The following is a 121,896-nucleotide window of genomic DNA, read 5'->3' as shown; positions in this document are numbered from 1 at the left end:
ACATGCTATTTCCATTAATTTTCCTTCTTTGGAAGCATTCTTCCTGGTCAAATATGCTTCTTGGTTTACACATTTCAAGGTGTGTGTCTTCATTATTATTACACATCATACAACACCTCCAGTCTACACAACTGAAGTGAGTTATATGATAAAGAGAATTACGAAAAGCTATTGAAATGTTTGTTAAGTTGTTAAATTTGGTCAAGTCTGGACAAGTGCAAATTATGTGTGTCCTGAGGGTTAAATAATGAAGATATTTTTTTCCAGTAGAACATATGCATTTCTCCTACATTGATTTCATAGCATAGAAGACTACTGTTGAAATGGGAAATAAAATCACATCAAGGCTCTGAATAAATAAACTTATATTTCAATTATAGAAATAATACACAAAGGCATTTTTAGAGATTTCATACAGAAGGATGAGTTTCTTTTCATTTAAAGACTGTGATTTTGTATATAGCAACTGTTATGGGAAATGGGCTTGAAAAATACATTTTTATTAGTTTGAAAGTTTTGTGAATAGACAGAACTTCATTTAATATTTGTTTTCTTCTTACTTAGATGCAAACTAGAGAGTGGATATTGCTGTGTAAAACAAAAGACATTCATTGTTCTGATGATTTTTCCTGAACAAATAACCTGGGAGAATGAGTGGAGATCAGAGCTTGAAATACTGCTGGACTACCTCCTGACATGTTTGTATTGGCAGTGGCATCACTGTCTCATAAGTAAAAACAAACAAGAAAACAACAAGTAATTTTTTAATCGACAGTTTTCTACTCTATATCCAGTTTAATGACCAACATTATTAAATTACTGTAATGTTTAAATCTTTAATGTAAAGTTTTTTTATCTGAGATTTCACTCCCTCTTTCTAACTCCTATGGATTGCTATAATGATACTTTCCCCTGCCCCCTGCACCCTCCCACTCCCTTTTTTTGTTTGTGTGTTTGTTTGTTTGTGGTTTTTTGTTTTTGTCTTGTTTTAATGAACACACTGCATCCTGGATGCAGGTTAAAAGACATCTTAAAATGCCTTCAGAAATAGAATTCTTAACACTATTCTTGATGTGTAATCAGTAGATATGAAAATAATTCTCCTTTCAAAATCTAAAGGCTTTTAGAGAAATATGCTGACATCAGCTGCCAACAAGAAGTATCTATAGATAATGTCTTGATTACTTCTCTTTAAATAGTTTTCCAGTTTATGTTGCCACCTGCTATGAGATTTAAACATTCTGGCTTGTAACATATAAAGTGTGCAAAGCTCTGACATTTTGGAAGTGCTGGTTTGTACACAGATGAGCTGAATCGTCATTTTACTCGGGCACAGTAACGAAAAAACAACAAAATACCCATGTGTATTGTTAAGGTGTAAGGGAGGTGCTAAAAGCTCGATTAGAGAGAATTTCTAGTCTCCTTTCTTACAGAAGATGATCCCAACCATATGCCAGTTTCTTCCTCTTTTTGTTGCGTTTTATTCTAGGTACTTGTAAACTGCATCGACAGGAAAAAGTGAGGTAGGCCTCCTTTCCTGCAATAACCTCCGATGTCAGAAATGTTTTTGTATATATCCATGTCACAATCAGTGCAAACATCAGTGATTTGTCTGACAATGTACAGCATGGCAACTGAACCTCTTTCTTAATGTTCTACATCTACAAATACCCACAGATCAGTTGCAATTAGCCTGAGATTAATATTCCTACTGATGACTGAGATACGGATGGCACCGACAGCTTTGTTGGCCACCAGCCTGGAGGCTTGAGGAAGATTTTATCTCATATTTCAAAATTAAGACCTGTCATTATTTACTTTTAAAATGCTACGCTTTTTGACCAGGCATAAGCATTAAAATGTTAGTTTGGACTTGTGTTTGTTATAACCATGAACAAAGAACCTCTCAGTTCTGTCCACTGTGCTTGCCAATGCACTGCTACTGACTTCTAGCTTTTATTCTTTTTTGTTCTTAGCACACCTGAGGCAGAACTGACCGTGAAACAGTGTTGCTTTAACTGCTTTGCCTCTTGTGATGTCCTTCAGGTCTGTTCATTCTATTTTTTGCATAATGTATTCTTATAACTCTTTTCCATAACCAGGTTAATGGTCATCAAGTCTATGATAAGATGTACCTGCCATTTATGAATCATTTTACAGTGTGCTGCTGCACAAACTTAGCAATAGGAATCTTTATTTTTAGCCACTTTTTACAAACTCCTCCCAGTTTGAGGAGTCTGATGTTGGATAGCTCTGTGACTCAACACCTCTTTTGCTGTAGGGTGAATGGTAGGTTTTCACATATAACTGAAACTGTATATTACAGGTTAACCTTTGGAAGTAGAGATGTGTGGATAACACTTCAGCTCTGGCAACTGGGTAGGTGACAAAGTGCAAAATTAAACAGGTAAGACAAAAATAAGGCCCTAGCTAAAGAAGCTCAATGTATGTTCATTTGACATGCAAAATTAGCATTGACTGTAGGTCTGGAAACAAAACCTCTTATTGAAGTTAGAGGATATATGATGAGATTATGATTGTATATGTAACTTTTTTCATGTAAATACTGTACTAACAATTCAATCACTCAGGCTAAACAGTAAACAGTGTTAATGAACTCAACACTTGCACAGTACATCCTACCATTTAACTTTTATAAAGCTTTGATCAAAATTCTTTTTGAACTAATGGAAGGATGATTAGCATTTTAAAATTAAATAAGGAAAGCTCTTAATTTTGAAATGTGAGATAGAATCCACCTCAAACTGATGATACATATTATGCCTATAGTTATGAGTTTAAGGCTAGATATTAGGACTATAGGAACCATACAGAATGCAACTCAAGCTTTTTGTAACAATAATTTTTCCAAAAAGCAGAATTAGTGAGCAATCCAAGGATAATTTGCAAACATACAGAGGGACTGCTTATGCACTGCCATCAATGAAGAAGGATTTTGTAGAGATGAAAGCTGTGTGCATTTGGCTGTTATTAGAGAACTATAATTATTCAATCTTAAGTATTTCATGCCTGTTACACAGTGTGGCTGAAGTGGGATATGCTGAAAATAATATGTGACTGACACTTTGAAGTAATTGGGGAAAGAAACACTGCAGGTTTTAGCTGATGCCTTTTCAAATGTTAAATTCCTGTTTTAAAATAAGAACAAGCAAAATTATTATGAAAAATTACATATATATATATAGTCTGGTTTAGACTCTGCTTAACACATAAGTTTAATAAATATGTTCAGGTTAGAGTTTGCAGTTGCTGCATCGCCTTGTATCATCTTACCTTTAAAATCACCTGGCTATATATCCCTTTTGGGTCCTCACAAGTGATTGAAACATCTGGAAAGTAAGCAATTCTTTCATTACGCTTCTGATCCATTGGTGAACACTGTTACCTACTGTGAGATTTTTTTTCTAGTACTCCTGATGCTACTGCCTCATCTGACAGACACTCAGGTTTTGAATGCTCTGTTTGCTTCTCTGGAACTACTGTGTTGTCTTATCTGTGTGTATGAAACGATTCAGAATATTTGTAACTTTACAAAGCCCACACTTGAACTTTCTTCACCTCTGCTTTGATATCATGCTGTCCTGGTAGATTACAAATGCATTTCCTGAATCTCTCAATGCATTGTACCCATGAAGGCCTTCTTCCATCGTGGGTAAGATGGGCACGATCCCTTTCAGATGACCTGTTTTCCTAAATCATTCTACAAGGGGGAAGAAAGCCATCCTCCTTCAGCTGCTGAGTGGTCACTCCCACGTACAGGTTCTGATCCATAACGGAGAAGGAACCTCTGTAGTATCCTGTGTATAATCTCAGGCTGCTGCCACTCATGGCACATTTCTCTTCCAAAACTTCCTCTCCTAGATTTGTGCTGTCTTTCTTCCACAGTATCCATTTTCATTAGTGGAAAATTCCATTTGCTGTCACTTGAAAATGCTCACTTATGCATATGACTGTGTTAAAGCTGATCAAAGTTTCAAAACCTAAAGAGTGATATTTTTATTTTGAAAGTGTTATAAAATTAAATGCGATTAAACTCTCTAGGAAGTAACTCTTATTCTAGGTGCAGTCCTTGAAGGAGGAAGATTGGCTTTGGTAAACAAAGAACTTTAAGATTCATCTACCTCCTCTTAAATTCGTCAAGGATTATACTGAATATGTGCTTACTATGATTTCTCACTGACACAGTTTTGTTCTAATGACAAAAAGGAATATATTGCCTTAAGAAGTAATGTGAGGTAAACATTTGAAGAGCTTATATTTCAGTTTTGAAAGTTTGTATTTTTCCCTTCAGCAACGCAAGAAAATGGCCTCTGATGACAGATCCTTAGAATAAATGAATAAAGGACATGGAAAAAGCCAATAGTTTGCATATAATCAAACTCAGTGACCCTCAGTTTATTACAACACTGGAAAACTGATGCAGTCTGGCAAGCCTGGAGGGTTAATGACTAATGAAAGTGTAAATTACAGAAGGTCCTGGAGGGGGCACAATTAGCTAAAAAATGAAACTGGTGAGTATGAACGTTACAGTTGAGAAAAACAGATTTTTTTTTTCCCCTTGTTTTGAATGAAATGAGTACTACAGTAAATGAAGCCCTCTCCCCAGGTTATAAGATACTTCTTAGCACAATATAATACTCAGTTTAATTTATATCTTTTAATTGCTTTATGAGAATTGCCATTTCTTTGTTTTCAGGTTAGAATAATATTATTTCTAGAAAGTAATTTTTTTTTCTTTTCAAGAGTATAAATACCAGATTGCTAGGCTGTGACCATTAATGATTCTTATGTTCTCTGCAGCATCTTTATTGCAAGTACTCTTATTATCTTCGAAGAGAAATAAAGTAATGAAACATATAGTTACAATTCAACCTATTTTTCAAAGGTTAACTGGACTATAAGTAGAGATGACTTGTTTATTTTCCATTATTTCCTTCTTGATTTTGACGTTCTCATATGCTTATGATGAAAACTGAAGTAGACTTAGTCACTCAAAATTATTTCTTTGGCATTTAGTTAGCTGTTATTTTGCTTTTTAAAGATGGTAGCCCTAAACTAAGTTCTAAGCCATTGGCAGCAGTAACAGTGATAGCATCTTTGTTGCTTTCTTGCAAATTTATATCATATTACAGAAAGAAATTAGAAGTACATTTCTTTGATTAATTTTTCAATCACCTGAATACTCTCCTTACCTCTAGATATTGCTCAATTAGTATTTTTATTGTTTGCACACTGTAAATACACATTATTCATGTTTTGTAAAGAGCAATACATCAGCAATATAAAAGCTAAGACAGTCCTACTAATTCTTATGTTATTTTGAAGTGCTACTGGAAAATACTGGAGAAGAACTTGACCCTATCCTAAGGCCACTTTTACTCAGACATTTAAGCAGTCAGGAACATTTGCCTTGGAGAACCCACTATCGAGTGTGCTCCTGAATTCCACTTCATATTACAACTAAGCTGGGAAATCCACATTCTCTTCCTGAAACATCTGTTAAGGTGCGAATTTTGAAAAGAAATGTGCAACTCCTCTGTTTTAATTTTAAAATTGTTCCTTGGCTAAAACCAGGGAAGAGTTTCTGGCATTTGTTCATTCCTCATTCCTTGCCAACGCTTTTTTTTACCCTGCTGGATGACTGGTATCATCTTAAAAGTGTTGACATTTCTTACATCAAATACTTCACCTTGCAATACTGTCATTCTTTCACATAGTCAGGAATTAATTTAATTAATTATTTTTATAATCTTTCCCTATCTGGATCTTCTGATGCTATTTAGTCACCTTTTATTATGACAATATTTACAAGACTTAATATAATAATCACCTCAAATGCAAAAATCTACATAAGCTTTTTTATCTGTAGTCTATTAGGGTCTGGGGCAAGGTCTGGATCCAAGTTTAGCATAATTGTTAAATGAAAGATACTGCTAGTAATCATTTAAGTCAGATCTTAATATTGTGGTATCATATTTGAGGTAGCTTTTACCAACCGGGCAATCTGTGTGTTATAAACTTAGCTCTTTGACTTTTAATCTTACTATTTTATATCTCAAAAAAAAACCCTGTATGCCTGTGTGCCTAAATTAAAGTAAGCAATAAATAGAATCATCTCATTTTGATTCAGACTCTTTCTGTCAGCAGAAATATGAAGATACAGGACGTGAATGCCAGCTGACAATACGCATTCCCAGGGAATGATTGGTGTAAGCCTCTCTTTACGATTTTGCCCACACAGCCTCACAGAAAATTCTCTGTGAGTTAATGATTCCCATTTTGTCTTGGGCTATCTTCACTAGTCAGACTTTTCATAGTCAGACTTTTTTTACAACAGGCTTTGTGCTGATAGTTTTTTTTTAAGGCTTTCTTGTCTCCTGGAAACCATGTTACTTCTGTAACTTGAAAAAAGTTTACATTTTGTCCCACAGTCATCTTTGTGTCAGTATTTTGTGCATAAATAGTATGTATATCCATTTAACTGACTAGTAACTTTGAAAGGACTTAATGCTAATAAAAAACCAGGAGTATTTATATATTGAAAATTATCTATTTCTTGTTAGTTGAATGGAAGAAAAAAATAAGATTGAACACAAGTCTAAGAAGGAGACACAGATCAAACAACATAGCGTGCTCTTGTTCTCCATCTCCTGTGAAAAGCTTTCCCCTTTTTAGCTATTATAAATCACATTTAGGTTTCAGAATGATCACCATGCCTGAAATACAGGAACAGTCCTCTGAGTAGCTCTCTGCCAAGGGATTGGTGACTTTGGTTACTCGGAAAAAGCCATAACACTTCTCCACATCTTTGGTCCTACCTTGAAAAAAGTATTTGAAGTAGTTGTGCAAATTCTTACACTGCATTTCTAATCACCCAAATGGACTTTTCCTTATTTTTACTGAGGTATTCAACGTATTCAAACTTAAACCTTTATAAAAAAATAGATGGCCTCTTGCTTTGAACATATTTGTATTGTAGTGTATTAAGAAAAATACTCTGTAGAGTGGGAAACATATTTCAGGTAACCTTTGGAGATGGACTCTTGATTTTGGCCCTGGTATTCAGAATGAATTTTAAAAATTGCTGCTCTTTTCTGTCCCTCTCAAGAGGGAATCCTCACTTCCTCTGAAAATCATGTACTGCTAAGATGTAACTGCACTTAGATGGCTTTTTTCACGTTACTTTGCTCACAAAATGGAACATGCACTTAATGATTGCTTTGGGGTAACTGACCAGAGAGTTTATCAGGACAGAGGAGATCGAAATGATTCATAATAGGTCTCCAGAGTGCACACTCTTTAAAGTGATATTAATGGAACGTTGTTCTTTTTCTGACACCTGTAGGCTGAAGATTCTCAAGGACCATTTTACCTACTCGCTTTATGTCAATGTCTGTTGTTCCCTCTTTGAGGACAAGCAGCTCTTCTCTTTCTGTCTCACAGTGGATCTCCTGAAATATGTAAGATTGGTCAGTAATTTAAAATAATTTGCAGTTTGATATAACATATATCAAATGAAACATACACACTCTCAAAATAGAAACATGCAGGATAAGAATAGAAAAATAAGTTTATATATTTACTTATATATATATCTTCTGCTTAATTTTTTTCTGTTTTATTTTAATAAGCAATTATAAATGTTGAAAAAGATTCTGTAGAATAAAATGAATATACAACAAACAGGTATGGCAAAACTGAGCTAAGATGATAATTTTTCTAAACATTTTTTTTTTCTTAACATCATTTAAACCAAAACAGTACTTACAGTTGCTTGGAGTTGTTTCTTTTGGTGTAAGATGGAAAGATTTATAATTTTAGAAACTTCTGAAATTTTTATATTGGAGAATACACAGATGTGAATTCTTTCAAGACTTGACAGTAATAATCATGGGACACTGTTCTCCCATTCCCAGGGACTTGATTAAAAAATTCAAGCCACTAAAGAAATTTAAAGAGAAGAATGAGACATTTAATAGGCTGGTATTTCTTTTTCTTTTAGTAGTCGTTTAGAAGCTTTCTGAACTAATGCAAGAATTCAGATAAATGCACTGATTTACTATATAATGTACTAAACTCATTAGATTTTATTTATTTAGTCCTGAGAGCAGTATTTTCAACTTTAATGAGAATGAATGGAAATTTCTGTTGATTCGAGGCACAGATTTGGACAATCTGTTTCTTAATCCATGCACCTTGGCTTCCCCCAAAGTCATGGGATGAAATTTGTCAAATAGAAGATTTTCCAGGCTCCACAAATATTCGCAAGGATTTTACATGACTGAAGGATGGGTGGAAGTTGGTGTCTGACAGCTCGGTTTGTTAACAGTCCTGTTTGCTTGCATTCATGAGTTGATTAACTCACTGAAAATACTGACTCTGTGAAAAGAAAGTGCTGCCTTTTTACATGGTATGTTCTTACATACATGAATGGTGTGTAGTAGTAGATTATTGCTAGTTTGTCAGGTGGATTCTGAATAGCAAGTCATGACCTGGATTGGATTGATGGAAAAAAGGCAACAAAATCTGGAGTGGAAAGGTGATAGTGAAATTTGCTGAATTTCAAGCAACCACTGTCCTTTGTCAGTCCATACATTTGTTTACCATGCTTTGAGGATGCCTTTGTATTCTATTATGCAGCATGCTACTTGCTTGGATAAGTGTAGAAAACCCAGTTTTTGCCATGTAGAGAAACTAGAATAGGATTCAGGAGACCTGTGACTCCCTGTTCTCACAGTGACCTGATACAGTCACTGATGACTTACTTCATCTTTATTGAACTTCATCACTATTTCCTTAAAATCTAAGATGTTTGGATTAATTTTACTCTTCATTCGGGCACTTTCTGAATATTTAATCTTACTATTAATTGCTTTCTAAATTTTATAACATTCCCTCCCTTCAGCTTTCCTGATATGCAAAGTGTTCATCATGCAGATACCTCTTGAACAAATCAATCGAAACAGTTACCCTTCTTTCCTACTTGCACCATCTGACCATAACACCACTTTGCATGCTCAGATAATACTGTCTGCTTTTTCTAATTTATCGAACCACTTTTGTTACTATTAACTTAAATGATGAAAATTTATCACCAATACTGAGCCAAATGACCCCAGACTTCCTATACCCTTTAAAAAAATATTGTGTGTTTTATTCACTGTAAATATCAAGGCTTTAGAAATCCTTTCTGTTTAAAGAAATGGGCTTAAAGTATGCAGAGAGAATAGAATGGATTTTTGGTTGGAAATATTACTCATGAGTCTACAATGAGACACATTAAAGGAACTAAGCAGTTCTAGCTCCTTACTTGACCAGATTGCAGGAAATGGGCAAATAGCCAAGATAAAGCTTTCCTGGGGCATTTACAAAAAAAGCAAGCTGAGGGCTTTAGTTCTTCTTTGGGAAATAGTCACTTGGAAAATAAACAGACAAATTATGGCATTTGAAAGAGCTTGAGGGAGGCAACTACTTCATTATGCATACTGGGATTATAGCTTGTTTTAAGAAATACCTAAAATAAGCGAAAGGTGCTGACTTTCAGAAGCAAAGAATAGAGATGTGTGCAATAGCTATGTGTAAATTCACACAGACAAGCTGAAGTTAATAGAAAGTCCATCATTTAAGTGGCATTCAATAAGATCTATAGAATCATGTAATCAGTTACCTGATAAAGACCCTAATAAACAGTAACACTGAAGCTAAGAACAGTGACTAGACCTTCACGATGTAGAAGATTTGCTGTGCCTTTTGTTATGTGAAAGCATTTTCATTACACATCTAGCTTTAATACTACCACTCACACATGGCTATACTAGAATTTTCAGAAATGCTACTTAACAAGTCTTGGGAAGATGCCTTTTTCACAATTGAATTTTTTTTTTTTTTTGGTATAGTTTCTCTCCAGTAATATGCAAGCAGCTCTTTTTCCTGTCTTGTGAGTGATGCACAAATTTAAATAAAGGGCAGTTTCATGGATGTTTGCATGTCTGAGAGAGGGCACCAAATCAGTGTTACTTGAGCCACTTCATCAACAGCAGCCATATAATGAATATGAATGTTTTCAAATGAATTTGAGATGCGTATTCTTCTCTCTTGTAAGACAGTTGCTTCCAAAAGGAGGGGAGTCCTGACTTCCACTCCCTACTTCAAGGATTCTATGTATTTTATTTAAAGTTCTATTGCATGTCTTGGAGTAGTTCTCCTCAGCACTGGCTGACTTAATCCCAAAGCTACTGATCCATCTCTTCTCATGGAGAAGCACAGAGTTTTCGGCACAGTGGCACAACTCAAGGGAGTTTTCAGTGCAACCTTCACTCCTCAGGGCTTCCTGATTCACTCCTCAGTGCTTCCTGACTCACTCCTCAGTGCTTCCTGACTCACTCTGTTTTACTATAAAGCTTGAAAATTTTTAGCTAAACTCTTCAACAGCTGTTACAGATGTAATTCAAAGGTATCTATTTTCCCTCCTGTCTCTGCCGAGACCCGGCTTCGATTCCCGGTCAGGGACACTCCCCGGGCAGATGGAGCTCGTTAACCCTTAAAGGCAATCCATCTATGTCCTGAGGACCTCGCTGCCACCGTCCAAGTTCACTTGGCCCCGGCAGATGAACCTTAGGATTAAAGGGTGGGCTCAGTTCCGTGCACACTGTGTCTCACCTAAAAAAAAAAATCCAATGCGCAGGCTGGAAGGTGTAAAGACCTTCCCCGGATCTTCGCTCGCGAAGACTGGCCATTATTATTATTTTCCCTCCATATATTAATATGAAAAGAATGCAGCATTTTGGATTTGAATCCAAGAAGCTCAGCAGCAGAGCTGCAGCACCAGATTCCAGAAAGGCATATCTAGCTGGGACTGTACTGCAGGCTAATAATGCCACAACAACTGCTGCTCCCAATCTGATAATTGCAATAACAATGTAACAGCTGGATTGTTCACAGGCCATCTACAAACCAAGTTCTCCGGTGCATTGCTGGACTTTAATTTTCTGATTCTTGATTTCCTGCCATCATTTTCTGCATTCAGCTGCAACTCAACATGTAGTTACCATGTAATACTGAGATATGATTGTCATTAATATTACAATGATAACCATATAATCAAAGACTGACACTGGAATACAGTTCTAACAGAAAGAGAGAGGTAAATGCCTATTCAGGTTTCCCCCATGACATTTCTTCACTTTATAGAGCAGAACTTTGACTTACTATTGTTTGAAGACTTAAAAATTACTCTAACTTCTTCTGCTATAAGAGAAGTTTCTTAGATAAACCTATAATTAAAGTGTTTAAAAAAAAAATTTAAGCATGCCAGCCTCATTGCTGAAACTGAAAACACTTCATGGAATGAGGTGTCAAGTTAGAAGATAATTTACTCTCACTACAGGTAATTCATAAATGCTTTAAAGAACATTGAAATGTTTTTAAAATCCTCAACATTTAAGATTTTCCTACAGAGTGGCAAGACAAGTTGGGGGAGTTCCAAAGGATGCTTATTGTTAACCACCCAGGACCTGACAAACCATTTACAAAACTTTCACCTTATTAAAAAAGGTCTGTTAATCTTAAAATCCAAAAGTATTTGCAAGTATGTATTTCAACTGTGTTGTCTGCAACCATTCTACAATAGCCTCTCATAAAGGAAAATAAGAATTAATATGATTTCAAAAAAAACCCCACTGAGTTTGAAATTAGAACAAAAAAAAAATCTTTTAAAAACAGAATAGTAAGCCTTCAGCTTTTGTTAAGTTTCAGTGTAGACACCAAAATCCCCAGAGTTCTTCCTCGTTTGTGACTGCCTTACAAACCTCGTGTCTTCCCTTATTCAGTACACCTGCTGTTTTTGCTGGATGTCACTATCTGTGTCAATTTTGTCTGATCTAGAAAGATAATGTAGTGGGGTAAGCAGGAATGTAGATAAAGCAGGTGCTTAAACCAGAGGGACCCATTTTGTTCTATGGGAAGTGTTTTGAAGCAGAACTGTTCTGATTTGAGTGTGTCTTGGTATAAGCCTTTAACAGATATCACAAGAGGTACTCAGAGTTCTGAATCTTTATTAAAAAAAAAAAATCAGTCTGCTAAAAACCACAATATAGGTATTTGCTTACACATTTTCCATATATTCACAGATTAGTGGCACTCCTGTTAATCCACACCTAAGCATAACAACAAAGCACATTATGAAAGATGGGAGTCAGTATAAACAGCTTTGACCTCTGATCCAGAGAGCCTATGAAGGGAATTCTCTACATACACACTTCCTCACACAACTGTTTAGCTTTATATTCATACCCAGCTAAAGATAGGACTGTTTGTACCAAATCAAAAAGAGAAACTTTCAGAGTCGGACTTGACACTTCACTTTTCCCGGCCTTATTTTGACTGGCAGTATGAGCCTTCTGAGTGCTGAGTGGACGGATCATCACTGGGAGGCAGGGGCAGTGGTGGTGTGTACTGATGCTTGGAGACAAAGTAATCCACAAGATGCTTCCTAGTTGTGGCGACTTCTTCTTCGAAAGAGTTTATTACGCGCCTGCCGATTTTGCGCTTAAAGCAAAGCAAAAGATTGAGACTTTCAACTGAGCAATTTAACTGTCCGGTTCAACTAGATTCAAATCTTAGATCCTCAAAATGCTACAAATTCTAACTTAGAAGTCTGCTTTTGCCTGTGGCTGTTGGAATGGTGCAGAGCAGTTTGGCAGATGTGTTATGATTCAGAAACTCCTCCACCAGCCTTGCCAGTAAGGCTCAGTTCAGTGACCACTTCTGGCTATGTAGAGTGTACCTTTTTTTTTAAAGTAAAATGTGACCCTACTGTTTAGCTGTATTTTACACCATACCAGGGAGGGAGGCTTAACTTTGATCTTCTGTGTGAAGAGGCACGATCTCACTCCTCAGGACACATTAGGATATCAGTGCTTCAAGAGGGCAAACCTTGTGGATTGCCCTCCAAGCTATTGGTGCCAGGATTCTAGGGCACAAAGTTTCCCACTTGAAGCTGCTACTTCAAGTTTTCTATATACTCTACTTAGAAATAAAGTAATATTATGACCAAGAGCGTTTTTGTACCTTGAAACACTGCTCCAAATAATCATTCACAGTTCAGGCTGGATAACAGTGTCTCACTCTTAGTCCACCTTTTAAGTTATCAATCCACTTCCACTGCACCATGTGATCCTATTCTTATCTATTTTAATCTGTTGCATAAGCACCTTCCATACTTAACCTCGACAGTCACCAGGTATATATTTAATACACAATATTATCAGCAAAGCAAAAACCTTATTTGTGCAAACCCACCAAGAAGTAAGATGCAGAACCCACACTGCACCTCATCAGGGAGCTTGGGTCACTTCATTCTTAAATCCATAGGACTAGGGCTCACATATCAAAGATCAGCTGATCTTGATTAACAGAGCAGCTGAGTTTGGTGTGCTTTTTCACACACTGTGGCATGAAACCCCAGAAGCAAGAAGGAGTAAAACTGGTTAACTGTAAAACACTTGAGATGGGCTTTAAAGTTTGAGAGATTAATTAGTCTGATTTATATGTAAAACTAGACATGTGAAGCAATGCTCTGGTCAAATTTTGACTTTTCACATGTGTTGCTCATCCCTTCTGAAGATGACAGAGCCACTCATGGTTGAGCTTCCTGGATTGATTATTGCACCCAATATAATTTTTTCTGCTGTAACAAGTTGCTGGAAAAACATTTCTAAAGGAAGCAGGTTTGCATCCAAAAGCCAGACACTAGAATACACTGAGAAGTGTTTGGGTGCAGAGTTCTTAGCCAGTAGAGCATTCAAATCATTACTTCAGTAAAAGTCATGTTCTAACCTTACACCATCACTCCAGGCTGATGCTTGGAAATCTTAGAGACAGAAGTTCTTGTTTACATTCTTGCTCTGAATCTTATATGAAGATTATTTGGTTAACACTTACAATGAATGTTCTCAGCCGTGTCATCTCCAGCATGTAGTACTCCTCCATTGTCAGGTCTTCAAAGTTCTTAGGAAGAGATAAAAACTCACAGACGTGACGTTTGCTGTGTTCCTCCCTGCAAAATAAACCCAGAATAAGAACATATATTAAACCCATAAAATGTTACATTTCAGGAGATGAATAAATCTGAAGTGAGAGGTCTCTTCAGTATTTCTACTGTCTATCAGGAGAAAAGGTATCATACAGAAAACACAAGAAATAGATGGAGTGGATCTCAGATAAAAGCTAGTTGAACTATTTCAAGGTTACTCAGTAGGATAGTTCACAAAACTGAAGCCTACTGGAAGTTGTCATAGAAGAAACTAGTAACTTTATAATGACTAAGGGAACTTCATCAAAGAACTTTGAGAAATATTTGCATCTGTGCTTACCACGGGTTATCATTTTGTTCCCAGCCTTCCAGTTCTAACAAGCAAAAGAAACATTTGGCCACATCTGGTTCATTTACATTTGGACAGTGGATGAATCCCGCCTTTGCCATCTGCAAGGGACAGTTTAGAAGTTCAGAGCCTTATCCCCCACACTTGCTCGTGTTTACATGAGCAGACTTAGTTCTGAAGAGCTTGCAAACAACATCTTTCCTCACAATGTCTATCAGCACAGATCAGGCTGAAAAAGAAATTTTAAGTGTGAGGACTGCAAGCAGGTAAATAAGGAATTAGTAAAGGAACAAGGAATAGGCTACAAGTAGTGAAAAGATTTCTGCATAACTGTGGTATCTGCAGGCTACTGGAATAGCTTTGTTGTAGCAGGTAACATCCAGTAAATGCCACAATACGCAGGTATTTCTGTAGCAGTGCATGAGATCTGCCATACTTAGCACTTGAAAGAATATTTTCAGAGAAAAAAATGTCATGGACATAGAGAACCTTTATATATAAATTATCTGAGTAAAATGCTGCATCTTGAAGTTCTATGTTTTCCTGTCACTTTAGAATCGTGTCTGGTCAGAACACTAAAAATTAAGTTTCAGTTATCAAAACCCTCTCACATAACTCTTGAAGTATGACTCATCTGAGATCCAGCTTGAAAGTTTCACATGTGTGCCCACCTAGAAATCAGGTAGATTTTTTTTTTTTTTTTTTTAATGCTCAAGTCAAAGCCTGCAGGGACATAAACATTAAGCTTTCTAAAGTTTATATATTTTCCACTTTTGAATTTGAAGTAGCCATCATTCTGGTACCTCATCCTTCCTGCTGGATGTGTAATTTTCCAGTCTAATGTAGGCTGCTTTGCCATGAATAGAAATTCGCAATCAGAAAGACTACATAATACTAGAAATTAACTTTTCAGTGAGAAGAACAAAAAAAAGTAACTATAGTAAGTTCTGCAGCTAGACTAGTGGACTGAACACAGAAAAGCCAGTCATCCTACTACAGTATTTCTGAGGAGCAAAGAGAGCAAAGTTGGAGTATTTAACTTTTCATCTTCATCAAGTTTAGTGGGCTCTTCTTGAACATAAATATACTTAACAGCGACTTCACATTTAGGTACAGTATATAAACAATAAGGCACAGGAAAAATAACCATTTTTCAGACTTACATTCTCCGGAGTGCACTTGCAGTTCTCTTGGAAAGGCCACTTTGTGAAGGTTTTTAAACGGTTCTCATACTCATACATCTCCTTAAAATCAGTTAAGAGCTTAGAAGCTGAACTAAGCTCTTTCAAGAGCGTCTCCATCTATAAAGCCCACAGTTAACAGAGCCCAGTGCCTCTCTCCTGCTCTCAGATTTAAGGCATTATACTAATTGGTGACACATTGCACCTGTAAAGCAGGGCAAGTTTTTAAAGAAAGCAAAAACACAGGTGAGTTCATGAGCAGGGCAATCAAGAGAAATGAAGCTGCTGGAACTTTTCCCCTTGTGTCACATTCTGTGTACTCGGTCACACTACGTATTTTTTTTCTCTGAAAGTACCTGTGCTAATTGCAGATTTTATAACTGAAATGTTAAAACCTTCATGTTAAAAATTCTAGTTACAAATACAGCAACTCTGCATATAAAATTTTAAAAAATATTATCCTTGTTGTGACCAAAGGGGTTGAATCAACATTGCTATTTGAATCCTTTAGTGTTTCTTAGACTTCATTTTTAGACATGAAATCTTAGGATTCTCTTTGTAAACACTATTGCATTTCTTTAAAGAGGAGGTGGTTTTTTATAATATTCAAATATTTTATTCTATTTTAAAATATTTTAGAGTATGTCCAGAGACAGAAACAATGAAAATATTTTGAAGAATTACTTCTGTAAGGGTTTACAGGAAGAAAGTATTAATCTGTCTTTTTATAAGTTGTCTCTTATTTTGGTACAGAGCCCAGTTAACTTCAGCAGGAATTTTAAACAGCAGTGTGTTCAAGTCTGCTGTATGCAGCAGCTTTCTAAGCCAAGATCTTAACACCTTTGAAAGGTGTTGCATTATGAGACTTGAAAAATTTCAATCCTCTCCATAATACAGATGGACTAAGTGCCGAAAATAACCCAGCATGTCAGTCTGTCCAAATGTGGTGACAGAAATGAGATTAAGGAACATTTGCACAGGACTTTTAATTTCAGCTCTATTAGAGCATCTTTTTTGCCTGGATTTACACATGCTAAATCATTGATTCCTCTGGGAGTGTACTTGTTACCTAATTTTATATGCAGGGATACTGTCCTTGAAATTTATATTCAGATGTTTAGAGTAGTATGTGTTACCCAAAATAGGGCAATTTAATTCTGTTTTTCCTTTTTCTTTTAGATGATACAAATGGTACAAGAATTAATCATTCAAAGCCTGGGGTGTGCAACTCCTGATATTTACACTTTCTTCTGGTGCTGACTCCACGACAGCCCTTCTGTAGTTTGCTGCTGATCAAGGATTTTAATATCTCCAGACTTTTTTAACATAGTTGATATTTGTGTGTGTGTGTGTGTGTACACGTGTATGTTTGTGTGAAGTAAAGAACTTTAAGTAAAAGTTGAAATGCCAAAGTAAGCTAAAAAACCTGCTTTTAATGCCCAAAAACATGCTAAAATTGATCCTCTGATTCTCTTTAACACAAGGCACTAAATAATGCAAGGGGATTTTTTTCAGGAATGAATAATTTGTCTATTGTTTAAAGGAAATTTTAGGTTTAAAAATTTTGGCATATTTTATAATCTTGTGAAGTCATGAACTATTTGATTTGTTTGTGTCATCTCAAACATAAAATGCAAAAAAGAAAAAAACTATAATGGTTTCAATGTTTATTGTAAGCCACCTTATCTGAAAATGCTAATTTTTTTCTAATATGCATTAAATGTAATATTAATTAAAAATGTATAGTAGCGTAGGACCTCAGAATCCTGGGTGACATTTACACATCAGAATTGCAGAACTGAAGTATGGATTTTTTTCACTTTGACTGTTGTTATTACAGCATTTAAAACAAATAAAAACAAAAAATCCCCAACAGCCCAAATCAGTTCTTATGTAACAGAGTACTGTCAGAATACTAGAAAGTTGCTGGTGTTGGTTAAGATGTATTTCTTGCGTTTCCTGACTATTATTCTGTCAGAGTTCCATGCTGTTGAGAATGACAGACATACTTGAAGTCTCCAGCCACCAAACTGCAAAGGCATCTTGCATTTTATAGTAGATTGTCTACATCCTTCAAGAGCAAGAGCATATTGCTTTCAGGAGTGTTTTGCAACTGTCAGAATCTTACAGTTCCAGATTAAAATGGATGTGTGGTTGGAATGTTTCACTGGAAGATAGGTAAGAGGTTTCAGTGAAGTGGAATGGCACAAAAAGAAAGATTTAAACTGTATTTTAAACTATATCATACATTAAATATCTGATATTCAGTGTTCGATCCTGACTCTTCCAACAGCTGCAGAAAGCCTGTTAGTAATGTCACAACTCTGTGATTCAGTTAAAGCAGACCCTGATGACTGTGTATGTATGATCTGGGGGAAAAAAACCCTCACAAATTAAACAGTTGCCTTCCACTCAAAGGAAACCAGTTTTGATAATTGGCAACAGTGCAGTAAATTTAATTTTTCTTTTATTGCTAGTCTCCTACTTCTTCAACTGAAATTTGTGGTAATGGCATCAATAACACAGCTCTCTAGTTAAAAAAAAATAAATTAAGATGGGGAAAATCTTCCCCACTATTTTTATAATTAGATGCCCATTTGCAAGCATATTTTACATGATTTTACATTATTTTCCTATAACTAATGTAGATCACCTAATTAAGTTGTATATTTTGCTAAACTGTCTCAACTGAAAACCAAACCAAACCCAACCAAAAGTTCCTACACAATGCTTTTGTGTAAAGGCCATAAATCTACCTTGATAAGGAGAAAAGAAAAAGCAAAAATATTGTTTGAGCAATGTTTTATAACAGAGTACTGTAAAAAAACATCACATAGGTGCATGGTCTCGTATGCGTAGTTGCATGTCATGTATATTAATTAGATATAATGAATATAGAGCTTTAAAAGTAAAATCCCTTTGAGGGTTTAAGAGAATATTTAGAACTGGTGCTCACGACAATTTAATGACCCTGCTGAAAGCCTTTGTGCTTCAAGAAGTTACCCCTGACTCACAAACTGTCAGTCAGTGACCAGAGCAGGAGATGCTGGGCTTTGAGTGACTCAAAGACAGCACCACTGTGCAGGCAGGACACAATAACAACAAAAAAATGGTTTAACCAGCCATGAACTATTAACAAGTATTGCATTTGGTTTTAAGGCTGCATTCAAGACATTGCTGTGAGACCTCTGCTTTTTCCACGCTCCAGTGCAAAAAAGGTGGAATTTTGGGCCATTGGGTTGGAACATTCCATACAACTCCAATGTGACTGACCTGCAGAGCAGCTGCACACCTTCCTTGACCAGCACAAGGTACAGCAACTGCTCACAGGGGTCACCAGCTCCTGCTTGCATCTTGTAGGACCGTGTGTGAACGCACCCGTGCAGGCTGGGTGCTGCCACAGCCACAGCTTAGTGGGGACAGTGAACTGGAAGCAAAGGTCTGCTTGCACTAGTGGTCACCACATTCATTCTGTGGCTAGAGTACCACGGTTGGTAGATGTGAGAAGCTTTCAAACTACAATTCAGAAGTTCTGCCATGCAGAACAGAGCAGCATTTGTTTTCTATAGCTGCCTTATTCATTGGAATTGTAACCCGTCTCCAGGCAGGAACTGTCGATTCCGTTCTTGGCGATGTTACTGTGAGGTGTAAAGTATCACACTAAGACAATTAATGGCTCTCTGTGATTTATTTAATGACAGGGAGAATACCAGACTGTTTCAGGTTAAAGAGAACCTTGATCTATTTGTGTAAGTTTGGCAGACAGCATTTCCTTCCCTGTTTGCAGAGTCAGGTGTATTTTGCAGAAGCCCACTCTGGAATTTATTAGCAATACACGGCACTTCTTCACACTCCAGCTTCCTAAGCAGCCACTATAGGAAGGGGTGGGTGTGGGGGTGTGTGTTATTTTCAAACCACTGTCAGCCTGCAGTTATTTTGGTTATCAGTGTGGTTAAGAGGCAAATTCAAGCAATAACGTGGTTAATAGGCAAGTGATTCAAGCAGCTTCATGGAATTGTGTGTTTCCTTCCTGATGGAGAGCGTGGGGAGGGGGAGGGAGGTGGGTTCTTAGGGGGATGTCCTATGACCAGAGCTTAGGAGCAGATACACTTTCTACCAGGGAGGGAGGCTTTTTGTTTTCCTTCCCTTAAAGATAGTAACTTCTATGTAGTAAACATTTCTTGGTACTTTTTTTGACTGATTTTCCTCATTCCAGTTCTCAGTGTATGGCCTTGACTTTCTGTAAATAATTTACCTGTTATCACTCATAATTTGTTCTTTTCTATGTACCTAAGAGGAGTCCAGTTTCTCCCAACCTCAAGACTTTAAGCATGTTTGATTTTCTAAAAAAAAAAATAAAAAAAATTAATTATGATCATACCTATGGCCCTGTTACAGCTTACATTTTTTATAAATATGCCAAGCAAGTAGAGATAACTATGGAAGATTTTTCCATAAACTTGTACTCAGGGGAGTTCTAGCTGCATTACTATGGAAATTTTTGGTGCTATTATTCTTCAAAAGCAGCAATGCTGGATGACTTGAGGGATGGTTATTTGAAGACCTGCAGATCAAATGGTTCAAGCATGAACTAGCAGAAGTAATTAACAGCTTTTAAACTTTCCAGTGAGAATTCTGGATGACTTCCAAGTAAATTACAGTGATAGGGATATGCTGCCCAGAGAATTGCTAGGCTGCTGCTCAAATCACTGTCTGGCTTTCTTTCAGGAGGTGCCAGCTGATGTTCTTCACTATATAACTGGAGAATGCAATTATAGTGGCAGCATCATTGATGACTGGGATCAGCTCTGTAAGTGTTTTAAACATGTTGTTGAAATAGAAATTAGTGTCTGAGAAGAGCTGGGAATCCTCTGCTAATAATAATAATAATAATGATGGAAAGTTTGGTGTTGTGTATCCTGGGAGTGGAAGCAATCTGCTAAGAAAGAGGAAACAAGAAAGAAGTTTTCAGAGCTATCTGTTAAAAAGTAAACAAAAAACCCTGCCAACAAAAATACTTTGGCCAATACTTTGCTTTATTCTTTGCTGCAGACATGGCTGAAGCCGTGCAAGAGAGCAGACATTCCACAGTGACCAAGTTCCCTGGCCTCAGTGTACAAGACCAGCGAGGGAAGAGGGATCCTGTCAGCTACAGGCCATTCCACCAACTCTGTCATTGTCACGACTCTCCCTTCAGAAAATTCACAAGAACACTGGGTCAGACAGGGTGTGGCATTATAGTGTCAGTTTAACTCATAAACCTATTGCAATTTTGGGAGGTAGAGGCATTTTCCAGGTCACTTATATGGAATGTGTGTCAGTCCTGAAATGCCGTGTAAAAAGAGAAATCAAAATGAGGGTTTTTTACAATGTTGCATTTGTGCCATTCGTGAGATTTGAAACAGAATACTGAAATACAGAAGTACACAACAAAACCTTATAAAAGCCAACAAAAATATCTGCTCCTTGAATAGCTTTTATTTTCTGAGGGCTCCTTACGTATAAGGAACATACATAAAATGAACACAACACTGTTGACAATGAACAAAACAGCATTTGATCATTTCCAGCTTTATAAAATCTTAAAAAATGATCTAGTTATAACAAAAAGACCAATAGCTCAGCAAGTTATCTTATTGGACCATAATCACATTTTAAACCATAGACTCAATTGTTAACGGGGAGAGGAAAGAAAAATAAAAAAAAATAATAAAAAAAAAATCACACTGCATCTAGCAACTACAACATTTTCTAAGCATAATCACAGCGGATTGAGTGCAATGTGATTTACATCAAAATTCAAATGGGATGTCACACAGTGACAGCATTGTAATATACAAGTAACATTTATGCCCTCCAACAAATACAAGTTAAATGAGACTCTGGATTCAAGCAAAATGGAATGTTGAAACCAAGTAGAAATGTAGTGGAATTCAGATTGTCTGTAACACAAGAGTACATTAGGATCTTTTGGAATTCAATACTGGCGGAAACATATAGGAGTCACAGCTGTTACACTGCTCTGTTACATTTGCAATAAATATTAGAAAATAAAAGTAAACAACCTATATTCCATGAAAAATACAGTACCTACCTTCAGTGACCATGTTTTTTCCCTTGTCTGAAGATGGTCTTGGAAGGAAGTTAACTATTTTCCTACAGAGGCAGTGTATTAAGCTATACCCATATTCCAACTAATACAAAAGTAAATATACTACCTGAAATACAGAAATCTTCATTTGAAAAGAATGAAGAGAAATAAGCTTTAAAAAAATGATTTGACAAAACATCAGTTCAGCTGCATAATGACCCCCTTATACTTGACAGAATTAACAGAAAAGAAAAACTAAGTCAGTTTAATACATAAGAAACACAGATTGTATAAACTTAGATCCTCAGAAGGTATCCAGTGAGTTAAAGCCTCTTTGAAAATGGTACTCATTGCCCAAGCATGAGCACTATGCTAAAATGTCACCCAGGAGCTTTACACTGCAGAAATCCAGGAATCTGAAGCTAGCAACAGTGAGTTTGCTAATTAGGGTCCAACAGTAAACATTTTCTGGCTAGAGCATGAAATGGGGGAAAACCCGGACTGGATTTCTGCAGGAGTATGGAATGGGGGAAAACCCGGACTGAATTTCTGCTGGAGTATGGAATGGATTAAAAAAAAAAAAAAAAAAAAAAAAAGGGGGTTGGACTTGATGATCTCAGCAGTCCTTTCCAACCTGGTTGACTCTATGATTCTATGTTTAAAGAGCAAAAACATAAACCTGAGTTCAGAACATTAAATGGCTGGCTGCCTGAACTCTGGGCTTTTGGCTTCTTCACTGAAGAAACTGCACCCTTCTTTGAAATGGACCCTTAATACTGTTTCCTGATACTGAATTAGGAAGAAATACTGGCAACTGACCGTTTGCTTTAAAATACATGAGCTGCTCTCAGGAAAAGCTGAACTGACCAATGAAGCTTCAAAAGTAAAGGGCCACAGGAAACACATTAACTTGAAATGGAATGAAGATACCAACTGGCTCTCATTAAAGGCGTTAGGATCAGTGTTCTTAGCAGCTTACACTGGCACCGAGCAGACCGAAACAAAACTTACGGCACGTAGTCAAAATACAGCTTTTACCTGGCATACACATAAAATAGACAAATGGTATGTTTTAAAAAAACCTACTACCATGCTTAGGAGTGGTACTACAGAATCAACTTGCACTCCTCACAAACTCACAATTTTTTTTAAGGAGAAGAGTACAAGAAGAACTAACTCATGTCTGGCAATATACGCATACCAGCACAATCTGATCTAGGACAGCTGGTCCCAGCAAGTTAAGGCCCAAAGTTTCAGTCTATTCTTCCAAATGACACATACCACTGTTCTACCACATCTGCTTTTTAATAATCTAATTTAAATACCAAAATTGTAAAAAAATATCTTAGAAATGAACTCCTTTATACTGGAAGTAGAAATCTTCTTACATACTCTCTACTGCCAGAAACGGCTGGTGTTGCAATGTCTGATAACAAGGCATTGTAGAAACACATTTGATCTGCTATTACAGTATTGTAAATAACCTACCAGTACAACATACACAGAGCATAATTTAGCCTTTGTGCCCAGGTTCAGTAACTAGCATCTTGAACTTTGGATTGTTTTAACATGAAGAGGAGAAAATAGTTAAAAATAACAGTTTTTAAAAAATGGAGAAATTCCCATATGGATTCTTTGTTAAAAGAGTTTGCACAAATTCACAGCCACAATTCTTCAGTAGTTTATGCTGCAAGTGGCACACAATACATGTTTAGCATCTGTAAGAAAGAACCAGAAATAGCTCAATAACTCCAACATCAGGGATTTCCCAAGCTAACACTAATTCTACTGCATTTTGCATTTTCCTACTAATATCAAGGAACAAACATCAAATAAATCTTAGTTGGGAAAAACATCATCAAACTGACCCTCGACAGAAGTCGGAGTACATGGCAACAGCCTGCCTTCTTACATAGGATTGGAACGATGGAGTGAGCTTAACACGTCTTGTAAGAATTTAAACAGTGTTTAGGCTTTGGGTTTCTTTTTAAAAATTTAAACTGGCATAGTGGTTTCCAGTCATGTCCTGCTGTAAGATTTAATAATTCAAGTCACCACTATGCAGAAAAATCAGCACAGAATTAATATATATATATACACACACGCACACACACATACATATGTATGCATATCTGTATATATCTACATAGATCTATACATATATAGATACATATACGCACTACTCAGGACTTAGGTGGCACTAAAAGCTTGCTCGGGTTCCTTGCAGAGGTTTGAGTTTTAGCTGCAACATCTTCTGGGTTCTGTCCAGGTGTACCAATGAAATGGTATTTTCCCAAACAAGAAGATCATTCATTGTACTTTTTCTTTCTTAAACAAGCAGTGCTTGCTATTATATTACACTGAACTTGGCCTTTATTTCTCATATTTTGTGTTTCCTAGGTGTTGATCGCTCGAGTTTAGAAGTTGCATTGGGTGACCTCATCTGATTTGAATTAGAAAAAAGCATTAGTTAATCTGGGCAGAAATGAACGTCCTGTACTTGTGTAAGTAGTGCGAGCCACCGCGCTTCCTCCGAGCAATGTGCATACAGCGAAACAGTGCAGACTCAAAGCCATACAGCAACGTTATTGTAACCACAGTGATTACCAGAATTAGGTCAAAACTGGATGTCAAGCACAATTTTGTCTTCATAGAGGGCAATCACCAGCATGATGGCAAATCCAAGAAGCAGGCCTAGATTCTGAAGAACAAACTGCCCCACGGGACAGTAGCCATGCTCTTCATTATCTCCATCTCCATGAAGCATTTCTGGAAGCTTAAAGGGAAAAAAAACCAAAAAACAATTTAGGAACTTTTTTCACCTCTATTCCATTTATACATGATCAAATTTACAAGATGATATTGTCAAGAATAAACACTCCAGGGTTCAGTTACAAAACAACACACTAAGACATAGCTTAAACTCTACCTAACCACTACAGTCGATAAAAACCTGATCATATCGTGTCTTTACAAAACGAACTAAAACCCACTTTCCTTTGGACTTTTTTTTCCTTAAGGTTTTACTGGATCACACATCTAATTGAACATTAAGTTCCTCAAGATAAGACCAGCCCAGCAGTTCTGCTCTCTTGAGTACTTCTACTCAATTAAAATTGTCACGCTCAAGTAAACGTAATAAAAAGCTTTGCCTATTTCTACAGTAATTACATTGCTATAAATATACCCTTTATAATGACTTTGCTGATTAACTTAGCCATTTATTTGTCATATTAGATGCTTACACATATTCACATACACATCCCTTTAAAATATGGGAATAATAGCTACAGGCAATTAAAGAGAAATTCTATGTGAAACTATAAGAAATTATGAAACTTTTGGCTAATCCTTTTGTTCCTCACCTATGAAGAAAAGTCAAAGAGTACTGACAAAAGCAACAAATAATAACGGACCTGGAAGATGTAAAAATAAATCTTACAAAGTGTTTTACAACACACACAGACGAGAAATAGCATGTTTAATTCAAGAAAGCAGTAGGGAAAAACAAAGGAATTCCTTCAAGACACACATAAGTATGGAAAAAGGTACTATAGAAGAAAATGGAAACTTCAGGTAGTACACAGCACAAGTCTATTTATTGCTCTTCATTAGATAGGCTAGAGTAGTTTTTGTTATTCTGAATACCTGAATTCTGCAGAGACAATGATATCAAAGCTGCTAAAAACCCAAATATGTTACATCCTTCTGGCCTTGTATTAGTGTATTTCTAAAAGATACATAACCTGACAATTAATTTGACTCACTGAGTATTTAAATATATACAAAAAACCCTGAGCTGGTGTGAAAAATGACACACTACATATACATATCAATTGACAATTACAAGACAATACATATATAATAGACCAGGCAGCTTAACAGTAAGCACTATACCAAATTACAAAGCACTGTTAAGTCATCAAAATAAATGCAGTAATCATTGACTTTACACTACTAAAGATTACTATACAGTTGTCATGCTAGCAGGCAAGACTTATTGCAGAATTATTTTATTTTTAATAAACCAGAGTTGTTTTCACCAAGTAACACAAAAACTAATCAGAGAATTCTGGTGGAATTGCTGCTGCCAATTCTCACCTTCATGTTTTTTGAATGGAAGATCTGTTTCTGTAGAAGTTGTAACTGCTACACAGACATAATACTGCTGTTCTGAATCTAAGGATGCTCTTAAGAATAATGAAAGAATACTCTGGTAACTATTTCAAAACCTAGGAAGGGCACAGGACTCTGTCTCCATTTCCAGTCATGAACATGAAAAGGGAGTATAGAATGAGTAGAAGTGGAAGTTTTAGCTACAGGTAGTGGCAGTGCTCATGTATTCCCCAAACTGTGGCACTGAACAGCAAGTAGAAGACCCCTCCCCTTTATGATAAAAAGAAAAATATTATTTAACAGTAACCAGTACTATGGGCACACTCCCCACTGTTGCTGTCTTTAAAATACTTATTTGACAGTAGAAAGGATCCTGGAAAGACTCTGAGAAGGAGGAAGGAATGAGGCTGTGCACTGCAAGAACTTCTTACTGGCAATAAAACCCTCCTTCCATCTTTGAGACGTAGCCCACACATACATTAGCACTGTAGGAACCTCTTGCACATTGACATTCACCTGGTGAAGAGGCACTGCCCAACTTCTGGACACAGGGCTGCTCCAGCTCTGCTGTCCCTGCAGTGCTACAGTAGCTATGGGAGGTACGAACAGAACTTCTGAAGCTGGGCAGGCATGAAAAAGAAATTGTTCAGAGAAGTCACAGATGTTTTTTTTGAAATCTAATGGAACGTGTTCTGCATGAAAAAAAAGGCTTCACCTTAGCAGTACTACAAGGGGCTTTAAAACTGCTGGATATTTTCTTTGATAGCATTGGAGGAATCAAAATCTATTCTTCTTGTGTGTCAGGTAACAAGGCCTCTGAGAAGCAGCAGATTATGGAAATACCAAGACAAGAATCTGGAGCAGTTTCACGTGTGCCTTGCAGAAGCTTTGCTGCTCTTGTTTAGTCAGACCATCGGACTTTGACTATTTGGTTGCTACTATGATGACTGAGGAAAAGAAAAAGGAATGAAAACACTGCCTTCCTTTATACATGATATCTTCAGTCAAAGGAAGCACAGGAAATAAATATCAGCCACAGGACTTATATGCAAGTGACAGTCCAGTAATAATAGGCTACTGTAGTTGCAAGTTGCAAGAAGGATCCCTCTATGCAGATGTTTTATTTAACAATTTAGCAAGCCCTGAAAAGAACTTATTTACCTATTAATAGAGTAACTGAGTTACTGTAGTAACTAGAGTATATTTATAAATTAAAGTCTCAATAAAGAATTGAAGAGCATTATACCCCAAAATACCCCAAAAGTGGAATATTATTTCATCATCGTTAGGCTTAGGAAAGACAAGAAGTGAGGAAATTGGTTTATTTAAATTAAGCTCTGAAGCTGCTTAGGAGAGAAATCAGGTCTAAATATGTTTTGATAACATGCACAACACTATTACTTGCCTGAAGGATTTGGATCTGTGGTGTACACACTCTAAAGGTAACGTACATATAAGTTCCTGAAGCAGTAGCATTTTCCCACAAGGTAACTTCTTTAAAAGCTAATCACCACAAGAACTATATATTACCAGCTGCTCATGCCAAAGGTTCGTACTGAACTTCCCAGAATACACGAAGATTATATTTTGGTGAAGAACAACCCTGAACACTAGGCCGAACTCCAGCACATAGTGGCCCAGCCACAGCAGTCCTAGGTTTAATGCATGGAATGCAAAAATGCCACAGCACCACCCCAACCTTACCATGTCCACCAAGGCCACGTAGAGGAACATGCCAGCAGTGACGGCAAAGATCCAGAGGGTGATGTTGTTGGCGTACTGCCCCACGGCCGTGCCGATCAGCATCCCGATGTACGCCATCATAGCTGACAGCAGGTTGTACACAATGGCCTGCTTTACTGTCATACCTGCTTTGAGGAGCACAGCAAAGTCACCTGCAACAGGGACAGAACACAGGGAGTTGGCATCAGTGCTTCTCAGGAGAGGAAGTAAATAAATTAGCTTACACTCACCAATCCAAGGAACTGCCAAAGTAAAAATGCTGCTACAGAGGCTCAAAGTCAGACTGAGAAACAGAAAATGACAATTCTTGTAAGAACTGTATTTATGTGCAGCAATCCCTTGATTAAAAATATGATTTAAAAGTGCCTATTCATCATGCTGATTGTCAGAAAGGTAACACTGATTAATCATGAAGGGTGAATGGAGGAGTCGAGATCTGGTCCTCCCACAGAGAATACACAGAATCAGAGAATAAGCCAAGTTGGAAGGATCCACAAGGGTCATCGAATGCAAGTTCTGGCCCTGCACAGGACCATCCCTAAGAATCACACCATGTGCCTGAGAGTATCATCCAAATACTTCTTGAACTCTGTCAGGCTTGGTGCTGTGACCCTCTCCCTGGGGAGCCTGTTCCAGTGCCCAACCACCCTCTAGGGGAAGAACCTTTTCCTAATATCCAACCTAAACTTCCTCTGACACAACTTCAGGCCCTTCCCTTGTGTCCAATCACTGGTCACCAGAGATGAGTGCCTGCCCCTCCTCTTCCCTTCATGAGGAAGTTGTAACTGCAAGGATGTTTCCCCTCAGTCTCCTCTTCTCCAGGCTGAACAGACCAAGTGACCTCAGCCACTCCTCACATGGCTTCTCCTCAAGGCCCTTTACCATCTTCACTGCCCTCCTTTGGACACTCTCTAACAGCTTAATATCTTCCTTGTACTTTGGTGCCCCAAACTGCCACAATGTTCAAGGTGAGGCCGCCCCAGTGCAGAGCAGAGTGGGTCAATCCCCTCCCTCGACCGGCTGGCCATGCTTTGCCTGATGCCCCCCAGGACACAGTTGGCCCTCCTGGCTGCCAGGGCACTGCTGACTCATGTTCAACTTGCCATTGACCAGGACCCCCGGGTCCCTTTCCTGGCACTGCTTTCCAGCACCTCATTCCCCAGTCCGTCCATACATCCAGGGTTGCCCCATCCCAGGTGCAGAATCCAGCACTTTCCCTTGTTGAACTTCCTATGGTTGTTGATTGCCCAGTCCTCTAACTTGTCGAGGTCTCTCTGCAGGGCGTCCCTGCCCTCGAGGGAGTCAACAGCTCCTCCCACTATTGTGTCATCTGTACACCTGCTTAGTATCCCTTCCAGTCCTGCATCCAAGTCATTTACTTCACAGAAGTTCTTCATGGCACATAAAACCAGAGGCTTCGTTTTTATCAATACCTGTGAAAATTCCTCTTAGCTATATACACCTCATCCTGCAAATTCAGGAAGAGGATAACAAGGCATTAGTCCCCACAGAAGGTGACAATGAATTTGAATTTGAGCACTAGAGAAAGGAAGAGTTACGTTCAGAAAGAATGACTTTATATCATGCTGAATCAGTCTTCTAGTTTAAGACATGCCATGTTAACTTGTTTTATTTTGAATTCAGGACTGCTCTGCTAAAATTGGTGATAGAGGCAGATATTCTATAAAAATCTAGATTTCTGTCTTGTAATCAGCTCTGATCATTTTACTCCATTCATACTGAATTCTTGTGAATATCAGAAGTCTAAGATGATATACAGTCATGAAGGTAATTAACAAAATATTCTCATGTTACAGATGCTAGAAATAGATCACTTGGTCTAGAATCAAAGCATATCAAAATAAAAAAATAAAAAATATGTACAGTGAACTACTCACCTCTTACACTGGGTTAGTTTAATCACGTTATGCTATCAAGTTATAAGCACACCAATATACATTGCAATCCTTTATATACTGCAGCAGCTTCACTTAACTAATGATTGTACAGCATCGATGTCAAACCATGAACATCTGCTGCATTACTTCCCATCTGTGCCCACTACTCACCTACAGCTCAGTAGCTGCCTATATAAAATGCTTTCACTCATCACCTCTAAGGGTTTTTGAAATACTTGTTTTACCTCACTTTTGACCATTCAGAGCTAGCAGTTCATCAAGCAAGCAAGTTGTAAGAGCATGCACAGTTCAACCTAGCACAATTTTGTAATATGTAAACTTGTGTTTACTTATGTAATTTAACTTTGTGTAAGACAAGGTCACACAGAGTAGGGTGAAATTCTCTACAAAATGCAGAGGTATAACATCAAAATGTCAAATGTACTAAGAACACTTTTTAAAATGTGTTCAAAAAGCTTCACAGAACTGCTGTAAGTAGATACCTGCCAATATAATCCTGCATCATTATGTACTCTGGAGCAACACTGCTCCCTTCCACTGAAGTTCTGGTCACCCCTGTGGCATCTGCACTGCATTGTGCTTATCACAGAGAGTATCACAACAGCTTCTAGACAAGTATTTTGTACAGATAAAGAGACTGAGTTTCTAGACTTAGTTACCTAATTCATGGGGAAGCTCGTGACAAAATACTGCTATAGATGTACTAATTCCTCCTGTCAGTCCAGCACTAAAAGCTGCTCCTAGAAAAAAAAAAAAATTAAAATGATATTTCACTATTTTCAAGTCAGAAAATCAACAGACTTTCCAGAGATGACAACCTTCTGTTAGAATGCATATTCTAATATTTTTCAGTATGTCTAGGCCCTGTCCATATAAAAATGGGAAGTACTGGAAGTATCTTGGATGTGCATTACCACTGCATGCTTTATTACTCAGTGTATCTGAAAGACAAATCCTGGGAGAGGAGATCACAACCGACCAAAACAGACACATAAAGGCAACAAGCTAATAAATAGCACCACTTTTACATTTTTAGGAACTCTCAAGTGTATGAGGACAGTTAGGAATGCACATAAGCAAGAGTCTAAACCTCTCCTTTCCAGCTTGGAAATCCAAACTAATATTTAACCCATAACCTCTTTAGTTCCTTTCTGCTTATATGTAGAGCACATATCAGCATATTAATAACCCAGACCTGGAAAATAACATGGATAAAAACATTGCCATAAATGTCTTTCAGTAACTTTTGCATAAGCTAATTTAATTCAATTAACTTTAAGTTCATACCTTAAATAATTCTGAGATGAGAAAACTGGTACTAAATTTCTGTACTGTAGCAGAGAAAAGCACAAAAAGAGCCTGCAGTGAGCAGTCAAAACAGGCAACATAAAGTAGAAAGAGAAGACACAATCTGAAGACAGAGGGGAAATTTAACTTTCCTCTGGATTACTCATAACCTGATACACTAAAATCTAATCTGCTCTTCTAAAATCTACATTTTACCAAAGAATCAGCTGTTTGGACTTGACACAGGAATATTTAGAAATGGAGTTTCAATACAGTGAAGTTCTCAACAGTAGTCACAGTAATCCTTTTGGCCTTAGAAACCACTGTCTAAATGTCTTACCTGTTTAATATGAAAATGAAGCAAAAAGTTATTTTTTAAGGAATTTAGTTTCTTTAGAAATTGTTTTGAGAAAGTGGAGAAATGGTAGTAGATTCCACTGTGAATTACAGACCCTAATAAGTAGCTTATCCCTCATCCCTCAAAATGTGTGTTCCTCCTGCTAGTAGTTCAGAACCCCGTGTATTCTTAGCAGCTACTTAAGTAAAAAATTAAAAGTAGGCACTTCAGTACTCTGTCATTTTGACTTGTATGACGTATATTCAAGCTAATGCACTTTACAGTTAAAATCACATTTAGAGCATTATGTGAATCAAAGTTGATTTCATAAATCTAATAAAATCTGTTTGGTACTTCAATTTGTTCTGCACTTGGCTAGAAATAAATCTATACTGACCATAAGCAAAAACCAAACTTTGTTTAAACAAAAATTAAATTATCCTAAGTAGTACTTGAAAAAAATGATTTCTGTAACCTGTCTCACAGTGTATTTTTATTTACAAGTACTGTATAATTATATGTATTGACAATAATAGAAATAGTATTATTATGATAAATAAATATCATTGAAAATAAGACTGAATTTACTTATAATTCAAAGGCAAATACTAAGATCCAAACAACAAATGTGCATTACTGTGCTCCATAAATCACAAAGAGGTTTGTCTGCACCTATCTTTACCTGGTAGAGAGATTGCTACTGTCACTATACCAGTACAGTACTTTTGGTGGAAATAGGACAAAATATTAACAAAGTAGTAACTATTACAATTGACAGCCTTTTAATTTCTGCCCTGAAGGAGATTAAACAATGCCAGTAACCACGGGTGCTAACTGGAAGCCTTACCTACGATCACTGATCAGGAAAATATTACCAGAGGTACTAAAGGTAAGGAGAAACTGTTGAGAAAGACTCAGTGCTTTTGCTTACCGATTGCTAAGCCATCACTAAAGTTGTGAATGCCATCTCCCATAATTACCATCCAAGCAATATTAGCTATCCCAGTATCTTTCAGGTCTTTTCCAGAATGACAGTGGCCATGGGAATGATGGGAATGTTTGTGATGCCAGTGGTGACTGTGTTTTCTAGCTATCATTTTATCTTCTCCGTGGCTGTCATACTCTGAGTCATGAAGGTCATGCTCTTGAGCAGCATGTGAGACGTCGTTGTGGGAATGGCGCATGTTGTTGTCCTCTTCTACAGACAAGAAGTTTTTGGGAGGGGATTCCAGCTGCCCATCCAGATCAGTTAGTTCAGTTTCATTCAGTCGATCTTCAGATAAAACCGAGTCGTCTGCTCCTACATGGAAGCCAGTTGGGAGAAACACTGTGTTAATTCATATTTAACATGTCACCAGCAACTGCTGCATCACTGAACTAAGAATTAACTGCTCTGAGAAAGCCAAAAAGTACTTTAACACATCCCAGTCTAGTAACTTTGTTGTCAATATTCAGCCAGAAAAATAAATCTCTCACTGATACATTTTTTGACTAATTTGCATGTACACCATATAAAAGTCTCCACGACAAGGCAACATCACTGAGTCCATAGCACTCAAAGCCAGTTTTAGCCCAGCCTAGGCTTGTTATCTGCAATTTTGCTACTGACAAGGTTTATGGTTCAACATTGGCAAAGGAGAGTTGCCAGGATGATAATAACGTCTTATATGCTGTAGGTGGAATCTGAATGGCTCAGGAAACCTTAACTGGCTACTGCCAACACATGCCCCTACAGGTCTCAGCTCAGCCTTCACTGCAGCATATCATGACCTGCCAGCAACACAGAAACTAGTCACAGATCTGTTGTACTGCATGAATCCTTGTGTCACACTTGTGTGCTCACACAGTGAGCTTCTTCAGAGTGGCTCATTACCCTGCTAGCAATCAAAGCCATTTTTACAAGTAATACAAAGTGAAAACAATGCAGAAGGCTTACACAATGAATTTTTAAGTCTACTAATATTTCCAAAATATTAATAAACAAACAAAGTGGGCAACCTATGCTCCAGGAAAGAAAAGCAGTTGTGGGGTAAAAATAAAAAAAAAAAAAAAAGGCAGTTCTGGACAATTAGCTCACAAAAAAAAAAAAAAAATTCAGAGTCAAAAATACGCAAATCGTAAGTGGAATTAAAAAAACTGGCACAGAGTTCAGCAGAAAACAGCAAAGAGTTTTAGATAAACAGGGTCTTAATCATCATGTGGAGGTGGTATTAAAAAGAAACAGAATGGCCATTCAAGTCAGTGGTAGTGGCACTGCAGTTCAAAATTCAAATTCAGCATGGGCTTCCAGTGCCTGCAGTACCAGTGGTTTACTAAGCAGCAGAGCACACTTTCACAGTAAGTGTGTTACAAAACCAGTACATGCTCCATGTTATCAGAAGCAAACCTCCTCTGATTTGCCATTAAAAGGAAATGAGGACATTTCAAATACATTTACCACCATCCATACAGCTGAAAGTCTTTCTATGTTCTATGTCAATGTCCCATATCCCACTGAGTGGAGAAGGCTGCAGCTCTAATTCTCCCTTCTACAAACCAATCAAATTAACAAAGCTGATTCTGTAGAAATACAGCCTATGGACTCTTCATCAACAAATTAATGCAGCAGTCATGCAGGCAACAGAACAGGAAGGTTATGAAGCAAAGCCCTTCCCCTTCTCTCATCCCTAGAGGGACACAGAATTCCTTTCTGGGTGCACACTGTCTGAGCATTCACAGACTGCCATGAAGGAAGAGTATGCAAAAGTTGTTTTGGATACTTGAGGAATATTCAGGATACTCAGTTGTATTTATGAAAAGAAACAGATTCTGTTAAGTCTCCTCAGCCAAACGATAATTGGTTCAGCTGCTGGAATCTTCAAAGTGAAGCAGATATCTGTATTCAGGTTGTGTGGGTGTTCATTTTTGATCTAATTTTTGTCAGGGCTGAGCTATTCAGGCACAGCTGAACCAAAAAACACCCTGAAAACAAATAAATAAAAAAACTCCCAAAGAACCACAGCCACCCAAAACCTGACTGCTTCAGAAGTCTGAGAACCATCTTTATGGCATATTTAGGAAGTGTTCAGAGTGCTCTCAGATCTAAGGAAGAGAAAATAAAAAAAGATTTAATAAGGAAAGCCTATTAAGTCTTATTAACAATGATTTGCATAATAGCAGCAAAACTGTACAAGAGGTTACATGCTAAATACCATACCAAAGTAACATGCTGCTCCTTTGAATCTCACAATCAGAGAAATTCTGAAAATAAATGCCAACCTGCAAGGGGTTTCAGCTGAAGCCAGTCAGCATCTGGTCTATTATTTAATTTGTGATCAGAAAGCTTCCTTCCAATTGGTGATTCTTCAGTCTGGTTTTTTTTGCACCATTTCTGCTTACTCTGCAACAGAAAACAGGTAACATCTGGTTTGTAAAATGACATTGATGGAGATAAAAAAACCCGAAATGTTGTCCAAAAATCTCTTTTAAAGAGATCAGCTTATTCTCTTAACGTGTTTAACAGAAGTGTGTTCCTTCAGAATACTGAATTAAGCATAGGCTTAACAGGCGAGGCTCAGCAACAGTAGCTATCCCAGTGGAAATTCTTAGCTACCTACCACAGAATCTCACACACACAGATAATATTTCACTTTAGTAGGGCAGTACATTCTGACTAGGATTGCTCTCACAGCCTAGAAACACATGTATGCAGATTTTGTTCAAGCATGCAGCAAGAACAGCTCCTCTAATTTGTTCAACTTCAATTTTTTTATACTTCTAGAACTTGCTTGTGTTTTCCCTTAAAAAAGTAGCAAGCTCTTCTCTATCTGCAGCCCATACAACAGAGCTTATGGATTTGCCAAAGCAGCCTAGGGGCTTTAATTATTTAATTAATCTCAAAGAAGATACGTCCAATGGGATAGTTTTTATCCCTTCATCAGAAGATCTAAGAAATGCCTCCTCCAACACAGGAAATCTCTTGCTGCCTGTCCAGCTAAGACAGCAAGTCTGATGTGAAAACAGAGAACTTGAAAATTTTTCACACTCATTTTGAGAGAAGCAGTTATAGTTTCAGTTTCACCAAAATAATTTTCTCCTCGAAGTTGACTGATGAAGGCAAAAGTTAAAATTGAATTTCCATGCACACTCACACTCCCCAAGGTACCTGTTCTCCTTTTATACCACCATCATGAATAAAGAATGCTTCTAGCACTAAAAATCTAATAGTTTTTAGAAAAACAAGTTAAAACTTGACTGGCAATTTATAGAAAGCAGGAGGTCTGAAAATGTTAGCATTTTCTGATGTAGAAAAATTGAATACCTCTGTTAGACCACCATTGTTAGCTAATAATATACTGCTAAATTTCTTGTAAATTGTCCAGCAATTGCTGTGTTCTTTCTTACACACTGCTTTTCATATTTTTTGAGGGAAAAAAAAAATCACAGCACTTTGGAGAGAGAGCTGTAATCTCTTTTACTCAGATCTACCTCCAAATGTATCTGGTCAGAAAGCTGCAACTTTGCCCACCAGATTTCTTCACTGCCTTCCCAAATTACTGTGTTAAGAGAAGCAACTTCTTCAGATTAGGGTTTTCTCACATGACATGGGACAGAATAAAGATCAGCAGCACTTGTTCACAGAATAACAAATCATCACACAGACATTTCCTCCATTCTCAGAAGGTAACTTCAGGTAATATGTTTTTAAACAGCACGCAATTTTAGTACGTACCTTTTGTTTATTGTAATGTTTGTACATTCTTATACAGTGTTCAATGATGAACAAAACATAAATGCCTCCAAGTGCCACAAGACCTTTCAGCACTGGATCATTTTCTTCCAGGAAGCCTTCGGTCCGCACTCCATGTCCGTGGCCATGTCGATGGGAACGCTTGTGTTCATGGACATGACCTTGGCCATGGTGGTGACTGTGGTTGTGACCTCCATGTGACTGTTAGGAGAGAAAATAATAACACAGCACGACCTGGTGCAGTCAGGAGACCGAAATGGCTCTCAGTTCAGACTAAAAAATATGTCACCTTGCCAGTAAAGTAGCATAAAACCCCACCCTTTCTTTTTTTCCCCACCCTAACACACTTTGCCATATAAATTTTTCGTTAGACTATTCATTACGCTAATCAATTAAAAAAAAAAAATCCATCTGGAAATTTTTTTGGGCATTGGATAAGAATTTAGCTTCAGCTTTTCTCACAATGCTGATGATAACAAGACTAACTCTCAAACATCACACAGAATTACCATTCCTATGCTCCCACTAGTAACCAAACCTTATGATTTTTTTCACCATTACAGGCCGTAAGAGACTTAATTCTGATCTGAAATATAAACTTAAGAAAAAAAAGCCTAAAAATGTGTATTTGAATTTTTACAGAGAAAACATGTAAACAGTAATCTTACTGTACCATCATGAATTAAAAACTGCTTACTTTCCCTGAAACCTGGGCAATTTCTTGATTCACTTAGAGGTTACTTTCTCCCCAAAAGCTAGTAACCATGAAAGTGGATCCCCAGCAAATAATTTTAGGTGGTATTGATACACAATCAACTGTCAGTAGACAAGAGACAGCAATACTGCTTACTTTAAAATACTCTTGTTGGGCTCATGAGGTGTTTTAAAATACTAACAGCAGTTTAAAACAGTGACAGCAGTTCAACTATGAATACATAAAGGTAAGGAAACAATACTTACATGTGGCAATAGATGGAGCAGTGCATCTCCACTCATTGTTCCTACTGCCAGAGCTACCAGGAAAGTTAGAAGAAATTTGAAGCACCATTGGTTAATGATGGGAACCAAGATCACCCCTAGCAAGGAAAGCAGGCTAATGACGGTGATAGAGATGATACCACAAAACCAGGCTGTGGGAAGAAATGAATACAGAAAGGTTATCAGAACACCTGTAAAACTTTCAAGACAGATTTATGACTTTCAAGTATCTCTTAAGGAGTTGACTCTCCCTTAACCTAAGCTGTGTGACTGCTCATTCAAAAGGTGCTGAAAACTATGAGAGCAGTACTGAAGTCCACAGCAAAAAAAATACACTGACATATTCATAGTACAGTATAATATATTGAAAGACATCAGAAGAGTTAGCTAAAAAAAGCCCAGCAATTCTTCCTGATTGTTAGTTCCAGCCTCAGTTTTGTAGCCCTTAATAAAACACAAACAGCAAAAGATTTCATATTTGAACAAGAACACCTCCACTACTTAAGCTCAGATTGAGTTCAGTTTGTCATGTTAACTTAACAAACACTAATGCATATTTAGCATTTGTTTTGAACGTGGTTCTGATGCAAAATTTATCTGAAATCTCCTCCTCTGCTTGGAGTCACATGTTTAGTTTGGCCCTATTTATTTCACCTGGTGCTTTGAAACATACATTTTTATTAATAAGAAGTAAGACAACTTTTGACTCTAGAATCAAATTCTTCAATAAGAGCTTGAAGAGCTGAAAGCAACTTGCTATCAATGAAAAGCAGCATTTATTTTATCTGAGAACCTCTACTGTTGTCGTTAGAAAATGGGATGTGGTACACCCAACATAATCCTCTTAATTAGGGAAGATGAGCACATTTCTAGATGACATGCAAAAGAAGGAATTACTCAAGAAACAGATCCTGTAATCAAAGACACATGGCTCTAGCAGTCAGCATCTCACCCTAATAAAACATTTTCTGAAGTTTAAGTTTTAGTCTAAAAGCTTCAGGTTTTTCCAGGCTTTTCCTACTTCATTTTTAATCAAAAATGTCTACACATTTTGCCAACTTTACTGTAAGTCAATAACTCCTGATTCAAAACCACTAGCATTTCCACATTTCCTAGCATGACCTGACTTCTCTTGCATCTGTGAAGGTCCATTCATTTAGGGAAAACATCTGGGAAAATGGGAGAGTAGGGGATTGGTATGGATGAGAGAAGAGAGGAGGAGTGAATATTTTGTAGCTGCTAATATTAAAATGTCAAACATCTCAAGAATTCTACCTGTACCAAAACCACTACGGAATTGATTTGACAAGACTTTGCCAACAGATTGTGGCTGTTGGTCTAGTTCAACGTCAAAGCTTACAAAATCTGCTGGTTTAAAATTTCTTTTGGGATTCTCTTTCTTACAAAGTCTGTAGTTGTCATCCCACAACGCTGCACAAAAGGAAACAATTCAATTCAAGTGCAAAGGGTACAAGACCACATCCACCAGGAGAAACAGACTGGAAAAAGTTTTAGACAGTTTGCAGTGTGCACTGACATACATGCATATTGAGACAGAGGCAAAAAGAGAGTTCCTGAAAAGGCAAAGTCTGCCATCAGGTGAGGAACTAAAAAACAGAGGTTGAAAAATGGGAATACAAAAGTAGGTCTAAGGTGGACCTTGAGGACCAAAATACTGTTACTACGCAGCCTCCAGAGAACTTCAGCTACGAACTGTGGATTAAGAGGCTCTGCTGAAAAAAACAGCATAGGTGGACTTGTCATTCAATGCTGAATCATGCATGCATGCACAAGCAGCCCAAATATAAGTCACACAGCCATTTGGCAGGACACTGGACCTCCAATCTGGACACCTTATGATGTTAAGTGCCAGGTTAGATGATCGACAGCCTTACATGGAGAAAAATGGAAAGGAGATTATGCAAACTGGCTTAAGTTTCATATATCATAGCTTAGTTTTTGGCAAAGACACCTCTGAAGGGCTTACATACTCTTAGGAATGATACAGCACCTAAACATGGCATCATGATTAAGATGGGGCACATGAGAATTAGAATACAGAACCTGTGCACCTCTTGGATCCCCTCCAGGGAACACTGGCATCTGCACAGGCAGAATTACAAGCTGTATCTGATCTGAAATACTCATCGGCTCTAAGTGACCTCCATCTTTAAAAAAACTGCTCACTGTTTACTTTTATCACTTCCACTAGTTTGATTCATAGTAGGATGTGTCTTTACTTTTAGGTTAAGTTGCTTAGGGGCTCTCAGTGATGACAATGTCACCTTTTCCAGCAGGTATACTGTGAAGGCTCAGTTGTTATGCATAAGGCCCTGAAATTCCTCTATTAGAAGATGTTACAGAATCTATGACTAAATTACAGGAAGAAAACCCAACATAGCTTCATAAGTTTTTGGTTGTCAGTGAGTCGAAGCAACATTGGTCTGTTAAGTTTTTCTGAAAGCTCTAATTAGAATTAAAGAAAATCCCCCAAAAGCTTATGTTTAAAAATGACTGCATCCTCCTAACTTCAGCAAATCCTTCCATCTAAAAATATTTATATTAGCTCGTGTAAGCACACATTCTCATTTTAGTAAAATCCTATAACCTGCAGGTTCAGTTACTCTATGACTGAAATTAGTCCTACACCTACCACAGTCCCCACATTCCAGTTAGGATTTGTTATTTTGTGATTCACTTCCTTACTTAAAAAGGAAAAATTAGTATTGCATCACTGAAATTTTGCTGCAGTTAATCCAAGAGTATACAGGAAATTGCTGTGAAGAATGATTTATTGTTATCTAATCAAGCTGACCTGTTTTAGGGGTTACTGTTTATGTTCACAGCCAAATCAATGTTAAAACCCAAATTTTAACAACTAATTGGCAAAGATGTTATTTATACTCAAGGTATCAGATGACATAAAACATGTTAAATATTCACAATCAGCTTCATTAATTTTGCAGATTAAGTCTCTTAAAATATTAAAGGTCTTCAAGCTGAGTTATTCATCAACTCCCCTTCTCATTACAGAGAAATAAAATGCGTTTGTTTAAAAAGAAGCACTCAACTGTAGAAACTTTCTAATTAAACCGGTCCAAAGCATGTGCAACGTGACAGTTTTGTATAGGGTTTCAACATTTTAATTGGCAGAAAATGCTTAGGGCAACTCTAGAAATGCTCTTGGTGATAAGGCAGGGGTCAACTCTAACTACAATGAGATGACCCCACAACACAATGTGCTGCCATATGAAACACACAGTATATCTGGTTTATAGCAATCTTTGAACAGTTAACAAGACAGCAGATGTGCCTCTATAGCAGATGTATGCATAAGAAGTTAACTATTTTAATGACTCCAGAATCGTTAAGAAAGAACAATGCATACTTTCCAACAGTTTTCAACATCTATGAGAATGTAGTTATTTCAAGCTTTATTTCTAGTGATGCTAATAAGCACCTATGTACTAATCAATACTCACGACAATACTTTTATTTTCAAAATACAGACACTGCACGCAATTTTTTTGGTTTTTAATATTTCACTGCTACTAAACATCAACAGTTCCATTATCATTTATAAAAGACAGTAGTCCTGAATATGTATTTTAAAAGTACATTCAGTTATGAAATCATAACGAATTCTGCCCCTAAAGTAGCTGCTTTAACAGTAGTAAAAACATTTTTAGCTTTGAACTTTGGCAAAATGCCTAGGCCCAATGGTAAGATGTTAGGCCTCAATGTTAGGCCCAAAAAAAAAAAAAGAAATAAAAAGAAGCAAACATATAATAGTGAAAATAATAGTGAATGAAACATACCTCCTTGATCCATGGTTACCCTGAAGAACCTGTTATACCACCTAAAAGAATGCTATGTCTCCTGACTTAAAGGATGACGTTGACTCAAATTTCTTCTAGTATGTTAAATTTCAACCATTCCAAGCAATGATGCTTGGAATAAACTGTATGACATGTCAAACTTTGAAGTTTGACATTTAAATTGCAAAATGATTTAGAAAGTTTTAGATGTTAACACACCTACCTGATGCACCTGTTTTATCTTTATTCTCAATTGACGCATTTTTACTTTTCATAATGTCTTCAAACTCATCATAATGTGCAATACAAAGCCTTCTCTCAATCTGGTATAGCAAAGCAGGACATATGTACACGAACAATTCAGGAGATATTAGAGAGCTGGTTTCCAGACCATAATATCGTAGCAGCTGGGTAGCATTTAAGCACTGCAAGCAAATTGTACAAACAAATTAAATATAAAAGCAACTATCTTATTAAAAGATACAGTCATGGAGAATTTAGCATATTATTTGAGAACACAAAACAGACAGCAGAAACTTCGGCCCAAATATACCACCAGTGCTATGATGTGTTTTAAGCTGACCTAAGTGGTTTATGAGTGGAAAGAAACAGTAAAAATATCTGGACTACAAATTCAAGTCTCCCAACATCTAAGTAATTTTTGATAAATATTAATGAAAATGAGTTACCATATTCTTTATCATTATACAGTAAAAGTAATGAAGAAAGAGCAACAGGTAAGGAGTGGGAGAATGTAAATCCAAAATAGGTTTACTAACACTTCTGTTTATCTACCAATCTTCTGTGTTTAGAGTTTTACTTTTTAATTCAGTTTAAAACCTCAAACTTAGCATTCACTCCATTCTTCCTTATCCTGACTTCTAGTTTAAATTTATGCTGTCAGAATATCCTGCCTCTGTAGTAAGGGGCTATTTATGGTGCTGGCAGAAATAATGGATGCTGAAGGAAGAAACAGAAGATCTTACACTGAGCACAGTGCTACAGAAGCTACATCTACAGTTGCTTCATAATCTCTCAGGACAAACACATTAGAAGCATTATGAGAAGATGCAAACATTTCTTTTAGGAAAGAGTGTCTGTGCAGCTTTCAACAATGTTAATGATCTCAGATTCAGAAATAAGTCCAAAACCAGTGTGTGTCATGGCAGTATTCATCAATACTAGGAAGGGAGAAAACCTCACCTGTAAGCAGCATATCTCAAAAAGCTTTAAAGGACCAACTTCAATACAGATAAAAATAGGCAAGAAGATAGATCTCTGAGAAAACACAGGTGATGGGCAGATAGAAATGAAAACTCATGAAGTAAACTCAAAACTGTGGCAGTGACCTCTAGCATTTTCATTCTGCGATCTGTATTATACCATGGTCACAAACACGCTTCTCTGTTATTTGTGGGTATGCACCTTCAGTTACTACGTAACATTACATTACATACAACAAAATGTAAAACCAGCACAACTCAACTTACCAGCTCCCCACTTCACACTCACCTCTTCCCGATCCTTGTGACCACGCGTTGATAAAAGGGCACGTTTTCTTACACTGATCTGCTTGTGAGGTGCCTCTCGCTTGCTGGTATTTCGGTGCCCATCGTCATTACCTAAGCTGGCATCTTGATGTCCATGACTACTAGAACGATCACTGCTGTGGTCGTGATGGTGCACATGCAAGTGAGATGCATCATGTACGTGATCATGTTTATGGACACGATTGTGCTCATACTGATCACCGGGATCACGATCTGGGGCATAATCCCACGTAGCATCTCCCGAAGTCTCGCTGATCTTCTTCTGCTTCTTTTTCTGTTTCCGTTGTTTTCTTTCTGGCTGATCCTGAGTTGCGTTTGTCTCTGTTGAAGGTTCATGGTTCTGTTCCCCATGCTCACGATGACTAACTGAATCATTACGGGAGTGATGGGTGCCATTATGGTCATGGCGATGTGGACGAGAGTGGTGGTGGTGGTGACGGCGACTTTGGTCATGAACATGTTTGCCATCATCTTTTACTGATGGCACCACTGTGTCTCTCTCAGCATCACATTTATGACTTCTCTTTGCAGACATACCAATCATGGTTTGGTTTTCTGAATCTGAGTGGCTGTGAGGATGGTTATGAGAGTGAAAATGTTTTCCTTCCTGTACTTCTAAAGCATATAAGTGAGAAACATGATCATGGCCAATATCATCATGATTTATCATCACTACTTTTACCTCTCCTAAACCAAGGCTTATTAACAGTTTTTCCAGGCCAAAAAAAGATAATCTTCCATTTTCACCATAACGATCAAAAATCTTTTCAATGTAGTATTTTTGCTCATTTTCAGCTTCCAACGTTGAAAATTTACTCGGCATAGATTCTGTTCCTCCACTCTGGAAGTACGATTCATTTGAGATCTGATAGTCGTTATGGTAGTGTCCACGATCCTTTTTAGGACCATTGTTATGTCCATCTCCATGGCAATGATTGCACTGATGAAAGATAAATGTCAGCAAACAAATGATGCAAAATTTTGTGTGCATGTGTACCTTCATCTCTGTTTCCTACAAGAAACACAAGGGGAAGCACTTAGGTGTAAAAGCAATCTCAACACTTGTACTACGTATCAATCTGGTACTCATTTATGCCAACTGAATGGTTCACAAAGTTTTTTATATATTGGCATTAAAAGAATAACAATTGCAGTACTTTTACTGCCAAAATTGTGTTAGTGTACTTTTCTTACCCAACAGTCAGATAGATTCTGTGTATTTTAGAGATGCTGTTTTACATATAATATTTGCAGGAGGTGATTACAAGATTTACAGCATTTACAGTTAGTCATAACACTTTTGTGCATATTTTCAGAGGCATCTATGCTTATGATAACCTATAATATTGAAAATATTTTCAAACCCCAACTTATAAAAGAATAAAAATTATTTTAAAATAACAGTACTGTATTTTCTTGCATCATGGGGGTGACAGGCAGATAAGACAGTTGAAATCCCATGCATCATTTGTTCTCTTTTGTGCTGCTAAAGTACCCCCACTAAACACACACACTGCACAGTTCCCTTTTTTGAAATCAGCCATTACCAATTCCAAAATAAGTTGTCATTAACCAACTTTCGTGTATTGCTTAAATTTTCATATTTTTAGCACTTTTCACTTACATAGGTTTATTTACTTGAAAGATCTATGTGGACATTCATTTAAAAGTAAGGTTATATGGAAAACAACTTCTTATGCAACTCAAAAATAACTGTTAATTCTGACACTGTCCAGCTTAAAGTAACTAATACTGGTTTTTAGAAACTATATCACCTAGAAAATGTAGTTTTCAATTTAGTATTACATGTAAGAAACTTAATATTCAACATTACATTATGAAGAAGACACTGCAATAGTGTATGTTGTGTTTAGAGTTGAAAACAATTCATTATTTTACAAAATACGACAGCTGTCTTGTTTACATCTAGTAGCATATATATATATATATAGCATTGGAATAATTACTATGAATGAAACTTAAGAAAAAAATCCAAGTGCATGTAAAAAATGTTATCAAATTAGAAAACTAAATATAAGTCAAGAACTGTACTTTATGACTTCTATTTTCTAGAGACTTATTTTGGATAGAGAATAACCTTTAAAATCAAAGAGCATTTACCTTGCAGCAAATGCAAGGGTGTAAGAAAACAGGAAACAGGGCAAGCATGCTTTAGTCTTTTAACATTGACAGCAGTTTTAGTTCCTTAAGTGCATCTTGACTAGAGCTGGCACTGACCCTCCATTCACAAAGACACAACTAATCTGGTGAACACATCCTAAAATGACACTGACTTTCAGACAAGACACAGTAAATTCAGTTGTCCTTCCCAAGCCCCCCGCTAACTAAAATGTGCTTCATGAAATTGGTCAGGAAAGTGATTTGCAGCAAACCACAAACATTTAAAGTCCATCCTAATTTCCTAAAATACCAGTTTGTTGATTTGTGCATAATTACTGGCAACCACATTATTACACATAGACACAGACACACAAAACCTGTTGGAAGCTCCTATACTTGCAACAGGTAGGAAGAGAAAAAGAATCAAAATAACCAGGAAGGGGATACGTTCTAATATAGCAAATAAATGAATCAACACAGAAGACTGGGGGAAAAATCTTTCTCCTGTAAACTTCTACAAATACAAAATATGAAAATTCACTTTTCACTGGAGTTTCAAATCCCTATGAAATTAAGAAAAGGCAGAACTGTGTTTTGCAATACTATCCCACTTAAAAATGTAAGACTAGAAGAATATCTGTCAAATGGAGGCATCTGCATCAAAATTGGTTCTAGGGACATCAGATAGGTCAATGGCTAACCATTGTACATTACTGGCTCATTTTTATAAACAACTGTTCAATCATCAGTCTGTAATGACTATAAGTTTTCCTCCAACTCAATTCCAGTTACTGATTTAAGGGCTGTAACAAACTTTCTCAAGTAGTTTATCATGATAAGTTCATCCCTGAAATTTACTGGGATATTATTTTCATAAAGTCTTTTTCACTCACAGGCTCTGTTGAAGGCATCCCTAATGTTCTTATAAATACATCACAGGATTAGTAAAAAAAAAACATCAAAAGTATCTCAAAAATCTTTCAGAAGCTTTTTCCGTTTTCCTCTAAGGAAACAGGTAAATGCTGGTACTGGTGGAGTAGAATGAAACAGGTTGCAAATCTTTATCCAAGAGTCACTGGAGTGGGTCAGCCCTCAGACTGTATGACTGCCTGGAAACACTTTTAAATAAAGGACATCTGCTTTTTCTTATGCTGAGAACCTGGACCCTGACTCACAGCATGCCAGGAAGCAGAAACTTTCTGGCAGTAATCAGGAGTGTGACTCAAGAGAGCTCCACATTTCTTTAGGAATACGCTGATTTTCATCAACTGAGGATTTACCATGTTGAATGCTACATAATGTGAAGAGTAGGTTCAGGATCTGGAATAAGCAGTTAAGGCACACGCAAGATGAACGAAAGCCCTGGGAGAAAGGAAAACTTCTATGTGCTTGCACAGGAGATGGCAGCAACAGGTAAGTACTTGCTGTTCACTGTAATGCTCCAGCCAACCATTCAAGAAGCTTTTTTACTTCAGTTTCTCAGTACAGAAAAGAGCATGGCAAGGTTAGGTAAAACTCAAGTTACTCAAAGGGTACTGTTTTTTGTAGGTAAGACAGCTTTTCTCCTCCTTTGCTACATACTGGTAATATAACCAGAACAAGCACGATCCAGGCTAAAATATCTCTATCAGGAAATTCATGACTAAAGCATGATCATAATCCTTTTCACACAACCTCATGATCTTTTTCATGTGACTGTCTCATACAATACTACTAATACATTACTTGGAAACTTTAGTCATGCATCCCTAATTGTGGTGTTTAGCTTTGAATGGTACCTTTTCTCCATGCCCTAATGGTTAAAATAGTTTGTAACCTATGATCATCATTCATTGCTAGGATACAAGAGCTGAGCATTATCAGACCAATTTCAAATTCAAGTACTTGTCTCACTATTTTCAATTAAAATAGTAATAACCCTAGCACAATATTTTTGAGTTTCTATTATATAATATGTTGTATCTTCTATGGCAATTCTTGTTACAGAACAAAGATGCTTAAAAAAATAAATGTACCCGTAATAAAAAGTCTCAAAAAGAACAACAATAAAGAGCTGATTATTTATTTGTTTCTTTTTTAATAAGCTTCATTATTCTCTAAGCAATTACAAACTGCTGTCATATTTAACCTCTCAGGCAGTGCTTGTACGTGTAAAATACTGGAAAGCTGAAGTCCAAATTCTATACATTTCAGTGGCACAAAATTCTGTTTAGCTGATCTGAACATGGGAACATTAAGACCCTCAATTCCTTTCAAGAGAATATGGAAGGGCAGCCTGAGGACAAGGCCACACCAAAGCTGAAAAAGATTCTGCCTATTACTGCTGTCACCTTTGCCTAATTCTGTTCACTCGTTTGATTCCCTGCTGCCTCCCCTTCTTCCCTCCACAGCTCCTTGATGGGCGGGCACCCAACACAGGAGAGATATGAGGGAAAATACCTCCTGGATGTTGGTAAGAAACTACAGCACTGTAAAGGGCAGGGCTGGAAGTAACAGCACCTGCTACAGTCTCCTGAGCTGGGCTCGAGAACAGCAAGAGTCCTTCAGGCAGAGAGACAACCCCACGCTAACCCAAGCTCCAAAGTCAGAACAACGTGCACATGTGGAAAAGATGAGCAGTGTGCCCCACCAGCAGGCATTTCAGAAATGGCTCACAGTGCTGCCCAGTGCACCCCCTCCCCGTTCAGGAGGGCAAGCAGATCACTCACACTCAGTGCAGCATGACTGCACAGCCACACACAAGACTTTTGTATCAGAGGCTTGAGGTCACAGAACCTGAACAGCACATAAGCAAAGAGTTACCTTCTCTGCATGGAAAACTCACCATATCTCTATGCTAAACCACTGTCTGCCTACGGTGTTTAATCTAGTAATTAAAGATACCTATGATGATAGTTGGGTTTCGGTTTAGTATTTTTTAAAGCCTTTTTGATTCATTTTCCCTTGGATTCCTGAAACTTACCCACAGTGCTTACTATTTCAACTGTTCTTCTTTATATAGTACTTGATTTATGACTTGGAGCTTGGAACATAAACGTGATCTTGGGTGAAATTTTTGTTTATTTATCAGCAACTGCTTCACTGAAACTAGAAAACTAGTTCAAGAGTTAGGCTTTACTTAAAACAACAAACTTGGATTCAAATTACGTGGTCATATAAAATGCAAACTGAACTGAAAGCCACATCTATCATTTTAGTGCTTGCAACCCACGTACTACAGCATTTTTGTTAGTGTACAACATTGCTGACTAGAACATTTTAAGTGCCCAACTTTCTTCCCCCAACCTGTTTTCTTGTCTGCTCCCAACAATTTTAATAACCTGAAATATTTGTAACAGAAATGCACTGATTTCTGCCCTTCCCACGCTCCTTCCCAAGTTATTTCAGTTTCTTTTCCGTGTTTTTGACTTTGTTTCCTTGTTTTCTCTGAAGAACATACTGCCCATCTTTAAAAACATCTTTGACTCCTTTACTCATCTTGAATGCCCACTATAAGTAAATTAACTTAGCAATATTTCATGGGTAACTAGAAGCTCCACACCAAACACATGCTTCAGCTAAGGTGAGAGAGAATCCAGAAGGACAAAAGGTGTTAAAAATAAAGACAAAGTAATATTCTTACCAAACTAAGACATTCTCTCTGTTCAGCACCGAGAAGTTAAGCACTTGTGTAACTCATTTCTATTAAGAACTGCTCAGAGTAAAAGCTCTATGAGAAATACCAGTTTTTTAAAAAGACAAATACTTCTTGAAATAAAATTTCTGACTGCATAAAGATAGTTTTTCTTACAATTCTTTAAAATTTTAATGCCTTTTTATATTGCAGGTATTCACTGGTATGTACATGAGGGAGAAAAGTCTGCAGTCCCCTTCACCCCACCCCATCCCAAGCTAGTATTTGGTTCAAAAAAAAGCCTGGAATCTGAAAACCCAAAAGAACCTACTCTTTATTTCCTAAATTTCACATTTTTAACAAATACTAGAATACAAAGTCCTATTAATCCAGCACACATTTTAAAGATAAATTATTTTAAAAAACTAATATGAAATTCATACATTGTTGTTACTGAAAGACATTTTAAGAAAGCCACAACAACATTTTAATTAAAAAAAACCCTCTTTTTGTTTTATCAGTCTTAAACTGCCATTACCTTCTGCATATACAAATGGGGAAAAATGCTACAGATTTAAAAAGTTAAAATTAACCATTTCTAACTTTAGTTCTCACCCATCTCCTGTATTTTCTTCTCTCTTCAATTTCAGTGAAACAGGTTTGTGGGTTTAAGTAAAACTCATTCATTTGAAAACCTACAGCCCAGTAGGAGGGGCACTTTGCAAGAACAGACTTTTAACTAATTGATCCAAGCCCTATTTGCTAAGTTAATGCCAGATAAGACTTAAATAGTACAGAAAGCATTTATGCATAACTGAACACACCATGAAAACTTTTTAAAAATCTCAGCTGTGAAGTATTTGAAATGCTAAGTCAAAAGCATACTAGAAAAAGATCCTGAACCAATACAATAGCAATCTACCAGCTCAGTTATCCAGAAAGGGGCATTTACGTTATTTGGAATGGATAAAAAAAAAATGGACAGCCTTCTTCAAAGGGACAGTTAGTTATTTGTAAGAAATTGCTCAGAACAGGCTCTTTCTCAGAGCTCACAAGAATATAAAAACTTCACAGTAGTTGGAAGCTCTGTATTAGTTCTTCTTGCCATGAATTAATTTTCAGTGTTTCATACAGAAACTGTATGTAGTCCATAAAACAGCTATTAATGCACAAAATCTATAACAGAGCTAGCTTGCTTTTGTGCCAATATTCTACTGTTCAATTAGGTCCTGTTAAGATATCAACCAGAGCTTATAAGGATGAAATACTTGAAAGACAATCCAGTTACATCTGCATTTTAATATTAATAATTTTTCTACTGAAAGTAAGCAAATGTTTTGGTTAGAACTAAGACTGATGTTCAAAGAATATTTTAAGACAGTGTTGCACTTAAATCAGCAGTTCTGCCCTCCCCCACTGCTTCACTATTTCATTCCCTTTCCCACAAAACTCATTTTTGTATACCAGCGCATTTGTTTGCTGATCGGTTCACTGTGCAGCTGTACAACTAGATTGTGCTGAAAAATAGCCTAGAAAAAGAAAAGATGATTATTTTCAAGACAGATTACTTTTCCTATCTGGTTCACTGTGCAGCTGCACAAACACCACAGCCCCCACAAAAAAAAGCCACCTTGCTTTAGGTGGGAACACCAGTTACTGATGTGCAGTCTAACAGAATATTTTGACCTAGCCCAAATAAAACAACTGGCCACCTCAAAATGTACTCAATTAACAATGAAAAAGCAGCACTGGACGTATTTCCTACTGAAAGCTTTCCCTTCAAAACAGAACATAACAATGTTTCCAATAAGCTGTTAAAACCAGTTGCAGAATTCTTATTCTTACTATAACTTAAACCACTATAACCGTTTCATCCTTGCATTATGATATAATACCTGTGGTATGTTAAAAGGCATGTCTTTGATGTGTGCTTAATACCTACACTATTATAAGAACCCTTCTATCACAGCTATGATCCAAAAAGGAATGCTGCATGTCTATTAAGCCGATGGCTTCTCTCACTTTAAAAAAACAAGGACAGTGGGAAGTGGGGCTGTGTTCGTAGTGTTTCTAAAACTACACTGCAATGAGATCTATCTAACCTACACTACAGTGTCTAGCATCGTATCAGTTCCTGGCTTTTGCAGTAACTCTAATACTTCCTCTAGTACCTCTCCTGAAATATGGATGGCTCCTTTATAATTTTTCTTGAGTGTAATTTACTTCCTTTCATTATAATTTTAATTACAATGATTTTTCTGGACTAACTGTTGGTTTGGTTCAGTATTAGTGTAGTCACCACCCTTCTCAGTGGGATCACTGGGCCATTAATGTTTCCTGTGTCACTCCTTGGATCATTGACATCTTTCATCTTCATTGATTATTGTTACTATTGGGGCTTTCTTCATTTTACATGATCCTATTAGTTCTCCAGAGTCTGTAATGTCCATAACCTGTTTCTGTAAAGAAAGAACACTTTTTATCAGGAACCTACTACCTCAACAGATCCTCCTAATTATATGAAACTTGTCCACTTTATTAATATGCAAATGAACCAACTTCTGATTTTTCTAGAATTAAAATTTGAAATAGTTTCTACTGCCATACTATGATACAAGAAACAGTTTAAAAAAACAATTGAAAAAGCTACTTGCTGTCTCTAACGTTTAATACAAACGATCAGTAAGTGTATCTCAAAATAAATCCAGTAATTTGGAAGAACAAGACTATTCTGACTATGCAAAAGGCACATTCCCCAATGGCAAAATACTGGTAGTTGTTCTCTTTTTGATGAACAGAAATGGTTTGGCAGCCTACCACTGAAATTACGGGTTACCAAATTTCTCAGAGAAAGGTGTTTATGCTCTTTGCCACTCACAGCTGAAACAAAATGAAAACTGCCTCTAAAATCAAAGGGTCAATAGTTATTCTTTTATGGGTTCAACTTCAAAAATATTTAAGAATCACAGAATGTAAACATGAGATTGTGTAACAAATGCTTTATTATTCCACGGATAGAGGAGTCAACATTTTCTGTTAAAATTATCCTCCCTCCTTCTCTCTCCTTTTGCTACTGTAATTTCAAGTAACTCAGTCCCTTCCAGTCTGCTGAACATCACACAGCCAGATTACAAAATACATAACTGCGATCCTATTACAACTATCCAAAGGAAATGCATCATGTGAACAGGGCTGCATATCTTTTCTACAAAGTGAAGCCAATTAAAACTACTGTATTTCAAATTACGGTTTTTAAATAATTAACAGACTACAAAGCAGACCTGTGGTAGAAGATGGCTTAAACCATCAGGATAAACTGACAGAAATCAAAGTGATCACATCAGCAAAATTAAAAACTACTGGAAGTACCAGTTAAGAATCAAGACAGATACAGTCCATCTACACCTCCAAACTTGTTTTAACATAAAAAATAGCTCAGTTTAAACTATCATTAAACAGTGTGAGAGTTTAATCCTGAGAACACACAAAGTTTTGATTCTAGTTAATCACAGCTGAAGAGACCTAAACATTTGTGTGCTGCTAAAAAAAGTCAGAGGCCTTACTTTTGTTAGTTCTAGATCACTGGAATAACATACTGTCATTTAGCAGGACACCTCACTGTCAAGTTAAGGAGTTGAAATACTTCAGTAAATACTGACAATACTTCAACGGCTAGCAATATTACCATACCTAGGTAATTATACACCTAGGAATATTATACACAAATCCCTGATCAGAGATGTTCTCAATATAGGGGGAAACCTCATAACCTGATCCCAGAATAATAAAGGTTGAAATGCCTTTTTCCCCAGAAATTTGGCAAGGCTGACAATATAGCCAATCTTTGACCAACATAATTGTGTCCTCAAAGGAAAGCACAATAAATAAATAAAAAAAAAATTAAAAAAAAAAAGTCCAACTTGATAAGTTAAGTTTATAAATTTCTGATTACACTACATGTACTTTTATAATGTAAATGTAATGTTTAAAAAGTATATTACTGGTAATACGTGAGGCAGAAATATTAAGGATCTTGCTTTGCTTATTGCCAAAAGAAAAACTGAAGCAAACCACCACTGCACATACAGAATAAAAACCTGCAGAGCACATGAGGTATCACTTTGGTATTTCACTGTTATTCAGTCACTGCTTTGTACTACTGTATGACATATTTGATAAAATATGGGCAAAAATTCAGCAAAAAAAGTGGTTCTTTTCATTGTTAAAATACATTCCTTTTAGTTGAAGAACAACGTACTCCTCTCAATGTTTCACTTTGAGAATATTTTGTTTATAAAATGCAATTAATCCCTTGCCTTTCATGTCCACATTCTAAATTTATTGTTAACAATTAAGCTACAATGAGAGAAAATTTCAGTAAATGAATTTATTTTCAGAAACTCTCAGAATTTTCCACAAATAAGTGACAATTTGCCTTTTTCAATTTTATTATTATTTTAAGAATACAAGAGCAATATGCTGCCTTACTCCAAAACACTATTTTGATTTGTCCGTAGTCTAATTAACAAAACAAAAAACACAGCAACACCCCTCCCCCCCCCAAATTAAAATATTAAATCTATACATTTTTAAGGGGTAGTTGGCTTAAACTATACGGCAAACTGAGAGGTGTTCCGATGTGCCAAAGCCTAAATGTACCACAATACAGTCTTTCATTAGACAAATGCAGACACTCAGCACTGATGAAACAGCATTTTCTCTGGGGAATACAAGACAAAGTATGGTCTTCAAAGACAGTGAAAGTATTTTACATCAGCTAGCACAACTGTTTACTGCAATTCACTTGAACCACAAAGTTTGATATGGAGGAAACAGAATAATAATTTGCCATAGTTGCTGCATTCTTATTAAAGCTTCTCATCTTAATCTGTTCTTTTAAGTCATACAAACTCCTCACATACCTCTCCCTACTGCTGAAAATATGCAGTTAGGAAAAACCAGCATAAGAATTTTTGCCTAGAGCCACTAAAAATGAACTTCTCCGACTCTGCACCTCAGTCTGCAAGAGCAGATACCCTGAGATTGGCTGAGCTGGTCAGAGATTAGCTCGGTCAGAGCACGGTGCTGATACCAGCAAGTTGTGTGTTTGATCCCCACATGGGCTTAAGAGCTGGACTCCGTGATCCTCGTGGGTACCTTCCAACTCAGAATATTCTGTGAAATCCAGATGCATAAATTTAGACCACACACTTTACAAAACTCTTATCTGGAGTACAAAGACAGTAACTCTGTGAAAAAATAATTAGCTCTGGGCATACTACAATGAAAAGATAAATATTGTATATACATCCTGCTGCAACTACTGTGTGTTTACTGAATATATGGCCTGAGAGCAAGTGGACACTGCTAATGTAACACAATGCCTCTGCTAGACAATGGCCTCAAAAAAACATTTCAGAACAGGAATGACTAACAGTCCTGTTTACCTATCATATCAGACTTCAAATAAACAAATATTTTATTTTTAGCATCAAAATGCACTAATGCAAGGCTGCCACATTATCTGGACTGCAGCAAAGTAGCATTTCTTGTTTTAATGTAAGCTAGTACGATTTAAAATTGTACTTTCAGGCTGAGATACTGTCTCCTACAGACTGATGTTCAGGTCAGCACAAAAAAATGCTTCTATATTCTGCAAAACAGAACTAGCCAATATATATGGCCTAAATGATACTGTTTGCATTTCATGGAATGAGAGTACTTATCAGGGTAGTGAAGCCCTGATGAAAAGAGGTGTTCCTTGGCAGGAATGGATTACAGAAATTGCACAGAGCCTTGAGAAGTAATGTAACCATCAGGTGAAATATCGAGTACAATATTCCACTTGACAGTAAAGCAGCTTTTCTGGACTGCTGTGTATGAATGAATATGAATGAAGCAGTGCCTACAGCGGCAAAGACTTAAGATACATCCCTACTCAGTACTCCCCCTTACAGAAACACTCAGTTGTGGCATTATCAGCTATTTTGCAAGGTGAATTGAACTCAAGCTTTCAGTTGTACAAATGACACATGGCTACTACCATGAAAAACCCTAGAACCAGTCATCCTAGGATATGGTGCTACTCAGTCCTATTTAAAATGCAAACCAATATTAATAAAGAGTTAAGTATTACTAAAAAAAAAAAAAATCCACCTCAAGAATCACATTGAATAATGTCTATTCAGAGACTACCTTGAAGATTACATGGATTTTTCCTTTGTTACATCAATCTCAGCTTGGCTGCATGATATTATCATGCAGTTAGCTTGGTTAAAAGAGCAACTATTTACAGTTATCAAATCACCAGCTGTAAATAACTTATCACTTACAGTTATCTTTCAGAATTTGAGGTATTGTTTTTGTCCATTAATAATCATCACTCTACAGATCAGTCTATGAATGTGGTGCAAGTCAGGTAGCCTTGAGATATCAATCTTTATATACAAGCTGTATGACAGCACTTGTCTGGAATTCGTGTTTTATTATAGTGGTCTTTACTAAGAACTGTGATTGGAAACTATTTCTAAAGCATTTACAACCTACATACAGAAACACTGCACAAAGCCTCTGTTGAGTATATATACAATTGTATGCAAATTCTGGAATGTTGAATAAAACTTCATACATTCTTAACCTGAAGAGCATTTTATCTCACATATGAATTTTATCTTACCTAACTAACCACAGGACTTTGATTAATGGTTTTCAGACATGATCATAGTTATACATCAACTTCCAGTATTACACAGACTTTATCTCAATTCTAATTGTTTTATCTACCTAATATCAGTGATTTCAAAACCATGTCTCTTTATCACCTAAGCACCAATGCTTAGAGAATAAAATTTTCTGTACCTCTTAACAGTCCAGAAACTATAGAGCTGTAACTCCTTCCTAGTTAATATTGCACATTTTGAATATATATGATACATTGCTTAATACTGAGATGTGACTATCAACACAGAAGAGGGGCAGGGCAGGTTTCTATAGCAAACTTCATGAGGCTACAGCAAAGGTGACAGCCAGAGAATGAAGCTTCTGGTTCATCGCTAGCTGAGAGAAAAAACACAACAGCTGAGTCATTGCTCCTCTGCAGCAATGGACAAAGCCAGGAAATGGAGAGGAGGCAGCACAATGTGGTATCTAGAAGGTAAGAACATTTGCAGTGAAATGAACCATGTCCCCAGGTATGGGTATAACACCCTACACATAATTCCAACATCCCTTCTTCTTGTAAGCTTTTGAAACTGACATCAGGAAACAATCATCTTCCACGTCTTTCATGCTGCCTTCCAGCCTTCTGCGTATTAAAACCTGTACAGACTTTGGATTACGACAAGAGGTAACAAAACAGAAGTGACTTCAAAAAACTTTACTCCTCAGATTTTTATTACATCAAAAGCCCCTGGAGAAATGGTACTGATTCAACAGCACATAAAATACTATGAATAAGTGGTCTGATGCAGGGTACACCTTTCCTTCCTTTAGGAGGTTACACTGTAGGCAGGAAATGATTTCCAGGATTTCAATCAGTTTTTGAAATTAGAAAAAAAAATATTTTTATCAGTTTAGCCTAATTGGTACACATTTCCTTACCTGACTTTATTAGGTGTATTTCAAATACTATCTCAGTTGCAATTTAAGAATGACCTAAGAACAATCTAAATTCTTGCTACATCAAGTGTTGTTACTTCAGGCCTTTAACAGCAAGATAAAATTACTAGTTCTCATTTAAGATAACTTCAGCAGCCCACCCGCAAAGATGAATACTTTTCCTATGATAAAACTGTTTTAAATAATTGCTCTAGAAATTAAGTTTGACTCCCACAGAAAAAAGTTACACTGATTTTCTTCATATTAGGAAAACAGAAATTGCTTCCCAAAAGGCATAAATTCTCAGTATTCATAGAACTCGTCCTGCGCCTAAAGCTCAGTCCTGTGATAAGCACACACGCCAAGCCTTCCTTCTCTGAAACTTTTACTGATGTTTTAAAACGCATTACAGAAAGTCAAGATGCATTCATTTGTCAATTCTGAAACCACGTTGTAAAATAACACACTATGAAATAGCAAACATTCCCACAGTTGACAGTCACTGTGAAGAAAATGGAATGAGGTTTTCTCCTTCTGGTATCATTTTCACTGGTGACACATTCAGTCTGTCCGTCCTGATACTGTGCAACAGTTTGTACAGATGCCACAATCTTTTCACTGAGTTTTGCCACAGTTAAGGACTGAATTGTAACTTAACAGAAAAACTTTCATGGAGGTTATCTTTTAATTAGCTTGTGTAATTTCAACTCAGTAATTCCACCTGATGAAAACACAGAAATGTTTCAAAACCAACCCAGACTGATTTACCTTATTACCAATTAAGTGCCCATACAGTAAAATAAACTTCCACTTCTGTAAGAACTGTGACAGACAGGAATAGCAGTCTTTATAATGGGTACAATCATGATCAAACGACATTCAAACTGGACAGCCAAAGCAAACAAGTCCAAACATACTTCCTTTGGGACTATATACACACAGGCTTGAAGTTCATGTGAACTGGGCACTAGTTAAAAGGTCTCTTCATACTTGAATCGGCCATTGCAAAAAATGTATTATGAATAGAAATAGTTAAATTACAGTTGCTTGACTGACTTAGTGAAGACCACAAAGGACATCTATGCCAAGTTGAATATATTAATTTTTTCACGTGCATTCATTTATGTTGCTTATGTAAGTCAAACTACATGAAAAGTATCTTACCGAGGCGTGCTGCTGAACATTCAAAAGGAACGGTTTACTAACACACAAGGCCCAAGTACCACAGGCACTCAGTATTCTCCTGCTGACTTTTCACATGTAACTCTAGGGAACGAATATTGTCACATCACATAAATCTTAGTTTGAGATCACCAATTCTGAAGTATTTCTAAGCACTGTAGTAGATAATGGTCAGCACCACGATTTGTGCTTTTTCACATAAACTTTCTGGAACATGCCTGATTCACCCTGATGATCCAATTTCATTAGATTATTTCTTTCAATGGGAAAAACAAATTTTAAGAGAAAGCCTGTAAACATATTTGCACACTTTAAACCACAACTTCGCTGTAATTGCACATTTTAGGATTGACTGGACACATGTTGCAAACTTAGTACCCGGCTTTTATTTAAGCCAATCTGGAAAGCACAAAGACCTACACAAGTATTAATTAAAACAAACCTCATTGTTTCGGAGAATTTTTCTTATGTAGCCAGAATCTCTTCTTCTGTTGCCTATTCCAGATAGACAATTGCATATGATCCCTCCACATTCACCCTCTGTGGACACTAAGGCAAATCTCCATATGGAACTGCCACTATTAATCTCATCAAACATACATGATTAATTCAGTCTACAGATACATATACACACATACAGGCCCTACCCTCCTTTAGAAATAGAATGCATGGCTGCATGCTTTTTTTCTCAGAAGCTGAAGTTGAAAGCAGTTTAAAACAGAAGTGCTGCAGGACAGTATCACCAATTCTATTCTAATCATTATTACAGAACAAAAATTTAGCTAGTGAAGTCTATAGAGACACTGGTCAATGTTCTTGGAAATCACAGACCTTTTTCGCGTTATTTTCTTACATTATCAGACCAGAGTATTAGCCTAAATAGTAACCAGTAAGTCTAATTCTTGGAGTTGAATAGCATTAGTCCACACCAAAAACCTATTTCTCCCATGCAGTTAAAGGAAGGCATCTTCTAAAGTAAAGGAAGTAATTCTGTTAAAATCAAATTTTAAAAACCAAATATGACACTTGTTTTGTAAAGAAATAGTTTTCTATTTTTATGTCACTGTATCAGTCACTACTACCCAAAGGGTTAAAAGAACATACCAGTTGGCACGAACCAGGCATTACTTTTGTTAAGCAGGTGACAATTGCTTCTGATCGTCTGAAAACTAACGAGGCCTTCCAGTGTGCATTTCTCAGACTTGAGGTTATCACAGATTCCCTTAGTGTTTCAAGATCCTATCTTAATAAAAACCCCCATTACGATTGCTACTTACAGACATACATTGTTTAGAGTGTTAGAAACCAGAGTTTTTTCTAACTCTGGTCAGAAACTTGCTCAGATAAAGAGCTGAAGCTAGCAGGCATGAGCTACTACAGAGGGCCCCAAAAACGACAAGGATAAGTGAAGATTTTGAAGAGTGATTTTATTCCAAAGTTGCAGCGTTAGGTGTATGTTTCCAAAGGATGCAGCGTAAGCAGTTGTAGTGGTTGAGAACAGGAAATCAGTTGTTTTCGCCCCTCATTTCTGTCCCCTTACAGTCAGTCACAAAAGCCTCCTGACCCTACATCTCTCACCCTTAAGGTATGTGCAGGTTACAGCCCGAGTGTTTTTCCCCCAGTTGTTAACGCGCACTCGGAACTCCGAGCCCAGCAAGGTTTACTCGCGTGGCCCGTTCACTATCCACAGCCACCCTACTGCCCCCAAATATAGCCAAGCACTACGAGCGTTCCCCGCGGGTCCCGCAGGGCAGATCCCTCCCCGCAGAGCCCGCGATTCCCCGCGGCCCCCGAGCCAAGCGGGAAGAGAGGGCCGGCACCTTCCACTCTCCCAGGGCCTCCACGTGGCCGCGCCGGGAGCGCTCGGCGGGGCCGCGACGCTCCCGAGCCGCGCTCCCGGCAGAAAAGGAGCCGGCGCGAAGTGGGAGAGCGGGTTCCAAGGGGCTCCCTGCGGCTGGGCCGGGTCTCCCGCGGCACCCCCCGACCCGTGCCGACCCCGTTTCTCTCCCCGCCCGAAAAGCGAGAGCAGCCCCGGCCCCGCCGCCGCGTCCCGGGCCCCCCGTCCCGGGCGCGGGGGCGCGGAGGATTTACCTGCCGCATGGTCTCCGCACGAGCAGGAGCGAGAAAGGGGGCGGGGGGGACGCGCCAGGGCCGCGGCGGCGCCTCGTGGTCCGCCGCCCTGGGGGGAGAGCCCGGGCGCGGCCCCCGCCCGCCGCCCCCTCACCCCGCCGGCCCCCGCGCCCACCCGGGCCCCGCCGCCACGTGACGAGGCGGCCGCGCCGCCGTGTCGCCCCTCACGCCGCTCCGCATCGCGGGGAAGGTGCTGTCCGCTACCGCCGATCGATCCCCCGTGCTGGCTCCTCGCCCGCGCCCGCGGCCCCCCCACCCCGCCCCGGCCGGCCCGCGCCGGCCGCCACCCGCTCCGCGGAGCCGGGCGGCTGTGGGGGAGGGCATGTAAACAAATGGGGTTTTATAGCTACCTCACTCGAGTGCCGTGTGCATCTCCCTCTCCGCTCGGTACCAAACCGCCGCGGCGCCTCCTCCTCCTCCCGCCGCTCCGCCGCCGCTATTCACAGACCCGCGTACGCTCGCCCTGCCCGCGCGGCCCCGCGGCCCGAGGCGGAGCCATTTCCTACCCCTGCTCCAGCGCTACGAAATCAGCGTAGCGCCCCTGCCCTGCCCGCCCCTCGCTGCGGCGGCGGGCGGCGAACGCCGAGCGATGGCCGCGGGCCGGGACGGCCCCGGGCACAGCCCTGCGGGCCCCGGGGAGCGGGGACGCTGCCGGGCCCCGCCGGAGGGAGGGCGGGCCGGGCCTCGGGGGGAGCCGGGCCTGCGGGCCGGACCTGGGCAGAGGGTCCGTCAGCAAGAGCGGGGCATTCCGTACCCAGGTACCTTCCGAGGGCGAGAACCGCATGGCCCCCCGTTTATTTAACTCCAGAAAATCCTGCCAGGCTTTCTCATGAAATGAAAACCTGATAAGGCGATAAACGTGTCCCCGTTCCGAGGTGGAGCCCCTCGTCACGACACGCTTCATTCCTATAGAACAGCTACAGAGCTAAAAAAAACACCCCCGCCCCCAACACCCTCTCCCCCCCCAACCTTATAGAAATGAACGCCCTCACTAGATCCGACACCTCACTAGATCGGGGGACATATTGGTTTATAACGTAAGACCTACAATATAGTGGGAGTGCTTCACAACAGATCATATTTTAAAATAGAGCAACGTGTTTTGCAATGGTTATTTATAAGAAGCGTGCCAAAAGGCTGAGGCGTGGTTCTAGGAACGTTTCAATAAATTTTAAGCTGCTTCATTTTTCTCTCGATAAATTTGCATACGATTTTTGCCACATTTTCTTCCAGAAATAGCTGGTGTTTCCATAGCGGGCTTCAATCTAGAAGCAAACCAACCTCTCTTCTGTTTGCTCAGAAGATACACATTTTTCTTTTAGACTCTTATATTCCTGAATTGAACTAACCTAATTATTTCTAAAACTGTTCCCTTTTTAAACTGGGTGATCCACATCAGTACTACTTTAAGTCTGGCCTGGCAGAGCCAGAATCCCATCCTATCCAATCATATCCTACTCCTCTCTTAGATCCAAGCCATACCCCATGGTTGTCCATTTCTAATTTCAAATCTCCTCCAACAACTTTTTCTCCCCTTAGTATTTATTTAGAGGGAAAAAACACTTATATTCCCTCCTTCATTTTTTTCCATATGTCCTACTGAATCCATGACTAGAATTCTAACACTACTAGTCCAAAGTCATTAGCTTACATCAAGTTTTAGAGACTAATAAAATTATTATTATTCACAAACTGTTGCACTAGATTATTTGTATGTTGATTTGAATGATTTCTTCCTCCATGCAGGTCCTTTATCTTTCAGAATACCTCTTGGTACAGCAAATAAAATACAGATCTGATTCTGGTATTGGTCATTAGACATCTACCACAATACCCACTGTTGATCACTGGACATGACTGATTTGTGTTGCTGTTCAGTCTAGAAAAAAAATCCACTGAGTGCAAAATAGATTTAAAATATAAAGTTTTGTATCTTTCCCCTTCAGAGTACATTGAGTGAATTGTACTCAGTAATAAAATAGAGCATATGGGGTTTGTTAGCCTTTCTGAGTAAAATTCAAATAATGTAAAACCTCATTAAAAGAAAAAGAAATTAGGAACTCTAGCAAAAGCACTGCAATGGATGAATAGAAATTACTATGTTTAATACAGAAAAGTCATTTAAAATTTCAGGTTTGATTGATTTTGTACTAGTTTCATTGTGTTTAGAAAACTGAGGGGGTAAGGAAGCTGCTCTGAAGGCAGCTTTGCCTTGTTGTGAGGGTACTGATGCTACGCAGGTACTTTCCAGAGACTCACCCAACCAAAGTGTACCAATAAACAAATCTCTGTGTTGGTGGGTTCCAGCTGTTTCGCACTCTAACTTGTATCTGTCGATTTTTAAGCCAGAAGGGACCATTAAGAGGCCTTCCAGCATTCTGATACTGGTCATTAGACATCCAAGTATCCTTCCCTGCTAACAAATGAAAGTCTAATTATTAGTTTGAGTTAGGTTATAACCCTCCCAGTTAGCCTGTTTGTATCTAGAATATTTTCCCAATAGTTGTACGTTGTATCTTTCATTTGTGTATCTTCTCAGTAGTTTTAACCACACGTTTTGGTACAAGAACTGCCTGCGCATCAGTATTTGAAGAAAAGAAGGTATGATTTTCTATAACACAGGTTCAAAAACCCAACCAAAAAACTATTAGATGAGGCATTACTATGAAAAGCATGCAGCTGAGAAATGTGCTTCCCTGTAAAGCCTGTGGAGCAACTTTCTGTGCTGCAGGGAAGCCAGCACTGCAAGAGGGCTGAGAGCTTGAGAAAACACAAATGTATGCAACAAATCCAGACTGACTTTTCAAGCTTCAAAAAGAATGATACATTATCATACTTCTAGAACAGAACTGTCTTTTTTTCCCTCTCCTTTCACAGCACACTTCCTTGCTGAGTAACACTGCACGGTGCATGCTCATGTACTGGGCTGCAGGAAGGGAGTTGTTTTATATATATATATGTAATACAGAAAGACTTGGGATATAAGGTTGCAAAAGCAGATTTTATCTTCTAGTAGGTCTTGTCTCACGATGGGGTCCTGTCTAGCAGCACATCTCCAGCTCCAGTGCAATGCTGTGACCTCTTTCCAGTGCCCTGAGGTCCTGATGCATTTGGACAGCAGGCCCAGCTGAGGTCAGCTGGCTGTGCCAGCACAGCAGATGAGAAAGTAAGAGACAGGATATGGTGCCAAGCTTTAGCTGTCAGATGCAGGCTTAAAGAGGGCAAGATTAGAGATTTTGACAGATCTCACACACTGATTTCCTGTCCTCCCCTTGTAACAATCCAATTGCATGTGAGGGATAAAAGGTTAACATATATATGTGTACAAAAAAGTAGTTTGTTTAGACAAACTATTAACCCCCTCCCCCCCAAAAAAAACCCAAACCAACAAAATAAAAAAATCACCAACCAACGAACCAGAACGCAAAGCTATACAATTAGTAATTCTGCACATAGGTTTAGTTCTTTAGTACCCTGGTACTGCCTCTGACTATAAACAGAAGTAAAATTCTTGTTAGTGTTCTTTCGAGGTCAGGAACAATAATACTGAAAAATATTTTAACTGGGAGAAATTAATTTAGAAAGGTTAAGTTGTACACAAACCTTCTCTCATTTAAATAGAAGAAAAATGTCACTACTTGTTGACAGAACAAAGTTCTGTAAACTTCACTCTGCCAAATTCAGCTTTTTTGGTTGAAGAACCCAATTTAATTTTCTTACTTTTGAAATATTGATATCTTATGAAAAAACCAAGATAATGGCTTGAAACATTAACTTGCTCCTTTATTTTACACCATCTGTCCAAGATTTAATCAGAATTTAAGGCATTGTGAATGCCAACAGAGCTGAGTTTGTGGCACGTTACATTGTACATTTTCTTTCCTGCTCTTTAACACGTTTTTTCTAGCTTCTGTGCCTGCCTTTCATGAATTCTGAGAGCCTGAAACAAAGTCAGAAATGCCATTTCTTGTGTGACAATGACCAACAAGTATTAATCAGTTTCCTAAAGAATTAACCTTGGCAGAATTAACCTTGAGGTAGAGAACAGCTAACAGGACACAGACTTGCCAAGCAGAAGGATTTTACCAAGTTCCTTAGGAGTGAAAGAGCTTTGCTGCAGGAAGCTTTACTCAGAAGTGCACTAACAACAGCTGCTGAAGTAAAATATCAAGAAATCATATAGAAGGCAATTTTTTTCCTTATTACGTAATTTCCTAATCTGTATCTCAAATATGACCTCTTGACAGCTCTCTCTTCTGCTCTGAAGTTACTGATGCGCTTACTCTGTAACCATCTGTGTGGTCAGTTTTTACAGATTTACTTCTATTTTCTCTGTTTGGCACTTTGAAATATGCTCATTCCCAGGCTGATAAGAGGGCTGAGATTGGATGCTGAAGCAGCAGAGACTTTGCTTATGGCAAGGACATAAGTGAAGATGTTTAAGCATCAGGGTGAACTTAAACAAGCAAGTAGTGATTCTGTGATTAAAGCTTGTGCTTGGAAATAGGCAGTGATGTTCTCTGGGGGATTTCACTGCCTCGGGACTACTTGGATTGTTTGCAATGAATTTAACGCTCAAGTTTATATAACTCCAAGGCTGTATATAAATATGGTATTTTAGTAGAGACTATATATGATTTTTTCCTGCCAAACTGGGTGCTCTCGTTTAAGCCTTTGCTTGGCAGATTTCTTTATTTAGCTCTAATTGGTTTCAACTGTGTGAATTCCAATGATAATTCAAAGTAGATCTGGTCAGTTTTGCATGAACTAGCACGTACAATTTGAGAGTTACTTTACTCATAAGATGGGACAAAAAGGGAAATGAATCCATCTACATGTAGGTTTTGAAGCAAAAATATCAATATCAATGATATTGTCTGCATAATTTTAAGTATGGTACTGGTGTAAATACTGGCAGGAAGTTAATTTAGACAAAAACCCATGTGGGGTTTTTTTGTTGTTGTTGTTTTTTTTTTTATCGTGCCAAAACAAGATACAGATTTTAAAGATCATTGTTTCAGAAGTTTTTGAGTTGGCCTCTTTGAGGGGGAGCGCCAAGCTTTTCGTTTTGTTTTTAAACACAGGCTGATATTTTTAGTGAGAAAATATAAAACCTTTGTCATTGGCTCAAGACTTAAGGTTACATAAACATCAAAGGACATAAACAAAAGGGCGTGATGCTGCAGCAGCAGCTGAAGTCTTTGGTGAGCACAGAGGTGTTCCTGCAATATGGAAAAAAGCCAATATGACTCATAGACCTTTGGTTGATTTTGCAAAGCTGGCAAACCCTAGTAGAGCTTATTCACAGGAAAACTATTGCTGGCAAACTTTACTTTGTTAAATGAATATCCCTTTGATTTGTTATTATTTGTTTTAAACATAACTTTCTAGTCCTACTTTCCAAAGCAGTCACAAACCCTTTCATTGAATCTGAGACAGACAGGGTTTGCTGGTCACAGGACTGGGATAAAATTCAAAGTGGAAGATGTTAGAAAGCAAGGACAGTGTGTCACAGCCTTCTTCCTCTCTTGCAAACTCAGGTTTACTTATTTTTCTCCCTTCCTCTCTGCCTGTTGAAAACACCTGTTTGCATCTTTTCTGTACACGCTGGTTGTGGAAGGATATCACCTTCATACTAAAGGATGTGATGTGAGGCAAAGGCCAGTCAGCTGCTTCCTTCAGCACATGACTGGGGTGAGATTGCTGAGCACAAAGAGCTTATGGTCATAGCCACACCAGAGCTCTGTATCAATAAATAGCGATATTATCTGCTGGAGCCAGGCAGGGTTCAAAACATTAAACAAAGCTGTGCTAGCTGGCTGGGTGGGGTAGAAATTCCTCTAAAGGTTTTCACTTATAAAAGTAAACTGGATTGATTCCAAAACTGACCCACCTGACCAAAGAGGAAATATTGACTTTAATGTAATCTCTTAACATGCTGAGGAATTTGTTTTACACCCTCTTCTCAAACTGTATGGAAAAATTTAAAGGGACTTGTCCCTGACATTATTTGAAAGAATCAATGAGCAGCTTAAAATAAGAAAACAAAGGTCAGTATCTTTTTTGGTTGTCAGTTCCTGTCAATTTTTAACTACTAGGATGGTGAATTGGCATTTTTTATATATGACCTAGACTTAGCTGAGTAATAGAAGCATAGCTCTTCTAAAGCTGGATTTTAGCAGGCAACTGGGGTGAATTTCCCCATTTCACCTGTGATACACACAAAAGTGGATATGACACATTCTAAACTCCTGCAATTCGTCTATTATCAGCAGGAAGAATCAGGAAGCCAAAACACCCTTAAGCTACTGGCTGTCTTGGGAGGGGTTACTCATCTATGAAATTACAGCAGTGAAAGGGAAGCCAATATGAGCTTGAATGAATGGACAAGGATGTTGTACAGCCTCATCCCTTCTTCATCAAAGATCCAAACCCCTTCTTCATCAAAGATCCAAAACCTCAAGGAGACTCCTACAGAGAAGACATGTGACAAGAACATGCACTGGCAGGGAAGACAAAGTTATTGTTTGTAGAAATAAAGCAGATTATGAAATAGACGTTTTGTTTGCTTTTCTGAAAATCAGCTGTACAAGTGGCAAAATCTAAAATCAACAGACAGACTCTCAAAATCAAAATTATCAATGACTGCCCCACTGTTTGGGAAAGAATTAAGCTCAGCTGTGTTTATCCACCCATGCCTGATAATTCGTAAATGGGAACTGGAGGGAGCAGTAGGATGCTGACCTTCGGACACCATTGAAAGGACATGACCTTGGCTTAGAAATGCTGGCACACACTGAAGTTGGGTAATTTTTCCCCATTATTTAAATTTTTTTTACATCTGTATTTAATGATGTCTACAGAAAATAAATAAGGACACATCAACTGTGTGAATGACATCAGGAAACACCCCCATTTCCAAATCTTTAACTACACTTATTTACAGTGCTACAAGGTACTGCAGTTTATTTTCCATGTTTCTGCCCCAAAATGCTTTGCACAGTTTTAATGACACAAGTAGGAATGCGAATTTAAATAGAAAGAACTAGGATGAAGAGGGTAAACTTTAGCAGATATACAAAAAAGATGAATCATAGGGACGCCTAAACAGGGTCCAAATGATGAGAAATGTAAAAAGCAGAGTTGAATATCAGTGAAATTACATGGAGAGACAGGCCACATGGATGTTGCACAGCCAGAAGCTGGGAAGGGAGCAGACAAATGGGGAGGCCTGTTTCGTGGCTGTTTTTCAACTGCATGACTTAGCAACCTCATTTGATACCTCTTGCTGTAAACCAGCAATAATTTCTTTGAGAACAACCTATAGCAGCAGAAAATTAGACTAATATAGTGATGAATAAATCCTGTTATGTTTAGAAAAAGAAGTTTTGAAGCATTTTCTCAAGCGTGGGACTAAAGACACTGCTTGTGACAGAGGGGATGTGGCCACTCATCTTTGCTGACACATCACATGGTGTGTTTGTGATGTATTAGAGCACTGAGAGGGCTCTGAGAAGACTCAAGGGTGGGAATACCAGTAAACAAGCAGATGGAAAATAAAGCCATTTCTGCTATGGTTGGGTTGGACTAACTTTGCTGAGATGTCCCATCCAGTCTGTCCATCCCTGGATATGTCATCCAAGAAAACTGACTGATAAACTCAAGGAAAGAAAACCAGTCTGAGACAAACTTAATGCTGGTTTTGTCAACACTGAAATTGAAAAGAAAAAAATTGAAAAGAAAAAAATTGAAAAAGAAAAAATTGGAAAAAAAAGTTAAATTTGAAAATGTATGATTTCACTCATGCTATTTATGTCTTTCCCCTCCTTTCAGATAACCTTCCCTTTTTGTATCTCTTACCTCTCCATAAAGACAACTAAAAATTCATTGCCATATATACACCAAAGGTAAACTCAGATGAGCTTCTCTGACAGCATTAATGAAATTATTGTGGACTTCTCCCAGAAAAACATATGAATTTGACTTCATACCTTTTCTTGGTAAAGCAAAGCACCCCAAGAATATTTAAAATAAAATGTTGAACAGTAAATGCTCTTCATTCTTTGTAACAGGTTTACATTATTGAATGTATACCGAAATGCACCACAGGCATGCAGTGATCTAATTCAAGGCTGAAAGTTAATTGAAAGAAACCAAATACTACTGCCTTATGGACAGATGGGGGCAAAATTCAAGGTCTTGGGAGTGAACTGAAATTTATTTTTTCATTTAATGGTTGTGCCATCTCTCAACAAATATGTCTGCTGACATAACTTCTTCCAGCATGTAGCTTACTCTAAACATGTAGAGAGTGTGACTTCTGAAGAGTTTTTCTCTCCTGCTGAGGTTTCTCAGTTATTTCTCGGAATTAAAAAAAATTGCCCATGAAGGTGCTTCACCCTGTCCCTATATGAAAGTGAGTGGGTAGTTATTCTCACTGAAAGCAGTCTCCCAGTAGCATTTGGCCATCAGACCACTTATGTAGTTACCTAAACCCAGTACCTTAAAACAGTTCATAAAACCATAGCCTCACTTTGAACAGTGCATACTTCAGAGAATAACCTTCTCTGGTTTTTGCAGGTAGTTTAGTAGAAGTCATTGTAGCTGAGTTGACACTAATTTCATTTACATCTTCAGAATTACTTTTCTGTTAATTATTAAATGTATGAGGGAAATCCATTTCATCAATTGCAAGTGCAATCTGAAGTTTGAAAGCCTATAATTGTCAAATTTCCAGTTTACTAAAATTCTGAGAATAAGTCTGAAGCACAACATAATACTCTTTGGTAAATCAATATACATAATGAAAAGAAGGAAATAGTACCCAGAAGCTTCAAGACATTGCTTCTTAAAGATAAACAGAAGCTAAACCTCAAGTCAGTACTTACTAATGATTTGCAAGGAAGCTTGAAATAAGAATATTTTAGGTAAGCCAATTACTTAAAAAGAGACTGCTCAGGGCTCTCCAGCTCACACATACCTGGGCTGGGCTGGCTCATTGCCAAATTCCCATGTGAAGCAGAGGCCAGATTCTAAGAAATTCTCGATCCCAAACCAGCTCACAGAGTTTTACTTAAGTTATCTCAAATAACCAGGAAGTACTTAGCTTGGACAGCACAATTCTGGATAATATTACTTATATTACAGGATGTGTCAAATTCATAACACAAGAATGACAAGAATTCATTGCTGTTATTCCAAGGGGCCTTTGCTTTTAAGGTAATCTACTCTTCTTACCCTGAAAGAAGTATATAAATTTTAGCCCCATTATCTCAGAATATATTAACAGTATCACAGTTATCACTCATTAGACAAAAGTAGACTTGGTTATGCAGCTTCTAAAAACAGTGAATCAGAAAATGAACTGCCAGCCCTGATGCACCTGGAAGTGCTGCAGGCACCCACTTCTTGAGAGCAGCATGCACACATTACAGATCAGATCAGGCCACTTACAGGATGTTGAGTGCCAACTTCATCATTCAGGATAGCAGTGACTGATTCTCGTTATATCTCTCTTTCTCCTCTTCCTCATTTACAAAAGGGAGAGACTGCATGGCCTTTAGTCACTTCCCTAAACAGGAAGACTTGCTATCTGTGCAGTTTCTTTTTTAAACTACTGTATTTTTAAGGAACTGCTTGAACAGGGTTTTTTATTTATTATTGTATTGAAACTGAACCTTGAGCTGGTAAAAACAATATTATGGTAGTGCTCTAGTTCTAAAACCAGAGCCGCTGTTTTCACAGGAGGACATTTCAAATTGCTGCACAAAACCTTTGACTGTTTAGCACTGAGAGGTACGCAGTGTACAAGTCCCAGTTACTGTGAACAGCCAAACAGCAGTAGACAATTTTTCAGAGGTTATTACTGATGGTTTTAATTGTAATCCAGAACATAACCCAGAGGAAAGTGATTTTTGCCGGGGAGAGTGAGGTGGATCAATATTACTGCAACTCTTTCCATTTTTCTTAATGTAACTTTTGTTGTACTGTGAAACAGCACAGAAACTGCATTCATTTCAAAAGTCAATGGTCTCCTGACATCAAAAGACAGAGTTAGTCTTCATTCTAATATAACCTGATCAGCAATTGTCCAGAAAGCTGAGTGAGGAAGAAATGACCAGACATCAAGAATTTGAGTCAGACGGAACTGCCCACAAACATTTCTGCCTCTTCATTGCACCTGTAACAGTTCTGTCTTCCTTACATATCCCACAGCTTTCTGTCTTGTTAGGCCTCACGTTCAGCCCTTTGGCTCTTTTCGGAGGTGATTCAGTTTTCATAAGGCAATAGTTTATATTTTCATGAATCTGCAAAAGCAACCCACCCTCTTTTTTCCAAACATGATTAAAATTTACAGTATCACCTGGGCAGAGGCCCCAAAGAGACAGGCATTCTGGTTTCCAGTTGTAGAAAACCAGGCCAGCAATTCTGTGTTTTTCTGGGGACAGCATTTCCATGTGCTTTTATGAGAGTGCTCACCAGAGCATAATCTACAGGCCAGTCAGTCTCACCTTGGTGCCTGGCAAGATCATGGAACAGATTCTCCTGAAAACTATGCTAAAGCATATGGGAAAAAAGGAGGTGAATGATGATGGTCAACAAGGCTTCACTAAGGGCAAATCATGCCTGAAAAATCTGGTTGTCTTCTACGATGAGGTTACAGTGCTGGTGGATAAGGAAAGAGCAACAGACATCATCTGCTTAGAGATGTGCAAAGCATTTTACACTGTCCCTCATGACATCCTTGTCTCTAAACTGGAGAGACATGGATTTGACAGATGGATTACTTGGTGCGTAAAGAACAGGTAGATGGTTTCACTCAGAGTCAACAGCTCCATGTTCAAGTGGAGATCAGTGACAGGTGGTGTTCCTCAGGGCTGGATATTGGATGGGCACTGTTTAACATCCTGGCGACAGGCACAGTGGGATCGAGTGCACCCTCAGCAAATTTGCCGACAACACCGAGCTGTGCGGTGCGAGTGACACTTAAGGGGGAGCGACAGAATCCAGAGGGACCTGCATGGGCTTGAGAGGTGGGTCCTTGTGAAGTTCATGAGGTTCAACAGGGCCAAGTGCAAAGTTGGTTGAAGTTTTTTTTGAAGGAATGGAAACATAATACTTAAACTAGTACTTAAACTGGTGGTTCCTCTGTGGCAGTACTTACCAAGGTGGGATTTTAGCTGAAAAGTACAGAGGAATGTATAAGAAAAATCTGTTGCTGATAAGGGCTCAAATATAAAACTTAAGGGGACTATTTCTCTTCACTGCCCAGTCACTCTTCTCACTGCAAGCCCTTGAAGTCTCCAGCCACTGACTGCCATTACATTAAGTTTTAAACCAGTTATCCTTCAATACAAGGCAGGAGGAGATAGCTTGAGAGCACTTTTCTATTTGACATTTGCATAATGAACTTATATCGAAGCTGTCTTTCACAGCATCACTGAGGTTAATGCCTTAATAAAAACAGCTTCTCCTCAATGGACTTTGTTTGCTTTAGCCTGACCTTATTTTCAGGGGATTAAAATTTAGCAATAATATTTTTATGGTCCTGAACTCTATTCTGTTTTCGGAAAAAAAGCACATTGTTAATATGAGTTCAGGAAGGAGGCAGAAAATGTTTTCCTTTAGTTTCACTTCGTCATGTTCTAGGAGGAGCAAACCCAGACATCAGAAATCTCCCACAAAAAAAAAAAAAAGTGATGGCTTTTTTAGAGAACTTATTTCAACACTGATCCTTAAAAAATATATATAAAAAGTGATGTACAGCATTTTGAGATAGCTAAACTACTTTGTTGAGAAGGTTGAAGCTAGGTTTAAATACAATTTAGTCTTATGTACAGCAAAGCATTCACAAAACACAAGGAAAGCATGGTTACTGAAATGCTTAAAAAACAGGCAAGCCATATGTGAGGGACACAATTTTCATCATTACCCATACAGAAAACATATACATTATCTTTGGCAGAAGGACGCTCTCCCTCTGACAAATCTGTAAGCCATCGGAAAAACTGACACTGGTGTTCAGTAGGGAACAGGGAGTCCTGTGGAGACAATGGGATGTGAGACTTTCCTCCCTCCACCCCCCATTGTGCTTGTGGCTGGTAGAGTTCCAAGAGAAGGTGGAAAATAGTTTTCTAAAGGTTTCTATTACTCTGAAACAGTCATTTCCAGTAGTCACCTTGTGAACCCAGGAGAAGTCCACTTGGTTTAATTTCTTCCCTGAAAATGACAATAAAACAAGTTTATAAAGGAACACAGTACTTACCCGTTATCAGGCTCTAATTCAAGAGTTTAAAGCATTTTCCTGGCTTTACACAGGCAAGTATTTACCTCACTCAGTTGCTTAGTAGCTCCTTTCAAATCAATAGGAATGTAAATGTGCTACCAGTGAGGCACATGCTTTAGGGTCCTGCTGAATCATGTCCTTTGCATGTCAAAGTCACTACTGAAAAATGTGGTTGTGACCATACACCAAATTAGGACAAGAACATTTGTAATGGAAGGTAGAACATGGCATGACATCAATCTGGTGTGTGTGAATGGCGGGATAGGGGGTGGGGGAGGATAATGAATGTTTTCAGCTGTGAGACTACCAAGCATTTAGATCTTTTCCAGATTCTGACTTTTCTAGAGAAGTTCTAGCTGCTAGAAGCCAGGCATTTTGGAAGGCACTTGATTTCTTTAGGTACACTGTGTACACATTAAACCCCCCCCCAAAAAAAAAACAACCAAAAAAACCCCCACCTTAATTTCTGCCAGGCATGTGACACCATAACAACCACCATAACAACATAACAAATCTGCTTTTTTTTTCATTATGAACCATGATGACAGTGTTTCTCTATTTGATAGTAACATTTAGGCCCCTCTAGTATGCAGGGAAATATTATCCCAAATATTACATGTCTGTATAAGAAATGTAGTATACCAAACAACTGATACAAAATCCACTAAAATCAATATACTCACTTCAATAAACTCTGGAATAAACTTCAAAGTTAGTTTTGTTTCTCAAGGTTCAGTTTCACTAGGGATTTTTTGATAACAAGGAAAGAGAAAAATGTGAAAGATAAGCCCAACATCTCTAATGAAGCAGTAATGCTCAGCTATCATTAAGAACCATGGCTTGCTTTCTTTCCCATAGACATCTTTGCACATGAACAAAGGTTCCCTTCCCTCTTACTCCCCTCAAGAAAATTGTTTTAGCTTTTAGTTTCTTTAAGCCATCTTTGAACCATTCCAGAAAATTTCTGAATTTACTTTATTGCAAGCAGTGAGTGTTTAATTAGTTTAATTAAATGTTTAATTGCTTTCAACTGCCAGAAGATGTTGCAAAAAAGTATGCAGCACAGCTATTCCAGAAATTATGTACTGTCTGCTTCTTTGCTTTGCCTTCTTTTGCTCATGTCCATATGATATATTCATAGATATAATATCATATGTCATATGGCCACACATAAATATGTATTTTTTCACAGATATGGCCAAATCTCAAAACAGGTAATGCAGAGATAGAACCAGGGTAAGTGATCTTGCGGAAGAATGAAGCAAGAATCCTGTAATTAAGGAAATGAAGTATTTATTAGGTCAGAGGTGGAAGTTTTCTAGATTAAGGCAGCACAGTGGGAATAAAAAAGTAGCTGTGCCCTGAGGATGGTTTTGTAGCTGAAGCCTGGAAAGACACGTTCAGAGAGCAGTTAGTTCATCCAAACCTAACTAGGTGCACAGCACTCAACTTGTTAACAGACTTTGTATCTGATGATTGACACTTCTCATATGATAAGGTTTTTTTTTTTTTTTTTAGAAGTTTTGGGGTTTACCAGATAGATTATTGATCAATAAACTAAAACCAAATTATAGCCTCATAATTTATCTGGCATAAATCTGGAAAATACATATATTGCACTTTGTATTGTCAAGCATAAATTACCATGTTCTTTTCCAGAGTGTGATATCTGTTGTGAAAGTAACTGGTTTGGTTTAGGATTCCTCACATTAACTAAAATTAATGATGGTATTTTCTTCTATTTCCTTATTCACAACATTTATTCATACAATCAACTCCAAGCTTAAAGATTTTCCAATGATTTTTAAAACACCGAATGAAACACAGGAACAAGAAAAACCCTTTCAGGCAGTAAAGCTGTGTTTTTAATCGCAGCAGGGATCTGTCTTTCTCTGTTAAAGAGAAGATGATGCTGGATGTATTTTTAGACAGCTTAATTACACTATCTGCATGAGGTTTCTCCTTGCAGTATCAGGAGTGGGGAGTGCTTCACTGTGGAGAGCTGACACCTCATCTGTGCAGAGGTAAGGTGCTTTCTTCTTTCGTTTGAGAGAGGACGGTTTAAGGTTAAGCCAATAATTATGCCAAAGCTGTATGGATTGAGTAGCATTAGGTGCACAGTCAGAGGAGATGGACTTAGAACATCATTGCAGGGAATACCTGCAATGTCCTTCATCTGAGGACTCAGTCAGATATTTGCCCCTCTCAAGCTATAATTTTCAGCTTATGTTATTCCTTCTTCCTACTGAAGACTTTTATTCAGGTGCAGATTTATTGGAGGTGGTGTGTGAAAGGGGGCTAATTTAACTCTTCTCTTAGTTCTGCCTCTTGCTTTTTTCCTCCAGAGCTAGAAACCAGTGATAAGAATTTGGAGGATATGGGAATGCATACCAGTAGAGATAACAGTGAACAAATTGTTGAGGAGGTGGTAAGCATCCTTAATGCAGATGGAATTATAATGATTCTTCTTGGACAAGACAAGACAGATACAGTCTTAAAAAGCCACGAGTTTTGAAATTCTGCTGATCTAATTGCTCTTTTGAGCCTCATTTGTTTATACTGATGGTAAACATTTGAAAGTTGTAATTAAAGAAAGGCACAAAGTGAGCAGTTAATGCTCTTAACCAGATGCACTGCCTTGCCCTCAGTTCTCTCCTGAGAAGACTGAAGGGGTAACAGTCTATCTAGTGCTCCACATCTGAACTGGAACTGTGTTCTTTTTGGTTGGAGATACTTCTCTATAGAAAGACTTGGTGGGGGCAGGGGGTGTGAGTGGGTGTATGTTAACTACAAACCTCTGTTTCAGGGTGCATTTCAGATATATTTGAAGACTGGACAGCAGGAATCCTTAATTTGAAAAATACAGTTAAGATGTACATCATGGGTCTGCTTCGTAAAGGGTTTGAAAATGTAGTTCAAGATTGCCTCAGAGTAATTAAAATCAAAGGGTCAGAATCAGTTTCAGACAAAATTAAAGAGGTGGAAAACACACATAATTATATGTTCACTGCTGTAATAGAAGAAAATAAAAGGTTTGACCTGAAGTGGAAAATGAAAACTAATCTGGAACATACAAGTGCCACTTGAGTCAGGTGCCTAAAGGAATTGGCGGTGTCAAAAAGATTTCTGCCCCCACCTCCCCTTTGCAAAGGTGGATTCCTGATGTGCTGAAATAGTATTTTAAGGAAAATTCGAAAGGCATTACTCAACTGGAAGAATACCTGAGAGGAAGTGTCTGAGAACATTAAAGCAGCTCATTTGACAGGTTTAACCAATTTTTGAAGTGACAGAGGTTATGAGAGATCCTTTTTATCTTCAGCTTCGGCAACTTTCTTAGCGTACAATATTGTCCCTGAAGCTCTTGGAAAGCAGTTCTAACTATTTGTCATTCATAAGTCCCTCTTCCCACCATTCAGGCTTTAAGTAGATTAAGATTCCAGATCCTAATTTCTCCCATTGTTATGTCTCTGGGAGAAAGTCTGAGAATTGCTTGGACAAGCTCTCTAGCAGTCCTGCTATTCAAGTATGACATGCATGGACATCCCCTGGAACATCTACCAGTGTGAGATGATCCAGTCAATGATACCTTTATGCTTTCCAGGAGTCTTCAGGTCCTAAACAGAATCTTGTTTGAGAGGATGAACAGCTTTGGTCCCATTCTCAGTGAAAGGCTTCAGAGCTGCTTCTCACCTGTGTTTATGGCAGTTACATGCAATTGCACGAGAGTTTTCACCCATGACTGGCTTTTGTCTGGAAATCTGTGGCATCCATCGAGCAGGCATCCCACTGCAGCTTACATGCAGGAAGTCTGATCTTCCCTATGCCTGTCACATTTATTGTGTGACATTGCAAAGGTGCCCTTGTGTTACCATCCTCACAGACATTCTGTACTGACAGACAGTAACCCTGAAGTGTGACAGTTTCTGTATAGGCCACTTCTCCCCTGGCAAAAAGGGGAAGATACAGCGATTCCAGAACTGCTCTTAGAGCAGCTTTGGGCAGGCAGGCCCTTCAAACTACATGAAATCTTAGAGATATTTTTCTAGAGCTCTTTTTCAATGGTGTCTAGAGGATCTTGTTCTGGACAATGAACAGTCACTTGACATTTCAATTTAGCATGAACTGTATTATAAATGATGGCATAAAAAAAAAGAAACAGCACACTGTAATTTCTGGTGCTACTGCAACCCTATGGAGAGGCAGGAAAAGCTGACTTAAAACCAGTGATGAGAAAGGAGGGGTAAAACCTAGAAGCCATGTAATGTATCTAGTATTCATAAAATTTACTATATTTGATTTTTAGTAGTTTTTCTCTATGGACCTAAAAGCACACTTAGTGTTTCAGTTAGACACACTTAATTAGTAGGATCATTTCCACTGGTCTGAGGAGCAAGACTTGTAAATGAATACAAAAAATTAAAGTACATTAGCAAGAATTAAGGCAAGCATTGCAATATCTAGGCTTGGAGGTTGAAATTAGAAGCACAAGAAAATCACAGTAAGTTACACACCAGGAGAGATGCACAACTGGAAACACAATACAGAATTTTTAACAGTCCATTTCACCCTTGCTCTTTGACAGTAAATGCTAACTTGCTTTAGAAGGAAGGAGTGCAACCCGTGCCTTTACTTTTAAAATAATTTAATGGCCAGTATTACTTTAACACAGCTGCACCTGGAATGAGATATTTCTGTTTAAATGGAAGCTTAATAGAATGAGTTAGAGACTATAATAATGTCAATACAGAAAATGATGGGGGAGAAGATGATAATCAGAAATACTAAAAAAACCCACCTCAACTCAACCAACCAATAATAATAAAAAAAAAAATCTCCAAACAACAACAAGAACAACAACCCCCCAAACAAGCAAAAAAATCCCAAATTATGTCTCTTGGACCAAGTAAGAAATCGTAAAGGCAATGGATATTATGGAATAAAGATGAGGGTGTAAATTTGATGAAGAGGAATAGATTTAAAAAATGCAAATATGAGGTGAAAAAAAAACGGGAACTGACAGACAGCAAAAGTGATTAGTGAAAAAGTCATGGGGAAGTTTTGTTGCCTGAACAAGTACGATGACCTTAAAAGAACAAGTTTGATAGAGTGAAAGGTTAAACAGTACTTCAAACCTTAAGAAGAAATTTGAACTGGCAAGACACTCTTTCAAATTTATCAGGATTGATTTTGAGCTAGTACAGTTCCAGTTCAAGAAAAGAAAAAACCCGAAAACCTCCTTCAGTTATGATTTGGCTTCTGAATTCCCTGAAGGTTACCAAAACACCTAACTTCCAAAGAGGGTATTGTTGATTAATTGACACCTTTGGTATTGTAGGTAGTTCTGCTACAACATTAGTTGCTGGTTTTGGTTGGGAGCCTGAATATTCATCATACAAAAGAAAATACATAAAAACACATTTATGCAGGTAAAGTTTATGCAAGGTGATTACGATTTTGAAAGCCTCTATATTGCCTAGGACTAGACTCTGAAGAACACACGTGGTGAATGTTCCAAAGTTTAAGTCAATGTACCCTGTCTGTAAAACACAACCCACGTTCCTATACCTTGTGGTATATACACCACTCAGAGCAGCTGACACACAGAGCAGAAAGCTGCCAAAGCTCAGGAATATTAGGGGTTGCTCAGGCCCCACTGTCTTAATGTGTGCCAAGGAGCTTTTTGGCTGTCACTGCCAATCCTAATCTAATCCATGCACCTTAATGGAGGTACACATGGTTATTCTTTGGATATCTTAGAGTGATATTGGAGTGAAATGGGAGGGCACATTATGAAAAAAGTCCAGCACCCCAGTTTATAGTTTGCCATGCCTGTAAAGGGTGGCATACCTTGATATTAGTTACATGTCTTTAAGTAATTTAAGTCCGGGTAGCAATATTGTTAATGCAAAATAGATAACTGAATTGCATATAATCCATTTACAGACAGAAGACAGAACTGAGAGGGAGCCATACAAAATCTACTTATTGCAAAAACAAGAATTTCTTCTACTTCCCCTTTATCCAGCCAATATGCTGTTACACAGATGTTCAGAGATTTGCTCCTTCTGCACAGCTTGTATCCTGAAGGATACAGAAAGCCTGGTTTGGGGAATCCTTATTTTAAGGTTAAGATTCAGAGCTTTCTCCTCACTCCACCCAGCTGAGAAGGATTTTGTAATATTCATTCAGTCCCAAATAACTTCAGAATTCCTCCCTCCTTGCCGCTGAGCACTCCTTTATGCTTTCAAAATGTTCATTTCCTTTAGGCCTATCCAGGAGCAATGATCACCTGCCTAGACAGTAAACAGATTATGCTAATAGTTCTCCAGAACTCTAAATAAAGTTTTAACCTTCTGTGATGTAAAACATCTTTTCTTTTCAAGCAATTCAAGACCGAGGCTGATGCTTTTTTCCCACAGCTTGTCATGCAACCTGGTATTTCATGTGCATATGCAACCTGCCAGTCTGATTTAATTGCATAACTCAGTTTATCTGGAGTTTATGCAAGATCAGACCATATCTGAAAGCAAACCCTGCACCATTTGTAAAAATGGGTTTGGGAAGACTATTCCTTCTGCTCCCTGAAATCTTTCCCTCCAAAAACTGGTTTTGGGTGATACTATGATCTTGCTACCCCTAGAGGTGGCAGCTCTAACTCTTGCTTGTCTTTAGGTACTGCTGAGCCATCACTGGCAAATTATATTTTCAATTATATAACACATTTCTTCATCTAACAGAAGTAAGCACTTTTATGCACACTAACAATCCTTGCCTGATCAAAATGTAACAAATCTACAATAATCCCTTTTTGTTTGGTGAATCCATTTTGCACAAGTATATTATCTTCTACGCTACCACTTTCACATACTATTCATCTGTTTAATGTCTAAAACAACTCTAAAGAACAGTTCAAAAGGAAGTGATGTAATTTAGTTGGTTTTTTTCTGAGCTGCTTCTGAGCATATACCATTAACATCTATACATGAATGATGGGAAAATGGTTATGATGTGTCATTAAAGACTGGTGCTGAACACACTAACAGCAGTTTCTGTCATTCATTACTGCTCAACACACCTGACACAGCTACCTTCTTTTATTCTGTATATGTTTATTCTTTTTTTCCTGATCATCCAGCAGGTCTTTACTGATGAAGCTTCCCATTTACAGAGTAAATGGCACATACTGTTAGCCAGCCACATGCTATTTATCAAGCTGCTGAGTGCGTTTAGTGTGCAATAGACTTTCCTACCACCTCATAAAGCTTTAACACCCAACCCTCCTATGTGGAGAAGTTGCAAAACTTACACCACTTTTGAATTAATACAAGAAATGGTCTGATATATCACTGTTACATCTGATCACATGTTTTCCACTTGTGAACCAATTTCCTGGAAGAGTATTTTATGCCCACAACAAATTTTAATCTGAAAGTATGAGCCTGTGTTTCCAGGTTAATTGCTTCTGTTCTCAAGCTGAAGGAATACTTCTGTCTTTTCTCTCCCTAATGTTTTACAAGCAGTCCATGGGACAGGACAAGCTGTAACTCCTGGTTTAATAAAGTAACCAAATTTCATCCTTGCTTTTACACCTACATCCTTAGAGTTAAGGAGATTGGAGCAAACTCAAACACTTGTTCTGCCTCTGCAACTTAAGAATTCTATAGAAGTTTATTATATTTCACCATTTTATGGTCTGGTAACATACTGTCTGCTCAGCAAGGAGAACAGAAAGAAATTAAATATCCCATTATACTTACTATCCTGGAGATGACTGGACTCTGTCTTCACAGGGAGAGAAAAGAGACTAGAGATTTACTCTAATAAGTGTGAAGCATTCCCTAAGCCTGTCACCCACAGCGGTGCCACAGCAGACTTCTGGGGCAACATTTGATGGAGAAGGAGGTTTAAAACACATGGAGGATGTTTACATGACTCTGCTACCAGGAACTGACCGTAAAACATGGCACTTTTGGGAAAAAGCTTGTCATGAAAACTACGTAAAATTCCCGCCTCTCTGAGTGCTGGTAGTGGCTCAGTGGATTCCCCTGAGATGATTTACAAACAAAAGGCGCCAAAGTGAGCAAAGGATATGGTTATGTAATTGTGAAATAATTTCTGCGCTACAGAAATAAGATTATGGTAGTAGCAAATGATTTTCTCTCTTTTTTTTTTTTTTTTTCCCTTCTCACGTTAGACAATAGAAGATCAACTATCAAAAAATGAAGAGAGTTGACTTGTTTCCTGTTGCTTTTACGTCAGTTTAGACAGGAACTAATTACAGGTAGTTTGTTCAGACATGATATTAATATTCTTTGTGTTTCTGCTGGAAAAACCGCACATTTAACTAAATAGAATTAGTATGATAAACTTAAGTTATCAGCTGTACATATCTAACATGTCAAATATCTGCCTGTCTTAATAAGTTGCTTCAACATTGCAAGCTAAGTTTAGACGTTTGTTTTTCTGTGTTAAATATGCACATTGTTCAAACTAGGGCAACTGATAGATCAGGTAGATTAGAATTATTTGTACAGGTAACTGAAACAAATTAAACTCTCCCCATTACAAAACCATATTTAAGTGCTAAATATTTAATTGTTAAACTGGGATAGTTACCTACTTGCTTGGATAAAATGCTACAAATCTGATGCAATTGTTTGTGAAGGCTTATTACATTTCCACTGGGCAGAGATTACACATCAGCATTAATGATCAAGACCTAATTTAGACAATCAAGTTTACCTTTCATTTTTGCACTGATGCATTCTCTTTATAATAAAATGTTTTGCCATGAACATCTTATGCGTCTTATGTTATTACAAGAAATTATATTATGCATGGTAAGATGCAAAAAAATAGTGTGAACATACCTTCATAGAGAATATTTTAGTACTCTGAGAAGTGAAAAGCCATTATGAATACATAGGAGTTAGCAGGACTGCTCACAGATTTTCTGTCAAGTAGACTTCTAGGACAGAAAACAATAAAAAGTAGCTCACTAGTATTCACATTTAAATATGAACTGCCTTCTAGATACTGGACTCTTATTACTGAGGAAGGTTGGTAGAGCTTAGGCTTGTAACCCCCTGAGTTTTCTATCCAAACAATTCTCAAAGTTCTTAGAAAAGAGTCAGAAACCTTTTATTTCTTGCATGAAAACAAACAAACTAAACCAAAACAAACCCCCAAACAAACCATGGGTTTTCTGATTTCTAGGTCCCTCAAGTTTGTAAAGAGAACATTCTGAGTACAAATACTCTGTCAAACTCACAGAACTTCAAACACAATCTAACTGCAGAAGTGGTCAGGTTGAACTAAGAAATAGCTAAGGGATTTTTAAGATAATTCAGGTATCTGCTATAGATCAAAAATAATTTTCTTTCCAGGTGATGCAGTAACCAGAAATAATAAAAATGCTATATACAGGAGACTTTAATTTATGTACAAATCCTGAGTTAATGAGTGACACACATTTAATGCAGATGGATGTAAAAGAATGAGATAGGACCAATGAATAGGTAGTTACTGATAAGAAATAAACAGGTGTGAGTGCAAGGGAAGTAAAAACAGACACACCTTTTGTTCAAGATAGGCTTGAAATGGCCAAAGTGATTTGGGAGAACATTATATAATGAGGGTGGATTATAGCAAAGAAATGTCCAAGTTGCCTCTTGCATAGTAAACATCAGCAGATTTTATCCTTTTTTTAGGATTTTATCCTTTTATCTCCCTTAATACAATTTTTTTTCTGAATTACAACACAAACCAGACTTGAGATATAAATATATCAAAGCTGTTTACTTAAGGTCTGAATTTTGAAGACATACAATACTTAACTTTTGGTGTAATCACAGTGATTTCGATGTCTCAACTTGCTTCTGCTGAATCTTCCTCTTCCTTACTGTTGCCCTTATAACTCACCTTGCATTTACCAGCTCACAGGAGTTCTGTACAAGCTGTTTAATGAAAACCCACATAAAAGTACAGTCCTGGAGGTCATTTCTTAGCTGTCTGGAGGATTGTCAGAGAATCTCCAGTTTCGACACACACTCTCACAATATGAAGTAGCAAGAGAAATAATTTGTTTTCATGAAGACAAGATTTGGAACATTTAGAATTTGACACATAACACCTCACTGAAAGAATAAGAACTCCACACCCTGAAACAGAGCTATCCATTAAGAAAGTTAATACCAAAGCAAACTGTTGTAATCGTTTCAGATTTGCTTAGGAAGCAAGGGGAATGATGGCTAGGACTGCCATAGGACATCCTTTTCCAGAGAATGGAGTGTTATCTGTTTTGTAGGATGCATTTAAAAACCCTCAGGGTCTTTGGTGATCAATAAAGACCAAATAGCCTCTTAGATTTTGTAGATTAAGTAAGTAAGCATAGGCTAAACAAAATGGGAGAGCTAGCAGCAGACAGCATCATTAAGCTTAGCCTGTGCCATTATTAAACCAATGTCTGTGCCTGCTTTAGAGATTTCGACTAATGGCTTAAGGTGTCTTTTCTTGGAATGGAGATCAAAGCTCTGATTATATATGGTCATTAACAATTTAATGTCTTTTGCAGAAGAAAAAAAAAAAGAGGGGGTGTGTTACTGTTTGTGATGTTCATCCTGCCAAAATCCCGTTTGGGCTTTTAAACACTCCCTATCCAGTGCAATCTGGTTTTGTTACCGCCTGTTTTATTGGAAAGAACGTCATGCTGCAGGGTATGCATTTGATAGTTAATATACTTATTATCAAGTGCAGCTTTTGCAATACCACTGTGTTTCACAACCAGGTAACCTGGTGTTGAAGGATCACAAAATTAGTGTTCTCTGCTTTTTCATGTGGATGCCCACCAGCAGAAGAACTGAGGTTCGAGTAAGAACCCAAGCTGTTAGAACAGTCTCTCACCAAGGTGAATAACAGAGACCCACATCGATCATCTAAATAAGGAACACAGTGGCCTTAACTCGCTCACACAGTGTGATTAAAATCTGGACTATTTTCTGAGGGCAAAGTCATCTCCACAGAGCCTATACCTGGAGCTGCTTCACTCAGCAGTGTTGCATCTGAATTTGGCTAATTAGCATTAAAGGAAGGTAACTGAGTAATTATTGTAGACAGTGGAGTCAAAGCAGAGTTCTTATGCCCAGCAGCAGCACACACTGAAATGTGGGGCTTAGCAGATTCTCAAGGAGAGGAGGACGCCACACCCACCTCCTCTCATCCAGCAGCAATTTGGTTTGAGTTGATTGACAGTGAGTAGTTGTCCCTGTAATAGTTAATTTTTTGACAAAGAAAGCTGCCAGCGTGAAAGGTTATTGATGGTTTGGAGGAAATGGGTTTTCAGAATTGTGTAGGTGATACTGCTGATATATTTGCAACCCTTTCCAGACCAGACATGTATTTCCCCACAGTAATATAAAGCCTGTTTCACTGCTTTCACTCCTATTTGTAAAGCAGCAGTATGGACATCAAAAGTCTGTGCTAACAGTATTTGGAGCTTAGGCTTTTGTGAGCAAGGAAACAGCTCACATAAAATGTGGAAATGTTTGTTTTCCTGTTCAGCATTCCCCCCAAGCATTACAGCCATTTACCTATTTTACTAATGAGCAGCTGAAGGGTAATGGTGGGTAACAAACACTTGGTAACCAAGGATGCATCTTTCTGCTTTACTCAGAACTCTGAGAGCATACAGCATCCAGTTCCAAGTGTGTCTGGAAGTCAACAGGAACCCAAGAGCTGAGCTTAGCCTCCCTTTTGGCAAGAAAAAGTACCACCTGGTGAACTACTTTGAAAGGCTGCAAGAAGTAATCTGATTTGCAACCAGGTTGCGAAGCCCTTTGTTCTCACTAAGAATAAGCTACTTTGCTGCAGTAACACCAATCAGAGAGGGCCTAAGGATGGCATGAAGTGCAAGATAAAAGGAGGGGAAGGTGTTCATGGTACAATGCTCAGCTCCACATGCTTCCCGTACTGCTCCTAGCCAGGTTCTCAGGTACTGAAAAATGATTTGTCTGAAGGTCATCCATTCTTCTGTGCTTACATAAAGTTTCTGGTGAAGCGTTAGTCATTCGCAGAAGAATTAAACCATAAGAGACACAGTTTTATGCCAAGAGATCATAATATGGTTATACTGGGCCCAAGTCCAAAGGGAAAGTTGTTTGTGAAGCCTAGTTAAAAAGCTTGTATAGTTTAGGAATTTTCTAGGCTCTCTCCCATCCCTAAAATGGACACCCATATCTACACACATTTTAAGCATTATATATTTGCTTGCATGCTCTTTAAATCAGCTGAATTAAAAAGGGGTCCCTGTAAACTGCATATGTTCACAAGAAGTTTATGCCACTATATTTAGTGGCACTCCATGTTACCTTACCTTGTCCTTCTGTGCAGAAATGTATTCTTGACAATATTTACAACTTTTGAGTTAGGAAAAAAGGGACCAGTCTGTGAAAGAAATATTCAGGACAAAGCAATCAATGATCCTGAATCAGGAAAAGCCTCCCCTGTAAGATGAGGCAAGGTGATGATTTGATGACTTGTCTGTGTTATACACTGGAACGTAATGCAAAGATCCTGAGGCCAGTACTGATACTGAAGGCAGGGTAGACGGGCAAATGTGGCTCTGTAAGACTGGCAGTAGTAGCTGCTACTCATTGCATTTGGTTGTGACTGCATATAGGGGACAGAGAGGATGCTTCAGGCAATGGATTTAGTTGTGGATATTCTGGTTAACGACTGGGAGGAGATAGGTAATTCCCTGGTAAGAGTGAAAATATCTTCCAGTGGAAAAAAACATTTTCTTCCATTCACTTAGTAATCTTTTATTACCCTCCAAGCTGTTTCCCCAAGTTTATGATTGTCATCTTTATGTTATGGAGTATGTCCTTTCTTATAGTGAGCCTGAGTGTCTGTCAATAGGAAGGTCATGCCTGTCGTGCTACTAAGACAGCTGGAGCTAAATTAATGTCACAATCACAGAGATGCAGTTTCAGAGGTAGTAGAAAGGCCCTGTCAGAGCACAAAATTTTTTACTCACTGTTCTACAGAGATGGAGCTTCTTTAGACTCTCAATCTCCTTTTAACATGTCCAAAATAGAAAGAAGACAGAACAAGTACTAGCTCTGCTGCAGACTGGATGGAGCTCTGGCAAGCTTGAAGTTTTCCAAAGTTATCCTGTGCTTTTGGGAAGGAAAGTTTTAGAAAAAGTTTCAAAGAAAGAGAATCCATCAGGCTTTAAAAGCTATTGGTCACTTTCTATGTTGGACTTTCATCACTGCAAACTAGGAAAATTATGATAAAAGCAATCTAGTCAAACAACTGGGCCTTTATTCTTCCCTTCAGCTCCTAAGCTGAAAAGAAACAGTCCTTGCTGCATGGGCCTGCAAAGCTGCTTGTACCTTTGGTGCTCAGTGGATCCAAAAGCGTAGGTTTGGAATCATAAGCAAGAAACAAAGAATGAAGGAAAGCCAGAAAGTCACCACTCTAAGAAAAAAGTTTTAACTTTGGCTCCTCCCAACAATGATTAAAGGCTAACACAGCAATTTGGCTGGAAAGACTGCTTCCCTCCCAAGCCCCAAGGTAAGCTAATATTGTAAATTTTTATTGTAAATGCTTTGGGGGAGTGGCAGCAGAAAAAAGGTGGAAGATTTCAATTAGCACGGACTTTTTTTTGAGATGGACCCAAACAAAATCTAAGTAACTCTTCAGCTGTGAGATATGCTAATCTTAGCTATGGATCAGGGCTCTGCAGCTCGTGACCTTTGTTAACCATGAGTTTCATGTAAAATGTTTAAACATAAAAGCTAATGTATTATAGCATAAAGATATGTTTGCAAGATAGCAAACAGGCAAGTGATAGCCACACACAAACATGTACATGATTTCTTTTGATACAGGAAACTTTACCGTTCAGAATAGTTGCCCCAAATGATGGGTTAAAGACAAGCTCACTGCTGAAGACGGGGCACCATTTACCACTTGGGAGGTCATCTGTGAGGTGGATCAAGCTGCAGAACTGAAGATGCAGAAGTATCACATGAACTATCTACATCAATAGTTACTGAACTTTATTACAAATTGTAATGATCCTATCAATGGAGAACAGATGTGAGGGAAAACAGAGGTGACAGCAGGGTAAATTACTGATGAAGGACTGTGTGGATAATGAAGATGATTCTCATCCTCTCCCCCCTTCTCTCTCTCCTCATCATTTTGCAGCTGTGTACAGGAAAGGAGTGAAATGTATCTCATGCCATCAAAAAGGTAGGAAAGTGATTTTTCCCAGCACTCCTTGCTACGTTTTCTGAGCCACTGAAGGATCTGTTGTGGAACAGAAGCCGACGATGTCCAGGACCACATCCTAAAGTTGGTCACTGCAGTCTGGCTGTAGCTGTTATTACTATTCACAAAGAGCTATGTGGAAAAATGATTACTCTATCACCTCATTTCCAACAGGAATGGGCTGCTCTAAGGAATCTCTTACTAGATTATTTTTATGAAGAAACATCTAATAAGAAAAACTTAATTACCAATATTTCTACAGAATGCTGGAGTTTCAGCGCTACTTCTCCAGAATGAAGACAAAGTCTTCGTGGCAAATGCTTTAACAGCTGACTGGAGGAAGGGTGTACAAGGAACTAAAATTGGTCTGTATGCTAGTGTAAATGGGAAAGAATAGGATTTTAGAGTGTTTTTTATTATTATTTGACAATAAATTGTGTTTCAGATTCATGATTTCATATGGCATATGTAATGGAAACAAAGAGTTTCCCCATTAAACCCCCTTACTATTATGATGGCAGCACACCATATTTCAAACCTGAGCAGGAAAGAGTTTGAAAGGTTTTACATTCTTTTGATCACAAGTGGGAAAACTGCAAGCTTTTAGTGATGTTGAACTGAAAGGAAGTAAAGTAAGAACAGAGAAATAGCTTCCCTAACATTCAGTTGTTGTCACATGTACCAGCATCACCCAGATTTAACAATAACAAATGAGCAGGATCATTAAAATGAAAACCAACCAACCGAAACTGAAAAAACAAGCAAAACTGAGAAACAAACAAAATTAAAACTGGAACTCAAAACCTCCAAACCACAACCCTGAAATTACAAAGACTAAAACTATTTTCAGGTAAGAATTTAGCAGAAACTATGAGTGGCTATACTGCCAGCTTTACACAATATATATTACATATAGTTATCAAATGACATCTATATGGACTCATTTGGGAGAAGCTATTAGGAAAGCTAAGGGTAGAATACTTTGAATTATGAGCTAAGAGTCCAAGCTAACTATAGGTTCATATAAAGCTACTGAAAATCTACAGCTAATTACAGACTGTAAATGAAACTGAGAGCAAGCCAGCAGCACTAAGGAAAAAAACCAAAAAAAAACCAACTCGCAAAAACACAATACCATGACACTGGCAACACACAGTAGCTCCAAAACAGAGGCTGGCTAAAGGAAACCTTTGTCCCACACCTCTTTAGTGAGTTAGTGATGTGAATGAGTTGTTCAAATATTGACTATCAGTGCTTAACCATTCTGTACAGGACACAGCAGTGCTGACCCACCCCGATTGCCAAGCTGAGCCCTGCCTGCAAGTTTCTTGTATGACAAAAACCCCCACCCTAAACCAAAAAACCCAAGCCTCAGCAGGCCTAGGTATGTGTATGGTACAACCTGAGATATTCTGATCCTAAATATGGTACAGCTGCTCCCTGCCAAGTTCACTATAGCTCGAGAAGAGCTTAGTAACCTCACTTGCATGGGGATGGGCCATAGGCTGGAGGTGCCACTCTCTGCATGGGTCCTCCTGGCTCTTTTCCAGAGGCTGCAGCAGATGGGTAGGGAGGTAGAGGAGGAACATCAAGGTGTCAGGAAGATGCAACACTGAGAATAAGTAGATTGTTGAGTTCTATTTTAGAGATCAGAGCTTCCTGTCATTGCAATTACAGCCGCGGTAAAGTCAAATGTGTCTTTAATTGAAGCAACTGAGAAAGAACACATTGGGCTGAGCCTCTTGTGAAAGTCCCTTTGTTTCCACTAGAATTCAGTAGGCACTGGGCACCCAGGGGTCAGAAATCTCAGCCTTAAATTTTTTTGCTGTAGCAGTTTGAGGGAGAATTTTCTCATGTTATTGAGAGTAAAGTTTAGTGGATTTGAGAGAGAAACTTTCCAGAAATCAACACTAATTGTGTTGCTTTGGTAGTAAGAGATCAAACAAGTCATTACCAGATTAAACATTCTTGTCATTCTTTTGCAGCCTTGCAAGATCACATGGCTCAGGTAGTTAATTTAAAAACTAGCCCCTTTGAGTTTCCCACTTTGCTGTACAGATAACAAGCAATTCTAAACACAGCTGGGCATTATACTTCTGTAAGCTATTGGATCTCTTAAGTTTTCTCAATAAACCATTATTTGTGAAACAGAGAGATGAGCCAAATATTATGGACCATTTTAGTACTTAAAACAACAACAACAAACCCCCACATAAACCCCAAACAACCCTTATAATCTTGCACTAATTAAATTTGAAAATTCAGTTCCTTGAATTAAATTTTTCTGCCTGACATTTAAAATTACTTTTACTTTTCATCCCATATCCATAAAACATCACTACTTGAAAGCAAAAAAAACACCACCCCTATTTATATATAATAAATACTAGAAGAGAAAAGAGAAAAAAGGAGAAGCAACGTCTGGTTACCAGTGCCATTTCCAGTGGAGAGATGAATTTAAAGAATGAAGGTATGATTAAGTATCTCTATTAAGAGTTGAATTATAACTACAGAGGTTCTAAATAGAGCCAGTGTGTTTGACTTAGTGATTAGCACAGCTGGGAATATGGACAGAAAAGCTGAAGGAATGGTGATGGCTGCTGGCACTAGATATGACTACAAGACAAAACAGGATACGTTTGTTGTTGTTCCCTTGCTTTAAGTCCTTTGGAATTGAAAACCTAGAAGGCATTTCAAAATGTATTTCTTTCCAAGCTCATACCTTATTCATCCTGATGTCATAAACTAACACATCACTTGCTAAAATTCTTCAACATCTAGAGGATGCTGAATGCTTTGTAAGTTTAATATAGTAATTGCCCTTTTATGGTATGGCAACTCCAGAGAGATGGGCCTGAAATTCAGTTTAAAACAATCACAATGCCAACACAATCAAGAACCCCGGTTCCAACTGAGGTTAGTTGCACGCTTGTCACAAGATTAGCAAGGAATGCATTTTAAACTTCTGACAGTGGAATTCTGGGAAATTTCTTTTTCTTCATGAAGCATTTGTTAACCTCAGTTTATACTCTAAAGAAGTAACATGATCCAGGTTCATTTATGTATATAATCTGTTCCAGCAATCTGTTAAAGTGTATGTTTACATTTCAAGTAAGGGCCCAATTACTAAAGTTTATTTACCTTTTCCAGTGCAACTGTAGCAAGAATTACTGCTGATAATAGCTCATGATACTTATACCATACACTACAGTTAGGTTTCACACCCAGGTAAGATCAATCTGCTGTTACTGAACACCCACAATATTTATTGCTACTTGACTGAAAATTCCTGTTTACTAAATTTTTTAACCTGTAGATCAGCAGCTTATTTCTCCACATTTCTGTGTGCTTACCATTAGGTCAGCAATAAAGTGTTCTCAGAAATGGATTAATGCTTTGGAATGCTTACAGGGATGCAACACTGTCACATAACAATGCACATACACACAGAGGATTAAACTCAGTAATACAGGCTTGCAAGCAGCTTTGCTCTACAAGAGAGGCAGACAGTCCCTGCAGGATCAGCAGGAGGCATTTTACTGCCACACAAAGACTTACATGGGAGGTGCTGCAGTGGAATAAACAAGATTATTTATGTGCATAAAATAAACATACATGGAAGTCTTCAAAGGCTATTGACTCAAGTTTCTACCCATCTCTTCCCCAACTAAGCATGTTGGGGAACCTTGAACACTCCAATTCTAAGATGAACATCCAAATTTGTGACATAGTAGGTTCCTTGATCCCTAGAGAGAAAAGCAGTGAAATGAACTTCACCTATTTAAGAGTTTTCAACTTAAAAGATGACTTTCAGTTTTCCCTGTACACATCCTCTGATCCTAAAATTTATAGTGGATCTCTAGAAGCTTCAGAACCTGTGCTTGGGGGTGCTGCCCAAGCACCCATTTGTCTTGTGTTTCACTGAAAGACCACCTGAATTTATTTCCCTAATGCTCTAAGACTTCCTGCTCTCATTTGAGTTTTATATAGAAGAGGCAATAAAATGATTTGTTGTCTGTTCAGTTTCCTTCATACTGGCAGTGTTTCTGCATGGAAACAGATTTCTTCCAAAGACACAGTATGTTTTTTTTTTTTCATGCAAACTCCAGCTAAACTACATTAGCTCAGTATGGGGACAGATAAAGAGTATCCATGTAGATACTGGTGTGACTCATTTGGCAGGCAGCTATTTGTAAAAGGTTGTAATTTTATTGTGTGCTGAAACCACAGTTCAGCCAGTCTGTGAACAAAGACTTGGCTATCTCTTATTTCAGATTTTCAACTTGCAGCCTACTCCCCAACAGATTGTTATTTAAGGGCTGATCATCTTTAATCTTCATATTGCTAAGGTTTTACAGTCTAGCTTTGTGTAGAGCACAGTATTTAGAAAAACAGTGAGCTGATCTCAGCTAACTTGTTTAGATGCTAATGATGTAAAAATACATCATTGGAGAGGAGCTGGTTCTACTCAATTACAATGAGACTGAATCAAAAGCAAATTGTATACATCAGTGGTCAGATCAGGGCACTGTCTAAAGCTGAATATTTAAAAAAACCAAAAAACAAAAAACAATGACAATGCTCCCCACATTTGATACCCCATCATGTTATCACTTCTCAGCTGCAAGGTTATAAGAAGATCAGATCATGTCAGAACTGATACTAAGGAAATTCGATTAATCATTTCTGACCACTAAGGAATTTTACTGGGAAGGGGAGAGAAGTCAAACAAAACCAGAAGAAAAGGAATCTGACAGACAAGAGTGGAAAATGAGGGAACAATTCGATATTTCACACATCACAACCCTTCACTTCTGACTGCTCCATTTTTTGTAGTTGTTTCAGGCCTTGATTAAAACTTACTCCATCAGCAGGGTACTGATAAGATTTCTTTCACTGGTGTGTTTAGTCATTTGGATTCTCTAATGCAACCTAGAGCACTGATTTTACCTTCATCAGCACACTTAAAAATGTTCTCTCTCCTTTATTTGTCTTGAGATTTGCTCCCTGTCCTTTACTTGACCATCAGCTGCCACCTCTTAAAAACTTAGTTATTTTTCTGCTACAGAAGTCTGTTTTCTCTCTGAATCATGACTATGCTACTACATCTTCTGTGAGCTTCATGTCACCACTAGCTGAAGAAGTAGCAAGGCTCAAGCCACCTGTAGGTCAAGGAGGTCAAATACTTCTTCCATGTCCATTTCCATTACTTCACAGCAATCTGGTAAAGAACAGAAAAAGCCCTAAGAGCTTTAAGGTAATTTCCTGCTCTGCATGAGATTCCTGGAGTGTTGCTTGTGTGCTGAGATTTCTGTGTTCTTTTTGGTACTGGCCCAATTTTGTCTTCATTCTCCACTATCCTTTTATTAATATCCCTGAATTGAAAGCTTTTTAGTTCCAGCCCCCTAATTTCCTTAAACCAACTTTAAACTGAACATCCGTGGCTCAGCTGTAATGTTAATAATTGAATACAACCAATGAGATAGCGTACTGCTAGAGTTAATATGTATCTTCACTCTAAAAACAAACATCTCTTCCACATCCTCCCTCCCCATTGCATCTGATATGGTGTCTCAAAGCTTTGCTCTCCCACAGAGAGATTGGAAAGAGAAGCAAAACCAACTGCTTCATGTATCAAGCTTCCCTCTAGCCCGGGGCTGTGCACGGTCCCCCAGGGGATCTTTACCGTAAGCACATTTCGTGCTGCAGAACTTGTGCTACTTTGCATCCTGTTTCCGCTTCTGCAGAAAGTTTACTTCCTAGACAGTGATTGTTAGGGGTTTTTGCAATCTCTTGATTAGGCAGGCTACATCAGAAGACACGTTCTTGGAGCAACACAAAAAAACTGGAGGCTTGAAATCTGCACAAGGTGCTATTGACCCTCTTGGGGCTTATTGTTACTGTGCACGGTGCAGTCATGCAGACCAGTAGGATGCCCTTTGGAGATTTTGTTAGGAAAAAAATATATTGATTTACCTCCACGGAAAAATATAGCCAGTACATTACTTCCAGCTGAGTTCCTGGCTTTGCCTCTGTGCTACCACTTCTAAAACACAAAGGCATGATACCTCACTAATGTCTAGCTGTTCATCATCTCCACTCCCTTTGCACCATTTGGTGCAGGCATTTCCAACACCACCGATCAATAACAACACCTCATTTCAGAGTATCTGGTACTCCATCTTTCTTTCACTTTTATATTCAGCTGATTCATTTGATAAATTCTGTGTCCTGGTAGATTAATAGCTTCCTTTACTAATGCAAGAGTTTTTGCTACTGTCACCTTGTCATCTCTACAGGTCCAGCCAAGAATATGCTGAAGACTTGCTTTTTCCTAGTTCTTCATTTAAAAAGGAAGAATAAAAATTAAAAAAAAAAAAAAAGAAAAAGGGAGGCTTGAAAGATAATACTAATGTTCAACCAGTAGCAACTCTGTAAAGTTAGGCAATTGCCAATGAAAATATAGTTTGACCTACATACATTTTATTAATGATGATGAACCAAAATGAAGGAATCTATCTTGGCTTTCATCTCCAAAACTGAGAGCAAGCTTAACACTTGAAAGAAAACCTTATTATTACTATTTTACAAGATTAATAATATTTGATGTGGAGTTACAGAGAAATGGATGCAGTGTTTTATACTGTTTTCCAATATGTACTAATCACTCTTCAAAAATCCTGCATTTCAGATATTTCAATTTAAACCCTCCAAGAATCAAATCTTATTTGTCTTTCTCATTCAACCAGTCTCACAACAGGTAAGTGAACACAATAGAAAAGGACAATCTGAAATGGTTAATGGCAAAGCTTGTAACATTAATACATATTAATAAACTTGCTGATCACTCCTCTCTCAAGCATGTAATTGTTTATCATTTGGGCTTAAATATTCCATGTCCAGTGCATAGCTGAATTTGTGTAAAGCTCTGTCAATGGTAACAATTTACCAAGAACTATGGTTACATTATTTTTTTATGCCTCACACAGCAGACTATATGTACAAAAACAAAATGAGAGAATGAGAGGAACACGTGTCAAAGAGGGATCATGTGCTGTTTCAAGAGCAAAAAAGAAAAAAAAAAATCCATCCAGGTTTGGCCAAGTTATGAGCCTTTGATAGAAGCTCTTTGATAAATGCCACTTGGACCCCCGTCCCAGCATCTTAGTGTCTGACAGAGGTATAGGTTTACACTTGCTGATTGTGCACAGGTTCTTTAGTGTTCCTAGCACTAACTGGGTCTATTCACAGTTCCTCAAACTAGAAAGTGGCAAAGATGGGCATTCCTACTGCAGCTAATATTGGACCATGGCAGGTACTGAAAGCAGGAGCAGCCTGTCAACTTTTCTTAAGTTCTTGAAGATTTTTTTTCTGTGATAGTTGGACTTGATGGTCTTAAAGATCCTTTCCAACCTTAACGATTGTATAATTCTATGATTTTTTGACACTCAGTACAAGGAGGAAAAAGATTTTCAGTTTTAAGACAGAAGGCCAGAAAGTATTTTGAAGACGAACGAAATGAAAGTCAAGGAAGGGTCTGCAAGACCCTGCCAGCTATTTGTAAACAAGCTAACTCTTTACTCAAGTAACCCAGTACTAGCTGGGTCCCTTGCAAAATTGTGTAGGAAATGAGTCTACAAGCTCCCCTGCTCCTATGATTTTTTTGTGGAAGATCTAATTTTTCTGATGTTGATGAGTGACACTAGACTCATTAATATGAATGCAAAACATAAATACCTTCCAACCCCAGCACCCTACTAGCTCTGCAGGCTATCAAAGGGAGAACAGCATAATGGGTTGTATAGATTTTTATCTTCTAAATCTTATCCTAATATCAGCAATATGCAAATGAGTGCCTACTTTTAAAGTTAGACATATCCTATCCCAAGTTGAACTGTAGGCTTCAGAGCTTCTTGTAGCTTATTGTCCTTACATAGCACCTCTGTTACAGTCCATTTTCTGATAGTTGGCCTTCTACAATTCAAGGTCATTGTAGGGCTATCATTTCCATATAGCTTTAAAATGGCAGCTGTAGAAGTAAAGGTGCCTCTTCATTTACTGTTCCCTGTCAAATCCCATTAAACAAGGTGAAGACGTAGAGTTTACTTCATCACAGGATCCCAGTTTTAAGTCAAGAATTAAGGTGAGGGAAGAGAGTGGTGGGCTTCCTAGGCATATGCACATTATGGGCACTGTTAGTGGTGAATTTGGTGTGGCATGTTATTCACTCCAGCTGACTCCCCAGTGACCCACGGTGTACACACACAAGTTCATTCTTTGCCTTCCATATGGAAAATAATAATAATTAGTTTTCCCCCTTGAAAAAAAAGTCCTATCAGCAGCAGCAGATGATATGGCAAAGGGCAAACGGGGAGATTAAGACTGGATCTTAACAGAATGTTCAAAAGGAATGTAGTTGTGCAGCACTAACAAGTTATCCAAAGAGACGGAAGAATCTTCACCCCATGGAGATTTTAAGGAGTTGTGAAGACAAAGACATGGCCAATTGGTTCCAGTATTGAAGACAAGATGATCTTCAGAGGTCCCTGCCAATCTATATCATTGTGACTGCAGTGCTCTCAAGGGCTCATATAGTTCTTACCTATACAACCAGATTCATATAGAAATTGCTATTTGTCGCCTATCTCGACCTCTCCTTCCATCCCGTGACCCTGTGGTGTCTCTTCATGATGGTACACAAAGACTCGGAGTTGAGAGAAAGGAATGGCCTCATCTTTCAGAAAACATCTGAGTTTCTCCCCCCTGCTGAAACAGCTGTCCTTCCTGTCCCACCTGTAGCAGATACCCACCATCACTGTGGCCTTCTTCCTTGAGGGACCCCCGTGATAATCATGCCTTCCGGGCAGCAAGCAGAGCTCCAGATTACATCTCACCTAGGTAGGAGGCAAAGCAAGGCTGCCTGGACAGTATTGCTTTGTTTGCTGCATTGTTTTTTTTTCCTGCCTGTATTGAACCCTGTTTTGTTTTAGCCATTGTTCAGCTCTTGGCGGCACAGGACTTATGTTCTGCATCTCTATTTTTTCCTGTAATTGGTTGGTCTTATCAGTAAAGGTGGTTCCCTGTGGAACAGCTATATTTAGTTGATTTTGGATTCAGTCTTTTGTCTTATAGTGACAGCTGGGCCCTCAAAAGCAGCTTGTAAACAGTTACATGGAAAGACAGAAAGCGCTCCAAGGGCTCACCAGAACAGGAAATGGGCCTACAAGTGTAGGACAGATAAGATCCCTAAGGGGATAAAGATAAGGTGTAACTATAGAGACCAACCATTTCAAATGGATGAGATTATGATAACAGGTAACATGAAGGCAGGGGAAGGGGTTTTAGGGAACCGCATAGCTGAGCTTTGTTTGGGTTACATGTATTCAGTAAGAAAGTGGTGGTGCAGACAGACTGTGAGAAAGCTGGGTCCATTGCTTCATACAGGAGGAGAAAAGAGGGATCTCCACTTTGTTAAATAGTAGTGGAACAGTTAGGAGGAGAGAACAACTCCTTTTCCAGCAGAGCAAATATATTCCTTGCTTTTTGGAGAAAACACTTGTCTCCAGATAGGAATTCCTCTCAGTCACAGTCCAGAATCCTCACAACTCCCAAAATGGGAATTGTGTTATTTACATCACTGGCAGCATACACTAGTGAGCTGTTATGAAAAGCTGGTTTAAAAATTACTTTGTTAGCAGCATAGAACAATCTTGTTAGAAAGACAAGCCATACTCTTATGCTCAGACCCACACCCTTAGCTACTCCTGCTCTACCTCCCCATTTTCTTGTGCCGTACTGTGCTTGTTGGGAGAATACCCTGCAGCTTGTCTCAAATCTTAGCAGGATCAGCCTGGGCAACATCTAACATATCCATGGGCAACTTCTCTAGCAATAGCTACAGGAACTTTCTTCCTGCTCATACCACAGTTCTCATAAGACTTTGCTGAGCTTTATTATATTCAAAAGCTCTTCTGCCAAATTTGGTTGAAAGTGTCCAACATCTCCAAAGTTGTGAAAAATGAGGCAGTTTATTCCTAAAAACATTGGTTATTTTAGGTCCTTATTTTTGCATTCTAATGAAGCTTGCAAAGGTTGTAGCAAATTATGTTCCTTCTGGACTCCCTTTAGAAATACTGAAAGTATTTGGCTAATGGTTCTTTCCTCCCAGCCTCTTTGATTTCCCCATACAAGAACTTAAAAGCATGCCTCACGACAGGAAATCCAAATACATTTGCTACATTCTCTGCAAAAGCCATTTTACCTGGAATTTCTGATAACACTCCTAAGATTTTTCTGAACTATCCCAATTAAGAAACTTTCCAATAACAACAGTGTGTTGTTCAAATATTTTCTGTCTTAAGTCCCAAACATTTCTCAAAAGAAAAACCCAACACCCCAAAAAAGTAACCCTTCCAATCCATACAAAGTCAGAATATATGCTGAGATAGATGGGAAGAGGAAATATTAGAGCTGGTTTGTACTTACATTGGAGGCACATTTTTAAATCAACCTGTATCATCAGAATGTTTGTTTGCTTCGAGAAATTTGATGGTTTAAATACCTGTTGTGTTCTGTGTTGTCACCTACACATACAGAGTTGATCCTTGTTCTCAGCAAAGAATTGACATCAGGCACAGAGAAGTACTTTTCCAGAGTTGTTGTCTGGCTGCCCAGCCTTGGCCTTTTGCACTGGTCATTGGCCAGTCTAGCTGTGCATTTGGCCATCTTGACCTATTAGAAAAGCCCACTTGAGGCTGATGTGATTTGGCTCATGAAGATTTGCAGCACTCACATTTCATCCTTCAGGATGGTCTCAGGCAAATTTTGGGGGTTTCACCAAAGAAGGGGAGAAAACCTAAGAGCACCTAAAGTGCAAGCTGAAAAGACTTATTTCATCAGCAAACATGAGAGAGATGAGGTTGCTTCTCAAGTAGCTGCCCTTGTCATTAACTTCTGCTGAAGAAGAACTATTTTCAGCCTAAAGGCAGAGCCTGCAGTGTCTGCTGCTTTGTCATGGACACAGTCTGATGTGCTCCATCCCAGCTACCTATGGTCACAGCTGAGCTGTGTGGCTGCTGCGCTGCCAGAGCGGGGCACAGGCAGGTGGCACATCCTACAGCCACAGCGTAGGGATTCTCAGCTGAGGATGCAACCTGGCTGCACATGAGTGATCCCTGATCCTTGGTTTTTGTGTCTCAGGTGAGAGGTGCCGTGCCCCATGTGCCAGGCGTTCATGCACAGCCAGGCTCCAGCCAGTGGAGAGCAGTCCAGAGGCTCGCCAGGAATATTTTAAAAAGCTCACTTGTTCCTCACCATGCACGCACACTTGTGAGCTCAGTATCTGAGCTAGCACGGTGCAGAGTTTGATCCCAGTGAACCTGGGATCTACTGAGTCCCACGGTTTAGCCTGATTTTAAACAAGCTACACAAGTCATGAAGCAGTGCTGGAAAGTTCACGCCTGGCCCAGGTATGCAAATATTTACTGTCCTATGTCATCCAACACTTTGGACACAGTTCTGTAGCTGGTTTATTCTGGTTTACGTAATTAAAAATATACAACATATTTAGGTGGTTCAGAGCTAGGAAAACCAAATAAAATTATTGTGGTCTTTTTCTATTGTTTTCCAGTGAGTTTGTTGCATTTTGTAGCATGAAAAACACCCAGGCAATACAGTGTTTTAGCTATGCACAATGATATGGCTCATCAAATGTTGCCAGCATTAGGGATGTTGTGTGGCTGTCTATACCACTAAAGGAACAGTCACCTTCAGTGTGGATAGCCATAGGCTGCACAGCCACTGTTCACTCAATGCTTGCTCTGGGCAATTTAATTCATCTTTACAATACCTGGCACCAAGTTTAGAGACAACTTTTTTCCTGAGGCACGTCTATCAAACATTCTCAAATGGAGAAAAATATCTTAAAAGAAAAAAAAGCAAAGCAAAGCAGTTCTCAGGAAGATGTTATACATGTGAGGACTGTAGACAACTTGTACAAGATCTTTTGTTTTGCTTATCAAATGGTTTACCTCTGCTTGAGAATACCCAGAAAACAGGTTAAAATCTTGCAAATGCTAAGTTTAATCTCTTCCTACAGAAGCTTTTTATCATATAGTTATTGTTTATAAATATTCTGTTCTTCTTTCTTTCAAATTCCCCATTTCCAATGAAAGTTTTCCTCAAACAAATTTAAGCCACATCTAAGAGGTTGTTTTGTTTTGCTGTGTCTAAGACCTTGAGATTAATTGCTTAATGCTTGGTATGGGCAAAAGTAAACCACAGAAACCTGGCAACAATATTTGAGTCACTAATGCTCTTTTTCAATCCATGTATTATTGCCAACTAGCCCCAAAATTAGCACAGATTAAAAAGAAATCATAAATCACAGCTAACATTTAGCAAAGCACGCTGACATTTCTGTTTGCACAGTGGATCAAAACTAGAGCAGCTCCAGCTGGACTGTGCTGAAGCTTACTGTGAATAAGCAATGTTCATCAGTGAAGTGTCCAAGGAAGGGAGAGCAGCATGGCAGTACCAAAGAATTTGAGAGATTAGAATTACTAGCATGGTATGGCTCTGGTCCTGTAAAACACACAAGATACTTCACACATGTGAAATTTTATGGTTTAGCTGAAATGGAAAGTGAGTAAACCAAGTTTTCAGGGTTAGACTTTTATTTTGATAAAGAGAAAGGATTGTAGTAACATTATACAAGAAGTGCCCAAGTAAAGGACGGAAGGAATCTGTAGAATTCTTTTCAAAATTGAAATATTTATCCGGAGTATGACAGAAGTCTTGCAGAGAAAACAATTTATCTCAGTTTTCCTACACGTTTCAGTGCAATCAACCAGCTGCATTTGAAGTCAATTATAAGAGTACAGCAATCCCTGTCCCCTAAATGAGACTGCCAACCTAAGCTGTACTTTACTACTGGCTTTGTGAGAGTTTAATGTGCACAGCCAAAGTTCACACTTTGGATTTGATCCTCTTTAGTCCTTGTGGCACCATTTTCCTCTCTCCTGTTACCCAGGAGACAGCTATCTATAGTTTTCTTTTGAGGAAAACCCAAAGCTATACAATACCATAAGAAGCTATGCCTCCCAGTGCTGTGTATTCCATGCCTGACAACATCCACTGTAGGCTTGTTCTTCAAACATGCCATTCCTGTGCAGAATAGGTTTGCCTCCCTTCATACCCCCAAATATTTCCTACCCTCTTTTCTCAGGTTTTGAGTGTAGAAACACCACCATTATAGGAAGCATACAGATCTTACAGAATCACTCAGGTTGGATAAGGCATTTAAGATTGAGTTCAACCACAAACCTAACGCTGCCAAGTCCACCAAAAGAAGTAACAGGATGAACAAACATCCTTCTTCAGATGCTCTCTACAGTGCAGCTGGAGGTGATGACACTGAAGATAAGGGTTCCAATTTTTGCTGTGCTTTCCTTCTGGCAAAACAGACATTTCATCATGGACCTACCCAAACTCCCAGTGTATTGTTCCCAGCTGCTATGCCACCAGTGCTGACTGGAGTGTGGCTGGACAGCAATTTGCAAGTGTTCAAACTGACTGCTAAGCCTCCTGTGTGATTATAACTGAGTAATCTTCCACCATCACAGAAAGCTATACCCTCCCCTGAAGGCCTTACAGCACAAGGAGCTCAAAGCACACAACACTCAGATTTCCCAAGCTTGCTGCCCTGCCTGCCTCAAACTGCAGACTGGTTCAAATTGGTGATTTACAGGTTCATCTTTTGTCAGCATGAATTCTTGGCCTTTCAGGTCATGGTACTACCTTCACTTGCAGGGATCCTGTTTGTGTGAAGATGTCTACTATCAGCAGTCTTTCAGCAGCTACATCACCATGTACTGCTTTTTTCCAGAGGGGGATTGTCTCTGTAGTCATCAACACACTGCACTTATCTGAGACAGATATTACCTTCTCATTTAAGTGCAGGCCATTCACATTTCAGAATATATGTCCTCTGTAGTACATATCCTGGTCTGACATCTCCTACTGTCTTTCTGAGCTTTCTTGTTCGGTTGGGTGAGCTACTAATTCTGTTTGTTCTGGAGAATAGTCACAGCAAAAGATACATACAGTGCCCCCACCACCAAGTCAGAGGACATCCAACAGAAGCTTTTGAAGGAAGTGAAGGATTTTGACAGACTTTCACTGTCCAGTCCTATGAAGAGAACTGTTTCACACAGTAATCTGACTTTAAGCACAATTAGCCCTTTAAACAGGCTTTGTTGAAGTGTAAAATCCTCAGAACATTTTGGTAGAGATCAGTAGGTAGTGATCTTAGTTATGGTCGACTCCAACTCAATTCTCTGAGCAGCACTGAGCCTTAAATGCAAACAGGACAGAAAACAAGCTGAGAAGAAGGGAGATCTCTGTGTTTCTCAGCAGTAGGACCACCACAACTGTCAGGCAAAAACGATGTGTGGAGCAGCAGATTTGCTTGGGTAATGAAGACCTCTGCAAAGCAAAAAAATTCCTCTACACAAACTGCTGTTATCTGTCAGGTGGCAAAACATGGATAGCATGGGGAAAAAAAAGAATTGGATTCCACATCCTTCTCTTTCAGGGAATCATCCAGTAAGGTATTGCAAAAAAATCTACCTCAGCTAGCAACACACTGCTAAATATACAAAGAGAAAGCTGCCTGGTTCATCTGGTCATCATTCTGGCCATGTTCACAGTGATAAACATGATAACCACCTCAGCTATTATAACTTAAACACATTATTTTAGAGGACAAAGGATGTCCCTGATATAGCATTATACTGCTCTATTATTAATATAGCTTTATACTGCTCTAAGGCACAACTTTCTTTTCCTCCATTCAGACACAGGAGAATATCCATCTCAGAGCTAGTCTTGGGGACCAGAGGAGAGGGAAGCTTTCAAACTGTCATTGATTCAGAAAGCAAAATGAACATTTGAAATGACAAACAGAAGAAAAAAGTATTATCAAAGCTAAACAGATGCACAATGAGCAAAAAGGTACAACAAAAATGAGCTGCAGTGAATTATACAACCTGCATAATCACCCAGTCAAACTAGCCCCATTATGTTTTTTATACACTCATATAAGGTATGTTTTGAGGATGTTGTTTGTATAAAGTTAGGCTATTATTCAATCACACTATGAACAATGTTATGAGCATTACATACCATACTTCATGTATTGCAAGTTTTTAATCAAAAGTGACTTTAACTTTTCTTGATGCTCAGATCCTAGAGGAGAAATCTGACTTTGATCTTTTGTTTATAGAACAAAACCATTACATTTAATGCGCTAAAAAGAACAGTACAGATCCCATAGAAGTCATAGGCCTGAACTAGCCAAGCATTTTGTCTCTTACAGGAATTCAGAGAGGAGAATTATGGTACTTGCACACACCTATTAAAAGAATAATTATGCTGAAGAAATTAAACGACCTACACATGATGCCTCTAGCTGTTGTATTGTTTTCTTGAAGTATGCTTTATAAGGCCATTGGCCATGTCCACTTTTTTTCCAGATGCAGGGAAATACCTTCCTTTGAGACTGTGCCAATCTATACTGCAGAGTTAGTCATAGACCATAATGGCTTAAAATGTAGAAGAATTTAAAGATGAGAGCACCAAGCTCATGTTCAGGCTGGAACTGTGACCCTGCTTGTTTCAAGTCCAAGGACAACCTACAGCCTGACTCAGTTCTTACATTACGTGATAAAATGTTTCTAAGAGTCTCCCTCTTGATCATTGAGCAAGAAGTGCTTCTTATCCCAGACTTATGGGGCATAACTGGCAGCTCAAGAGAGCTATGCCAACTGACAGTGCTTAATGAGGGCAGGGCTCCTGCTCCTCATCAAGAAAAAGCTTTTAAATAACAAGTCCCCTTCTGCTGCAACTGGCAAGCTGAGCCTGAAACTTATCTCCCCACCCTCTCTCTGCAGCAGTCTGCAATTAACATTACAGAGAAATTAAAAAATAGCACAACTTCAAAGAGCGTTATTTTTTTCTCTCTTTCAAATTAAGACACCAGCTATTGTAGCTGTTTTAATAGTAATCATCAGGAACCAATACCAACAAAGGCTTTTAAGGTCATTTTACATTTTATTCTTGCTGGAGATATGCAATAAGGGAGCATAGCACAAGCATTTTCAAGGCGTCCCTTTTCCTATAAAGATTAGAGTTAAAATGACAGTTTCAAACACAAACAAAACCCTTCCCTTCCCTTCCCCTGCCTCCCTCCCAACTTCCACACCACAAAAGTCCAACCACCTGAGACAGAAACAAAAGACAGATGTTCCTGGAGCCGGGTCAGTTGGACTTTGCCTTAGTTCTGTTTCCAGATAACTGATATTTTTAGGCTATTCTCACTTCTTGCCTACTATTTACTGAAGAGAACATGTAGCTGCAGTAATAGCTTATTATTTAAGTCTCCCAAAGCTCCTCTAAGCCTGACAGGAAAAAAACCAGATGGATTTCTGCTCTATACAGAACATTTTGAGTTTGTTACAAACTATTCTTTATGGTTTATATATAACTATATCATTAGTACTTAGCAAAAAAAAATAAAATAGAAGAATTCTTTATATGTTCTGCTTATATCTAATAGTTTTCCCCTTGACTCAAGGACCAGTTTTTAAATACAACACCTGCTTGTGCATAGTAATATGACTTCTTCAAAACACAGAGAAAGCAAGGGCCCAAACCCATCATTAGAGCCAAGCAGAGCTTGCAATACTGTGGCTGGTTCTATTACACCACTGGTGAGGTTTGGCACGACTGAGCCATCGAAAACAAAGGCTGACAATGAATCAAAGAAAGCAGATCCTCTGTAACAACCTTAAAACTTTTAACAGCAAAAAGCAAACCGTTGTCTTCAAAGTGCACCTCCTGCAGTCCCGCAGCACACAGCCCATGCTCAGACCCTGGCACACTGCAGAAGAGCTCAGTGTAATCTCCTCCTCAGACATCACCCAAAGAAGCAGAGGAGCCCAAACACACTTACCTGAGTATCCGTGGGCTACATAGGTACTAGCACAGGTTTGATCCCTTTATACAGCAGGCCTTCCACTGCTCCCTGTTCCCAATGTTCAAGTAAAGGAGAGCTGTTTATGCTACTGCACTGATAAAAATCACCTCAGAGGGGCCCAGAGCTGCCCTCATAGCTCATAAATTATATAGTTTTACTCTGCTTGGCACAGGCTTGAACCCTGTTATAATTTAGGTTAAAAGACAACACGAAGTTTCTGCCTTTTCGGAGCCCTTCGGCAGTTTTGCTGCAAACCACAGGGTCTGGTCAGGCCTCTACAGGTGTTCTTAATTAGGAGAGAATCCACATAATGTACCAGCCTTAAAGATATATGTCTTTTAAGCACAAACCTTCAAAACTCAGCCATATCATACCGTCATCTTCACTGAGTTATGCTTACAAAGAACACAGATAAAATAGTGTTTAATCAGAACTGCTGCTTCCCTTTGCAAGCAAAAGATAATGAAATAGCTATCCTGCAGTATGAAAGCATTTGTGTTATCTCATCCTCATTTGAGTGCATGGTTGATTCACCTTCCTGCCTTTGACTTGCTTTAACACTTCGATTTAAAAAGTACTTCTGTCCTTAGAGGTAAGAGTAGTGTATAAAAAACAGCACAGAGACTTGCAGAATTTGATTATCTTTGGGGACAAATCAGCTGGCCTCTTATTCACATTTTCAAGAGAAGACTGAACGATTTTCAAAGTAAAGACTTCAAAGAGACACCGTGAAATCATGCATGGAAATAAATATACAGCTGTGGCCTGGATGACCATTAATGAGGCAGAGCCTATGAGGATGTATGGAAATAACATTCTTCACTTTGTCAAAGGAAAAAGACACAAACAGTTATGCCACACAGTGCCATGAAATATATTAAACCTTTCTTAAAGCTGCATAAAATGAGACAGGCTTACAAAAGCATTGTCACTGTCATATCCCAAAGGGTTTGCGAGAGCCAGTGCTCTGCCTTTCCAAGCACCAAATTTCTGCTGCAGTCTAGCAAGGAGTCTATTTCATGAAGCAACTAGCAGGACTGCTACCACAGAGATTTGTTTTGTCAAAGGTTATAAAGTGTTGCCAGTGGAGCATTTTCCTGTTCCCAGAATTGTGAACAGCAGAACTGTTCTGTGGACGAGCTGGCTGAACCTTAACTTTTGTTTGTCAAAGGAGCGAGGATCATTTATAACCTGTGGAAATTCCCTACCAGGTTCTCTGCAGTGAGACTGTGCTCCTGGGGGTTCCTGCCGTGAACCACTCTGAAGATGTTCAGGATTCTTCAAATCACTAACTCCAGAACATAAAATTCAGAAAGATTTCGGGTTTGGAGAGGCCAGGTCAGGATTCCACCTGTGCTTGGAGGATCTCAGTACTTGGGGGATCCCTGACAGTTCAGGAATAACATAAGACTGCCTCTGTCCTTCCTAAGTATTGGAGTGTGCCATCTAAATTACAATTTTGGGAGTCATGAAGGAAGAGGGAATATTCATGCTTCTCCTTTTGAACCTAATGTAGCTGCTACTCTGAACAGTATCCTATAATAGCCCCCACCCTCCACCAATGTTTATAGAAAGCCTAAGAACATTAGCCTGAGAATATTTGGACTTCTCATCAAGATGTTTAAAGTATGTGAATAGTTTTATAGAATCAACAACTGAGCTGTGAGAAAATCTGGGCCACCTGATAAAGTCCCAAAATACAGTCATGAAATTTCTGTAGCATATTCAGCAGACCTAAACATGATCTGCAATCACAGGAAAAGTCTTCCCAGAGAGAATCTCTGTGTTAGACTTTGATTGAATTGGACCTAGTTAATTTTCAGATCATTTTAAGAAGGGTGGTTTTAGCGTCTCAGTATTCCCACACATACATGGCTATTTTTAGAACTACCCAGAACACATTTTTGTTGATTACAGTGTCCAAACAGGAGACTGCGTGTCCTTGATACTAGATATAGGGCAGATGTTTTTCAGATCCTTAACTACACATTGCTACAACAGCAGCCTGAACTGCAGATGCCCTGCAGCACATGCAGCCAGGGATATTTTCTTTTCCTGGTTCTGGCCAGTGGATGTTGTAAGACAGAATATTTGAAATATATCATGAGCAGCATGCCCATCAAACTGTGCTGCCATAGATGGATTTTTAGCAGCAGGTACTCAAGCTTGCCTACAGGATGCATTTGGCCATGAGTATGCAGCCACAATGTGGGTCGAGGGAAGGCTTGGGCCTGAGAATGAGTCAGTGCACATCCCTGTTGCTGTCTAATAATATCAGTTCTATAACATAATAATACCTTGATTCAGTAGATGTTGCTTCTGAGGGCTTCTAAACACTCACAGAACCTTCTTCCTCATCTTTTATTCCAGAAGCCTTCAGCGTTCCCAGCCTCCAGTTCATACCCGACAGGGTATAAATATTGTTTTTGTAACTTTGTAAGGAAACAGTGTGGGGAAAAAGGTTGTTGGGAGACACTGATTTTGAACTTCACATTTGTGCCATTTCCCCCTGGCTTGATATAAAAAAATAATCAAATTCTTTATTCAGTCATGTTGTTGCAAATCGAATTTTTCTGACTTTTCATTGAGTTCAAGGCATTGCCGTGGAAAATTAAATATTTACTCGTATTAGTTCAGTTGCTTAACTTGCCCTCTGGCACCTCATTCAGAGGAGAACAGATAATGTACTGTCATGCTTTAATGCCAACCAGCATCCAAACACCACAGAGCTGCTCACTCAACTCCATGTGCCCCCTCCCACCCGCTTCCTCCCCCAGCAGGACGAAGGAGGGGATCAGCATAGTAAAAGTGTGAGAACTTGTGAGTTGAGATAAAGACAGTTTAAAAGGGAAAGCTGCACGCACAAGCAAAGCCAAACAAAACAAGGAATTCATGTGCTGCTTCCTTCCCATGGGCAGGCAGGTGTCCAGCCATCCCTTGGAAAGCAGGGCTCTATCACATGTAGTGGTTACTTGGGAGGACAAACACCATCACTCCAAACATTCCCCACTTCCTTCTTCTTCCCCCTGGTTTCTATGCTGAGCATGATGCCACATGGTGTGGAATATCCCTGTGGTCAGTTGGGGTCAGCTGTCCTGGCTGTGTCCCCTCCCAGCTTCTTGTGCCCCTCAGCCCCCTCGCTGGTGGGGTGGGATGAGGAACAGAAAAGGCCTTGAGTCAGTGTAAGCCCTGCTCAGCAGTGATTGAACATCCTGTGTTATCAGCACTGTTTGTAGCACAAACCCAAACCACAGCCCCATACCAGCTACTGCGAAGAAAGTTAAGTCTATCCCAGCCCAAACAAACAGATACTTACCATTGTGTTCATGGATATTTCTAGGTGGAGGAGATCTGGGAAGGGACAGGAGAGGAGATGGTTAAATAAGGACAATGAATACGATGTTCCAGTTCACCTTTAGGGCTACTCTGAGCCTGGCATGGCTCTGATAAGGTTGTAGGATTACTTTCCTAACTACAGTATCTTTTCATCAGCAGCTTTCTGAATCTGCAGCATCTCTCATAGCAGTTGTATGACTCTCATCTGTCCCATCCCAACTATAAAGAGATCATTTTTCCACCTTACACAAACTAAATTATAGGTTAAGTTAAACTTCTAAAAGAAGTGATTGGATTCATCACAGAATTCTGACTGTTCAGAATATGAAAAAAGACCACATTAAGTGCAACAATTATAAAACTATAAAGTCACTGTTTCTTACCTTATTTGGTCTTAACCTGATCTCTCTTCTGAAAAGTCAGTTCTTAGTGCAAAAATGTTATGAATGCCATTCTGGAAAATCCTGATTTTATCTCTGCACTGCCTAATTCTAACAGCACTGTGCTTTGCCCTTTTACAAGAAATTTAATTTTTTAAAATAATAATCATATGGATTTAAAAAAATAAAATTGAGAATCAACCATAATGAACATCAAAAAAGTGTCTCACCAGAGAGAGAAAGAATGCCTAAATTACACACTGAGGACAATAGTGAACCTAACCTTGCTACCTCCTCTGAATTCAGAGGTACCCTGAACACATTTGATGCCTTAGTGTTGGTCACCATCACCAGCTGAATTAGGAACATGCATTTAGCAGTGGAACTGCTTACCACTGTCTCTTCTGGATGTCTAGAAAGTCCTCAGCATCACCTCAGATATAAGTGCCAAGCTGACATTAATTTCTGGAAAGTTCTAATATGAAAAGCAATTATGGCACATAAGAGTCTTGGCTGAGGGGAACTGATATTATCTTCAAAAAAAGAAAAAGATCTGGCAAAGTCACAGTGGTAATGATATGAAAAGTAAATAAGCACAGGAGATAATATAAAGATGCTGATTTAGGCAGGAAATTATTTCTAGTATGAAGTAAGTCTCTCTTTTATAATACTCATTCCACCAAAATTGATGCATTTAAATTGCTGTTTAGGTACCCTTATTCATTGCTAATTGAATATTAGTTTAAATACAGAGTTCATTTAATTCTGGCTAGGTCAGTAGTTGTGGTAATGAACAAGTTGTATCCTCACCCAATTGCTTAAAGATGAATAAATGCTCATTTACAAACAAAATGCCTTTCTCTGTTTTATTTCATAGAGGCATAAAATAAATCCTGACTCTACACAGTGAAAATTTTGATTCTACAAAGGTTTAAGTTATTATCGTGACAGTTTCTCATGCACTATCAGATCTATGACTGCCATGAAACAAGACCCTGCTTAACACCCGTACACTTCAATTCTCAGAAATAACAGCTGAAGAAGAACCAAATTAATCATTATTTGATAAACTGGTTAATTGTTTTGTTATAAATAATACATAGTGTTTCCTTTTTCCCACTGGTAAATTCTTGATGGAGAAAAATTATCTTAGTACCAATTGTTTATAAATAGTTTTGATTAGAGCCTTCATATTTTCAGTCAGTGTTTCTATTTAAATTGCTGTACAATGAATAAATATGAATTTAATCCTGTACTGAGAATGTCACATGCATGAACAATTGTTTAATTTACTACAAAGCAGATGATGAAGTTGGCTAGGGGCATCATAGTTCAGCTGTGTAAATTGGTTGATTTGCTCTTCTTGCCTTCACAAATAGAGGAATGGCTGTTTGATTTTTTTTTTTTAATAAATATCTTCAGCATATTTTGTAATACAACCCAAAGTTAAAGAATTCTTTAAATCTGCTATAATATCATACAATCCAATTACATCCATTCTCGAAGGGCTTGAGCCAAAGCTTTGTAACTAATGCCAATCAGTTTTTTCATTATTTCTCAATAAATCACAGCATGATCAGTGAGTTCTGTGAGACACTTCTGTGTCTTCTGCATCCTCTGTAGAGAGTGCATGGGAAGCCAGGTCAAAGTCTTATTTGGGGAATGGCATGACCAGTTACTGTAGATGACAAAACCACAGAAATGAAACTTAACTGTGGCATGAAAAAGGTGGGAGTAGATTAAGAACTGGTGTAGTCTTGTAAAAGAACTTCTATTTCATGGCAGTGGTGCCAGTGTGTTCATTAACTTGAACATTGACAGAGAATCTGGCACCCTGGCCTGTCAAAAGTGGAGATGGGGAATGAGAGGAAGACCTTCCAAAACTGTTCTTCAAGATTTCTCACTGATGAAACAGTATGTTCATCTCTGAAAGAGTGTGTTATATTTGTAATAAGGGTTCTTTCACTTTTGTAGAGGAAAAGAAAGACATTATTTAAGTGAGGGCTTTGTCCAGTAAGGCAGAAGATCTCTTTTCTGTTTCTAGCAGTGACATGTATGTTAAAGGTGCACTAGTGAAACAGCAAATTATTTATTATCTGCACTAGTCTCCCACCTGTAAAATATGGTTAGTAATACAGGCAGAGCAGTGAAATGTCACATTATCAGTATCTATTTTGTGATGAAGGTGATGAAGAGAACCAGGAAGCAAAAAGAATTGCCATATGCAAGTAAAAACTGAAAGAAAGTAAGTAGCTGGGGACATCAAATGGAAAAGGGCAAGCAGTTGGAGACAAGAATATGAAGGAGGAGAAATATGAAGCAAAAAAAGCAAGAAGCAGATGGGAAACAACCTGGTACTTTGATACAGATACTATTTTACAATAAAGTATGAAGTGTTATTAAATACACAACTATAATGCAAAGGAATACTCTCACAGAACTTATTTTGTCCAGATGCCTGTGTTACTGAGTGCCCTAAAAAGCGGTTAAGTTGTTTATCCATTTTAAGGTCAGAAGAGCTCATCTAGTCTGACTTCTAGTCCATATACAGTGCACTCCATCCAGCTTTCACTCTGTTGAGCACAGTAACTGTACAGAAGGAAATACCTGGCATTTTTTAAAAATCTACATTTCCCCCATATTATCTGCACCTTCTTGGAATATCCAAAGCTTCAATTTATTGAGGGCACTAAGTATAGGCTCCTCTTTTATGTGGGCAGAGATCAGTCAACGTGTTCTTAGAAGAGCTGCCAAGAACTAAACTGACTTTGAGACTGACTTGCTACGGTTTTCATTTTAAGCTCAAAACCTTTGTAGATGTTATTTTCCTCATTTAACACAAGCATTCAGCGATAACCTGTGAATACAATTATAATGTCTTACTCAGAGGTTTTCAGTTTTCCTAATTTCTTCATAACCAACAAAAATGTTCCCTTAAAAAAGTAGAATACCTTTTAATTTATGGATTCATTTGAAGAGATGCCATCATTCCGCTTACCATCCATGTGTTAAATTAGTGCTTTTCAATTCATAGACTTCACCAATGACTTTGTTCCTTTTCTCTACATAATAGGACTTCCTACCTTCCTTTCTGTCCTAAATAGAAAAGTGAAGTCCTTGCCAGTGTTGAGGCTCTAGGCAGTTTTAAGCCTCATGTTTTTTTTTCTCACAGTTCTTTCCTCCCTCCACCGAAGGCGCAGTGATTACACCTGCAGTCTCCTGACATGTTGGTGCCTGTGTGTGTAGGAACCTCTCCTCATCAGCGAGGCTCTGCCTGGGCACTGAGCATGGGAGTGTTGATTACACTGTGAGCTGAGACTGAACTCAGCACCATGGGGCTGTGTTTTTATTCCTGCATAACCACCTGAAAAAAAAAAGGCGTTCCCATCGTCCATGGATTTTTATCGGGATTCTACCCTCAGGCTTCTTTAAGTTGAAAGAAGAGAATTCATGAGTGGGTAACAGTACTGTGTCCTCAGTTTACTTTGGGATGTAGGACCAAGTTTTGAGGCTTGAAAATGAGCCTTTTTCCTTCAAGTTTACTTCCTGTTTGGTAAATGTTACACCATTTGCTACTTCAGCTGCAGAAGCCAGAGTAGTTTTCTTCCTACAGTCTGCTTGGAATTCTGAAATTGCCCACCCAAAACTAATTTATTATATTTAAAATTATAGAAACCAATGAATGTCTTGTCACTGGACATTGAAGTTTTGACACATTTGCATTTATACCAGTGTCTCTGATATTCTGACTTACAATATTATAGTTCAGGTGCAGTATGTTTTATTAGTTCATTCCCACTCCAGTTTGGTGGATCATAATAAAGAGAAAAATCCTCATGTGCATTTAGAAGTACAGATATATAACTCTTCTGCTTACGTTCCACTGAGGATGCTGAAGAACATTCTGAATTAAAAAGAACAAAAGGGAGGATGCAAATCCTGAAAACTTACTCTAGGTTTTTATTGATAAGATCTTACAAAGTAAGAGGGGATCCAAATGCTAATGCTCCACTGACTTCCAAGGGGCATGCATGGAGTGTTTAACAGATACTCTGTTCAGAGCATTTTCTTGTGTAAAGATGTTTCTTTTGCTTGTGAATTTTTTCAGCTATTAGGTGAATCTTTATAATCTACCCTCTCTAGTGCCTGAAACCTGTGTTGGGACTTGCATTCATTCTCATATTCAAAATGATGTAATGAGAAAACAGCTAATGTGCTTAGTTTGTTAAGGAACTAACATGGAAAATCTTGGAACACAAATTTTGTTAATTAGCATGTTTGCTGACAAAAGCTATTTGTGTGTTGATGGCAACCTGCTTCCATATTATATTTTATATGCAGATGAGACTGCATTTAAGTACCTTTAGAGTTGAAACATGTCTGATAACAAGCAACTTTGCTATCTTTTTGTAAAATGCCTGAAGGGCATGATTGAAGAGAAATTGCTTGGGTATGGATACCAACCTCTAAGGTTAAATCTCAACTACAAGGATAATTTATACCCTCTTTTATGAGACTGTGTTATTTGCCATTGCTTGTATTGCAGGGTAATGTGATGGAGCACAGTGCTGCTGCTGAAGCTGAGATATCCCTTAGGTGTCTATTGTATCCATTAGGCTCTAAAAATTGTGAATCGCTGACTATTGACTTACTCTGGAACAGTTTAGCATGTGTGTGGAGTTTTTCCTATCAAAAAAGCTCTGGCGATTCCACATTAGAAAGTAATTTTCCATATGGCTTACTGGGAATTTAGGCACATAAACAGATACTCAGCAGTGATATTTAATGCAGTTTATTGAACAGGTTTCAGATTAGGGACATAATTTTCAGAGCTTTGTCAGTTTCTGTCTGAACACGCTGTTTATGTGCCTGGGAATTTGACTTTTCCTCTTGTACTTTATTTTCCTTTGTTCTCCATTTTGATGATAAAAGGTAAATGCAAAGGTAGGATTGTGCTGATGCAGTGGAAACATACTTCAGTGTAGTTTATAGACAGAACCTCTGAAAGAAATAATGTTTATGTGATCATCTTGACTTGCTGCAGATGTTTTAGATTAAGCTTCTTCCTACACAGTCTGCATAAAATGAGCAGGTACTGTAATGTGTTACATAGGAAATTGGTATGGAATAGAAGCTGATGTGAAATTACAATGAGCAATTTAAGTGCAGACATGGCAATATCTAGTTGTTCACACTTAAACGTTTATGAGCAGGACCTGCTCCATAACCAGGTCTGCTGGGTGTCCTAAGCGTATACAAATATAAATAGCAGCATATGGAGCATGGGTTCATTTGTACTCTAAACTGTTTTGTAACATCTTTCTTTTGATAGAAGGAAAACAACCAAACACAGCGAGCTTAGGGTAGTGTGCAAATCTGTCACAGCCAAGGAAAACACAGCCTTGGTCTCATCTGTTCTGTGCCTCCTCCAAATGGAGCGGGGGAGGGCCTGCCTGGGATTTGCAGCCACGTACATACTGTTCAACACCCTCAAGGAAGCACAGGCTGTCAGCAGAGAGCATGATAAGGAGTGTTTTCCCACACTTACTATCCAAGTAATGCCTTTCTCCGGGAGGAAAAATGTCCTTGTTTACTGCAAAGACTTTGTGGACCTTACGTGGGCTTAACATTGTACTGCATCAATATACCTGTCCACCATATAAAGGAACAGCTCTAGCTGCCCATAGATTCTCCAGTTGATTGACATGCCTCTCAAAAGGATTGCTGAATGGGTGCTACCTCAACCCCCTTCTTCAGCCCTGGTATGAAAGGATAGGTATATTATCTGCGAGTCCATGTTCTGCAGGGCACTGGAGCCGCCCCTCAGGACAGAATCCTGCTGATCCACTTGATGCCTCTTGATTTTGGCACTCAGTGGGGAAGGTTTTGGTTTTAGTGGGGTTGTTTTTTCGTGCTTTTAAGTAAAATTTGGTGCTTGAAGTTCATCTTTTTTAGTAATTGGTGGTGTTTCTCTGGTTAATGAACGTCGTGGCTAATGTTCCAGGATTAGGTATTGTTAAAAGCTGCTCTACCAAGTTCCTCATAAATAATTCCCAGCAGATTTCTCTTCTGATGTTTGGCATGCTAACATAATTTCAATTCAGAAAGGAAGACAAACATTATTAGGGCTCAATGAAGCAAATGAAGAAAAGGATCATTTAATGTAACACTGATAAAACTGCCACTAGATTACATGAAATTTCTTGACTAAGCAATGGAAATGTCTTAAGTTTCTACATTTCTAACATTTCCTTTCAAATCTGAAAGTCTGATGTGTTAGTTTATTGGTAGACAGATTTTTGTTGTGGTTTTTTTTTTTTTCCAGCTTAGTGTGAGCTTCCTCAAAAGAGAGATACTTTTTTATATATAAATATTGCAGCCTGATTATGAACTAACAGTATGTTTACATATAATTCTTAATAACAGGGAGAGAATTTTGCAGAGATTTGAACATTATGGAGATAATGTACCACTGTAACTTAATAATGATGAGGTAATTTGTAAAGCTTGTTGTGGGCAAAAACTAATAATGGGGTCTTCAACTAAGGTTCATAATGTGGGCAGAGAGTCTGGGAACACAACATCTTCATTTCAGTGACTAATATCGTCCAAACATCAGTGACTACTCTCATCCAAAAAAGGTCCCTTCTTTGATCTCGGTGGATACTGGATCAGACTTTAAAGGGAATGCATACATAACTATGTTATGAAAACCCGAGATTGCTTTTTAATTTTTCTATGAATACCTCAATGACCAACATCATGTGTTCCTTTTATTGTGTTTTTGGTTTGTTTGTTTGTTTTTGGGGGGTGGGGCATGGGGGAGGAATAAAAGATAAAAGTATAATTAGTGGGGGAAAAGGATTTCTATCATATGAAACATTTCGAGGTTTCTGCATCCCTTTTGGATATGAACCATTGTGAAAAGATTTGAGTTTTCTGTATCTGAAATGCAATTCTGAAAATGCTCTCAAGCTTGAAATAGCTCATTTAAGAAACTGTAATGCCTTTTTTACTTTGAGTCTGTTCTAATATAAAGTATATTTCAAGTTTCTATTTTACTCTATTAAATCCTAGAAATTGGTCTGTATAAAAAGAGGTGCAAGTTTGCACTTGAAATAGTACTTTACAGTTTTTCACATGACAGATCAGTCTTTATCAGTAGCAACCAGTGTTACCACATTCTAGTTAAGCTTAGACAGAGAAACAGGAAGACACTCCTCATAAGAGCAAGAAGTTATTCTGGTGTCTCTGAAATATCTCATCCTGGATACAGTTTTTTAGAGGAACCATACAGCAGGCATTTGTTACCGCCCCTCCACCTCACCAGACAGGACATTTAATCTCCCATGAAGCAGCCTGAAAAAGTGTGTGAGTATTATGGGGCAGGATGCAGATGCTGCTCTTTCATGAAAAGATTTATGCTGATAGAGCTCACTTGGATACCTTTGAAGAAAAGCAGCTGGAAAAACAAGGCCTATAGATGAATTCTTGAATTTCTTCCAGAGACAAAGTGACCCAGACTGATATTCTGCACATTCCTACAATGGCAGGAAAATGCATACATATGTCCCAGCAGTAATTCTCTCCCAGCTTTACATATCTTTTCCTTCTATTCAGGCTCATAGGTGATACTGTTAAACAGGCAGAAACCTTTGATCTTTCCCAGAGTCTAAAGATTGCTGACTCTAAATCCTAAGAACGCTGCAAAAAGTTATTAAATACTGTACTGAAGGGGTTCTGCAAATGAAAAGATTTTGAGGCTCTATTTAATGAATTTTCAAGCTGTTATCACTTGCACATTATCCTTTTTAATTGTCCTTCTGACTGCCTGTGAAAATTCAAATTCAGAACAGGCATTTTCAGTCTCACCCAGTCTTAGTTGTTCCCCTGGTAATATCTATGCAAAGTATTAATTACTAAATTGAACTTGCAAACATTTAAAAAATGGTTTCTGTCTCTCTTTGAAAGCATTTCATTCACAGCACAATTTCATTCATCAAAAGCATTGAAGCATCTCAGGATACCTGCATATTTATTTTTTCCCCTCGGTCCCCAGCTGAGACACTAAATCTTATGCTTTTTTTTGCACTTTTTGCTGCTCTGTGGAGCAGTCAGGCTGAGAATCCTCTGCAGCCCTCTGGGATTAAGGGAGACGGTGTGATGAACAAGCTGCAGAAGGAACACATGTGCAACTAGCAGGAGGAAATGTTGTTTTGGGAACAGAAGAATTAATTGCTGAATGTTGTGGCTGTGTGTAAAATTAGGTCACCCTAATTTTGTAGTCTATTTTAAGACCAGATAACTACACAGAAACCAGTAGCGTAATTAGGCTAAAGAGTTTTGATGGGGTTCTTAGACAAGTCTTAGACAAGTCTTAGACTAAGTCATAGACAAGTCATAGACATCTGGACAAATGGGAGAGCTCACAGGATGTGCGAGCTCAACAAGGAGGAGCTCAACAAGGTTTTTGCTGGATGTCCTACCATATAAGTCTTTTATTTTGTGCATATTCTGATTAATCATAACATCTCATCCATCTGACTTCCAAAGCCAACTGGATCAGACGGCATCTTGTGCTCCTTAAGCCACAAGCAGAGCTTCTCTCTGTCTCTCTCTAATGGAAATTCTCTAGGAAATGTCTGATGTAAATAGTGCCAAGGTGCCACCAGGTTCATTTTCTTGTGAGATTTTTAGTATTTCTCTGGATTTGACCTGTGCCTTATAATGGCAATTATTTTGCTTATGTAAAAACTCTGTCCTGCCTTTTCTCCTTGCCATGTAGAAACTTGACCACTACTGTATCTTACTGGATCATTTTCTCCTTTTTTTTTTCCTTTTCTTCTTTCTTAATGATGTTTTGACAGCCAGTCACTTTTCTTTACCTCCCTTTGAAGAAGCCACTCAAAAGGGGAGGAACACATGAGATAATTTCAGGGCCAGTAAAGGATAGGTATTTTCAGAGTAAGGGAAAACCAAAAAAGAACTAAAAAGGCACTTCAAGGAATTTCTCCAACTGCACTTAATGCTGCAGAAGAAACACTCAAATATAAGCAGAGCAGCATTGCAGAAAATCCAGGTGGGATGTTTAACAAACCTTCCAGTTTTATGAAGTAGGGGAATTCCATTAGGAGTGTGAGACTATTTGCTTTAACACAATCATTCATTGGGATAAGGGAAGCAGAACTTGCAATGTGAGTTTGTAATTTTTGAAATTAATAACTCTGGTTCATCTCTCTCTGCAATACTATACCAATTTACTGCGCTCTTTTATCTCAATTACTTTCTCTGTGTGTCTTATATTTCTCTATTAAACTTCAGTAATTGTAACACTATGGTAATAACATTGACATACTGAGTATTTTATGATGGGCTACTTCATATTACTCTGACTGCCTTATTTATATTATAATTATTAGTGTCTGTATAAATGTGATTCATTGAACTAATAAAGTTTTTAGACAACTGCCATAGCTCATTGATTTTCTTTTCCTATGCAGGAATTTACCTTGCACTGTTAGTTGGATTTCCCCTCACTTTTAGTGCTGGCATTTGTACAGTAATGGCCTTTCACTTTAGCCCCACAGAAACGGTACTCAACACCTCATTTTATTTTGATTCCATTAAGCTGTCAAAGAAAATGTGAAGTACCAAAGCTGTATTTTCTCAACTGATCTGTTCTTTTTTTCAAAAGTACTTCAAAAACACCTTTCTTGCTCATCCCTGAAGAAGTGATGACCAAATCATGATTTTTTGAGATTAAGCAGTTAGCCCTCAGAAATCTCATCTAGATTTTGTGTGGTTCACCAGGCTTGCAATTCTCCTCTGAAACGAATTTGGGTAATGCCTTTTGGACGGCACAGTTGCTTAAGCCTTTCTGTACGTGCAGAGTTGAATGAGTTCATGTCTCTGCACTGTATGTTCTGCAGGGACCCAAGTCTGCAGTCAGTTCTACCACTATTTAAAAGTCACTTAAGAGTGTGGTAAATGAAGATGAAGCGTAATGCGTAAAAAGGTACTACTGATTATGACCTCGTGTTGTTCCTGTCTTTTTCATGTAGTGGCATTTTAACAGATCCTTCAAACTGCATCTAGAATAACACTTGCTTATAACATTAAAAGACTACATAGAGTAGACTTCATGTTAATTAGAAGATACTTAACACTTATCAAATAAATAGGTAAATAAAACAAATTTAATCTATTTATGGTCCTCCTTCTATGCCCCAGTCTAAGACAGCTCAGCTGTCAGCCACTTCACAGGAGGAGATCAAGATTTCCCCCTGGTTGAACGTGTTTGTTTTTCCAAACAACTATAATAAGAGTGGTTTCAGTCCACGTCTCTTGCTATTTCTGAGCATTTGTTGACAGTACGCTATGTACAGCACTGTGCATTGGGATAATAATATGTTATATTTTGTGTTGACCCTTTGTTCTTGGCATATATTGATTTTCTTTTTCCTAAGGTGATATTCTGGCTGTATGGAACAATAAGAGTATTTATTTCAGACTTGCGTGCTTAGCTAAGTCCTGCTGACACTACAAGAAATTAGAGAAGAACCACTGTGTCAAGAGATCCCAAACTGCAAGTGTCCATGGGTCAGAGATCCCAGTGTTGCAATTCAAAGCTCTGTTAGAACCCACTCTCAAAGCTCTTACTTTTCCAGTGGCTGACTTATGTCTCAGTTATTGATTCCAGCTGGTGGAAACAATCATACATAGTGACACCACCACCTACTGGGTATCACCTCTGTAAAATGTTTATCTTACTGTTAACACAAGTATTTATAAGGGATAAAAGACTATGTAATTTGAATGAGGAATAGAATCTAGAACCCTCAAAGGTCTGTGTTATATTTTTACTCTTTTGTGGGTTTGCTCTTTGTCATTAATGTTACATATTCCCTGCTCTGTTTATTGGTGCAATGCAGATGCAAGCACACTCCTTCTGGCTTCTTCTAACTAACCATGTGGGATTACTTAAACCCTGTAAAAGGATCTTTGCACAAACAGTGACTGTTAAATTTTACTTTGGCAGAGATTATGCCCTACTGTAGTAATATCTAGATGCATAGCCTCATTATTAATGCAGACAGATCTGAAAGTAGGAGCAAACAGTAAGAAAAATGGTTCTCAAGGCAATTATTTTGCAGACCAGGGAATAACTGTGGTATACCTAGCTGATTTATCTCTTTTATGTCCATGGAACATTAATGCAGTACTTTGAGTATCTTCTCAGTGGAAAGAAAATGGACAAAATAAGAAATTAATCAAAAAGCAGACATGTGGAACTGGAATCTAAGTCTGGAGTCCAAATTATACTATAGGCCTAAAAATAATTTGAATTTTTACTGCAGCACAGATGAGGTAGATGGTGAATAAAAGCTTAAAGTCTAGACTAACTTCAAAGTAATGCAGACCCTCTTTTCCAGGCTTTGATTCAAGAGTTCATGTTGATGGCTATGCAAGGATTGCACAGTCACTGTCAGACTACACTGGAAAGGAATGGGACACAATATAGCTCCTCAAATGTTAGTTTCTGGATAAGAAACTGCCACAGAACTTTGATTACATCGAAGAGGAAAACCAGGATTTGACTCCTTTTTCTAGTGGCCCAAAGGGGTATGTGGTACAAATGCATGAAGAACAGAAGAATCTGAAAAGGTCTGGAGAAGTATCTGAAAGGCCAGGAACCAGGGAGCTGGTAAAAAACACCACAGGATATTACACAGATTTCCAGTGCCTCTTGCTACCACCGGGCCAGAAAATAGGTAAGATTCTGTCTGTTCCTGGATCTGCTGATCCTTGAAAAAGAAGCTGTAAATTACTCAGTAGTTCAACTCAAAGTTACTTCTAATTTTCCCAGATGATTCAAACACAGTGGAATAAATCTACCCCTCTAGCAACCAAAGAGATTTGTTGTGCTATATAAACTGTTGTGAAGCTCTCCAGCAGAGAATGAATAAATCAAATCTGTAAAAAAGCTAATGCTCCCCAAGGATTTAATTTCCTAAAATATAAGTATCCTATCGTCAAAGTACTATGTAGTGCAATATGCAGCCCATCCATGAGTAAATATCAGGCTCTTGCACCTAGATCTGCCATTTCTGGGGTCCTAAAAGCTGCTGCTTTCATGGCTTCTCCATTACTGTCCATCCTCAGCTATGAATCAAGGAAGGTGCAGGTTCCAGTTCTTCACAAGCTCAGATAAGGAAATCAATTTTACTTCATGAAGGACAAAACTACTGGTCTGGAAGATGAATGAACAATTCCAGTCACTTTATAGCTAAAGAGTCTCAGTGATTGATCCCAAACCAGACAAAAGCCTTGTCCTGCATCACAAAGCTGGGTCTCTGTACAAAAAGAAAGGGAGAAGGATACGTAATTTTTGCACGTCACAAAATTGCTACACAGTCCAATATAAGTAACAATCTAGGCAGGAAAGTCCCAGAAATAGAAACAATCAGTCTCTGGTGAACTGGAGGATAAAATCAGGAATGCTTGTCCAGTGCAAGGATGTTACTTGCTTCCCTTCTTTAGTCTTCCACAAGCACTAAACCAAGCCCTAGACCAACACTTACCACATTTGAACAAGATAATTAAGTAGATTCTGTGATTACATCTGACAATTATTTTTATCTAGAGTATTTTTCTGTGAGGATAAACTGTAATTATCTGCATAATTTAAAACACATTGACAGTGTAATTATATTGTAGATATTTTCTCAGTGTTGATATTGCCCTTCTGAACAAAGTGATCTTTCAGGACTGCTCATTTGAATGGCTATTTAAATAAAAATAATTAAAGAAAGAGATTCAAAACAGTAATTTAAATAAACATTTTAAAGGAATGCCATTGGATTGTCAGCTCGATGTTTGAAAATATGCGTTAAAGCGAGAACATCAGAGCAGTGCAATTAAGATATGGCTTGTAAATGCACCATCTATAAATCATATTTCAGAAGAAAACCCCAAAGAATAGCCTTTAATTTGCACTAGAAGTAAGCCCTAGCTGTTGTTTGCCAGTGCTAATTTGATTTGTTAGTGCTTACTTAAGTCTGAAGTGTTCAGATCCAAATCCTGACTTCCCCACAACTGAGAGTATTGCTTTGTTCTTACACTTTTCATGTATTTGCCACATCAGTCAGTTTTTCTTTGAAGTTTCCTCCTTCTAGACTCATCTTATGGAGACAGTTTTGCCCCCTATCACCTTGTGAATCTCACAGGCAAAATTTGTGGCATCATCTTGAAATACCAGCAAATGTTTAGCGCGTGGAAGGATGCACAGAAAATCTTCATGCAAGAGAATGGGCCAAGAGAACTCCATTCTCCTGTGAAAAAGATGCTATGGTTTATTATAGACATAACATACTTTTATGTCATAAGTGGGAGTGAACTTTCATTTGTGTATCTATGAAATATAGGTTGATTTGGTTCTTTCTGTGTATTAGTGTATTGTGGGACAGTTTTCTTTCAAGTGCTAAAAAGGCTGCATAGACTATTGTAAATATTTCCTGCAACCATACTGGTGCTATGGTATTTCCTCACTTTCTATGTTTTTTTTTTTTAGAGGGGAAGAGCATACTGTGAATTATGGGACAGGTGCACAAGAGCATATGTCAAAATGCTTTTACTTAGAACACAGGTGACCATGTGGATCAGATCAGAGATTTAGATGGTTTAAAGACCATTCATCACTTAGAGCCATTGCTCTAATGCTGCTGTAGCTTGAATAAGTGGGAGGATGGCCAGGGAAGAGAGAAAGAAAAAGGCAGTGTGGTTGACCTGACTCAAATAAGCCTGAAGACTAAACCAGAGCAGGTCTGGTACCTGAAATGACATCTGAAGCCACATTTTGCCAGGAGCATGCCTGACAGTCGAGGGACCAGATACAATCTAGAAAGCCACACCAGGCTTCCTTCAGGTGTCTGGTATGTTTGGGGTTCAATTTACCACAAACAATTTTTTAGTTTCAAAGACTTAAGTATCAATGTGTTGAAATCTCAGTGGGCTGTGTGGTTTCAAAACCAAATGCTAGAGGGAAGAGAGAACTTGGGAGGGTTCTCATTCTACTCCTGTGTTTGTTGCTCTGTCTGAGCAATTTTAGGGCTCAGCTCCATAATCTCACTGATGTTTTGCTGAAGGATTGTCTACTTGTTGAAGGGTTGCTTGGTAAATAAAATCACTGATATATATCAAGAAATAATTTCATTAATTGCATGAGAAAACACCATTACCCATTCAAGGTAAATATTTTAGAAACTGGACTTTCCACACAGAATGCCTGGCTATGCTTGAAAAAATACAAGAATAAGAATTATTTTTAGAGCTGAACTAGTATGTGTGAGCAGTGAATTGATAATGAGGCTTCTGGTGTGTCATCACATGAAACATCTGAGGCTGACTATCTTGCTGTTGGCACATAGCTACGATCCCTAGCAACACTTTCTGTCAGGACATCATGTGGTAATGGATGCCAAGCAGTTATATTAAGTATACTATATACAGCAGTGGTATATAATAGTGACAGAGTATCTGGAATGGAAAGTTAGAAGTGATAGAAAACAGAAAAGGTTATTTTGTAATGGCTTACAAAGATCAATTTCATTCTCACCCAGATAACTTCTGCCTTCATTAAGGAGCTTGGATTTTACAGGAAGTATGACTTGACCCCTTTTTAGAGCAAAGAGGGACATATTTAAGCAGATGTTAAGTTAACTTGATTGTCAGCTAATAACTGTGTGGAGGTATATCCAGTGTCAGCAGAGCTCATTGAAGGTGTTGTAATCCTAGTTGTATACAGCACATTATGTCGAATATAAAGTACCTAAGCATTTTTCAGTATTGATTTCAATACCATGGTAATTAAGAACAGGTGCATATAAATTAGAAGAGAGGTACTCTAATTGTTACTGATTAAGTCCTTTACAAATAGAACTTTACATAAAGGAATGCATAATTAAACATTAATGACCAAGATCATTAGCGGCAATTTTATTCTACTTACACATGATTTTGGCCTGAGGTGAAGTTTCATGTTTTAGTAAAGCTGTCATTCATGCTGCTGCTCCTTTGTTTGCTTTACAACCACATCATATTCTAGCCTTGAAAAGCCTTCTGGATATTGATTTCTATTATGGATTTAAAGGAACACTTCTTCCAGATTCAATCCTGCTTCAAGCACTAATGAAATAGGTGGCAACCTTACAAATTACCCCAGGTATTATGATGAACCAGGAAATCCTGTGGTCAAATGTCTCTGCAGAACATTCAGAAGGAAATCCAGCTAACCATGTAAACATACATGTTTTAATGTTTTAAAACAAAATTTGATTTTCTCTGGTGGCTTTAGACTCACATTTGCCATTTCTCAGTTTTCCTTTCAGGTGAATATTGTTAGTGCAGTCCATGTCCCGCAGCCTTTTTCTTCCGTATCAGCCAGTGAGGAAGACATCAGAGAAACAGCTGTTTTTCCACAGCTGCATTCTTATCTTTCAAGCTCAAGCTGGTGTCATTATTGCCTCAATAGAGGATAGTTTGGAAATAACCTGCACAAGACTTTGCCAGGAGACTGTTTGTCCAAGTGTTGTGATAGGGCGCTGCATTTTACGGACAAAATTCCAAGGAGTCATTTACAATGTGCTACCTGTTAAAATTCAGTAATATCTTTAAAAAAGATCCCACTGTATGTCCTTTGCTTGTTTTCTACAAGTGTTTACAATATTAAAAGGTTGAGTTTAAAATATCAAAGCTAATTTCCTCTACAACCAATATGAAAATTAGCAATAG

The 121,896-nt window shown here is 38.3% G+C and overlaps 2 protein-coding genes and 2 long non-coding RNA genes across 8 annotated transcripts; 2 read left to right on the top strand and 2 right to left on the bottom strand.

Annotated features, from left to right (window-relative positions):
- Positions 1-4,773: 4,773 nt before the first annotated feature.
- LOC126652722 (uncharacterized) lies at positions 4,774-16,913 on the top strand. The gene is made up of 4 exons (XR_007632031.1): positions 4,774-5,525; positions 6,169-6,230; positions 7,367-7,490; positions 16,763-16,913. It is a non-coding gene; the product is annotated as an uncharacterized LOC126652722 (long non-coding RNA).
- On the bottom strand, positions 12,062-19,922 carry LOC126652718 (baculoviral IAP repeat-containing protein 5.1-like). Its single transcript, XM_050339800.1, has 4 exons — positions 19,839-19,922; positions 14,394-14,503; positions 13,963-14,077; positions 12,062-12,567 (listed from the first exon to the last, which is right to left on the bottom strand). The coding sequence occupies exons 2-4, from the start codon at positions 14,501-14,503 to the stop codon at positions 12,394-12,396; spliced, it is 399 nt and encodes a 132-aa protein (XP_050195757.1). The 5' UTR covers positions 19,839-19,922; the 3' UTR covers positions 12,062-12,393.
- Positions 19,923-21,041: 1,119 nt separating this feature from the next.
- SLC39A10 (solute carrier family 39 member 10) lies at positions 21,042-68,376 on the bottom strand. 5 transcript variants are annotated; one of them, XM_050339788.1, is made up of 11 exons: positions 57,106-57,740; positions 42,114-43,163; positions 40,825-41,026; positions 36,766-36,935; positions 35,788-36,006; positions 34,335-34,455; positions 32,008-32,376; positions 30,112-30,192; positions 27,495-27,685; positions 24,282-24,450; positions 21,042-23,392 (listed from the first exon to the last, which is right to left on the bottom strand). In XM_050339788.1, exons 1-10 carry the CDS (start codon positions 57,259-57,261, stop codon positions 24,292-24,294), a joined length of 2,718 nt encoding a protein of 905 aa, XP_050195745.1. In that variant the 5' UTR covers positions 57,262-57,740; the 3' UTR covers positions 21,042-23,392; positions 24,282-24,291. The 5 variants fall into 5 exon arrangements, with proteins under 5 accessions (XP_050195745.1, XP_050195750.1, XP_050195749.1 ...); XM_050339793.1 differs by lacking the exon at positions 57,106-57,740 and adding an exon at positions 68,247-68,376 and having other exon boundaries at positions 21,042-24,450; XM_050339792.1 differs by lacking the exon at positions 57,106-57,740 and adding an exon at positions 59,144-59,211 and having other exon boundaries at positions 21,042-24,450.
- Positions 59,503-65,350, top strand: LOC126652723 (uncharacterized). Its single transcript, XR_007632032.1, has 2 exons — positions 59,503-59,551; positions 65,066-65,350. It is a non-coding gene; the product is annotated as an uncharacterized LOC126652723 (long non-coding RNA).
- Positions 68,377-121,896: the final 53,520 nt, after the last annotated feature.

The sequence above is a fragment of the Myiozetetes cayanensis genome, unplaced genomic scaffold (genome assembly GCF_022539395.1).
Source record: "Myiozetetes cayanensis isolate MyiCay16 unplaced genomic scaffold, myiCay2020 scf9, whole genome shotgun sequence".
NCBI classification, from domain to species: Eukaryota; Metazoa; Chordata; class Aves; order Passeriformes; family Tyrannidae; genus Myiozetetes; species Myiozetetes cayanensis.
This window is presented reverse-complemented; position numbering and strand designations above follow the sequence as displayed.

What these genes read in the sequence shown, in the direction of transcription:
- LOC126652718 (XM_050339800.1), bottom strand. Translation starts at nt 14,503, where the DNA reads ATGGCAAAGGCGGGATTCATCCACTGTCCAAATGTAAATGAACCAGAT. An exon ending in GAACAAAATGATAACCCGTG is followed by an intron (nt 14,078 to 14,393) that starts GTAAGCACAGAT and finishes TTTATTTTGCAG; the next exon opens with GGAGGAACACAGCAAACGTC. An exon ending in CACGGCTGAGAACATTCATT is followed by an intron (nt 12,568 to 13,962) that starts GTAAGTGTTAAC and finishes CTTTGCTTTAAG; the next exon opens with CGCAAAATCGGCAGGCGCGT.
- SLC39A10 (XM_050339788.1), bottom strand. Translation starts at nt 57,261, where the DNA reads ATGTTTGATGAGATTAATAGTGGCAGTTCCATATGGAGATTTGCCTTA. An exon ending in GTCACAAGGATCGGGAAGAG is followed by an intron (nt 41,027 to 42,113) that starts GTGAGTGTGAAG and finishes ATTTGCTTGCAG; the next exon opens with TGCTTAAATGCTACCCAGCT. An exon ending in AGATAAAACAGGTGCATCAG is followed by an intron (nt 36,936 to 40,824) that starts GTAGGTGTGTTA and finishes TTCTTCCCACAG; the next exon opens with CCTGGTTTTGTGGTATCATC.